This window comes from Trachinotus anak, unplaced genomic scaffold (assembly GCF_046630095.1).
Source record: "Trachinotus anak isolate AG129_WGS33_773 ecotype Australia unplaced genomic scaffold, CSIRO_AGI_Tana_v1 ptg000019l, whole genome shotgun sequence".
In the NCBI taxonomy this organism is placed as follows: Eukaryota; Metazoa; Chordata; class Actinopteri; order Carangiformes; family Carangidae; genus Trachinotus; species Trachinotus anak.
In genome coordinates, this window is record NW_027273870.1 from 29,655,720 (window position 1) to 29,780,329 (window position 124,610).

Below are 124,610 nucleotides of genomic sequence, written 5' to 3' on the forward strand. Positions count from 1 at the left end.
AGACACAGATGGACGGGAGATGTAATTTCCTCATGAGTGAAACTGAGGTGTAATGATGGAGTCGCGGTGATGGCGACTGTCCACACTGTTCATGGCCCGTGCTGGGCACTCTGAGGCGATGAAGGTCGGGGACAACGTGAGGTCGTCTTAATGATCAGTCGCTGCAGGGACGGAGATGTCATGTTTTTCTTATTGTCAGAAAATCCCCAAATGAACCTTGTGTCACAGTGAACATTGTCTCAGTTCGTCAGTGAAGAACATGAAACCACGTGACAACACAGTGGGAGGTCAGATATCTGCTGTACACGTCTCCTGACGACGGCACCTACACAGAGCAGGACCCTGGTGTCAGGATGACACCTGCTGCTCTGGTACAGACACTGAAAGTGAATAAAACCTCATCATAATCTGTGCACACAGATCAGATACACACAGTAACTGGAAACTGAAATGCCTTCCTCATAAAGTGTCTTTCTCCGTATGAGTTCCTTCAAGTTTTGCTCTTAGGTCCTGGTCCAACGGTTCCTGCTGAGGACCTACATCTTTAAAAACACCTCATATATATATAGATTCACTTAAAAAAAACAAAAAACAGGAGGGGAATATATAAAGGATTTGCTTGGGACTATTTTCAGTGGCGGATTAATCCACATTTGATGCTGTAGAGACACAAGGGATTTTTTGACGAGAAGAAAAATACAGACCTTTAATCTCACGTTCAGTCAGAGGATTCATGTACAGGTGAGATGGCTGCACTTGTTTCAGGAATATTCTAGAAAGCAATGTCCTGAATCATCATGTTCACAGAGAGGTGACATCACGATGAAGCAGCAAATTAAATGATTTCTCACCTGTTACGATCAGTGAGCAACATCAAACAAGCAAAGTGGTAAAGTTTGGTGACGTCATTGGAGGATGTCGGATGACCTGCTGCAACAACCACAGCTGACTGTGAAAAGCCGAGACGCCTGTCAATCAGGGAAGAAAACAAAACAAAGGCCGTACTCGCAAATATGTTTTTAATCCTGTTGCCTTGAGATAACAGGATAATTATTCCATTACCTCAAACAAAAAATCGATTTCTCCTGATAAAATGATGTTATCTTGAGATAACAGGATAAAAACATATTTGAGTATGACCTTTCTCGGCTTCTGTACTTAACATTTCTGGGATGGAGCAGTAATTTCTAAAATGAGCATGAGGAAAGAAGTGAAAATAGTTTGGACACAATAAGGTCGTTTTCCTTGAATTTCAGGAAAAATGCTGAAACTTTTTGAATTAAGCTCAATGGCTATAAACCTTTTTCAGTCAGCACCTGGTGGCCGTCAGAGGAACTGCAGTCACTCCTCCGCTCTGGTCTCAGTCGTGTGAAGAGGCAGATGCCTCAGCAGGTGGGGAGACAGGTTTATGAGGCTCAGACCTGCAGCCTCAGCGGTTTGTTTGCAGTTAAAGTAGAAAATGGACCAAAGAATTTTAAGTTGCCTGCATTTTATTATGTACTTTTGTTTCCTTATGATGCCCAGGAAGTGTTTATCTTTATCTCTATTGATTCTTTGATTAAGTAAAATTTAGGCTGACCGGTCACTTTTTTATTTTTGGCTATTTAAACTCAAAAATACACAAAAAAATACAATTGAAATAAGAAGATTTAAAATTAGCAACATTTAAAATAATAATAATAAGTAAAACTCCAGCTTCTGCTTGGCTCTATCTTGCACTTCAATATTGTAGAGACTTTTTTTGGGAATTAATGTAATTAAGACTAAAGATATAAATATCAGCCGCCAGCAGCTTCAGTTCAAAACCATCTGCATGTTTCCTTCAAAAGCTCCTTTCGCTCAAACTCTGTCAGGAATAGTTTATCTGGAGTTGGAGGGTTTTAATTTTTTCACCCTGAATTTTGTCTCCCAGGGCATCTCCTCTCTCTACAGATCCTCCTTCGATGGGAGCTGCCAGATAAAGTTTCTGATTGGCGGAGCTTGTAATGGGCCAAATCCTTGTGGGTCTCGGTCGCTCCTGCAGAGAGAGGAGGTGCTGCTGTTGGCTGCTGTAGTGAAGTGTGTTCTCCTTTTGTTATGTTTCAAGCTGATCTGAAAAAAAATCCAGATAAATAAATCTCCTCTTTTTTTGGGAGCAGTATTTAGCACTTAGCACCAGTTGCTAGCTTGTACTTTTGGGCTGCCTCTTCACAGGAAAAACCCCCAATTGATTCATGTTGATCAATATTCTTTTATTTGTTCATATGAAAATGAAAAGGGCTTTGTTTGTGTTTGTTTTGATTATCATTGAATTGATAAAATATCAAAGGATTGAGTTTAGCTTTTTAATGAAAAGCAGCAAATTTTGAGAAGATACATTTGTTGGTGTTAGTTGATAATTAAATTATTTCAGTAGCAACGGTTGCTAAGGGCTATAACCAGCGTTAGAAATACTGAAGTCATGACATTCTTACTATTTTTACTAAAGTTTTGAGTCTTTTTTTTCCAACATTTTCTTTATTTATTTAACCGTGTAACTACTGCAGGAAGTTTCCCACAAATTTGTGAAAACACAATCTTATTCTGGATTAAATCAGCTGATCAGTTTGACACATCATTAGAGGAGAACAGACCAATCACAGGAGCTGCTGGAGACCAGAGCAGAAAGTTCAGGGAAGCAGCTGCTGGTTCAGTGAAATGTGAAGTTTGATCCTGACGCTTCTCCGAGAGGAAACAGTTTGTCTCATTATGCGTGATTGTGAGAGAGAAAGTTTTTGTTCATAAAAACCAAATGATGAGGAAAACGGTTCTGAGTTAGTGTCCTTGTGCAAAATACAAGGTGTGTGTGTGTGTGTGTGTGTGTGTGTGTGTGTGTGTGTGTGTGTGTGTGTGTGTGTGTGTGTGTGTGTGTGTGTGAGTGAGAGAGAGAGAGTCAGAAAGTTTTGTGTTTTTGTGTGAGATGTGTTTGAGTGTATGGAGGCCTGTGGGTGACAACTCAATAAAAATAAAAGTAAAAATAATAAATCATAACTTTTTCATTCATAACTAAATTTAATAATAATGATAGCAAACTTATCACAATGAAATAATCATTAAATGTACAAATTAATTATGAATTTGGAATATAATGCCTTTGAATAATATACATGAATTTGTAAAAAAAAAAAAAAAAAAAATTTAAGGACTCTAACTTAAATTTCATTATTTCAAACTTTTTTCCTCATTCAGATATCTCCTCATTGGTTTCTTTTAATTTTACAAATTCAAAAAAGTATTTTTCTAATTGAAAAGAGAATTCTTTTAGTTTACCGGAGGTGTAAAAAAATGCAGATGAAACAAGTTCCATGAACAGTGGAAGAATTAAAACATTGATCGTGCTGGATAAAATTTGTCACATTTAAGAGCCTTTTTAAAAAAAATGTACACATCCACTCAAATTCTTTATTTATAAACATCTTAATTCAATATTAATTGATACATTTAATGATTATTGTGTCTCTTTTTTCAGATTAATAGCACCATTTAATCACAATAGCCTTATACTGTATATATTTATAAATGCTAAAGGACGAGTGTAACCATTTGAATCGTGTCAGAAACTGAAACCTAAATAAAATCTATTCACTACCAAAAACTAAACTTTAAATTAACACTGAATTTAAATTATTGAATGGCCGTCTTTGTTTCCATATTAGCTTTTATAATTAATTAGGACTGTTTATTATTATATTACAATTCTTTGATTGTCATCTTCCATAAGAGAAATGATATGAGGCAGGAAGTGTGTGTGATGAGTGTGTTTCTGTGTTTGCCTCCCTCTGAGTTTTGCATGCCCTGCAGCAGCTGGATGTCCACTTGTCAGCCTTAAAACTGAAATGCCACTTTAGAAAAAGGCAAAAACAAATAAAACAAGCAAACAACCTACTTCAGATCTTCACGCTCTTCATGTTGAATCCAAATCTGTACAGTTTGTAAAAGGCAGGACAGGTTGAAGTATTTTTCTTTTGCTTTCAGATCTCTATGATTATATACTGTATATATAGTTGCACCATGTTGGAGTGTGTACCTGTTGAGTATATTTATTTGAAAAGATGAATAAATATTTCTGGACATCACTTGACTCTGTTTGTATTTTGGTTAGAATCTTGAGCAGGTTTACTGCTGATCACTGAACACTTAAAATATAAATATTCTTTATTCATGTTTTTGCATTTTTTGTCCGCTTTAAGTTTTTAAAGGAATATTATTTGGGAAATACACTCACAGAAATATCAGCCTCACATCTGTAAGGGCATTTTCATCCATCTGTCCCTTGTGCTTTTTAGGTTTTCCATCATTTGAACTTTGCCTGGATTTTTAATGACTTTAAAGGCAGCGACTGAATCAGCTGCAGCTGCTGTTTATCTCCATCAACCAGTCAACTCATATTCACACAGCAGCAGTGGAAGGAAACGTGCATTAATGCACATTTTATTTTAAAAAAGGAAGGAAATGAAACTGAGTTTTGATTAAAAAAAATTTTTGAAAAATGACAGAATGAGAGGACGAGAATCTGTTGCAATGACAACCAGAAGAACTTCTCATTTTATTGTTAGAGTTGTTTTTTGTGTCGACACATCATGAACACAAGAACCACAAACACAAAAAAGCTCAACGACAAAATACTTTGTCTCAGTGAGACAATGTACGAAGAACTTACAAAACCTGCGTCTTTTAGAAATATAGAGTTTAAGCTTTTTTTCTGGGCATCGTTACAGAAACGTTAACACTGCAAAACAGTCAGTTCAACCAGGATTTAATGATGGGCTGAGTCTTAAAATCATTTTATTTATTATTGTGTCTGATTTTGAAATTTGGACAGTCTGGATGTTTGTAATTACATTCCAGGCTTTTATTAAATTTGCTCAATTTTGTAATTTTTAATACTCTTTGTTAAATTGCATTCTTTTACAGTACTGTAGTTATTTTTTCAGAAAAGAACAAAACAAAATAACAACTTTGTGATATCCACAGAATGTATAGCAACCCCCACCCAAAAAGTAAATATAGGAAAATGAATAAATAAAAATAAAAGAAGAGAAGGTAATTTAAAGGGAATTTAAGAATTTTTTTTTTTTTTTTGTAAATTACTGTTTTAGTTTTTATATAATTCTGGAAATATTCAATTTATCAAGACTCAAATTATTTCATAGGTAAGAAAAATATTAACATAAAATAAAATAAAAGTTTATTCAAAATTAAGACTCAACCCAGGATTAAATTAGGACACAAATAGTTTGAGATGAACATCAAGGTGTTCAGCTGTTGGGTTACTGATATTTACAGGATATTGTTGTTGTATCAAGTATTCTTACAGGTTATGATGTATTTAGTTTTGTCTCTCACAGTCATGAACCTCAAAAAATGACTCGAGGAGTTTTTCAAGCATTATTCAGGACAGGAAATGAAACTATTTGACTACTGGCCTCCAAGTTTGATAGAATTCAAAAGTCACAAACCAGAGTTTAATGTCAAAACATAAAATACAAATGCAAGAAATCCTAAAAATGACAGTCACATCTGGACCATTAGTGGATCAAATTAAATGAGAATATTTATTTCAAGCAGAATAAATAATCACGTCAGATTTATTTGACTACTTGAGTAATACTCACGGAAATATTCCCCAAATGATAAAGAAACATTCATCACAACATCGTTTACTACTGTGGTTCTAAAAAAACATCGACATTCTTGGACACAGGGTTCCTACACAGCATCAGTCTGGAAATGGTTCCATGTTTTTTTGTCTCAAGGTTTTTCACTTTCAGAAATCAGAGAACACAGTTTGGATAAATTTGTCATTCAGCTCATGTTGATATTTATGGTTCAGGTTTGGATTCACTCACCTGTAAGCAAAAATCTAAATTCACCATCAGATGAAATTCACTGTAAATTACACTTTGTAAGCTGCTTTAAATGTGTTTATTGTCGTCCTCGTTGATATTTGTTGTTATTTGTTGATATTTGGTCAAATGTAGGTTGTGATGTCAGAGGTGACCAGAAGTCAGTGTCAGAACATCAGTTCATGTGATTTGACCAAAAGCTTTCACCTTTATTTCATTTTCTTTTTATGCCTCCACACGAGCGACAGCGGTGGCCAGAGTCGTTTCCGGGTTTGATTCTCGTTAAAGCGATATCTCAGTGAGACCTTAATTACTGACACAAACATTCACTTTGACTCAAGGTTGAACTGTTTAGAATTTGGTGGTCAAAGGTCAAAGGTCAAGGTCACTAACCTCACAAACACCTTAACTAATGTCCGGCCACCAATCAGCATGATTGTCTGTCACTGTGTATATTTTGATTAAAGAGCCTGATCCACACACAACAAAAATTTTACTTAGTGGATTTATCATTGGAGTTCACTGCCTGGCCTCGGGGGGGCGCTACAGTATCTCACTGTGTGGGGGTCACACACAGCATCACAAAAAATGTGATCCCTGTAGGAACCCTGCTAAACATTCTTGTTTCCTCTGAATCAGTGATAATAAAAACGCAACAACTGATTGGTGTCAAAGTGCGGAGTGAAGCTGTACACTGGAGAGCGGACTCATGGGTAGGGGTGGAGCTCTCCGCCGGCGGCGGTGGTGGTCAGATGTTGATCATCACTGTTGGTGTGCACAGTGAAGCTGCTGTGGCGGCTGCCCCAGTCGTAGCAGTCGGAGGAAAGACTGTTGGAGAGACCAGAAAGTGTCAGTCGGCTGTTTAAAGGAACAGTTCAAACGTTTTGGAGAATATGCTCATAAAGATCGTGGTATTGATCTTTTCGAGCATATTCTCTGAAACAGAGACTCTCAGAAACGCAGCTGGACCCATTTTAGTTTGAAAACTCTGGGTTTGTGTTTTATGGCAAGTTTACAAGTGATACGTGTCACATTACATGAAGTAATTTCATCAGTTGTTAATATAAAAATATTGATTATGGCTGCTTTAATGAAACTGAATCTGTCAAATCATCAAATCAGTCATGATGTTGTGTTGTTGTCATGATGTACCTCGCTGATGCATTCTGGGGAGGGATGCTCCACGCCAGGTCGTCGTCGCTGTCGTACCGACGAGGGTTGTCAAAGAAATATCCTCTGGAGGAGAGAATGTGGTTTGGTATCCCAGCGGTGCTCTGCGCAGAAATGCACAAAAACTAAACATGAAAATGTTCTGCACAGAGGCTGCGCTTTGATGATCCACCATCAAAACCACAGAACACGGGTTTCAGAAAATGTTAATGAGCTATCAGTAAATACGTTCCTGTACAGGTTAAAATTATTAAACATTTTTTTTACAGTGCAGTCATGTAGTCAAGTTGAGCAGAGTCACTGGTCAGTCCACTCACACTCCACTGGGATTCACTTGCCTAAGTTGCATTCTGGACCATGATTGGCATCACACTAGTTGTGATATCATGAATCCTTCAGGTATGTCCAGGTTTAAGGTGAGCTCAGAGAAACTTTTCTCCTTCTGCTCGGTGACGGAACAAGAAGCAAACCACTATTTTTAATGGATGTAATTAAGTGTTGAAAAGGCCACGTCCAATTTGTCCTTCTGTATATATTATAAACACAAACTTGCAGAGGTCAGAGGTCACCTGACTCTGCCAGGAGGACTGACCCTGTCCTGAGGCGGCCGTCGGACTCTGAAGAAGAAGACAACCAGCGAGGTGGGCAGCAGCTCCCAGACAAACAGAATCACCCCAAACACGATGTAACCAGCGTCTCCCAGTGACGACCGCAAGTCCGCCTGGAGACACACAGACAGGTCAAAGGTCAGGGGCAAGAAGAGGGCTTTAAACTCCTGACTTTGTTTAACCTACAATAACCCTCACCTGGTCTGAGACGTTGTACCAGTCGTAGTCGAAGGAGTTGATGGTCTCGATGTCGGTGAGGGCGAGCACCACCAGGTTGTAACAGGCTCGAGATGCGTACAGTAACACCACCATGATGCCAATCAGAGTCACCTGACACACCGACGTCCCCTGCACACAGAGGTTTTACTGCTTCGTTAATCATTACGTTTTTAATTTTATGTCGGTGCTGACACTCCCACTAATGGGTCACACACCAGTGAAGCCAGAAAAATCAAGTGTTTGTCTAGAGTGTAATGGAGAAACCTTCATCCTGACCCTACCTTTGACTCCAGGTAAATGTTGGCCAGCGACATCTTGGCAACCTTGTAGAGGCAGACGGACAGCGAGATGGCACAGAGGACAAACAGGCTGTCGTTAATGGTGACCCTCACCAGGACGATGGTCTTGACGTCGGCAGCGGTCATCTTGACCAGCAGGGCACAGACCAGGTTAACTACCAGGAAGAGGAGACTGACACCCAGGAAGACCAGGTACAGAGGGAGTCTGGAGGAGGGAGAAAAGAGCTGGTCTAGATTCTCTAAAACTGTGAAGTGTTTATCCACAACAAAGTATGATCTATAACCTATAACCTAAACGATGCTTAAAAAAGACAAACAGTTGCATGGTCCATTTAGGCAGAATGAATTAGTCGAACTTACCTGTACTTGAGGAGTGCAGGTGTGTACTTGGACTTCGCCTTAAAGTAAACCTGTGAGAAAAAACAATTACACAAACACATTAGATCAAAATTACTTTCCCCTAGCCTGCTTCAGACATCTGAATCTGTTTAATGTGGTCAGCTAATAAATGTGAGAACCCTCACATCGACATGTTTCTGTGATCGACATGAAAAACATTTCTGAGCAACAGATACAATAGTTTCTGTGTTTACTTCAACTTGATGGGATGAGTACATCCCTCACCATTGGGCCAAACAACATAAAATAACTTCCCCTTCTTAGGCTAGTTTTACTGTGGTGAGGTGCAGCTGAAATTTACAAGGTCAGTTGTTGAAATCTTTGGTCCAAGCCAAGATGATCCAACATCTGCTGACCATATTAATGATCCCCAGATGATGAATCTTCATGATTTCGGTGATGCCCAAATCTCAGGGTTTGAGTATGACCATGATGATCTGCAAGAAATATCAAATATCAAAGCTGATGGAGAACATTCATGCTCCCCAGTTGACAAACCTTTTCATTTTTAGATACTCCATGAACATAAAATATAAAATAACCATGAACATGAAATAACCTGATCAAATTCCTGCTCGCCAGAAGATGAACCCTCTAGATTTTATTGGCTTGATGACTTTTCCTATACCTTTTCACAGATGCTACATTTTCAGCTCCACTATTGGTAAGACTCTTATACCCCATTACAGATTTGAACATATGGATCAAATATTGAGACAAAAGAATTAAACCTCAAAAACTCAAGAGCAACAACCTGGGGACAAGCGCTTGAACTTGTTTTGATCCCCTCATAACACAGAAGTTGTTTTCTACTCACTTGACTAAGTCTTTGGGAAATCACTAAGTTATAACTGCTGGTCATTCATCAAGCTCCCGCAATTTGAAGAAAAACAACAGACATCCAACACTGACCTACTTTGTCAGATCAGTAGAGTTGCTCATCCACAAACTTTGGGCTCATAAGATAAAAGTCAAACTATGGACATATGAAGTAGACAACAAAAGAAGCAGCTTGACAGCTGTCAATCAAAGATCTAATATAATTTTTCACCCAACTCGGGACATAGGTGGGATCAGATTCTAAATATAATTCTTTCAAATCAGGATACCTAAAGATCTCTACTCTCAGTAACTGAACCACAGTGTTTGGATGGCCCACGTGGACCAAGAAGAAGTTTTGTCCAGGAGAGCTGCTTCACCAAAGGCGTTTGTCAGATGGGTAAACAGCATCTGAACCCCCCTCACAACCACACTTTTCCTACTTTGGATTACGGTGGGCTACCTTAGGGTAAACCGATAATTCAATATTCACACCTACTTCACACAGTGATTGGCCAGTTGTGTTGAGTCAGAGTTTGAACTTCTCTCATCTTCCATTTTTACACCATTACCTTCATATTTAAACTATCACACCCTCTCTGTGACGGTTGGCTCTTCTCTCTGCCTTCGGGGGAGACCATTCGGAGCATATATAGATGCTTCTGATTCCCAGTTTGGTCGGACAGTACATAATATTAACTGCTTCTTTTCTAACATAACCTAACCTCAACCTTTTGGCTGACAAATGTGTGGCAGGTATTGGTTCAAAAGGTTTGGAGTCATTCCTACATGAGCACTGCCCAGGTTGTAGACCGACAGTGAATGCGGGGGATACCAAATGCCCTGTGTGAGGCATCTTGTAATCTGTAGCTTTTTACTCCAGCACCTTATCTCGTCAATTAGTTTCCTGAAGGGGCCCTCATTAAGGAAGTTTAAAAAATAGCCTGCCTCATCTCAGCTCTCAGGGACAAGTGGTTGAAAGCTGCTGGTGAAGATGCTCCTCTCGAGTCTGAGAAGAAAACTGTCTTTGTTTTCTGGTCTATTTCAGAATCCACCAGCTGCTGCTGATGAATAGGTGAAGATGAGAGGCAGCTGCTGCTCTGATCACTGCACAAACTGACAGAATTTAAACTTAGCTATCAGCCCAACATTATACAATTAATCTAACACTCAGTCGATGCTGAATCTTGTTATGATTGCAGCCATTAACCCCAAAACAAAGACCCTCAAATTGGTTTGGTGACTACTGGGGCAGCTGTAGCTCCAGTGGTAAAGGGGGTTATCCATTTCTTGTAAGGTTTGTGGTTTGATTCCCAGCTCCTCCTGTCCACTAATTGAAGCAGCCCTGAGTGTGTCCCTGTATCCCTGATATGTGTATGTACAGCAAAAATGTTGGTTGTTTTCAACAAAATTGTTGCTAAATGACGGTAATTCATGGAGCCAGGTGTGTTTGTCCTGACAAATTTAAAGTTGGTTGAACCTTTTGACCGTCAGCACAGACACAAGTCATCATTAGCTTTGAGTGTACAACCGACTCCTCACTTTGAAAATGAATGAATGATGTAAAGAATCTGTAAAAACAAATCCACTGGTGATCCGTCGTCTGTACAAAACCACCAGCAGGGACCAAAGCAAAGAACCGAGCTGAAGGAAAGTAAACTAGCAGCTAATCTCAAGTTCTTACCATATAATTCTTGAAACCAGCATTTAGCTGCTAAACACATTTTTCTTTCCTGTTATAAGCAGTGGTGCAGAATGTTATAGAAGGTTATATAAGAAAAATACTCTAAACCTGAACCTGATGGGTCCCAACAAAGTATTGTGATTTGGGACAGGTATGAGTCATTTTGTTGCATAACACCTTAAGAAATGTTGTATTCTCACTCAGGCTATGCCAGCCATCCGCATCCATGTGTGTCATGCACAACGAAATACACAAATCCAATGTAGAGAGGGAAAGAGACTGTGAATCCAGAATGGATGAAATGAAGTAAAAATATTAGGTAGCTCCGGGTTTCAAGTCAGATTAAGGTCTAGAATTTTGCAGCATCAGTTGGGTACAGTTTGGTTGGATCTTAAAGAAGCCAGATGTCTGGGTCTTAGTTATAGGCTGCGGTACAGAGCTATACTATACTATTGATAACATCATTGACTGTGATGGCTGCATGTTTTTATATGGTAATGCTCTCAGAATTTGCCGCTGCTTAATTACCCTCCCAAGCAACTGTCCACCAAGACCTGTCTGTGGCCTCTGATCTCATTAAATATTCTTGAAGCCTGAATCTCTCCACAGAAGCTATCGTAATGCTAGGAGTAATTAACGATTTTCACAATGATTAAAGAAAAATGTCCGGCTAAGCATTTCATGCCTGTAGCTAAGTAGCCATGTTGGAATGCAGGAAGGGTCTCCACTCTGATTGGTTGATTGTTTCTCCAGCTGCTGGAAGTAACCATCAATGATCACAACACCAGATTTGAGATATGGAACGGCTCTGCAATTTACATCCATCGCATGGAAATATTTTCAGCGTGACCTGTGCATCACTGTGACAGCATTTTCCCAAGTTTCAGTCTATTTAAATTAATTATGTCAAACTGAAATCAAACGTAGACAGAGTTTGGTTTATGTTTGACTACACAAATTGAGTTTATATTGATGGACACACTGATGGTTGATGGCTGACTGGTCCAGCCAAGATTAAGAGGTTAAAGAGTAACTTAACACCAGGCTGAAGGGGTGTTGCACCTGTAACCACACCCAGCAGTGATGTCACAGTGTACTGACCACGCCCTGGAGTACACCTCCACATCACTGCAGCAAGGACAGAAGTTAAACCACTGGAGGTGAGCAAAACAAGATCTTCAGCTGATGTTAAGTTGCTCTTTCACTGCGACAACCGACTTTATCTTTCCTTTCACCAAGTAGTAAATTTTAGAAACCTAGCCAAGTCCTTTTGTGGATTTGTGGATCAGAGTTTTGCTGCCAGAGTCTGAACCCCATCCACTCTGGTCCACCAGGACCAGTGACAGTGTCCCCCTCACCTGTGCACAGTAGAGGTTCATGAGGCTGAGTGTGAAGAACTGCAGGCAGACGGGGAAGCAGTAGAGCAGCCAGAAGGCAAAGGGTCCGAGTGCGTTGGCGGTCACACAGTCTCTGAAGTAGAAGGAGAAGAGGAGGGCGCGCAGGGCGGCCCACAGCAGACACAGGAACAGAAAGGCCGTCTGGTAGCTGAAGCGCTTGTGTCGGTACCGCAGCACCAGCCACAGCTGAGCGTAGATGAAGGCGAAGAGCAGCGAGTAGAAGATGGTGTAGGCGATGGTCAGACCCAGCTTCACGTAGGGGGGGATGGCCGGAGTGATGGTGGGAGGGGGAGGGAGGTATGAGCCGTTACCGGTGTGCTGCTGCTCCTGTGCCGGGTTCCCCTCCATGGCCTCCCCATTCATCCCCTCTGTGTTCCTCAGCAGAGGGAGGGAGGGAGAGGGGGTTAAAGACGGAGCAGCAGCCTCTGATCTCTGGCCGAAGAAGAAGAAACGTGTCTCAGCTCGTTAGATGGATCCTTCACATCCATCAAATCTTCTCCAGACACACCGTCTGACTCGCAGAGAGGAGGAGGAGAGGGAGGAGAAGAGGCACCTCCCCTCTTTTTGCCGGTGCCTGGTGGAGTGCTATTGGTGGCAGTCGGTCACATGATCCCGCTCCCCAGCAGACAGTTGGCTGAGCAGGAGGAGGGATGCTGCAGAGAGGAGAGGAAGGTGGAGGGATGGATCTGGAAGGAGAGAGAGGTAAACTGGGATCTGTGGTCCCACCACACACACACACACACACACACACACCTCTTTATTTTACTACATTCATGGGGACCTGTCACTGACATGATACATTCTCGAGCCCCTCACCTCAAACTAAACCTAATTAGAATCAAGTCTTAAACCTCAAACAGGGATCCAAAATTTTATTCCCCACAAACCTGTCAGACCCCACAAATACAGTAAAACAAGCTCACACACACACACACGGTTTCACAGCAGCATCACACACATACTTCGACTGACTCTGGTTTTCAGTATCAGTCAGGCACTGGTGGATATTGATGAATATGATCTAATACAGTTATTGGCAAATTTAAATGTTGAGTATTTATCTATTATGTGTATTATATTAGGTATTTTTACATGAATGAAAGAATGAAGGAAGGAGTGAACGTATGAACAAACGAGTGAAAGAACATGAGAGTTAAATGACTGAATAAATGAATAAATGTTAGAACAAATGAATGAATGAATAATTTAATGATGACAGTGAAAGTAAGTAAAGGAATGATTAATGAAAGAAATAAATAAATTTGAAGGAATTTGTGAATGAATGAATACAAACATGACAGTGAATGAATAAATAATGACTGAATGGACAAATAAATTAATTAACAATGACTTAGTGAATAAACACATAACTGACCAGCCAAATGAGTGAATGACTTAATGTGTGAACAAACTACTTAATTAATGATTATGAATGGTGAATGAACACATGAATAATTGATAAATAAATGGTGAAAAGGTGAATGAAGCAATTCATGGATGATTGAATGTATGAATTAAGAAATCGATGTGTGACAAAATGAATAAATGCATTGAGAGAATGAATGAATGGGTGAATGAATGAATTAAACATTTATTGTGAATTTCTGAGGCCACCGAGGCAGGATATTGACCATATATGTGCGAATTTGTCAGTTAATTCAAAGGATGTAAAGAACTAATGAACCCAAGAATTTTATTTCACATATGATATTCTACAAATTCACTGCCTTCCTACAAAAACCAACACACAACCCGAGAAAAAAACAACACGTACAGATACACAATCAATAAATATAATAAAGTTTACATTCTTACAAGTAGTCATCTACGAAAGAAGGTGATTTTACCAATAATGGTGATAACGTTAGATGATATATTTATTATTTATTAGTTGATGGTGGAGTATTTCTTATTTTGAGATTTAACCAATTATGCAATTTCAACTAAAGCTGTGACATAAATTAAAAAACAGACTGTTTCAAACCTCAGAGTGAAATCTGATCTGCAGCCTGATTAATCAGTGTCTGCTGTGCCCTGGGTGGAAATTCCACCTTAAATATTTCCTAAAACAACATTTGTCCCATGGTCTTGAAAATGACATCACACACACTGTGCTGTATTGATCCATTCTTAAATACAGAGTCTCAGTATCATGTCCATCCTCTCAGACTGGAGCTGATCTGTTTTAGTGAATGGTGAGTATCAGCCCTCATATCAGGGCCCCCCCCCCCACCCCCCACCCCCCACCCCCTCTGCAGTTCTCTGCTGTTACATAACACGAGGGGTGTTAGATAATAGAGGATGCTGTGCAGCTCGTCTCCTCTCACCATGCTGACGACACAGACGCACACTCCTGCAGCTCCATTTTTATCCACGGCTCTGCTTCTCTTTTTTCTTTTCCTGCTGCGAGATGACGTTGATTTGAACCAAATAATAGAATCAATGAAACCCAGTAGATATTTGGTACAGATCATCCTCAGGTTTAGAAATAAAAAGTATTTAACAAGAGAGCAAAGCAACGTCTCATGGTGCAAGGCATGAAAAAGAAAGAAAGACAATGATACAGCCCCCACATTAAATGATCTTCTCATCTGATTAGGCCTTTGTGTGTTGCTCAGAGCATGTATGTTCCCTACAAACTCTGTGTGTGATGTTATGCGACTGTGAGACACTGCTCTCAGAGGTGATTGGTTGTTTCTGTAGAGACTCTGTTGGGTTCATTCACAGACGACCACTTGGTCAGGTTACTTTGACCTGGCTACTCCTTCATTCATTTTCCCATGTAGCCATTGTTGAACTGTCTTCATTATAAGGCTAGCATTAGCTACTGCTAGCACTACCTGCTGCTGTTCGACATTTCCTTTTGACAGTTGGATAGAATGAGCTTTAACTTTTGGACGTTACAATCACAAAGACAGCTTTAGCTCCACCTCTCAATATTACATGGCTAGCTTTAGTCACTAGGTTTTGGACAATAGGGGGTTAGCATAAAGCGACACTGCACAGTACCATGGATAACATCAGCTCCTACCTTTGGTCTTGGGGCATGAGTGAAGTTACTGATGGCTAATCTAGTCTGGTGTTCATCTCCAGCTCTTCTGATTAGCACCATGTTCATCATGTCCTGTGTGTTAACGAACAGGAGCTTCCAAACACTGAGATCTGATGCAGAAAAGCTGCGTAGCTTAATGTGTTTTCATGTGAATGACTGTGTACTGTGATATACGTCAGTATTTGTGAATAATAAATCTGTGTTACTGTTATTTTGTAAAGAAACTGAGCCTGTTTTGTCATCGGTTCACACGTTCTGCAGGAGTCTGTCAGGACTAAATGCATCACGACAGAACATAAATATTGTAAAGCTCAGAAAACTTTCAGGGAACATGTTTTTTTTTGTTGCAGCTGCTGAACCCACTGAACCCCTCATGCTCTCAGAGTCAGAATATAAAACATGATACAGATTTACAGACAGCACACATACTGAAGCTGTGGTGGAAGAAGATCTTTGACTTTTATTATCGTCATGACATGACTCTGTAAAGACACCAGTTCAGTGGTCCGAGATTTGGTCTAGATTTTCCCAGTCCTCAGCAGACCGTGTGGAAACAGGTTCATTGCTTCAGGTATCATCAGTAAACAACAAACAACTCTGACTGAGCTCCTTAAGCCAGGACACATTTATAACACTGCTTTACATAAAAGTGAAAATACACAGTGAAAGACAAAGAACGTCACTTTTACTCTCAAATCTAAGAATAAAAAGTTTTTCATCAAAACTGTTCAAAATGCTCTGAAATGTCAGAGCTGCAGAGTCTGTTAGATCCTGGATGACTGACGATAATAAATGGCTGTTTTAGTTGATGATTTGCATCGCAACATTTCACAGGCTGTTTTTCTTTTTTCTCTTTTTGTCACGTTTCAGGCTGCAAACAAACAACCAGAATAAATGACTGATCTGATTCACAGTCACTGTTAGACATCTTCACTGTTGAACATCCTCATCCTCACGTTCCTCGTCAACCAACAGTAGAATCTCTCATAGACTATTTCATTTATTTATAAATGAGGAAGTTATTTCATCCCAATTTATAATTTTTTTTACATAATAAATATATTAGTCTGTTGTTGATTTCCTGTGTTAATTATTCCTGCAAATTTAAAAAAGATTTTACAGAAATAAATTATTTGGTTGTAAGTAGGAGAAAGTCACTGATAAATGTCTTATTACTCTCACATAGACAACTCTTTTATTCAGAAATTGGTCATTTGGACACTCATTCATAATCAATCATAAAGTTTGATACAGGCCCAAAACTCTGTAATTAAAACCCCAGAGGAGCAGCCGCAGTCATAAAGGACTAGAGGAGAGACATAAGACGAAAGGAGATGAAAGTGTAGAGGAGGAAATAAAAGGAAAGGAGAGGAGTTAGAGGAGAAAAGGAAGTAAAGGAGGTAAAGGAGAAGACAAAGAAAGGATGAAGGAAAAGAAACACGGAGGGGATTAGATATGAGGAGAGAAAAGACAAGGAAAGAAGGAAAGGTAAAGGAAGCGAAGTGGAGAGGAGATGAGGGAAGGTAAAGGACGAAGCTGCACAGATACCGTGTGCGTTCACTAGATGGTGGCGATGTCCTGCTGTAGAATATGAGACAACGCTCACGTCTGCAAGCCTCAGTCTTAAAGTGCTGCACTGTTTGAAACTGAAACAACATAATGATCAATAATCAATTCAATAATCCAAAACTTTACAGGAGCGTGATGCAGCCTTTACTGTTTCACTAAAACACTTTGGACTAAATCTTTTCTACAAGTTATTTTGAGCAAATTATCTTTGTTCAGTTGCTTTTATGAATAATGTAACATTTTATTATTAATACATCCATGGTTCTACTACACATCTGCACACAACTACACTACAAAAGTTCTAGAACAAGACTTCCGGTCTACCATATATACCAAAATAAAAGCATCCTGAATGCTTTCTACACACCTGCAGAACTTGGACACGTAAAAGCAAAACATTAAGCAGTAAAACATAAATGTGAGTCAGAAAGGGACAAGATGTTAGTAGTTTCTTTACAAATTAAGATTAATCATATATAAATTGATTAATTCTGGACTGCTGGTACAACTAAATAAGACATTTGGAGCCTACTTTATATAGGCCTATGTTTTTTACAGTGTGGTATTAGTATTTTTACTGGTGTAAAGGGCCTGAACTTCCTGATCAGTCTATGGAGAGCAACTCCAAGTATTTAATTTACCTTCGAGATCTTTATTTTGAAAAACTTCGGAGGTTGATCGTTACTGAAGCCCCCCCCCCCCCGGGGTGTCGCTCCCGCTGCTGCCCGTCCACTCTCCCCGCTCCCCCTCCTCCCTCAGTCCGCCTCTGTGCGCCGCGGCATCAGCAGCTCGTGTTGCCCGCTCTCGCCGCCTCCTCTCCGGCTTCCTTCGCTGGGGAACACCGCTGGTCTGACTGTGTCCGCGGAGCATCGGGGTGAAAGATGAGTCCCGGGTCCCGGAGCTGGTTTCGGGTCTGCTCGTGCCTGTTGAGCCTGAGTGTTGTGGCCCGGGCTCTGGAGCTGGAGGAGCTGTTCGAGTTCGGAGAAGAAGCCGGAGACCAGTTGCTGCAGCCCGGCTCCGACTCCAGCGCGGAGCTGCGTCTCAACGGGTCTCTGCTCCTCTTCAGCGACACCGTGGACTCGGTTTATGTGAGTGTGACGATCAGCTGTTGTGTGTTTAACGGGAAGGAGGGAAAGTTTCACCATGAGGTTCATTCATGAAACAGGGATCTGTGTGAAGAACCGCGGCCGAAAAATGAGGAAAAATCCAGTGTAGTTCCGGCTGTGAGTCCCCAAAGTCACTGATGTTTATCAGTTTGAAAGTTTATCAACCATCGATCAGAGATTAAAAAAAATGAATTAAACACATTAAATAAAACAAATAAATTCAGCTTTATAGAAATAAAATAAAACCAAACTCAACTTAAAATCATTTGAATTCAAATGAAATTCGCCCTGAGATTAGATTGAATATTTCTTTAAGTTTAAAAGTGAGAAAAACAAACAAACAAAAAAAACATTTCGAACTTTTCACCATTCAGGGGATAATTGATATTTTTCCTTGAACCTGAACCAGTGATTAAACTTATAACTGACACAAACATACTTTTTTTAACCTTCATCTTCAACTATATATTTTAACATGAAGAAAGATTATAATTATTATGATTCTAATTATAATCATGGGACATCTTAAGTTACTTAAGAAACAAGCTGAGCAAAGTTAGCGGTGGTTCTCAGAGACGTCCTGTTGTTTGCCAAACTGCACCAGAGAAACAGTGATTTTTAACTTGGAACTGCTGGATTCAGTGTTTCTACTGGTTTAGTCCCCTGGTCCCTTTGTCCTGGAGAAGAAGAGACCTCTGTGGAGAACTCAGCTGCTGGTAAAAACCTCCTGAAAGACTGACACTGAAGGAATCCAAACCAGGAGAACTTCATGATGTCATCAAACGCCATCTTTTGTTATTGTTTTGATTGAGAGACCCTGAACGGCAGAAAATCACACATTGTACCTTTAAATCCCTTAAATGATGCTGAATCTCACTCTGCTGAGGTTATTGAGGATCATCTGACTCCTCGGTCAAATGAAAGTAAATTTGAAGGGACTTTGGCATTAAATCATGTAAATAACAGATACTTTACATTAACAGCTGTGTTTTGTAGATTTGGGCAGATTTTAATACATTTTTAGTTTTTTTAAGGTGATGTTTGCAGATGTGGATTTCCCTCCTCTTCACTCTCACTTCAGCTGATATTTCCAGCTCCTTCACTCCCACTGTGAAGATTCCACCTCCTTTTACATCTTCAGTTTCGTTCAGTGCTGACACTTGAACCTCCACTTCAACTTCTTTCAGCTGCTTCACATGTTTCAGTTGTGATTGATGTAATCGAAGTGAATTATCTTTTCAGTACGATCTGAAGCACTTTGTCTGCTCTGTGTGTGTGTGTGTGTGTTTGTTTGTTTGTTTGTTTACACCTGATAAGGTTTTCTATTGGGTCACAATCACCTCGACACGTTTTATAATTGTTTACAAAATAAGAGTCCTCTGTCTCAGATGCTGCTGCTTTGGTTTGATCAGTGCTGCTGATTCCTGACTCTGATTGTTTTGTTTGTGGTTTTATTTGTGTGTGTGTGTGTGTGTGTGTGTGTGTGTGTGTGTGTGTGTGTGTGTGTGTGCATGTGTGGAGGTCTGAGGTGTTGGATTCTCTGTTAAATATGTGACCAGAGGCTGGAATGTGAGTCAATTAAAAGCCAACACAGATAAGCCTTTTATCAGCCGACACACACACACACACACACACACACACACACACACACACACACGCTGAATGCATTCCTCAGGTCATGTGACAGCTAAGCCTGATTGGAGCATCTACACTCGGTGTTGGACTCAGATCTGTTTCCAAGTTGCTGAACTTCAACCAGTTTGACTCAAAACACTTTTTATTTTTTTATTCAGTTTAATTTAAATCGTTTTTTTTCGTCATCTTCAGAGATTAAAGAGGAAAATAATTAAATGTAAACATGTCTCTGAACAAAACTGGTTCACCTTTGGGGCAAAGTGGGTCCTGCCCCAGGGGCCCAGATCCCAGAGGGACCTCTGGTTTCAGCCTCTCAAATTTATTTTTTCATGTATTTATGTCACATATGACAGTAAATATCTGTAGGTTTTGGACAAAGTACATTAAAGTCCTCACAGTTGGAGAAGTTGTAGATGACATTTAAAAAAGAAAACGTACCTCCAGCAGTTGTGTGTGTGTGTGTGTGTGTGTGGGGAGGGGGGGGGGTTATTGGGGGGAGAGGGGTGGTTATTGGGGGTGGGGTGTTGCTGCCCCTCACTGTTACTTGAGCTGCAACAGCTGGTTGAGTAAGGGGATCATTTTGTCATATCTGACTGTAAAGTGAATATTTTTGCATTTTTTACAATTTTCAGACATTTTTTAGACAAACTGACAAGTCAATTAATCAGCAAAGTAACTGGCAGATTAATTGATAATGAAAATAACCGTTAGCAGCAGACTGAGCTGTTACATTCCTCCACTGCACCAAGACTAAACTGGGTCCCAGTTCCAGACACATTACTGTTTCTACTCCAGGCAGGACTTTAGTTTTTTGTGTGTTTACACCAAAAGTGACAGAATGAGTCTAAAAGTTACTCGCTCTCAGTGGTCTCATACTTTAGGACCCCACTGGATGTACACGGTGGCGTCTTCATCATCATCATCATCATCATGTCAAATCTGCAAGCTGGGCTTTAGACCTCAACCGTTACTGTGGATTATTATTAAAGCTCCACAGTCTAAAGGCAGATGTCCATGTGTTTGTGATTATAAAGCAGGTCTAGGTTCTATATTAATACTGTGAAAGTATCAAAGCCTCAGTCCACAGAGAAATGCACACAGCCTGTATTCAGAGACTGAGCCTTAAAACCAGCCGTCAGGACTTCTGCAACTTTGTGATGTCACAACAAAGCAGTCACCCCCCTCAGCCACGCCCCAAGCCCCGCCCACCGGGACCCACCATACAACCTTGCAGGATTTGGTTTCTCTGAGTGTTTACCTGAAATCTGCTATATTTTTATTCGATCACTCAGAAAACAGTCAGCCAATCAGCAGAGAGGCTCAGATCCTCTCTTTTGATTGGCTGACTGACCTGTTGTTACTACACTGAGATGGTTTTTGGTTCTTAAACCACAAATATATCTTCTGATGGAGATCAACTCTTCAGATAAAACACAGAAGTTAAACTATGGAGCTTTAATATAAAACATTAATATAATATATAATATAAAAGTTTTGGATCTGGAGCCTTAAAGCTGCTGTAGTTGATGTTTTTGAGAATGTATGAAATGATCCTGTGTCTGTGTAGGTGCAGCAGCTCTGTCGGACCCTTTTCTTTGCACACGTCGCTGAACTTCTCGACGCTCTCATGCGTCTGCGTCGACTGTTGTTCTTCCCTGTTTCAGTCACTCCACCATTTGTTTTCCATCCCCCAGTTAAAACAGCAGGGTTCAGACCACACAGAGCTCGGCGTCTCCACAGGAAGTTGACAGGACTTATTGAAGGGTCTTGCTCCGGTCGCCTTCATGTTTTACGTTATTTCAGACACCGAGGGGCAAATGTGTTTAATTTGGAGCAGACATGTAATCACTTGTGTTGTTGGAGGATAAATCAGTCAAACAGTGTTCACCCCGGGCTGTTTACACACAGGACAGGAAATGTATGGATGTTATGTGTCCTGTTGGTTTTACCCCACAAGCAGAGATGTTGGTCGGTCTTTATGTTGACCGGTTAAATCTGTTGTTCCGCTGCTTTGTCTCTTAATGATACAAAAACTTACTCTGACAAATATAATTCTCAGAAAAGACAAAATCGAAACACAAGCAGCTGGGGGAGAACTTTGTTGAAATAAAAGACAAAACTGGCAAAATTTAAATCAGGATCCGTTTCATCTAAGAATAAACTAACATGGTTCAGACCGGACTTTTGAGACCAGCTGGTTCTGATCATTTGTGCCATGGACACATTTTTACAGAAGGCAAGTAAATTTTAAAATTTTTTTAATGGGAAGAAAGAAAGAAAAAAACTTTGAAAAGTACCCCCCCCCCAAAATATGTTTTCACTTGCCCCTCTGTTTATACAGATTAGAAAAATGAAAAAAATTAACTTGCCTTCCAGAGCTTCCGTACATTTTGTTCCATCCTGAGGAAAAACATTCAGGTGTGAAACAACTAGTTCTCACATTAAATGATAAATCACCTGGTCAGACGTCGACCTGTGCACAAGGAAAGGGAAAAAACTTCTCGCAGTGTGAAGCTCTAATTGGTTGCTGTGAATCTGTGGTCTATAAAAGACCCACCCCCTCTTTTTAGTGTCTCTAACTACCCCCCTGCCCCCACCAGAATGAATGACATCCTGTTGGTCTGTGCTTCCCCAGTAATTATCAGTCCTCCAGTGACGCTCCTCAGGTTTTCTTTTGCAAAGAACCTTGAGGCCTGAAAAGTGCGGAGTCTGCCGTGGAGTCAGATCTCCTGGCTCGGCTCCAGCTCTCGCTCTCAGGTTTTTCCGGTCGTACGACGCTCAATCTCTGACAGGAAGTGGAGCGACCCCGTGGAGTTGGCACATCTGGAACACATAGATGTGAGACATCTGTCCTCCAAAACCAGATGGCAGCACTCGGAGTGTTTCCTCCCTCCGCTGTTCTCACACTGATAATGATGATCTCAGGGGTCGGACATGTGTGATGTCAGCGGCGTCCTGGCAGGTTTCCATGGAGGACTTCATATGATTCCACTGCTGGTCCTCACACAGCACATGTGTTGTTACATGTTGAGCCCAGTCTTTAACTGTCCAACTTTAGAAAACTGCTTCACGTTGGTTTTACTTTTTACTAAACCAGTAGTTTTTCAAGTTTTACCACAAATCATCAGCTTTATGTTCCTGTTGATCATTTTAAAAATAAATTTTCACCAAATTTCTCAAAAGTTTTTGTTGCTGATTCTCCAGCCGCTGCCTTTAAACCACTGCAGAAGAAGAAGACACATCGAGGCTGAGTGAGTTAACGCTGACGAACATGAAGCATGAAGAGAGGAGATCATCAGCTGATGAGGCACAAACAGAAATGTCAGATCTCCATCATGTTCTCCTCGTGGTTTCCATCGTCTGAGCTGTGACTGGATCTTTTAATGAGCTCATCTTCTTCTGTGGTGGTTTAATGGCAGCGGCTGGAGAATCAGCTTCACCTGCTGTTTAACTCAATGACCTGACACCTGTAACATTAGAGTGGAAACATGTTAATTCACGTTTTTCACATTTTGTTTTGCAGTTTTTCTCAAAATTGAAAATGTGCCTCAGAACAGATGGATGGAAATGCAGCCACACAAACTTTATTTTCTATCTGTGGTTGTGGTGGATGTGTGGGACTGTTTGAAGAACGTCTCCTTGGTTCTTGTTGAAATTAGCTGCAGTCGTGAAGTCACATCAGAACATGGAAGCAAAATGTTGACGTGTTTGTTTTACTGACAAAGCTCTTGCAGAGCAGATCGTCCTCTAGTCCCAGGGTTGGTGGTTTGACCCCCACCCTCCTTCTGTCCACATGTTGATTGATCAGCTCCTCGTATGGAAACTCACTCAGTCCTTTGGATAAAAGTGATACACAAGTGCAGCCATTCCCTGTTTATTACATACATACTTACTTACACTCTGTATCCTTGAGTCTGGAGCTGTGCTGTTTATGTCCGTGTTTACAAGCTAGTTTGTAGTAAAAAGCCTCAGACATGTAAAAGCAGTAGTTTGGTGGTTCTTAGTTTTTTCTAAAATTTGTACCTCTCCAAAGCACACTTGAAAAATGTTGTAAAATGTAGTCTGTATCAGGGGCGGAGCCAGCTATTGTAAACACTGGAGGCTTAGCCCAAACTCATGGTGCTGAACCAGGAACCATCAGGTGTTTTATGTGAAGCCCAAAGGCTGCGCTACCTGTCAGGTGACCTGTGACCTGTAGATGAAGATATTTCCCCAGTAGCTGAAAGGGCTCCATTGATTGGCCGGTCCAGTCAGAGAGACTGAGGGAAGGACACCAGGATGAGGTTACTTATAAACTTTATAAAGGATTCAGAAAGTAGATAGCTTCTATAAACTGTTTAGACGATGAATCATTGTTGACATAAAGTCGAACATAGAGACGACCTCACTGATCTAACACTGATCTGTGTGTGTCTGCGCTCCATTAAGCGTCGCCTGTACGTTTCCTCAGTGTGGACAGAGACGTGTCTCTGAGCCCGCCGGGTCTCGTCCCTCCGTTCCACAGGTTCACCTCCGAGCTTTGGGAATGTGTTTATCTTAAGATCTGTCGTCTGCTCTGTCAACTCGAGGGTCTCCAGCTCTGAAGTCAGATACCTGCTGGTAGACCTCGGCCTTTCACCCACAGCGGCAGGATGGGGAGGGGGAGGGGGTGCGGGGGCACTCTGTGCTTTACAGAGACACTCGAGCATGAAGCTTTCCTCTTTGTCTCTTATTTCCTCACCTCTCCCATCTCACGGCATCATCTCAAACTCACAGAGAAGCTTCCTTCATCTGTTTTCAGGCGCTGACCTTTGAACTGTTTTCTGCCGGCCGCTCGTTTAGAGGTGGAATATTCTGTGTTTTTAAATCGACCAAATCCAATCGATTTGAATTCTTGACTTGATTTGATTTTTGGAAGGGACATAGTTGTACTGTATGAAGGAATGCTGTGTCCATCTGAGTCTGTCCTGTAACAAACAAGGTCAGAGGTCGTCTGTCAGCAGGTTACTATGACCCATCGTTAGGTTTTGTTGCTAGGCGACATCTAGTGGTCGTAGTGATGATGACAGGAGCAAAGGGGAAAAGTGCGGTGACGTAGTTTATAGAGCGACAAAGTCCACGTCAGGAGGAGGTTGGGGTGGATGGATGAATATGACCCAGGAGAGCGGTGTTCGATTCCCATGTGACAGGAGCAGTTTATGTTGTTTCTATTATCCATGACCGTTACTAACAGTCTGCGGTGAAACACAGTCGTCCTCTCCTGACAGGTGTGATGCAACATGTGGAGCGTCTGTGCTGAACGTTAGTTAGTAGTTGTTGAACTGAATGAGGCGTTTGCAGTGTGAAGCGTCGCCCCTCAGGTTCAGCTGGCTGAGACTTTAAATAAGTGGTGTTGATGCTAACTGAAGCAGATCTGTGTTTGCACTGGTGGATGGAAACTTTTCAAGATCATATAAGAATCTCATTTTACTGAAGTGTCAACTGCAAACCTGATAAATAATCAAAATGACAAGCAAACTGAAAAAGACAGACGCAGCTCAGGTAAAGTTCAACATGTTCGACTACGGAGCCAGAGTTTGTCTTTTTCCCTCCACGTTCTGCAGCTTGTGTTACAGGTTTGTGTTGCGCTACCGTGACAGAGCTGTGTTGGCGCTGAGCGCAGTCAGTTGCTGTGTGTCAGTCCTCAGCTCTGTCCTCTGCTTGTTGTCTGAACTGAGAGGCCTCCTGAGTCGAACATTAACCATCTGAGTATGTAGCATTCTGGGAAACGAGGTCCCATAATCCTTTAGTAAATAATAATAAGAGCAGCGTGGAGCCTGTCTGCGGCTCAGTGGGATGCTGATCTGTGGTCAGCACTGGCTGATGGGAAATTAACGACACTCTGTGGCTGGTTCAACTTGAAGTTACAGTTTGTCAATTTTAAATATTTTAACATAATTACACACATTTGTCTTTTTATTTAGTCTCCAGCTGTTGAAGCAGAGTAACTGCCCCCACCCTGTACGATGGGTATCATTAACCAGCAGCTATTTTGAAGCCATTAGCACGTTGCTAACTGTCATTTTCACAAACACAGAGAGGGTTGAAGCCCTGAAGGTTTACTAAGTGCAGCCTTTGTCGTCCTGTTTGAACTCAAGTGACAATCAGGTGCAGATCACACAGCAGCTTCATTATGTTCTGCAGGAGCCTTAGACACTGACCAGTACTCCTGCTCTGGACCAGTACCTCGACCCAGGGCTTTGTAGTAATTTGATGAAAAAAGCACAATATCAGCTTCTATAATAAAAGTCTTAATATTGTATTTAGACTCAGACTCAGGGTCAGTGCAGAAGACCAGGCCCCAAGGCTGAGAAACAGTCAGTGTCTCAAGGCCGTCATCCTCTGCTGATGTTCCCCAACACGTTTCCACTGCGTCATTTCACATATAAAACCAACTCACACACTCCACAGTGAACCCAGGACTCAGAGTCCCATGTGGTCTGGAGTCTCAGACCAGTTCCTTCCTCGGCCTGGTTCTTGACCCAGTGACCCCTGATACGCAGTGATAGCAGGCAGCTAGCGTGGACGCCTTTGGCTGTATGTGCTGATATTTATCCTTTCACAGTGGTGGAAGAAATACTCAGATACTGTACTTTAGTTAAAGTATCAGTACCATGATGTAAAAATACTTTGTTATAAGTAAAAAAAACATAGAGCGAAGCAATTTCAGAGTTAAATTCTGATCAACTTCCTGAAAAATGATATGTTTTTTAAAATCTTATCTACACATGTCAATTTTTTATGATTGCAATTTTTTATCTAACGAAAGCCCCGAGAGGCAACAGATCTTTCTGGGAAGAAATTTCCTCACCTCTCTGGAGTTGTTTTCACATTTGAAAAAAAGAAAAACTTCAAGGCGTCAGAATCTCTGTATCTACTCGTTGTGTTCATGATCAACAGGCCAGAATCTCTTCACTTCACTAAACCGACAACAACACACTTTGTCTCTGCTAGCTTCCACACTTTATACTGTATTATGTTCTATAAGAGCTGAAACAATAAATTGATTAATTGATCAGTCAATCAAAAGAAACTTAATCTGCAAATGTTCTTTAATAATCAATTAATTGCTTTAAGCATCAGTAAATTAATCTGTAACTGAGGCTGTTTTGTCTAAATCCTCTGCCTTCGCCTCGGACACAGACGATACACTGGTTACACTTCATGGTCACAGTCCACGGTGCTCTGGACTCAAACTGTAACTGTGGCATTTGCTCGCATTCAGTCCGAGGCGGATTTGAGTTAATGGGGTTAAAGAGATCCTTTTCTTCTGAGTGAATGGGAAGTTGTTGTGCAGAATTCCTGTGGGCTGACAAAGCGAGCAGAGCTGCAGAGGGAGGTCGAGCTGTAGGAGAGTCCTGAACGTTTACTGCAGGTTTTAATTGGAGCTCCTGCTGTACTTTCTCTGGCTGTATTCCAGTCTGTGCAACACCAGCTGACCTGCAGTCTCTCCTCATTCTAACTCAAACATCCAGGTTTTTAAAACAAATTAACAAATCATATCTGCATCCTCTCCATCCTCTTCTTCGTATCTTTGTTCCTTCATGGTCACAGCTGACACGTGTTCACAGGCCTCTCCATCTAAGGAAGTTCATTCCTGCCACTTAAAACAGAAAAACCACCGCCTATGTTTTTTTTTGTTAATATTTCATGATTAGGATTCATTGTCTCATAATTATGAGAAACATATAATTTTAATAATGTTTTTTCTTATAATTATTAAAAACAGTTATGGTCATAATTAATAACAAGGCCCAGGAGGATTAGCAACCACTAATCAGCAGGAGCTCATGGAGATCCTTTTAACAATAACAACAATTATTCTCATAATTATGATAAACTGAGTTGAGATAATAAGTCCCAAGTGTAAGTCATAATTATTAGATCAAACACATTTTTTTTTCCTAGTGGCACAAGTGAACTTCCGTATATGTACATGATTTACAGGAGTTAAACTGTAGTTTGACAAACCTTCCTCCTGTTTCAGATTAACACCAATGGGTTTGTGGCTGTGGTCGACCCTCCCGCTGAGAAGGAGTACCTGGGGAAGATGCCCGCCAGTTTCAAAATGATTGCAGCCCTGCTGGGAGACCTGGACAACAGTGACGGACGGGGGAGAGTGTTCTTCAGGCAGGACAGCAGCCCGGACGTTCTGAGACGGGCTGGGGAGCACGTCAGGCAGGCTTTCCCCAGAGACGACGAAGTGGAGCCCCACAGCGTCCTCATCATCACCTGGGTAAACATGGCCGCCCAGGGGACGTCTGGACGAGGGGACGGACTGGACGTTAAGGTGAGTCACGTTGTTTGTTTTCCAAAGGCAGACAGAGGATGATTTCATATTACCAGATACCACATATCACAAAGTCTTTCCACCACAAAGCACAGACAGGTTTATTTTTGCATCCTAAAAATTCCCAGTGAATTTTTCAATTTTTAAACAACCAAATTTAAGGAATCCTTTTCAAATCTTTAGTGGTGAAAACTGAAAACTTGATTTGAAACCCATGTGTCCACTAAGCTACACCTGTACAATCTAATACATTTCAGTACAACAGTCTTAGAATAAGTAGAGGCTGCAGTCGGTGGTGATGACGTGTTGGAAAGTGATAATATTAATAATAATAATTTATGTTTACCACAAACTGATCAAATACACATTTCAATATAGTGAAGCTACAGCTTTAACAATGACCTTAAAGTTAAATCAGCTTCTTCCCGACACAGTTTTCACTGTTTCGTGAATACAGGATTTATGACTGCACTGCACGTGCTGCAGTTCAGTGTCAGACGGGCACTCGATATGATATGATATGAGTCCAAACTAAAAAAGAAATAAACAGCAAAGCTAAAGCAGCCACAAGTAAAGAATTACTGGTGAGGATTTTCATTTTTTCCTATAAGACAAGTTTAATCTTTTAATATGTTTATGTTTGTTTGTTCCAGTGTGTCTGCAGCGCATTCGTTTAACATTAACATTAATATAAACTGTTTCACAATTATGTGAATGTGGTGCTTTTTGCACTTTGTTAGGGTCTCATTTTACTTTTATCACTCCTGAGTGTCAATGTGCACAAAAAATAAGTAACTGTAAATGTACAAAGTGCAATGAAGAACCATATGTTTCCTTTCTGTTGTGTTGGGTAGTTGAACAGTTGAGTAACAGCACTGTGTGGAGCAGATAATGGACTGACAGAATGTCACAAGGCAGTGTCTCATTCATTATCTCTGTCTCAGCTCACCTCATTTTTCACTCACATTCTACAGGTGGACCCGCTTTCATGTCCACTCCCTGTAGTTTACTGTGCCTTCCTCTCTGGTCTGACACTGAGCCATTTACCTGTTTCAGTCGGTCAATAATCCCCATAATAAACATGAACATGTGCAGCCAGTAAAAAATCCCATTTTCTTTTCTGTCAGAATCTAACTCATGTACAACATCTCCTCCTTGTCCTTCAGAACCAGAGTGCAGCTGGTTTTCCTCCCAGTCTGTCTAATCTGGTTGAGTTTGAGTGTCTGGTCACATCATGAAGTGGCCACAGCAAAATTCATTCACAGTTGTTACTCAGCTGTCAGCTGTCAACACCCACATGTCTCATCTATATTTATCATATAAAAAAATAGAAATAGAAAAGAAGACATTGTGGTTAAACCAGGTGGCAACCCACCGTGACGTGCAATTTGGCCGCCGCCATCTTGATTTTTTGAAACCAGAAGAAACCATATTTGGAGAAGAGGGTGGAGCTGAGTAGGAGCGAGGGGTGGGGCTGACCTAAGAGCCGAGGTCACTGTGCCCGCCCACCTAAACTGTCAACCTGACAACAGCATCAATCTTTCGGCTACACAGCGCTGCTGAATCCAAAGTCATTTTCCATAAGTCGAGGTAAACTTTATTACGAAGTGTTAAAGTACTTTTAATAGTTAATAGTTAAAAGGGACTGCTCTTGATTGACAAGCCAAAATGTGTCAATCATCCTTTAGCCACGCCCCAATACATACCCTACTTTATCGTCTATTTTAAATTAAATGGGACTATAATTTTAAAAACAAACATCTTGTTGTATTGAAGAAGACTTGAAACTAGCGATTGAGACCATAAACTCGTTATGGAAACGTTTACTGAGGTCATAAACCAAGTGAGAAGTAGGGTCATTTTCTCATCGACTTCCATACAATCAGACTTCTTTTTGCAACCAGTGGAGTCGCCCCCTGATGGTCAGTAGACAGAATGCAGGTTTAAGGCACTTCCGCATTGGCTTCATTTCCCGGAGCCAGCGTCGACGTCCATTTTTATATACAGTCTATGGGTTTAACATGAAGGAGGTATATACTGGCCACTGACAGCTAGCCTCAACTCATTTGTACTTTCAGAGAAACACCTTCCAGCTCGTTGTGGCCTCCATGGCGTCGTCCTCCTGCGCCATCCTCTTGTACCCCCGAAATGGCCTGCAGTTCCTCTCCACGTCAGTCGGGGATGAGCGTAAACTCCTGGAGGCTGGCTTCAATGAAGGGCTGGTTTCAGGCTGGTTCTGGAAAACCAAACAGGGGACGTACTTTCAAATCACCTCCAATGAAGAAACCTCCATCAAGAAACTTACTGAGTATGAATCTGGTACCACTGGTTAACAGCCGGTGATGTTTGTTTTGTGCTTGATAAGATACACAAAAGTTTTTTACAATAATTTGATAGACTGTGACACAATAAATCAAAATAAATTTTATCGATTTAACATGCAGTGACATTTTATTGGGTAACAGACTACTAGCATACCAAATACTATACCAGAGTAACAACAATTGACATTCTCTTGTTCTAGTAATTAGAACTTAATTGGTTGCTCCCAAAAGTGGTGCTATTACAATTTATTATCCAAGTCTCTAGGTCCTTGAAAAGACAAGAAACAGTTTGAATGAGCAACCACTAACTGCTTTGTTACAGCTACAAAACACCAGACATGAACATGAAAGGATCCACACAGCTCTGTCACAGTCCGATATTCACAAGGCGTTAAAATTTGTGTGGACCTATGTCTCAGTTTCTGTTTTTGTATCCAGTTTTCCACTGAAGAACATGGATGCAATGAGGAGCTGAACATCTGCTTTCCCTGACTCTGTTTTTTCTTCCTTCCTGTATCCAATCAGAAAGACAAACTCTGGACGAAAAGGAGTTTGGGTATATGAGATTGGTGCCTCACCGATCTTTGTCGCCATCACACCAGGAATGGTCGCTAACCTTCCTGAAGAGGAGATGGGTACGACTGAACCTACTGCGACCACCGAACCTCCTGTGACCATGTTGCCTAGGCAACCTGATGAGCAACAGGAGGTGGACGTCTCAAGCTATGAAACGACGATGATGACAACTGAAGCAGCACCAGAGGAAAAGGAGGAGTTTCCAAATGAGACTCCCACTGAGTACAAACTGGGTTACCCAGAGGCTGAGGCCATCACACCTGGGTATGCTGAACCAGAGACGGAAGAGCCGGATTATGAAGAACCGGACCAGTTTGAGTCAGAATACCCTGAATCTGAGACTGCCACACCAATATACACCAGCCCTGAAACACTTCCGCCAAGGTACCCGGACCAGACCGAGACTGGATACCCCATCTCTGAGCCTTTACAACCAAGATACACCATCCCAGAACCCAGCGAACGTAGATACTCTCCAGTTGAGCCAAGATACCCTGACCGTGATCCAGTCCAACCGGGATACACAAACCCTGAACCAGTCCAACCGGTGCCACCCCATTCCCAGCCCCAGCACCCCCAGATTGTTGTGGTAGATGAAGACGAAGATCTAGATGTGAATGGTAAAAAACTTTTATGCTTCTGTCCAGAGCTTCTGTTGAATTTCTTCTTTATTTTCTCTAAAGCTGATTGATACGTTCTTTGGTCCTTTTCAAAGTGTTTGCATACAATTTGGAGACGTGTGCCCACAACAGGCACAAATGCTCGGCTTTTGCTGACTGCCGGGACTACAGCAACGGGTACTGCTGCCACTGTAGGCCTGGTTTCTACGGTAATGGGAAGGACTGTGTTGCAGAAGGTAAGAAGCATTTTTCGCTGTTAATGAAAATGCGAAAAAATATTGTATCTGTCAGACACCGTAACTATTGTTATCCCACAGTGATACCAGATTGGACTCAAGACTAGTGCTTCAACTAAAGACTATTTTCATTGCCAATTAATGTGACATTAATTTTTAAGATTAATCATTTGGTCTATAAAAATACCTGTGACAATTTCCTGTGTTCCTGACAATTCAACCAACACACCAGAACCTGAAGATTTTCTCTCAAGACCCCCTCATCACAAGTGTCAGAAGTCAAGTTACTCTGAACTTGTCATATTGTTTAATTTAGATACATTTTTGAATCCCAAAGACATAAAACTGTTCGACTTTTCAGAAAGAAAAACAAGTATTAGAAATAAGAATTCAAATTTGTGTAGCAGAATTTTTTTTCATTTTAACCTGATGCAGCTCATCAACCACTAATAGTTATCCCATAACCCAGAATCACTACAAAGACAAAGACAAAGGAACAATTCTTCACACCTGAATAGACGAGACTAGAGACTATTTGTTGTGTGTATCTACTAACTGTTACTGCTCATCATGTTTCAGAATCAGAATCAGAATCAGAATCAGTTTTATTGCCAAGTATGTTTTCACATACAAGGAATTTTTTCTGGTGATTGGTGCAATTGATCAGCAACAGTGGGGCTCTCTAGCCTTGTTGATGAGGCTAATAGCAGATGGGAAGAAGCTATTTTTGTGGCGAGAGGTTTTGGTCCTGAAGGACCGCAGCCTCCTGCCAGAGGGGAGTGTCTCAAAGAGTTTGTGTCCAGGGTGGGAGGAGTCAGCTACAATCTTCCCTGCACGCCTCAGAGTCCTTGAGGTGTACAGGTTTCACCTGTAAAAACCAGTTTCACCACAGATATGATAATTTTTTTTAGCCTTTAACTGACCCGAAGTCAGATGCCATCAGTTTCTTATCACCACATCACAACATCACAACACCACCTCTACTGTGATGCTTCTGCTCTCCTGATCAAATCTTCATTGATTTCTAGGCAAACCACAGAGGATGAATGGAAAGGTGAATGGTCGAGTGTTCGTAGGGAACTCGCCTTCACCCATAGAGCTCAGTAACAACGACTTGCACTCATATGTGGTGGCCAATGATGGACGAGCATACGTGGCCATCAGCAACATCGACAGCAGCCTGGGCCCCTCCCTGACACCGCTGTCCTCCCTGGGAGGAATCATCGGCTGGGCCTTCGCCCTGGAGCAGCCTGGCTTCCACAACGGCTTCAGTCTAATTGGTGAGGACACGTGTTGTTAATTGTTGTGTTAAATGCTCTCTGGTATTAAACTATTAGCATTACAAGCTGGCTTGATCAATGTAGAATGTGTTGTTGCTAATGCTAAGTTCTAAGCTGTTTACCATAGACAGAAAGTAAATGTAAAGGCTACGTTCACAATTATTTGGACGATACGCAGTAAAGGCGAAGATTAGAACCGTAGTGCCCCTCGTGATGTTTTCTCTCATATCCGTGCAGGTGGCGTGTTTTCCCGGCAGGCTGAGGTGATCTTCCAGCCTGGAAGCGAGCGTCTGAGCATCAAGCAGCAGTTTAAAGGAATCGATGAACATGACCACCTGGTGGTGAGCACGGAGCTGGAGGGTCGTCTGCCCGCCATCCCCCTGGGCTCCTCCGTCCAGATCAACCCGTACAAAGAGATCTACCAGTACGACAGAAACTGTAAGAGCAATTAACAACAAAAACTGATGAAGTGGTGCAGCAGAAAGCTGCTGTGCTGAGGTGTTCATTGTTTTTTTGTGCTTCCCCTGTGCTTTTCAGTGATCACTTCCTCTTCAAACCGCGATTACACCATCAACTCCCCTGACGGCACCGTCGAGACCAGAAGCTACCAGTGGCGTCAGACCATCACCTTCCAGAGCTGCCCACATGATGAGGCTGTCAGGGTGGCACCGTCGACCCAGCAGCTCAGCGTGGACCAGATCTTTGTGATGTTCGACCGCGACAACCTTCTGATCCGCTACGCCATGAGCAACAAGATCGGCTCTGTCCACAGTGAGTTGAAACACCTTTGCAGACACCTGAAAATAATGAAATGTTATAGAGAGGAAATACAATCTGAAGAGGTTTGGATAAATTCTCTCTAAAGAAAAAAAATCTAAATGAGAAAAAAAACATCAAATATTGAAATTTCTGATCTGCTATAGAGAATTTTTATTGGCCTTTTTTCTAATTGACTGTGAGGGACTATGTTCATATTATAAATTAAGTACATAAAATGGATAAAAAATGACTTTAAAATGATTTACCTGACTAATCGACAATGAAAATAATCATCAGTTGAAGCTTTAACAACTTAGCATCGATTTTGTTCCTGGCAGAAATGGTCTTCCATACAGGAGCTGCAGGTTGTCGGTTGAAAGTCATGATGACGTCCATGTCTCCTGGTCGTCTGTCAGGGACAGTCAGAGTAAAGTGATTTGTTGTTACTCTGAGGAATGCACTGAAGCAAGCCTCCTTTAGTGCCGTGGTGGTGTTTGCAGTGAAGCATCAAAGGAAGATAAACAGTAATCTGTTGGTAGCGGCTCTATTTCCTCAGCTGCAGAGGCTGTGAGAGCGTTGGCAGGGGGTAAAGGTCAGCGAAGGTCATAGAGATACCAACCTCCAGTCCACAGCAGGGAGGAGATCAGGGGAAGGGGCATCAGGATGACCCTTTTTTTTTGTCTTAATAAAAAGGCGGGTTAAAGGTAAAAGTGCAGGTGGGGCTGCTCGTGTGTTCAGAGTAACACAAGCAAACATGACTCAGCTGGAGTCTCCTGGCAGAAAGTGGAACATCTGGGTCGTGTTTCCTGTGAGGAGGAAACAAACATGGAGCTCCAACGTTCAGCTGCATGATGGGAACAAAAAGACGGCGACTACATGACTTCTTTGTGTCGATTAACTACGGCTGCAGAGAAGGATCATTTTCATTATCAATTAATCTGACAAATATTTTCTTGATTAATCGTCTGATCAGAAAACAGTGAAAAACGGTCAGAAAGTGATGACTTGTTTATTCTGAATTAAATAAAAAAATAATCACTTTAACTACAATGTAAGACCAAGAAAAGCTGCTGATTCTCAGACTTGAGAACCTGGAAGCATCAAAAAAGAGAAGTTGTCAATCAATCAGCATTTAACACTAAAAACTAAAATAAAAATAAAATGATAAAGTAATTAAATACTAAAGCAGAGATTTATTCAAGTGAGTAAAACCAAAATAAAAAGTAGACTATTTCAAAGGAAACAAAGACAAAGATAAAATGATAAAGACACTGAAGTTATTGTCTTTGTAGGGTGAACTGGATTATGGTTGTTTTAGTTCAACCACTGTGAATTATGCAGGAACATGCAGCTCTGTGCTCCTGAACTACTGGTTTCAGTTGGACGCAACAATGAAAAACCAACTAATTACAAGACCTGAAGCCAGAGTCAGAGTCTTCATGAGTCCAACGCTGGTCTTCAGAGTTTGGGACCTTTACCACAAACCACAGGGGCTTATGGGTCAGAGGGAGGAAATAAGTCACTTTGGTTAACAAGCCCCGGTCAACTCTGGATTCATGCAGGTGAACATGAGAGAGGCAAAACCTGAAATGAATCAAGGGAAACAGACGAATGTGTGTTTTCACTCTGAGCTTCAGGTAAAAAGATTCCGTCGGTGTTTTTATTTTTCAGGCAGTCTTCCGGAGCAGAACCCGTGTTTCACCGGCCGACACGGCTGCGACATCAACGCTGTGTGCAGACCAGGTGAAGGCCTCCAGTTCACCTGTGAGTGCGCTGCTGGTTTCACTGGAGATGGACGCTACTGCCACGGTAACACAACCTCACCCCTCTGAGTTTCACACATGAAAACTGTGGTTAAATACATATATACATATATACAGTATGTGTGTGTACAAGTCAGAGCTTTAGCAGATTTACAAAGTGCTGTGAAGGGAATAAAGCAAAGCAAAAGCAAACAATACAATGAAAAAGCTGCTAACCAGCTAGCCTCAGCCCGTCTTGTCATTTTCCGATAGCGAGTCACTGTAGCCTCCACCCCCACACTGATACTCCCATGATCACTCTTTGGAGACTTTTAGGGGGGTTTAACCTCCGTCAGTCGTTCATCTCCGTGTTGGTGTGTTGCTGCAGACATTGACGAGTGCAGGGAGACTCCTCAGGTCTGTGGAGCCAACACAGAGTGCACTAATCTGCCCGGAACCTTCCGCTGTGAGTGTTTGACCGGCTTCCTGTTCGCCAGCGATGGAAGGACCTGCATCGGTATGTTCAAGTGTGTGTGTGTGTGTGTGTGTGTGTATGTGTGTGTTGACAGCTGTGCGGGTGGGCGGAGTGTATAGTTCCTGTGTGTCTTTGTTTGAAGAGTCCCTTGTTGCACATACAGATGTTGTAAAAGCTGCCAAGAGACATGAACAATAAAGGTTTTGTGCGACTGTGAATGAGACTGGTTCCACTGGAGACGAAAGGTTTCACACTGATGTTGTTCTCTGGTGGAGCCCTGAGTGAGGACATGTGACGCAGACCTGAACCAGAACCAGAACCAGTGTCTGTGAAGCTGTCTCGTCTTATTGATGCTGGCTGGTTGAAATGTACGGCAGCCCAGAAGTGCCAGAGGCAGTGTCAAAAAAAGGAAAATTAATGAATAAACTTCCCATAATATTAAATAATACATTGTTTCAAACACACACAGCAACATGTTGTGTTGTGTTCTTTGTTGAAAAGTTGTTTATTTGTCTCTTGACATTTTGTGTTTGAAAAAATTATTGTAATTTCTTTGCATATTTTTTTCAGCAGTCCTGTCATATGATCATCAAGGCATTGTGGGAAAAATGTTTCTGCCTTGAATGAAACTGCGATTGACGACACTGATCTGTGCTTTATGTCAGTTGCTGGCAGTGTCTTAATTCCACACAACTACTTCTTGAAGAGATGATTAAATTCTGCAGGAGTAATATTTCTCTTCAGCCGGACCAGGTTTTAAGTCGTATTTATACCAAACAATGAAAAACACTCAAAAAAACCTTAAAAGCTGTCCACATACTTTTGGCCATATGCTCTACTGAAGTTTTAAATGCACCTCTCACATAATCTATAGACGCTCTGAATTCTTCCTGTTAGAGCAGCTTTACGAGCTACACCTCAGAGGTTTTTTGTTAAACTGTCTTAATGATAGTAAAACGCTACATTGACCCCCCCCACATGTGACCCCCACCTGTGACCTCTGTTTCTGCCTGGTCCTGCAGAGGAGAACCGTCCCGTGGATCACTGCCAGAGAGGAAGTCACGACTGTGACGTACCTGAGAGAGCCCTGTGCAGCTACACCGGAGGCTCGTCCTACGTCTGCTCCTGCCTGCCGGGCTTTGTGGGTGACGGCCGGGTGTGTCAGGGTGAGTTCACAGAGTTTACTTTTTCAGCTGTGTGTGTTGGTGTCTGCAGACCTTGGGCCACTCTTCAGTGTTATGACTCGTATCAGTCTTAGCTACAGGAGAACCGTCCACATGGTCTGTGGTGAAGGTCGTCCTGTGTTCGTTTGAAGCAGCTGAACAGAGGAAACGTTTGAATTGTTTTCTTGACATTTACATTGTCTGTCTCACTAAACTGTCCCCAGAGAAATATTAAAAAACTGTGGAGCGCTCAGGTGTCATGTCACTGATTTGCCTTCACAACCTGTACTGAATACGACACCTTCAATGCTTAGAGCAGCTGGGAAAACACCGAGGAGCAGATGAGGGATTTGTCCTCCAAGACCGACTGACATGTAATAGATGTCGTCTTCACAGAGCAGAGAACAGGAGCGGTAGTAAAACCATACAACAGCAAAGACACAGACACTCACAGCAGCAGAGTTTCACATGTGAACCTGCAGAGTTTGGGTTTTCCCTCTCTCAGAAACTGCAGGATCAGTTCAGTCGGTCTCCTCAGTGAAATATAAGTCAGCTCTGTGGGCCCTGGGGACAGGAAATGCTTCCACCTGGACAGGAAATGCAGAACCCTGCCTTACAGCTGTGCAGCTCATCTCTTGTATATACATCTCCCTCCTCCCCGTGTCTGTGGCTCAGCTCTGGAGAGTCTGTAAACTGAAGAATGTGCCGAGTCTGTGTGGACAGAAACCAGCAGGACAGAAAGACGAGACTGTCTCTTCAGAGCTGGCCCATGATGCCGCTGAGACAGTCGTGGGGTTTAAGGAGCAGGAGTGTTCTCAAGGTTAATCTGTCAGTTAGAGTCACCTTGAGAACAAAGAAAAAATAATTACAAGACCACTCTCTACAAGATGCTGATTTGTATAATTATTTTTACCTTAAAGCTCCACACAGAGTATCAAAGCCTCAGTCCACAGAGAAATGCACACAGCCTGTATTCAGACACTGAGCCTTAAAACCAGCCGTCAGGACTTCTGGAACTTTGTGATGTCACAACAAAGCAGTCACCGCCCTCAGCCACGACCTAAGGTTTCTTTGAGTGTTTACCTGAAATCTGCTATATCTTTATTGGATTATCACTCAGAAAACAGTCAGCCAATCAGAGACTCAGAGACTCAGATCCTCTCTAGCACCATCATCAGGTCAAAATTATAATTTGCCTAATACTTGTTGGTTTATGATCAAATACCTGCAGAACTAATGATGTTCCCATCAGCCTCAGCTGCATGCTGTGTTCAGTGCTAATTAGCGAGTTAGCATGCTAACAAGATGGTGAACACTGTGAACATTATTCCCGCTGAACATCAACATGTCAGCACTGTTATTGTGAGTATGCTGCATAAATTCTATTAATCTGAGTATTTAAATGAATGTTTGTGGAATGGACTATGAAATATGGTTGAAAGGTCCTGAGGATGCTAATAAGTCTCCATTGAGCTCCATCATACACATCAGTGCAGTTTAAATTGGAAAGTTTTAAAGTGGATTTTTATGGTAAGTTTTTTTGGAGCCAGGAGCTAGAGGCCATTATTGGAACTGTACCTCAAAACACCAGCAGCTGGTCTTTGATGCAGGTTCATCAGTGGTTCGTGTTCGTCTTCATCTTTGTTCCTCTGTATCTGTTCAGACGTGGACGAGTGTCAGCAGGAACGATGCCACCGCGACGCCTTCTGCTCCAACACGCAGGGCTCCTACACCTGCCAGTGCCATCCTGGTTTCTATGGCGACGGATTCCAGTGCAGCCCTGAGTCGTCAGGTAGGTAACTGGCTCTCTCACACGTCAGACACCTGGAGCGATCTGCTGTGAGCAGAAACGTGAAGGTTTTCAGTGAATGGGTGAACACGTGCAGAAGCAGCAGAAGGTGTTTCTGCAGACACTGAGTGTAAAGGTTTGGTCTTTGTGACATAGTGAAGGTTGAGTGCACAGAGACGAGGTGACGGCAGAGCGGTGAAGGATGTCGGCAAAGTGTAAACAGATTTCACGTTAGACTCAACAAACACTTGGTGACTCAGCTGAGGCTCATGATCGAGGCTGCGTTCGCTCTGCAGCCTCAGATCTGTTCAGGTTTATAAACCAGACCCAGAAATCATGAGAGCTGACAGACGCAACAATTAAAGAACAGTTATCTGTGTGAAGACAGGAAAGCTGAGGTGCAGGTTACTGTTGATACATGAAACTCACATCTATGTGTGTGTTAGGGAGACAGATTTAAGCAGCTTCATTATCAGTAGTCGGCAACGTTAAACACACAGGCTGTAACTTCTGCCTCTCAGCGTCTCTCAATTAAAACAATAACAAAAGACAGTGTTTGGTGAAGCAGTGTGGGATCATGGGAGTTGTAGTCTCCTCCTGGTCTGGATCCTTCAGTGTCAGAGGTTCAGGAGGTTTGGACCTGGAGCTGAATCCTCCAGAGTCTCCTCCTCTCCTCAACAAACAGAGCAGCTGATCAGAACCAGTAAAAACACTGAATCAAACAGTTTCACATTTAGAGTCAGTGATTGGTCAACGCTCTTCAGTGACACAGGACGTCTCTGATTGGCTGGAGCTGAGCTGTCGAACATTTCCTCAGCTCGTTTCTCTGATAACTTCAGATCCAGACGTCCGACGACTAAAGTCCTTCATCTGGTTCAGACACAGAGCTGAAAACCACCGAGGATCTGAAACATGAGGCTTCAAGCTGAGACTGACACCTGAGCAGACAGGATATGACATCACTGACAGGCCACCAATGAGACAGAGCGTTACCATGATTAAAATCACTGATTCTCTGTTTGAGACGTGATGGAAACATTAGTGATGATGAAGAACACAGCTCAACAACATGTAGAACAGAGGTCTGGTTGTTTTTAGATGTTTTAATGAGGAAAAGTTTCAGATTCTAAATTTAACAACAAATAGTTGGTTTTTAAAACACTATATTTTTCTTTTCTCTCCTTGTGTCCTAAACATCCGTTCCTCAGAGTATTTTTACTTTCTTTATTTTTGCTGCTACTTTCACACTTTTACTTTGTTAAGACTTTTGTTCTGATATTCCACTGAAGTCTTTTCCCTCCTCTTCTGATTGGTCTTGCTCAGGTGTCGTTGACAGATTTCTGCAGCTCTGAGTTTTTCTCTGCCTGGCTTGTTGTTGTTGTTGTTGTTGTTGCTGTTGTGTGTCGGTGGTTTGGCGTCGACCCAGAGCTGCAGACTCCTTCAGCGATTCCAGGTGTCAGGAGCTGAGAGCTAATTACAGCCTCGCTCCTCTGAGCCAAAGTTTTGTCATATTTTCATCCTTTTTTATGACCTGCCTGGCCCCTGAAAGGCATCATTTAGTGTCCCCTGTCAAAACTTGTCACAGCGTCTCTTACTGTAAGCAGCTCCGTCTCCTTTTGTCTCCACAGTCAGTCTTTGATCTTGGCCCCTCTCTGAAGGGTCTTCTTGCTTTTTGTGGTTTGTCTTTGGCTGATTGTTGGGAGCAGACGTGATGCCGTGAGGACACTCTGCTGTCTGCCAGACAGGATTGTTATGGCTGGTTTGTGGTTCGTCTCGCAGATAGATACCCTTGAGGATAAGAGTGTGAAGAGAGCAGAGGCTCTTCCAGATGTCACTGTGGCCCCTGGATGTGACCGCAGAGACGAAAAGCCTCCTGCTCGTCTTTAATCTGTGGTTCTCTCCTCAGCTCAATCACATGTTTATCTGCAGCTGCCACGTACGACAATCTGTCTGTTCACGAGTGAGAAAATTTAAATAAAGTTAAATGAAAATAGACCCCTCAGGGGGTGTGATGCAGAATATGTTTTGGGTTGATCAAGAATTACAACTGATCAAAATCAAGAATAAAGAATTTAGTTTTCTGACAAAATAAGGCAGCAAACAAGGATTATTAATGATAAATGTTGTGATTATTTTCTTGTTGATTTATCTTAGTTTCTCAGTTAAGTTTGACCAACTATTCAAAACCCAAAGATATTCAGTTCACTATCATGTAAAACAAAGACATGCATCAGATCTGTACATTTGAGAAACTGGAAACAGAATATTTGATGTTTTTTAAATTACTCAATTCATCACTTGTCAGAAATAGTTGCTAATTAATTTGCTATTCAATGAAGAAAATCCGTATTGGCTAATAGTTTTACCTTAGTTTGTGGATAAAACAAGGAAGACATGAAAAAAAAATGGAGAAAAAACAGAAAACTCAATACAACAGGAACTAAAAAACGTTATTGAATAAAATTGAAAAGAAAGCTTGAGTAGAGAAATTGCAAAAACTGTAACACCAAAATAATATCAGGGTTAATTAGTCTTTAGTTTGGTTGCTCTAGTTTTCGATTAAATTTTTACCTCAGAGGTGGTAAAGCTCTAAGAGCGGCAAACTTTTCCCTCCATTATTCATCCATCCAATCATTTCATTTTTCTGATGTGTAGTGACGCTAACAGCCTCACGGGGGCGCTAACGTAGCTACAGACCTGCTGAACATTAACACAAGAGTCTAAAAAGACTGAGGATTTTGTAGCAGAGATCTTCACACTGATGTTAACATCATCTTGACACTGCAGATGTCTCACTCTGACTAATTCTGTGTCCTCAGAACGGGAGAAGACTCAGTGTGAGCGTCAAAGAGAGAGCGTCCAGGCCTCCACCTCCTCCGGATTCTTCTCCTCCTTCTTCCGTCCTCGACCGGCCGTCGGTCAGTACATTCCACAGTGTGACAAGCACGGAGCCTACGAGCCCACGCAGTGCCACGTTAGCATCGGACAGTGCTGGTGTGTGGACGCCAACGGTCAGGAGATTCCCAACACCCGCACCGGACCCGGAAGTACTCCTCTATGTGAGTTACCTCAGTCCTCTACTAACACCATGAACTGGTCTGACTGACCAGACCAAAAATCTAACTCACATGATCAATCACTCAATAACGTTCCTCCTACACAGGCATTAACCAGGCAGTGACTCCTCCTCCGGTGGGCCCCACCCCGCGGCCCGACGTTCACCCCGTCGCTCCAGGAACACACCTGCTCTTCGCACAGAGCGGGAAAATCGAACATGTTCCTCTGGACGGATACAGCATAAAGAAGGAGGAGGCCAAACCTCTGCTGCACATCCCTGTAAGACTTTAACAACACAAGGTCTGATCAGATCTGTATCACAACCAAACACTACGAACAAGCCCAGGACATGCAAACGTACCTGCCAAGACCAGTTTCTGATAGATCAGTTTAGGTATTGATTAATGATCCCAGTTTTTATCACATCCTGGAACAGACTTGTATTATTTATCTCAGAAAATAAACCAGAAAAGGTGAAAGAAACAAGAACATTTAGCAGGAAAACGTTCACCATCTTAGTTTAGCCTGTTAGCATGCTAACATGCAACTGAGGCCGATGGGAACATCTTTAGTTTTGCAGGTATTTGGTCATAAACCAAAGTGTTAGACAAAATAAGTTATTGACCTGATGATGTCATGACGATCCATCCAATAGCTGTTGAGATATTTCAGCCTGGACCACAATGGCGGACACATTAGCGTTGCCATGCAGACAGCTAGGCTGCTACAATGGCTAATAAAAGCTTTAGCTTCTCAGCACATTCATGCGTCAGGTCTCAATAACCAAAGTTACAGAACTTTCCTTCTGCTTCTAGTTTTTGTGCTAAAGTAGGCTAAAGTAGGCTAAAGTAGGCTAAACTAGGCTTAACTGGGCTAAACTGGGCTAAACTGGGCTACCTTTCTGTTGTGGCCTTTTTACGAGGGTGGTGAAAAGTTGGCACCCTCACCTGGGTTGCAGCTGCAGGTGTAACTGTCTAGTGTACAGGGACACTAGGTTAAACTGTGACCCATCAGTCAGCTGACTGGATCATTTAACAATTTGACTGAGAGAATTCCTGATCTTTAAAGATAGATTTCCAAACCAGAGAAAAAGATAAAATTGATTCAACAAATGATGCCTTTTCTTGCTCACAGCTTCACAATTTACCTCAAAGTTCAGTCACTGTTCAAATATTTAATCTGTTCCCACGAACGTCTGAATTTCGAATAAAAAGTGAGCCTGAGGGTAAATGCTGAGGAACGTGGAGACAAAAATGATTCTCTGGTCCTTGTATGTAAAGATGTTGAAGAACATACAGAGTCACACAGCGTCACTGTCATGAATATAGTTAAACCACTGCAGAATGCTCCTGTTCCACCGAGACAATCCTCCGTTTGTTCTTCAGCAGATTTCAGCATCAGAACTCTTTTCTTCTCTTTCATGAAGTCCATAAGTCATCAGTCATACAGCAGCGTTAATGCACTTCAGCTGAACACAGCTCTCCGTCAGTGTCGGCGTCTTCAGGCTGACGCTCTGTCACTTCAGACAAAGGCTCTTTGAAAACGTCTCCAGAAGAATGAAACTGTCTGTCTCTTCCTGTGTTTTCCCTCAGGACCGGGTGGTGATCGCCGTGGCCTACGACTGCGTGGAGAAGATGGTTTACTGGACCGACATCACCGGGCCGGCAATCAGCAAGGCCAGTCTCAGCGGAGGAGACATCATCCCAGTAGTCACCAAAGGTACAACAGACGTCACTGTGTTAGAAATAAATGCACAGTCACAACAGCAGCAAATGAAGAAGGAGGAAACAGGCACAACTGTTTAACTTTTATTAGTAGTTGGTCAGTCAATCAAGGCTTTCTAGATTATTTGATCATGAAGATTGTTACAAAAAAAACACAATTTAAAAATTATTTTTTTTAGAAAGATGCTGCAGGGCAGTTACATCTACGGGTTAGCTTCAGGTTCAGTGATGGACTCCACCGGTGCTGCTTAAAGTCTCTATTGATGGAAGATACAGATACTGTATGCTACAAATCACACAAGGACAAAATCTAGACAGGAGCAGTTGGAGTCCTGGTTGATTAAGATTCATTAATTAAGTTTCTTTCAGAGCTTTTTGTTTGTTTGAAAGTTACTAGAATAAACCCAGAGAGTGTCCTGATGAGATAATGAGCACAGCTTTGAAAAAAAGTTACTCAAAGATCTAGTCAGTGATTGTCAATCAACAAATTTTCAGAGCTGCAGAGTCCTGAAGGCATCGCCATTGATCACGTGTCCCGTCTCCTCTTCTGGACCGACTCCATGCGAGACACCGTGGAGGTCTCCAAGCTGGACGGCAGCCAGCGCCGAGTCCTGTTTGACACCGACCTGATCAACCCTCGGCCCATTGTCGCCAACCCAGCATACGGGTAAGTCCGAGGAATGATCTTGATACAACTGATCAGTCTCTCTGAGTTGTTCGTTAAATGTCTGCTGATCCCAAACAGCAGCAGGAACAGCAGCAACAGAAATAGCAGCTTGTTCTAACTGTTTCTGTTGGTTTCAGGCGACTGTACTGGGCAGACTGGAACAGGGACGGGCCTAAAATTGAGATGTCCAACATGGATGGGACAGATCGGACCATCCTGGTGAAAGACGACTTGGGGCTTCCAAACGGTTTGACCTTTGACCCTGACAACCAGGAGTTGTGCTGGGCTGACGCAGGTCAGAAAAATGGAAAATACCTTCCTCAGATTTGTTTTGAGTAAAACCTTGTTTGAGAGCTGCTGTTGATGAGTTATTGATCTTCTTTCCTTCACTGTTGATTCCTTGACTGGTCAACAGGAACTCGTAAGGTCGAGTGCATGGATCCTCACCGGCGGCTGAGGAGGCAGATCGTTGAGGGCATCCAGTATCCCTTCGCTCTTGTCTCGTTTGGAAGGAATCTCTATTACACCGACTGGAGGAGGTACAGACTGTACATGACATTATTCAATACTATAACAGGAAGGAGAGACTGTGACCATATTTCCTGATACTTGGCTGGTTGGTGGAGGAAACAACCACATGGTGGTGATTCTATTTAGCAGTAGTAATAGTTTCATCACACCATCAGTCTCAGAATTTGTTCCAGAAACAAAGGGATCATCCATAATAATTTGCAAGTTTGAGTAAACTTGATGCATGAATCATTTCTACATGTTTTATCCCAGAACAACAGTGAAACTCTCCAAAACCTTGTCACATTTCCATTAACAGGCTTGAGGACTGAGTGGATTTTAAATAAACAGTATCACTGTGCTGTAAACGCTGCCATATTCAGCTCCGTTGTTTGACTGAAACTGTCACATAAGAGTCTTAAGTGTGTTTAACAGCGATGTAAATTTGACAATGTTCAAACTTCACTGTGTGGTCTCTGTTAAATGTTTACTCAATTTATCTTCCATGTTGTTTCATAGGGAGGCCGTGGTCGCTGTGGACCGTCACTCAGAGAAAGAGACAGAAGAGTTTCTGCCACAGAAACGCTCTCGGCTGTACGGCATCACCACGACGCCCACACAGTGTCCACAAGGTACAACTCATTACAGTCAACCCTTCAGTCTGTCCAATCAAATCACGAGAGATGATAAAGAAATCGAAGAAATAAGGAAGGAAATAAACAATCAAAACACACAAAATCACACACACAGTCACATTTTGGGAAAGAAATTTTGGAGCTAGCTTAGCATAAAGCATAAAGACTGGAAGCTGAGGGAAACAGCTAGCCTGACTCTGGCTGAAGTTCAAAAATACGACGATTAACATTTGTTTATGACAAACGCCAGTATCCATCCACCCAGTTCTTCTACAGTGTTGGCCGCCAAATACAGTCACTGAGCACAGGTTAAGGTTTTGAGGCCCTTGACCTTTCAGGCCCCCGGACCCGTGGCCAGTAGTCCATTAACTTATTAATAATATTACTAGGACTTATTGTTACATACAGCTGGGAAGTAACAAAAATGTCATATAAATATCAGAAAATTCATGTACTTAATAAAAATGAAGGAACGGTCACATTAAGTTTCTGTTCAATAAAAATTATGCCTGCTTGTTCTGAAAAAAGGATTTGATGTTTCTGATGTTGAAGCCTTTATTTATATATATATATATATATATATATATATATATATATATATATATATATATATATATATATATCATGCCACAGTAATAACTTTCTCTCCATTTCCAAGCACTACTAACAAACACATCCACTCGGTCACATTTGAACAAAGGTAAACTCTGTTCATTTGGTGAACACTGTAGAAACCATTTAATTTGGAGAGTGTAATTTCTTTGTTTTTTGTGTGAACTTGCCCTTTAACACTGAAGCTGTTCATGTTCTCCTGCCTGTTTTAACATCAGGACATTACAGGCTCACAGCTCACAGAGTCTTGGATCAGAGCGGAGCAGTTTAATGCAGTGGGAGTACAGATGTGCTCACTGAGCATAGTAATTGATTCCAGACTCATATAGCATGTGGATGGATATAAGCGTGGGAACTCCAGGGCGAAGTGACCTCAGTGAAACCAGCTGTTGATATGAAGACTCACAGCTGGCTCTGGGCCCTGAACTACAGAGCGATGAGAAATGGCTTCACTGTCTGCGTCCACCTGCTGATTTCTCTGTTACACTAATGGGTCGACGAGTTTCAGCCGCCAATGATGAACTGTTCCTTCACTTCCTTTAGCTGCAGCCACACTAAACATTTCTATTTTACTTGGCAACAGGTTTAGTGATCACTTTTTTACACTGCGTCACCAGTGGTCCGATCTGTTAACAGACGTTTAATGTGGACGACAGCCTTGGAGGGAGTTTCCATACTGGGACTGTTTGGACAGTTTTATCTGGAACTAACACTTCAGCCCAGAAGAATGGGTTCACCTTAAATCTCTGCTCAGGGCCCAAACTTGTGATAATTGCAGCATAGTTTTAAAAGAATGTACAATATGTAGTTGTTAATCTATATCTCTGATTCGCTATTCTTGGCAAAAGTGATCAATCATGTGATCACGAGAGATACCCTCAAAGAACTTTTTTACTTTTGTTGTTACTCTGGAGCCTAAAGTTTATTCATTTCACGCAAGTTGGGTTAGGGTTAGGGTGTCTCTTTGCATTGTATCACATGGTTGAATCAAATGATATTGAATCAATCGATCAATAGGGATGAATCACATCATATCAGTAGTTGCTTCATATGTAACTTCACTGTTTTGGATTGTTGGTAATACATTGAGATGTTTATCACATCAGCTTCAGCTTTCACTGTTTTTCTGTGAAAACTGATTAATCTTTCTAGAAAATAACACTTACTTGCAGCTCTATTTAGCATTTTGTTCGCTAGCAGGATAACACAGGTAACTATCATAACTGAAAGCAAGAAAAACATTAATCATTATTATACAAATAAGTTTGGAAAAGCCACAAATCATCAATCAACATGCTTGTATATTATTATTATTATTATTATTATTATTATTATTATTATATTTTTTTTATCAAACCTTTATTTAACCTCTTATGTAGACTCATAAAGGTCTGTAGGTCTGTGGGGGAATATAACAAAGACATTTATAGATCAAAAACGTTGTGACTGAGCTGGAGCAGCTCTCACAGCCTAATTTAAAGCAGCAGCCTAGATATTAATGAATTCCCAACATCAGTCCCTTCTCATATTTTTGGAACCTTGTTAGTTCCTCCGATATGGAAATTGGTGGAACACAACAAAGACATTTATAGAGGACAAACTTAATGACTGAGCTGGAGCAGCTCTCACATAGATGAGCTGATTGACCTAATTTAAAGTAGCAGCTTTCATATTTAAGACTTTCCAACATTGTTCCCTTCTCTTCCCTTTCAGCTTATAACTACTGCTCCAACAACGGTGGCTGTTCTCACCTGTGTCTGCCGCGGCTCGGCGGGTTCACCTGCCGCTGCCCGGACGCCGCCGACGGCCGATGTGAGGAGAGGAACTTGTGAGTCTGTAGAGCGACGATAACACTGCCGCCGCTGAGAGAAAAACAAAACACACTTACCTGAATTTTTACTTTTCTTACTTGAATTGAACATTTCTACAATCATTTTAGAGTTGAGAGGTTTATGAGTTTGTGGCCTCTGAAAGCTGTTCAGACCTCACTGTATTTATGTCACGCTTTCAATGAGATAATTAACTTTCTTCCCGTTACTGTTGAATTCTGATTTAGTTCCTGGTCTTTTTGTGCAGTGTGTCTTTGTAATTTGACTCCTGGTTGTTTAGTTTCATTGACAAAGTCTGACAGAAATACAGGGATTTTTTTTAAAGACAGCAGGTAACTGAAAACACTTTGACCAGATGATACTTATTTGAAAAGGTACTGAATGACGAAGTTCAGGTTGTGTTTACAGTATTTTTAGTGTAACACTCTTATTGATTTCTTACAGATGTGGTCTGAAATATAAGTGTGAGAAGCAATCATATAATTCTAGTAATGTAGTAATGTTTCTAAAAATCTTTGTGTCAAATGAAAACAACTTAAATTCCTCATTATGTTGTGTGCAGTTAAACATGAAGAATCTCACCAAGATTTCCTGACTCAACAAGAACTCCCTGTCTTACTGACAGTTATGAGTCCTTGAATTTCACCCAACAAACAAGTCAGTGGTTTTGCTTTTCCAGAAATCATTTTATGAGAAGCTAGGCAGCAATCACACAAGCTTTTAAAAAAATGACAACATCCTATAACATATATATTAGCAAAGGCTGAAAAACCAGATCTGCTAATACACTAAATATACACAGTGATAAATGATGATCGTACTGATTTCTCTGAGTAACTCGTGCAAAGTTTCAGTTAGTCTGACTCATGATTGGCGAGTTGCACCCATTCAAATTCATCCTATTGCTGTAGCATCACCTTTGGTGCCTAAATGTCATCCAAGTTTACTGCATGTTTTAATTTGTCATGATTCTACAGTCACCAAAATATAGTTGCAACAGCACAAAGTGTTCAGATCTGACTGAGAAATATTTTTTTTTAAATAGCCAAATGTAATTACACATAAAACCAGAGGAATTTTCTTCCTGTTTGTGATGATGTGAATAACAGGACAACTAGAAAGATTAATGAAGCTGACTTGGGTTTTTCATTGGTATATAGAACTTTACCAGTCCTAAATTATTCTGTATTTTGGTATCATATATGATAATATTAGAATAGTTTATTATTTTTTTCTTCCCCAAAACTGAGGTTCAGTATGCTCAGCATTTTGGACGGGAACTCTGCAGTCTGACCACTAATGGCACCACTGAGCCAGTGACAGATCCTGGACTGGTGTCAGAGTTTAGTAAGGGCTTTAATACTTACAGGATTTATTCTGTTGTCTGTGCTAAAACTCAATGTATTTTTTATATGAACTTGTAAATAATTACCTGATATGCAGATGGTATTCTCTGATCTTCTTTTTTTTTAATTGTGCTGATGTTAGCCTGAGATCTACCTGATGATGATGATGATGATGATGATGACTGTGAAGGTGTGTGCAGGTTGTGTCTAGAGACCATGACTGAGATCCTGTTTGTTGGGTTGCAGCTCTGGTATGAACATCTTTTTACATTCAAGACTTGTGCAGCGGTGATTTGTTCAGTCACTGGTGTAAGATGAAATTTTCATTCAAAATGAAAGTAAAGAAACAAATGTTTGGAATCCTTATATGGAAGTCTGTTACTGCCAATACTAAAATGAAATCGTTTAAACCAATTTACTTATTTACTGTTTTGAATGAAAAAAATTCTGGGAATCTGGGAATAACTCAAATTTCAATGTAACTTTATTTTCAAGTTTTTCTTTTTTTAATGTAAAAATTAAAATAGGATTTTAACATTGTAAATTTTATTGTCATAGATCATTTCTACACAAATCTCAATTTGATGAATTTATTTCATTTTAACACTGGCAGACTTCTATACTGTTCTTCCTGCTGCAAAAAAGTCAAATTTGCTCTGTTGTACAGTGAAGTACAACCTGTTTTGTGGCTGTTTCTTTTTTTTTTAATATAAACAAAAATGGCAGTTCAAGCCCTGGTACTGGATTTTAAAGCTGATATAAACTTTAAGAGAGCTTTTAAAATATTACTTAATGTTTTTCACACAGCCTTCACACAAGAGAGTATATTTACTATAACTGATAGTAAAATAAAGACATTATTGTTTTGCTTAACGACCGTCACAGATACAGTGACAAAATTTCTTCACCTAAGACTCATCAAATTTAGCAACGTTTGATGTTTCTATTAGAAAACTTTCTACCAAAAAAATTGTTCAAGTTTACAATTTAGAGGCTCTGTAACTGGTCACTCGTGGGGCTGCCATTTTTGTTTCACCACACACCTGGAGAAACAGGTAAAAACAGTCTTATGTGTTGATAAGTCAGTCAACAGAAAAATAATCAGCAACTATTTTGATGCCCAATTAATAATTTTAAATTTTAACCAAAATATTCAAATATTTGCTGTTACTATCTTCCAACATACTGTATAAATAATTAGAAATCAGCAGCTGCTGCAGCCCTTTAATGATCACACAGCAGTAGGCGAAGTGAAGAGCAGGTTAGTATAACGTTGTCTTTGGGAAACTCAGTTCAGGTTGTTTATTTTGGTTGTTTTTTTTTGTTAACTGCAGACCCATCAGGGAGGATCAGTCCAGCAGGACTGCACAACAGCAACACATCACTGACTGTGGCAAATACTGAAGTTCATGTTTTATAGCTAACATTACTAGTGGAGGCGTGCCAGAAAATATATTGTGCCTTATGTAAAAATCCCTTTCATGTAAATTCTTCCCATTTTCTTTATGTTGCAGAGACAATGTGTCCACGTGTCCCACAGTGGCAGTAACTAAATAAAACCATGGTTTGTCAGTGTTGTGCAGCCCTGCTGACTGATTTTATGTGCATCATGTTCGGTCTGTGACATGAAGTACTGTACGTCTGTACTGACCATCAGCCAAAGAGGGAAATTAACAGCCTGTACAGCCTCAATAAAACCGTTTTTAATACAACAGTCTGGTTTGTTTCATTGGATCTCCAAGTCAAACAGTGTAATTAGTTAATCCTCCATGTTAGAGAGAGCCGAGTTGGAGGTAACAAATTCAATCCTATATACGATACTGAAAATCTATCATTCAAGTATCAAACACTCTCCCTCTGTCGGTGGGTTCAAAGTGTGTCCTCCATGTACCTGAAAGAAAAAGTACAATTATTATTATGATAATGTCGAATTTTATATCATAACAATTTTGTCATGTTTGTAGAATAAATATTAGACCGCATGTTATTTCTGACTTTTTAAAAATCTGATTGTATTTCATCATCATGTTTCCAATGGAGCCAATGGATTTCACACAATTAACAGTTTTTGCCATGCTAGTAGCTTAGCGGTCAGTCTTGAATTTTTCCTCAGACGTTCGTGGTCCCCAGAGGATGAATTTTGCTTCTTTGATCCTAAGAATTTTTCTCTCGCACCAAGAGCAGGTTAAAATGAACAGAACCCAATGTAATTAGGTTTATGACCAAATACAAGACGAACAAATGACTTTCCCATCAGCCCGACCTATCGCTCAGAGCTGAAGTAATTAGCATGTTAGCAAGTGTGTTTGTTTTTAAATGAAACAGTGATTGACTGAACTTGTTACATTCCTGCAGAGTTAAATAAACTTTGTATTCCTCACGCTTTGTTTTGTCACATCATCCATATTTTTATGAATTTTGAGAAGCTCCACTGAACAGCAATGTTTCCTGTTGAGATCATTTCATTTTTAAAGGCTCAACAAGTTCAAATTACACATTTATCACAATAAAATAATAATAATAAATCAGAAATTAGAGGGAATAATATCAGACATTATTTTTCCCATTCATCATCTTGCAGCCGCTGACGTTTATCTTATGGCCTCCTGTAGGTTCTGGACCACAATATAAACACACACACACACACTATCTTGGCTGGTAATTATTAAGTCTTGTGAATCCTTCACTGAGCTTAAACAAATGGTTTCTGCTGCCCTCCAGTGGTGTTCACTTGCACGCACGCACGCACACACACACACACACAAGTATTTTCTTTTTGTGCACCTTTTGCTTCACTTATAAAGCATAAATAATAAAAGTAGAATGTGCCAATAATTTTGACCATGACTATCTGTGGTAAAATATTCTTAATTCTTAACTCAAGGTTCACTTACTTTTTCTGGAGCTTTTGACTGTATCTAATGGCCTTATTCAGTGAAGGGAACTTATTAAAGATGAGGTCACACATTCAGACTGTGCAGTCCCGACCTGAAACTACATGATGATGTTCATCTGACACACTTTATTACACATTAAAGGTCAAACCAAAGAAAAAAGTTAACATTCACAAATAAAGAGCGAAAGGTCTGTTTGTTGGTTATTATTTATCTCCAGCTGTAGATCTCAGTCTGTGAGTCGAGCGTTAACATGTGTTACTGAGTGATGATTTGTCTGTGCGGTTTAATGTCTGTGTCAGCAGATCCAGTCCGAGCTTCGTCTGCAGCTCTCAGCGTGAGTCTGTGTCCTCTCCAACAGCGGCCGTGATGGAAACCATCCACAGTCTGACAGTCTGTTTCCGTCCAACACACAAGTAGCTGAAGTTCTGTCTCCGTTGTGTTACTGGGCTTAGCTCTTCAATTCCTGTCTGGGTCAGGACCAGCGGACCAGCACCTGGTCTCCATCCTCTATGGAGTAAAACTGTAGCATCTTCAGGTCGCTGTCGATCTCAAACTCTGTTCCCACCATCTAGAAAGAAAAGAACATTTAACCATCAACACAGAGGACAAAGGTTTGATCCGGTCTGTCTCAGAGTGAAACTGGCCACAAAGACATTTATCTGTCAAATGACACTGATGGAGCTGGTAAAGATACTGATGGAGTCAGTAAAAACTTTTTGGAGGTTTTGACAGTCCACCGGCCGACCAGGATTTCAGCCTGGAGTCCTCAGTCCAGTCCTCCTGTGCTCTGGTCTCATCTGTTTCTTTGTCAGACCCTTTTTAAATGAAAACCTGGTTTCTTCTGACGGTCACTTTCACCTGAATGCTGCTACTGCACTGTGTCAGCTCCCCTGTGGGAGGGGCCTGTGTGTTTATAAACGTGGGGACGACCAATGGTTTAACTAGAGAGACTCACATGCACTATCATGCACACACTACCAGACCAGCTACCAAAACAAAGAGCAGAGAAACTGATATTACATCACACAGAGGGGGCGTGGCTTCATTCTCTGCTCAGGATGTCATGACTCCAGTTTATCCTCTGCTTATCAGAGGTTTGCTGTGGCGTAAGTGCTGCTGTGTGTGAGCATGTGTTACCTTGGGGCTGGTGTAGGTGAGCTTCAGCTCTGCTGCGGGGACCTTCAGCAGCCGGTACAGGAGTCCCTTCACCTTCTGAACCACCATGGTGGCTGCAGAACAGACCACACACTGTTTCACTCGACTGAATATTATTTTATTTTGGTTTGATTCACATCAGTCGTTTCTGTCGTTTTACCTGGAAGCTTCTTCTCGATCGGCCTCCGGTCGGCATCGTCAGGAAACACAAATGTTATCTCTGGTGAGGATAGATGAGACCAGGAAATATCACATCACCTGCAGATATGTTCATTCATGGTCTGTATGTGTTATTAACCAGACAAGAGGGAGAGGTGGACTAACTTAACAGCTGATTTTTCAGGGCAAACGGCTCCGGCTTCTTCAGTTCTCCTTCCTCCGGAGCTCCGTACTCTGAAAACCAGAACAAGATGATGACTTTAACACAGACTCTGATATTTTGTGTTCTGGGAAAACTACAATTAATGAGTCTTTAAAAGGTGACAATGACTTCAAATCTATAGAAAACAAAAAGTGTGAGCCACCAGGTTCAGAACTGAGATTTATTTTTGCTGCAGCAGCTCACATCTCTGAGCGTCATGTCTGCATGAATATGAATCCGTACGTTCATTGACTTTTAATTAAATTTAAATGTTTGAAACAGGTGGAGTGTTACACAGCTGCATCCAGTGGGCATGTGGGAGCAAATGTTCAACGCAGCTCATGTTGACCACATCACAGGCTTGTGTTGGTGTGTTGTGATGCACAGCCTCAGGTCTGTGTGATCTGTAAGTTACCTGACAGGTGGTAAACCCAAAAACTGGTGGATGAAATCCCACCACTGAATTTTCTAAAATCCCCTGAAGGTCACAGAGGAGAAAACATGCAGCTGCTGCCTCTCGAGTCTGATCCGTCTCATCTGAAACATGACCTGGTTCAGAGCTGAGGGTGTGACTTACTGTCGATGAGGCTCTGGTAACGAGGGTGCTGACAGGTGAACTGGGCACTGGGCTGACTCCGCCCCCCTGCCTTCAGCCAGTCCTCTCCAAACATCTTGATGTAGTCAAGCTCCGCCCCCTTCCTGTCCTCAGGCTGTATCTGATGGAAAGCATGGCAATGGGTCAGCTTGAGCGCAACACACACACACACACACACATACACACACAGTCTCACCTCACAGCTGTTGAGGAGGACCAGTTGTCCCAGTTTGGCGATCAGGATCTGATTGGCTGTTTTGGGGTTTCCATCGCTGCTCACCAGTCGGTTCCCACGACACGAAAACTGAACCAAACTGGGAAGTTTTGCCAACTCGTCCACCACACACCACTGAGAGAGAGAGAGAGAGATGATGAAGCCATATTTTTTTTTGTTTGATGAGACCAAAGCTGTGAACATTAAACCTGTTAAAGCTCCATCCAGTCTAAAGGTGGATGTCCATGTGTTTGTGATTATAAAGCAGGTCGAGGTTCTATATTAATACTGTGAAAGTATCAAAGCCTCAGTCCACAGAGAAATGCACACAGCCTGTATTCAGAAACTGAGCCTTAAAACCAGCCGTCAGGACTTCTGGAACTTTGTGATGTCACAGCTAAGCAGTCACCGCCCTCAGCCACGCCCCAAGCCCCGGTCTACCCTCAGGCAGCCACACCTGCACAGGTCTGGTTGAATGTTTTGTGTTTTTGCTGTGATGTGTGAACACACTGACCTCAGTGATGTTGTTGTGATCCAGGCTGAGCTTCTTCAGAGCTGGAAACATGGAGGTCTGAGATCCTGCACAGCAAAGGTTCTGAATTTAAACTGGATCCTCAACAGTTAAAGTGTTTACACCAGAAAACAGAGGAGGCTCAGTTTGTAATATTATGTGACTGTGGAGCTGGAGGTGATGAGGTCAGATACTGATCTTAATGAAATGATCAAAAAGGCCTTTAAATTACATTTTCTTTCTTACATTCATTCTTAAGTTGTATTTTTATTGCCAATCTTTTAATATTTTCAGAATCTTATTCACTCTGTATAAATGTGTGTCTGCATTTGTGTTTTCATGTGTGTGTGCAGGTTGGTTTATGTGTTATTTGTTTATCATTATTAAGTTGTTACAGGTGTGAACTTTACCAGGAGCAGCGTCATCAAAGCGAATGACAGACAGTCCGGTGTTGGACAACTTCAGCTGCTCCAGTCTGTCATCACACAACACACAGGAGTTCATTACATCATCTTCAGGAACATGTACAGTTAATGACTGGAACATATATAAATTAAACATACATCAATTACAAAAAACAACAACATTATTATTTTCTTCTTCTCTGGTCTTTGTTCTTTATAATTTCACCATAAATCACTTTGAAAGGTTTTGATAAGGTTTCGTCCTTCTGAGCTCTGGTGCCTCTGGAAGCAGGATCAGATCAACTGATCGCCACCTCGGCTTCGCTGCTGTACCCGACAGCAGAAACTCCCGCTCAAACTTTTACAGTAACTGAATCCAGGATTAAGAAGTGGTCTGGACCGCAGCTGTGTACTGTACCTGGGCAGAGCAGATATACTGAGCACGCTGTCCTGCACTAAAGGATTAGAGGACAGACTGAGACTCTTCACTGACTGCAGCACTCCCCCTGGCCTGTAAAGGGTCGAACACATCAGAGATACTGGAGTTAGTGTCGGGACCACGTGACAAACCGGGTCCCAGTCTGGATGTGAGGGAGAGGAGGGTGAAGGAGACAGGAGTCACCTCTGCAACTCTGTGATGTTGTTTTCTTCCACACAGAGGTCCTCCAGCTGCGGCCACATGGGGGCGCACTCCAGGATCTGACCACAGACCAGCAGAGACAAAGAACAGGGTGGAAGAGACGACACCGTCACAAACATGATGTTCACTAAGTGGCCTCCAGTTTGTGAACACTCACTTACCTTAAATAAATAAATGCATAACTACAACATAAATAAATATAAAACATGTACAAAGTATATGTAGAGCAGATTTATCTATTTTTATACAATATAATGTATATTTTGAATATAAAAATAATTTAAAATTATATATCCTCTGGTATCAAATAGAAAAAATACAAAAATATAATATAAATTAATTTCATATTTATATATTTTACAGTCTTGTCCTGTGACAGTGGAGATAAGTAACTGATTTCTAAACTGATCCTGGTGATGACACAGACTGAGTACGTTGTGTGGGGTGATATGTACAGAGTTGTGTACCTGTGGCCAGGTGAGGTCACAGCTGTTCAGGGCGAGGACTTTGAGGTTGCAGAAAGCCTGGCAGTGAGCCGGGGGGTCAGAGGGCAAACGCAGTCTGTTGTAGCTAAAAAACAAAACAAGATGAAACGTTCAGTAACAGAAGAGAGAGACCAACGATAAAAACAACATCAACACACACGCTGCTCCTCAGAGGATCCAGACCTGAGCTGTAGCCCCTCCAGTCTGTCCAGCTGCTGGGTGATGGCGGCCACGTCCTCCCAGCAGCACAGCAGAGTCCCACTCAGGTCCAACCACTGCACGTCTGATCACTGCGGTCAAGGCGTCACACAGCACAATGACATTCACACAACCAACAGTCACAACAGTTTCCCATGATCCTCTGTTTATCAGGCCCAAAGCTCAGTGGACAACAGCTGATTTGTCCAGGACAGAGTCGTGTTGGTGGCAACGAGCTCCCTGGTGAACTGATCTGGGATGAACAGATCCTTTATGTGGGGAAACAGATTTACTAAGATGTGCTTTGTGAAGTCACTATGACCTTGACCTTTAACCACCAAAAACTAATCAGTTGAGTCTAAGTCAATGTAATCAAGAAGTTCCCATAAGGCTGTATTGAGATATCGTGTTCATGAGAATGGGACGGACAGACAACCTGAAAACTTTACGTCTCCGGCCCTGACTGTGGAGACATAAAACTATTATTTCCATGTGGACAAGGCCTCAGTGGAACATGAACAAAAAAGAAAAGAAAAAAAAAGTTCAGTGGTGTTTCATGTCGCAGCACCACCTGAGGCATGAATCCACATCACCTCAGTGAGAGGTCACAGATTCAGAGGAGGCCTGAGTGGCTCTGCAGAAAGATACTGGGTGTTGTTTTCCTGATTTCTCCATCCTCCCCGGGGCCGTTAACCTCACGGCGACTCAGTATCACTGATGGAAGACTCTCGAAACTACAGAGATAAGAAAAACAGGACGGTGAAATTAACTGACAGAGCTCTGACAGAAGATCTCTTTCCCACCAAAAGCCCCGTACCTGCGTTCCTCGACGCACCACCAATTGAGCTTCTTGTCGGAGATGGAGATCTCCTCACTCAGCACCTCCTCCGTGTCGATCTGGTACAACTGTCCCACAGCGGTCAGGTAGTCCACCCCGAAGCTCACCCTTGCTGGACGGACAAAGGAGCCTCCTTTAGTGTGTCTGTGAGAGTAGAAGCAAAACAATCAGCCTCATGAACACAGAAAAGTTGATTTTTTATTGATTCTCATTCTTATTGTTGAATCTATCAAATATACATCACAAATCTCACATTTGAGGAGAAATTAAACAGTTTTAATTCTTAATTCTAAGCCACTGAGCAAACCCTACACAAGCACACTGTCATTCAGGTGAACTGATAAGAGCTGCTGTGTATTGTCGTTTCATGTGACATCACCTGCATGTAAAATACTGGACTCCTTCATGGCTGCCATCATGTTTGCCTCTGTCGGGGTTATCCCACTCCACGCCAAGCCACAGCCCTGGACACACAACACACACGCTCGTTTTCGTGTCCGGCCACAGTTTGGATGTGGAATTAAATGAGAAACGATCTGATCAAACAGTGAGCAAATATTATGAACTGATTTGACATTTGATGATAAACTTCACAGTTTTAAACGCTGACACATTTCACAGGGCTCTAAGAAAGCATTGAGATTTGAGATTTAGTAACAGGTGCCAGTTTTGTTTTGTTTATTTGACATAACTACAAGATGTCATCAATGTCACAGCAAAGTTAAACACTTATTTCCACTGTGGTCCCTGATGCAGGTGAGGAGAGGCCTCAGTGATATCATGCTACCATCAATACTGTATATCACATGCAATATTGATCATCGATCATCAGAAATAAAATTGACAATAAAAATAACTCATACACACATACAGCCAACATTTATTAGAGGCTTTTTATTCTCAAACATCCACTGAAGTGCTGGGAACTGGATGAACCCGTGGGTGAGGGCACGTTTTGTCCTCCATAAATGACCTAAACCTTTCCTATTATTTGACATTCCTTTAACTCTGTGTCATGACTGACTAAATATATACAAATAAAGATTATTATTGCATATTACTCAAATAAAAAACTAAAATGACTTGCCTGGACTTATGCATGGGAAAAACCTCATGCCAAACTCCATTCAAAAAATAGCATTTTATAACTAGTGTATTTACTTAGCGTGTCTGAAGATACTTTACTGACTTAGTAAGAAACATTGACCTAGAACTAGTTAGGATAATGACACAGTGGGTGACTGTGAAGTCTCCATCTGACAGCCCGGTTCTGACCTGCTGTGGGTGGGACCGGACCCACGTACCGCACCGTGGCCCGCTCCCCGCCGCAGGACACCCGCCTGCCCACCGCATCCTCCGGCACCTCCGACTCCGTCTGGTCGACTCCCATCGAAGCCCCCTGCCGAGGAGAGAAGACCCGAAACCAGAGACACACACAGTGAACACACACAGTGAACACACACAGTGAACACACAGGAATCAACAACAGTTAACAAAACTGCACAATCAGGGGTGTTAAGATTACAACATGACATCGGCTGAATTTATTCCTCTACTGCCCCCGAAAGGTCACAAACACCTGTAAAATACTAACAGAGAAAGAAAATCAATAAAAACTCACCTGTAACGTTAAAGATGCTGATTTTGAGGCGTGTTAGCTGCTGAGCTAGCTCCCGGACCAAAACATCACACACCTGAGGCTCAGCGGAAGTGACGGATTTCAACGTTGCACTCGTTTCCCCGGAAATGTTTCTAACTAAAACAATTTAAAAATGCAGTAAACTTAAAGATACGTTTCTTTTCACGGACACGAGCTTTAAGTCAGACTCATTCTCTCTGTCACAGGCCTGAAGTGCGCAGCTCGGTGGCGGCAAATCCACGTTAGTTTAAGGGAAAACGGGAGGAACCTTGTGTCGCCGTGTCCGTGTTCCCTGTGGGTAATAATTCGCAGTAACACATCGGTGTGCATGGACAGAAAACGTGTGAACGTGCTGAAACTATCATGTTATTGCAGTTTGAGTCGTAGAAATCGGTGTATATGCTGCAGTTAACCTGAAAAAATCATTAATTAGAAACAAGAAGAACAAACAGGAAGTCAGTCTCCGAGAGACGCGGGAATCACCCGGAGAAACGATGAAGAAGAAACTTCACCACAGGTTTGTTTACACCGTTTTCTTCCGCAGTGTGAGGTCAGGGAAGATGACCGTGGTGTTATCTCTGATCACAGATGAACAGTCTGGAGCTAAGGGAGGGCAGAGCGGCTCTTTTACCAATAATTAGACTTTTACCTCATCAATAAACCCTCAGTTTAAACCATATAACCTCCAGCCTCACTGATTATAATTATTATAATTTTAGTAACCAAACTGTTAATTGGGAAAATAATTAATACAGTGACGTTGCAGCACTAAACAGTAGTTATTGATAAAAAGAAAATTAAATTACTGATTTACAGTTTAATCATCAAGCAACAGTGGAATGACTGAGTGGTGGGGCCCTGTGGACACAAATGTAAGAAGATGAGCCATGTACGTTTTGACAAGAGGTGACAATGCGGAGCGTCTCATTATGTCGGAGGATAGAAACCTTTTCTGCTTTCATCTGCTGTGTCTGTTCATCTTCACCCACGGATCCACAGCTCCCTTTTTATGGGAGTTTTTTCTTGTCTGAATCGACCATCTAAAGACAGAGTGTTGTAATGCTGTGATATTGGGCTGAATAATTAAATTTGACTTGATCTTCCTTTCTCACATGAGTGCGTCTGTCCTCAGTGGAGAGGCATCATCAGAACAACAGCCAGCTGACTACGTGGTGGGTCAGGTGTCAGGAAGTCTGTTCCAGAACACCTCTGCAGCCGCTGGGTCGCTGTCGGCTTTGTTCAGCACCGCTGCACCGGCTGCGTCTCGTCTGTTTCAGCCTGCACCCGAGGTAAATCACACAAACACCGTTTTTTAAATGGCTCAGCTCATCACTACAGTTTTTAGCAACAAAACTGGAGTAGGGACTATTTTCAGCAGCGGATTAATCCACATTTGGTGCTCTAGTGAGTATTTGGGGCAACAGGATGTGTGTGTGGGACAGAAATTAAACTACAGAGTGTGTGTTCATGGTAATAAAGGAGCATGTGACACAGTGGAGCTCTGTGGGTCAGAGGAATCAGATCCATCACACACACACACACACACACACACACACACACACAGTGACTGAAGTTCAGTGTTGGTTTGACTCAGCACATGAGATTTAATGAGAATAAGAAAAACAAAGAATATCACTTGTCGGCTGTGGTTTGTGTCATTGCGGCAGCCTGTTCAGAAGAGCACAGAGGAAAAGCAGCAGCAGCAGAATGAAACTCCAGAGGTCAAAGGTCAACCCAGCCAGAAAAAGAAGAAGAAGCTACAAAAGGAGAAATCGGCAGCCGACCAGAAGCTGGAAAACAGGTGAGAAGTTCAGAAACAACCGATGGATGTGTGAGCTTCAGTTTCTTCTTTTGAGGATTTTTTTCTTCTTATAGAAAAATCTAAAATCACTGAATCTTTATCATTTCTTTGATTTCTTGAAAAGCTGTTAAATAAAGCAGCCTCAGTCTAAACCCCTCTGTCTTCTCATTTCTCTCCGTCCTCTTCCTCTTCGTCTGCTGCTTTCAGGGAGAGCAGTCTGCAGAAGGCAGACGATGACGAGTGCGGGCAGGAGACATCCATGAAGAAGAAGAAGAGGAAGGCGTCAGAGTTGGGCGGAGAGAATGATGTGGAGCACTGGGTGATGAAGAGGCAGAGGCTGAAGGCCAGCAAAGAGGAGGAGGCCATAAAGAAGAAGAGGACGGTGTTCGTTGGCAACTTGCCCATCAGCTGCACCAAGAAGGTTTGTGTGTGTGTTTTCTTCTTCCTGCAAACAGTCTGATTAGTGAAGGAAGTGACTGCTGGATGTTTCCATGTGACTGATGAGTTGTAGTTATCTATGAAACATGTACAGGTACAGAGTGTCATCATAAGTGCCTAACATTAACATCTAACATAATGGTTTTGTTAAAGAGTAGGATCCTTATTGGTTAAAGAGAATCAGATATCAAAGCCACCAGACTCCATTGACAAAAACTGTAATTTTACCTTTCAGAACAGGGAGTTGCTGGTCCTCTGGAGCCTGGAGTTAGGTTGTTTTTGTTTCCGCCTGTGACTGGTTCAGATTGTTATTGTAAGTGTCAGTAAACAATAACACAAACAAACAAACTGTAGGCAGCGGTAGACCAGTGACTCCTGTGTTCTGCGAGGTAAAATGACTCTTTTTGTCAATGGAGTCTGGTGGCTTTGAACAAAGTGATTTGACGGCTGTTTCTCGTTATTTAATAAGGATCTTATCTTAACATAAAGGTCTGTTTGTGTAGGAATCCTGTCCATAATGTCAGACATGTAACAGTCTGAATCTGTCAGTGGCAAAAACACATTTAGTGGCTGTAGATTGAAGTGGAGAAATCTCCTGTTATATTACATTGCGCCGTTTCACGCTTGCTCAATAGTGGACCAATTCATTGCAAAGATTTTTGTCCTTATCAATCATTTACACCCAAAAACATGAAAAATAAGGTCCAGGTTTAAAGATCCCAGAGTTATCGCTTAAAAGTCTCCTCTGTTAACGAGTTTTTGACTTTTTGAGGGCATCAGGTAATTTAATATCCAATGTTTCCATCCAACATTCAACTCTCTGATGAAATATGAGCAGAGCTGAAATTATAGAAAAACATGGTTCATGCTATTTAATGCAGTGTAACATCACTAAAAGGTTTGTTTTCATATTCAATCAATCAGTAATTGAGAGGATGAAATCAGACTGAAGTTAGAAAAAAATCTGCCTACATATAAAGAATCTGAGCCGACGACAACTTCCACTGCTGCGTCGTAAATTTTCAATCTGTTTAATTTTAGGTTTCATGTTTCCAGATTATTGATGAATAATCTGATTGAAGTTTGAGACATGAAGGTATTTTTCTGTCCCTCAGGCCCTGCGGAGCCTCTTCAGGGATAAAGGATCCATCGAGTCCATCCGCTTTCGCTCTGTGGTAAAAACAACAACACACACCAACATCCAGCAAACAGTTTGGTCCTGGACTGATTTAGTTCATCGTCTTCTACTTGAACCAGTGTTAAAAAACACTGAATAAATAACAGTTTATTACAGTGTGGATCCTATTTTCATCATTCGTTCACTTAACATTTGGTTCCAGTGGGTGTATATAACTATACCAGGGTTTGAAACTAACTTTTTTTCCATGAAGCACTTGTGCTCCGACGTTGTATAATTCACAGTTTTACATGTAGCTGTGACCCGACCTGAAGCTCCCAAACCGTGAATCATTGTTATTGGATTATTTTCTTTTAATCGACTCTTTAACATCGTGCAGAAAAATGTGTCAAGTTTTTTTTTTTTTCATTCACTTCTATTGTCCATTAAAGACACTGTCACTGCTAATGATCACATCCACCAGTCACATGCTCTGTTTGTTCCCTGCAGGTCAGAGAGGATCCGTCCATGTCCCGCAAAGTCGCAGCGATCAAGTACGTTTCTGTCTGGGTTGTTTATTCTCCTGCATTTCATTACATCAGATTATTAAAAATATCTAAGAAGATTCACGTTTTCATAAAAAAGACACAACTGTAGAAATAATTTGTCCGTTGTAAAAGTTTGACGTCAACAGAGGAAGAGTGACTTTTAAAAGTCAGAAATCTGAGCAGCTGATGCTGAAATGATCAGGTGATTGATGGGACGATTCACTGTGCAGGTCACAGCCAAAAAACCTCTTGCGCCGTAAACTTAAAGTTGGTCGAACAAACCTACACTTTGAAAATGTCTAAAAAAACAAATTAAAACAAAACGTTAGCTGCAGAAATAGTGCACACACAGCTTCTCTTCTGGCTCGCCAGCTGCTTCTCTACACGTAATCCCTCACCAGCTTCCCACCAACAAACACTGACAATCACTGGAACTGAAAAATTTTCTGTCTCTTTTGTGTAAATGAAGTTTTTTTTTACCTATTTTTAATTTCACAGACGTAAAATTCATCCCAAGAAGCAGAGCATGAACGCCTACGTGGTGTTTAAAGACGAGGAGGGAGTCGCCAAAGCGTTAGAAAGGTCAGGCCCTCGCAGTAAACCTGTACTGTGAACACTGCAGCTAACGGCTAACAGCTAACGACTTGAGCCCGTCACTGTTACAAAGCGTCTGTTCTTCTGCTCTGACAGGAACGGCATGGAGATAGAGAAAGACTTTCACATCCGAGTGGACCGAGTGACAGACAGCTCATCGGTGAGTCTCCGCCCATCAGTGTTTACCTGTTGAATTTAAAATCAGTTTGATGATGAACCTGTCGTGTTCTTGTTGCAGCACGATCACAAACGCTCTGTTTTCGTGGGGAACCTTTCGTTTGGTGAGTTTCGTTTCTGGTCCCACAGTTAGTGACAGTGGATCAACTTTAACTGGACAACTGGTTAACTGTGTGTGTGTCTGCAGAGATCAACGAACTGATGTTTCGACGGCATTTTGAGGCATGTGGCACGGTGGAGGCGGTGAGACTGGTCCGAGACCAGAACTCTGGACTGGGGAAAGGATTTGGCTACGTCCTGTTTGAGGTGTGACGACTAGAACTCTCCAGTATCACTGGACAATAAAACGATGTCAGAATGTTTTTTCTACACAGACACATTTTTCACTGGATTTGAAATTAAACGATGTTAATTTTTTATTCGTCACTGAACAATGAAGTAACAGTCCCCCAGTTTTAGGAAACAGTAAGTAAAAGGACAAAACTTCACTTAAAGGTTAAAGTTCTATATTTTACTCTTACCCTGTGTTTTATTTGAAGTGTTGTGACATCACAAAGTTCCAGAAGTCCTGACGGCTGGTTTTAAGGCTCAGTTTCTGAATACAGGCTGTGTGCATTTCTCTGTGGACTGAGGCTTTGATACTTTCACAGTATTAATATAGAACCTAGACCTGCTTTATAATCACAAACACATGGACATCTACCTTTAGACTGTGGAGCTTTAACTCAAACTAAAGCTGAGAGTCAGAGCTTTAACCTCAGAGACAGTAACAGTGTGTGACCGTGTGATTTACTTCAGCTGACGATTGGAAAAGGAGGATATGACGTCAGTTTTATGACCAAACATCTTTTAAATTTTTCTGTGAAAAAATGAGGCACATTTACTTCATAAATAACAGAAATAAATATATAATCTGCTCAGTGTAAAATTTTGAGAGGACTTTCCTACAGTTGATAGAAAATCAAAAGCACAAAAAATACATAAAGTAATGGATGTTTATCTTGAAAATAACAATGTCTCAGTGTGTTGGTGGATCTTATTTTGACGTGTTACCTGTTTGTCTGCCGCAGAGCGCCGACTCGGTCCAGCTGGCGTTGGAACTGGAAGGCTCGAAGCTGGAGGGCAGGTCCATCCGGGTGAAGAGGTCGGTGAAGAAAGAAAAGCAAAAGAACAAGACAAACAACACAGGAACCACAGGGAGGACCGGCAGAGGCCCCGCCAAGGGCCCTACAAAGGGTGCTATGAAGGGCCCAGGGCGGGAGAGGGGAGCCAGTCGGGGAGGTTTCAAGTCTACAAAGAAATTCACCGGAAACCAGCAGAGATCGAGCAAAAGCTCTGCCTCCTTCAAAGGAGAGATGGTGGATCCAAACAAAAAGACTAAAAAGAAAGGACTGAAGAAGAAACTGAAGCCAAAAAAGACTCTTCACATCTGACACCTGAGGAAATACTCAACGTCGCACAGAAAGAAAAGTGACTTTTTCTAATTGAAGCCAAAAGTGATCCAGCTTCTGTTGTTACAGTCTGTCACCGTCAGGCCTGATCCACACTGCAGCTTCACTAAGGTCCCTGGAAAATCAGACCATGATCCAGATTTAAAGCTCCACATTCTACTCACCTGTGTTTTATCTGAAGTGTTGATCTCCATCAGAAGATATATCTGTGTGCATTTCCCTGTGGACTGAGGCTTTGATACTTTCACAGTATTAATATAGAACCTAGACCTGCTTTATAATCACAAACACATGGACATCTACCTTTAGACTGGGTGGAGCTGGCGTATTGATCCAGCTACTTTCTGTCTGTCAAACCATCTTGTCCAGTAAAGGTTGAAGTTCTCTGCTGCAGCAGGTGAATGAAATAAAATCAAATAAAAAATAACTGCATGATTCACACTTATCTCAAAAACCTTGTTGTGTTGTTGTATCAGACTAAACTGGTGTTCAGGCTGTTTTGTTGAAATAAAATTTTCTTTGTCAGTATGTGTCGTAAACATAACGTAAAAGATTTTCATTAAATACATTTGAACCACGACGTGGTCAAATGTTTCAGAGCTGAACTGACTGAATCTGAACTGTGGTGAGTCCACAGGTAGATTGATCCTGATATAAAACTCAAGACAACTTCATAGTTTGTTCATTTTTTCTTTATTTTCTTTCCTAAAGAGGGTCATCCTCTTCAACATGAACAAAACATCACTTTTTAAAAAGCGTTTCAGTCTAGACTGAAAAGAAAGACGACTGAGAACAAAACAATAAATACTTAGTGAAGCGTCTGAGCAGAGAGAAGCTGATGATCGTTTCTGTAACTGTCTACCACTGACATCATAATAACCATGAAGACGGCCAGGTCTCACATCAGACAGTGTAAACCTGGGATATGCTGCTGTCAGGATGTGTCTTCCGGCCTGAAGGAAGGAGCTGAGTGATGGTTTCCACACAAACCCAGTCCGGTTAGTTAGTACTGTATATAGCTGATGTTGGCGGCACAGGGAGGAGCTTGTTTGTATTTCAGAGGGAGGTATGATGGAGATGTTCTAATACCCCAAAATGGGTAATTAAGTAAAAAAACACAAACACTACTGTCATGGATTAACCAGGAATAAAAAACGAATTCCCTTTAGGACGCCTGGGTGGAGATGATGGACGTCGGCCGGAGCAATTTAGGCCGAGGCGTTGGCAGGTCGCAATGGAAGGAGGAGGTCCACTGAGGAAGAGGAGGATGGGTGAAGAAGGGTAGTGGGCGGGGCTTGTTTCGTCTCAGCCCTCTCATTCTATATCGTCCTCACTCAGGCTCTGTGCGCTCACGATACGCTGCAAGAAAACAAAACATTAAGAGCTGGAGCAGATTCGACAGTCGGGCGTCTGGGTTCAAGCTGGACCAGCTGGAGAGGTCTAGGGGCTGCCTGGCTGATTCTGGTCATGGACGTTTAGGGACTACCGGACTGATAGTGGACCAGTAAGAGGAGTCTTGGGACTACCTGGCTAAGTGGGGTCACCTGGCTGATTCTGGACCAGTTATGGAGGTGTTGGATCTACATTCTGGATCAGTTTGGAAGTTGTGGGTTTGTCTGGTTGATGGTACTGATTGAAGATACTTGGATAAAGCTGGACCAGTTGGAGAGGTGCTGGAGGTACCTGGCTGACTTTGGACCAGTTTAGAGGGTGAGTGTACTACCTGGCTGATTCTGGACCAGTTAGGGTGGAGTGGGGTCTCCTGGCTGATGCTGGACCAGTCAGAGACTTGTCTGGCCTACCTGGCTGATGCTGGGCAGTTTGGTGAGCAGCATCTGGAAAACGGGTGGAGGCAGCGTCTGCTGCAGCACCTGCAGCAGCTGCTGAGGCTGACCACACACGGCGATGGCGTTGGTCAGGTGGTCCACACCTTTCTCATAGTCTCCTGTGGAGGGAACACGAACACAGTGCGTCCTTACAGACTGTTTTACAGCAGACAAAGAACTTTTAGTGCCACCTGCACCAACGCAGTCACATGATTGACACTGCTGATGTGTGGGGGCGTTACCCTGAGCCAGCAGCTCCTCCCCCAGCTGGATCTCCTCCAGGAAGAACTTCTGCACCGCTTCAGCGTCCTTCAGGTCTGGAAGCTGCAGAGGATTCAACAGGATGTAGATCTGATAAGTCTTGTTTCATAAGAGTTGGTCTGGAGTGAATCTCTGACACCAGCTCCTGAGCTCAGCTTTAATGATCGACACATGCTCACCTTTGCCAGGCCTGCCCTCTCTTTGGCTGCTTTCTGCTTCCTCCTCCCTGTGACAAACACAAACACCACCACGTAGAGTCAGACCTGAATTTAAAACCACCCTCTGAACCTGCCCACACTAGCAAACACACACAAAAATAATAATTTGTTGTTTGTGTCAGCTGACATTGATCTATTGCGTCTCTCTTTACAGTTTTATGTAAAAGTTCGGTCACTGCAGGTAAATTCCATATTTTGTAGATTTTTCAGGTGAGATGAAGTAAATCCAATCCTGCAGCAAGACATTAAAACGAGTCCTAACGAGTTCTGGGACTTTAAAGATAGAAGGGACCCACAGTTTTGTACAAGTTCCAGTTCCTGTTTAATTTGTTCCCGTTTTGTAAGTTCATGAAATAAAAAGTGCATTAACGTTTGAAGAATTTGAGGTCTCATTTTTGATGTGCTGCAGGGGTTGAATTTACTCCATAATTCAGTAAAACATTTCTTTTGCCCATGAGCGGCCGAGCTCCTGACGTCAGCCTGCACCAGGGTCACTGCCTTCTTCTGACTACACGTCTGTTTTTAAGAGTCACCTGCTACAACCTGAAAAGATTTAATGGCTGACAAAGACACTGGGTCAACAGCGGGAAACTACACCCAAAACACTCTCAACTCTTCAGCAACCAAATACCTGATGCATGAGACAAGTGGCAGGTTGGTCCTGTGCCCACGGGGTTAAAGAACTGAACTGCTCCTCTTTAGGCAGCCTCATGTCACTGTTCCCTGAATAACACACTAATCTCCATCTGGCTGGAAGCCCAGCTGGCAGGACCGGGATGCTGACTGTGTTGTTGTGCAACAGCTTCATGAATGAGTCTGTGTTGCTGCTCAGGTTGAGAGTGAAGAGTCCTTCTCACACTGTTGACTAACAAAGTGAAGACACACCACACATCACATGCTGCGGTAATCCCCAGGTACTGACTGCTAGCTGCCCATGAGCAAGGCTCTGAACACCAACCATGTCAGTGGTGGTGTGACTGTGTGTATCTATAAATATGACCTGGGACATTGCTGCAAAGTTTGTTCACATTTAGCTGTTTTTCAAGTGGATAAGTAAAGGGATAAACTCAAACCAAACTCCACTGAAAAATCAGTCAGTTTAACATGACCTTGCTAAAATCTACAATCTACTGGATAGAATATGACATGAGGTATTTCGCTCAATGCAGCATCTTTGCCAATCAACCACAATGTCTAAAATGAATGAACAAAGATAATAGTTTACCATGTGCCCCATGGTGGTTCATTCAGAGTTAGGGAGCATTTCCTAATTGAACCGAGCTGTTACAGGTACAAAGTACAAACCAGAGTTTAACACGCATTTAGCTGCAAGAGCTGTCACTAAAACCTCTCAGGTAAACACAGCAAAGGTTTACAGAGCAGAAACATTTTAAATCCAGGTCTAATGACACATCATAAAAACTCAGTGTTACAGTTTTTAAAATTTGGTAAAGGAAAGAGATGGGCTCAATTCCTCTAAGGCATGGGCAAGAATCTAAAAATCTGATTGTATTTGGTTGGTCGACTCTGAACCGAATTAACCAGAAGACTTTGGGGACTTGTGTTAAGTAATATTTTTGCTCTGCGAAGTACATTAATTGCCTGTTTACTAAGAGAGCATTAAAATGTCCAATTTCTGGACGGAGTTCGGCGTGAACTGTGTTACCGAGACTACAGCCCTTTCATGAGGAGTGAGTACTCTGACAAGCTTAAGGAAACGTTAGACCGGACAGAACCGGAGCAGCCCACACCGGACCGGGCCGGATCCGAGCTCCTGTGCCCGATGAAGGTGAGGAAGAGGAGGTCAACACTCACGCTCCCGCAGCCTGTTCTTGAAGTTGGGGTCACTCCGCCGCTTCCTGTCGAAATAAATGCAGTAACCGACGAACAGAGCCCCGCACACTCCCGCGGCTATCGCGCTCGTCTTCCCGCCCATCATAGCTCCCGGGACCCGCTCGGTTTACGGAGGATTTCACGTGAATTCGGTGTTTTTTCTCAGGTGGTCGGTTGATGTCAGCAGGCGGGCGGAGCGGCTCAGGGCAGGAAGGACCCGCAAGGCCCCCGCCGTCTGACAGCGTGTAGCTGGTTAAAACACGCCTGACTGGAAATGTGAGGAATGTTTCCACAGTTAACGAGGTTCAGAATATAAGCTGCATATATTGAGACATTAATCAGATATACATTTATAAACGACTCAATGATACATGTAGAAAGAATTAAGCTACATGCTAATTTCTAAAACAATATATAATTATATTACAATATAATATATACAACATACATTGCCGTTCTTTACAGGTTGCTTATCTCAGTGTATGTTCAGTGTTTCTGCAGTGTTCTCCAACTCAATGTAGGACTTTAAGGTTATTTAAAACCTTTGAGACTGCAATTCAATAACGATTTAACGGATGGACGGACAGAACAGAAAACACACAGTAAGACTAAGAATTATTTCAGTGACCTCTGTGAGATGTCTCCTGTCTAAATGAATTCAACAGAGCAGTCAGGTCAAAAAAACTGTTCAATAATAAATAAGTTTTGAACCTGAGAAGAAAATATAGTTGGAATTGTGTTTGTAACAATCCCAGATGATGATCATCTCTTGTGGAAACACAACACATGCTCTGTCTAGTGACAACAAAGATAAGTCATCTATTGCTTTGAATGTTACCCACAATCCTTTGCCATTACTACTCAATGCAGGTATGGGTTTACAACAGCAGGTGGAAATATTGTCACATTTAGCAGGATTTAACCTGAACCTTTTCAACTATGTTTCAAGTGCAGGATTGAAATGACATTTAAATTACATCTGTCAGAAAATCCCAGCTGTAGCCTTTATAGCAATGATTCTTACAAATATAATTAATGAATTAAAGTGACCTTGATCCTCGTATGTATGCTGTTTTATTTTGAAAAGTGGAGTCTTGTCCTCAGAGTCTCTGAGGTTTGTCCCGGTCAGATGTGTTTCCCCCTGTGTCCAGCAGAGGTCAGCATAACAGCACACATCAGAGAGAGGAGAGTTAGTTAAAGGCATGGACAGACTGCACACACCTCTCAACATCCTCATCTGATTCACAAACAACTGTCAGAGAGGCAGAGACAAGAATCACATGAAGAGCTGAGAACATTAGAATACAGTTAGTGAGCTGAGCTTTGGACTGATGATGGGATTGTTGCTGAGCTGTAGAGGGCTGTAAAGACACTGTTGTTTTCCACTGATCCTGAGATATATTGTTGTCTGTGGGACTGACCTCTTTGTGAAAACTGTTCAGTGTGATAAACTGAGTCATCAAGTAGAAATAAGACCAATTGAATATCAATTGGAAACTCTCCATAGTTGGACTGGCCACTGGGTAGACCGGAACAAATCCCAGCTGATGAAATCAGTGATAAGGTTCATTAAACATTAAACTGATCTTCCGCCAAACGTCTGTCACTATAATCATGTCTGAGCTCGAAGCAGGAAACAAAACCTCACAACCAGAGCTGCAGTGAGAGGTAGAGCAACAGCAGAAACAGGAGAGCTTCAATGAAATGAAGCAGGTCTCTGTCTGAAGAAGAATTAAATAAAGTTCATCAGGATTTTCTCAACAACTGCTCAGATACTGGTGAGTACAGCTGATAATATTTACTGTGTTTCAACAAACAGCATTAACACAAACTTAGAGGTGGAATCAAACAGGAAGCTGCACTCTTTTCATTTCACACTGACACGTGTCAGATGAACTCAAGTAAAGTAAAATTAAACTAAATAATTCAACATTATTTGTTCCATAATTGGTATATACTCAATACAAAAATGAATAATTATGTAAATGAAACATTTTCATGTACACCTTCACTTTTCGCTCTCAGTGTGTAGACATGTCTGCTGCCACCAACCTGAGGTCTGAAGATCAGTTTCTGTGCTCCATCTGTCTGGAGGTGTTCACTGATCCAGTCTCCACACCATGTGGACACAACTTCTGTAAAAACTGCATCAATCAACACTGGAACATTAATGTCCCTCAGTGTCCCATGTGTAACAAGGTTTTCAACACAAGACCCGAGCTTCACATCAACACCTTCATCTCTGAGGTGGTTGCTCAGTTCAGACATGAAGCTCAACAGAAAACCAGCAGCAGCAGCTCAGAGCAACAAGTTTCCAAACCAGGAGAAGTTCCCTGTGACGTCTGCACTGGAACCAAACTGAAGGCCCTGAAGTCCTGCCTGGTGTGTCTGACCTCCTACTGTCAGACTCACCTGGAGCCTCATCTGACAGTGTCAAGTCTGAAAAGACATCAGCTGATCCACCCTGTGGAGAACCTGGAAGACAGGATGTGTCGGGACCACGATAAACCTCTGGAGCTGTTCTGTAAGACCGACCAGACATTTGTCTGTATGATCTGCTCTGTTTTAGACCACAAGACACATGAGTTTGTTCCTCTGAAAGAAGAATATGAAGGAAAGAAGGCAGAGCTGGAGAAGACAGAGGCTGAAATTCAGCAAATGATCCAGAAGAGACGACTGAAGATTCAGGAGATCAGAGACTCAGTCAAGATCAATAAAGATGATGCAGACAGAGAGAAAGCAGAAGGTGTTCAGGTCTTCACTGCTCTGAAGGAGTCTGTTGACAGAGGCCTGGAGCAGCTCATAAAGGAGATCGAAGAGAAACAGAAAACCACAGAGAAACAGGCTGAACACTTCATCACGGAGCTGGAACAGGAAATCTCTGAGCTGATGAAGAGAAGCACTGAGGTGGAGCAGCTCTCACTCTCTGAAGACCACCTCCACCTCCTCCAAAGCTTCCCATCCCTGAAAGCTGCTCCACCCACCAAGGACTGGACACAGGTCAGAGTCCGTCCATCATATGAGGGGACTGTGGTGAGAGCTGTGGCTCAGCTGGAGGAGACGCTCAGTAAAGAGATGAAGAAGCTGATTGAGGCTGAGCTGAAGAGGGTCCAGCAGTATGCAGTGGATGTGACTCTTGATCCTGATACAGCACATCCTAAACTCATCCTGTCTGATGATGGAAAACAAGTTCACTGTGGTGATGTGAAGAAGAATCTTCCAGACAACCCAGAGAGATTTTCTACTGCTCCATGTGTCTTAGGAAAGCAGAGTTTCTCTTCAGGAAGATTTTACTTTGAGGTTCAGGTGAAAGGAAAGACTAAGTGGAATTTAGGAGTGACCAGAGAGTCGATCAACAGGAAGGGAAAAGTATCAATTATCCCTAAAGATGGTTACTGGACAATATGGTTGAGAAATGGAAATGAGTATGAAGCTCTTGCTGGCCGTCCAGTCCGTCTCTGGCTGAAGTCTGGTCCTGAGAAGGTGGGGGTGTTTGTGGATTATGAGGAGGGTCTGGTCTCCTTTTATGATGTAGGTGCTGCAGCTCTCATCTACTCCTTTACTGGCTGCTCCTTCACTGACAAACTCCACCCATACTTCAGTCCCTGTAATAATGACGGGGGTAAAAACTCCACCCCTCTGATCATCTGTCCTGTCAATCAAACTGACTGGTCTTTAATATGATGAAGCATTCACAGCAATTAGTATACAGAGTTTTAGGTAAATGTATCCACAGTGATGTACAATGTATGTAGACTTGTTTCAGTTTGATGTGATGATGCAGCCATAAAAGTCCTGGTGTCCTGAGTTACAATATGACCAGTTTTCAATTTCAGGAGTTTTTCACTGGAAAATTTGGGAAAATGATCAGGGTATAAGAGATTTTACAAACAAATGTCATGTAATTTGAGCTAGTAACTGCAGCAGCTGCAGTATCTGCAAGTATCAGTGAGAAGTATTAATGAAAAAACAAGTATAATAATGCTATATTTTCACATGACATGAACATTGTTGAATTTTTGATTCCTTAATAATAAATGAAAATGTCAATAATAAACTGATTTGTGTGAGACAGGTGTTTTTGATGTCACACATTATATGTTTTTACTCATAAGCTTTATTTTGAGCACAGAAATGAACTTATTCACCAATGTAAATACCAAGTTATACCATAAAAGTTTTACACAGACACTTAAATGTGAATCACAGGAAGCACTGATTCTGAGGGGAGATGGAAAAGTGCGTTAAGTGGAGTTTAGACAATAGCAGGGCAAAGATTGAGAGGCAGTGGGAGAGACGGAATGGAGAAAAAGAGTGGACAGAATGAGGATGATTAATATGTTATTTATGTTTTACATGTATATAGTTATTTGTGCAATTCAAAGTTTGAAAGTTTCCAGTGATGGAAGGATGCAGAGAAGACATACTGTACATATACGAGAGACAAGGAAATGAGCAAAGTATGAAAATTAGCCAAGAGGGAAATGTTTCAGAGTGTGAAGAGGAAAGGACTGGAGGAAACCTGTGGACCGTGAAGCAGGACAAGAGAAGGACAGAGGGGAGGATGAGGGAAATGAGAAAGAAATAAGAAGGAGAGAGGAGAGAAAAAAGAGAAAGCAGAAAGGAGTGAAGCACAGAAGAGTAGAGGATAGCAGGCTCTGTGTGCTCTGGGTGTAGCCCCGGATCTTGTCAACTACTAGATCTGCCTCTGATTACAGCTAAATTTTGTGTACAACACATTAATAAAATATCTTCAACATGGCGTCGAACCACTGTTATTATGAGTTAGACTTTATACAGGAGCCCCTCCCGGTAATATAATGCTGTTCTCTCGTCTGGTGAAAAAGTCACACCAAACTGCACTCAAATATATGACATTTAAAATTTTTTTGCCCATATGGTTTAGATACAGAGGCCATAGAAGCTGACTCAACAGCTTTTCTAAAATAGAAATGGCTAAATCATAATTCGGCATAGGCTGCAACTACACCAATGTTTTGAGATCTAGGTTAATCACCTATTTCTTTCCGGTTTTCAAAATAGGCAATTATTTTTCTGCTGCACTGTTTCCAAGTGTTGGTCAGACAAACAACGGATTTGAAGACATCACCTACTTACAACTAAATAACATTTCCTAGGCAAAAAAATCATCAATTAATTAGAAAATCAGATTAATAAATAATGAAAATATACTGCAGGGAAGTAGCAGCACAGATAAGATATCATTAACTGTTGGCCTTATCATCCCTCCTGGTTTTATATCTTTAATACTTTGATTTCACGAAACAGGTTTTAAATTTCATTCTTTGGTATAAAAACATCTCTAATAGTCTTAAATTGATCCACATAAATCTTTAATTATTTTTTTTAATTGATTTGAGCTGAAGGTGAGACTCAGTCAACAGTGATCACTGCCCTCTGTCACCTCACCCAGCACTTTTTATGACCTTCCAGTAAAACCACAACAAACTTTGTTCCTGTTTCTTATCTGAACTATGACTCACTGTGTCTCTGTTCTTGTTTTTAATTTGCTGAAGAGACTGATAGTTGATATTTGATGCCCACACCAATATCAGTATTTGAGTTTTGAAGAATGTGAAACTGATTTATTGACTGATACACATGTGGACAAAATTGTTGGTACCCTTCCGTTAAAGAAAGAAAAACCCACAATGGTCACTGAAATAACTTGAAACTGACAAAAGGAATAATACATAAAAAATAACTGAAAATTAACTAATGAAAATCAGACAATGCTTTTGAATTGTGGTTCAAAAGAATCATTTTAATTTGAATGAAAATAATTTGACCATAGGGACATGTTAAACTAAGGTGTGTCCTGTAATTAACATCACAGGTGTCTTCAACCTTGTAATCAGTCAGTCTGCCTATTTAAAGGGTGAAAAGTAGTCACTGTGCTGTTTGGTATCATGGTGTGTACCACACTGAACATAGATCACAGAAAGCTGTTATTTTTGAACATTTTTGAACATAACCAAACTTTTATTCATCAGGATTCCTCAGTTCTGGCGATTAAAGAATTGTAATTAGTATCTATTAAAATGTGAGCAGGACATTTGTTCTGTTCAGATCCTTTACCTTTAGCAAAGAGATGAAGAAGCTGTTTGAGGCTGAGCTGAAGAAGGTCCAGCTGTATGCAGATGATGTGACTCTTTATCCTGAGCTCGTCCTGTCTGATGACGAGAAACAAGAACATGACAGTGATGTGAAGAAAAATCTCCCAAACAAACCAGAGAGATTTTCTGATCATTGCTGTGTCTTAAAGAAGTTTCTCTTTAGGCAGATTTTACTTTGGTGTTCAGATTGAAGGATGTAGGAGTGGCTAGAGAGTCGATCAACAAGAAGTGAAGCATCACCGGCCTCTTGATTTGTTATCCACTGTGGTCGTCTGAGCTGCAGGAGGATGCAGCAACAACTATAAAATCAGTCATGGACCAAATACCCTGTAAAACAAACATCAACTGTATTCACACCAAATAATCTTTATTTTTCTATTTCAGAGTCTATACATCAAAGGGATGTCTGTTAATCAATATCCCGATTATCGTGGTGTTGTGAGCACATGACTGGACATTCCCATTTCACCACCAAACACACAAAACATGAGCTTTAACGTTAAATGAATAAATAAATAAAAATGTTTCCCATCCTGAAACACTGCTCTGTGCCACATATATACTGGTAAACAGTAATGTAGCATTTAGCATGGCTGCTAATAATGGAATTTAATAATAATTTATTTCCAGCACTTTTTGACTAATGCTCTGATCCTGTTGGTGAAACAACTTTCAGCTCCAGCCTGTTTTTATGTTAGTTAGTTAAATGTTTTCAAATGTTTTCAAATATTATTTCACAGTTTCTACAGTTTTATTGATGATCTTTACTTTCTTTGAAATTGTTCCTTCTGTCATTATTTTATTTTTGAAAAATAAAACCTTACAATACAGTTAGTGATCTGAACTTTGGACTAATGATGGGATTGTTGCTGAGCTGTAAAGACGCAAGAGTAAACAAAACCTCACAACCAGAGCTGCAGTGAGAGGTGGAGCAACAGTAGAAACAGGAGAACTTCAACGTCACATTGATCACCTGAAAGTGAAAGTTTATCAGAGAGACAGCAGAGCTGCAGTCGAGACAAATCTCTGTGTTTCTGTCTGAAGAAGAATTAAATAGAGTTCATCGGGATTTTCTCAACAACTGCTCAGATACTGGTGAGTACAGCTGATAATATTTACTGTGTTTCAACAAACAGCATTAACACAAACTTAGAGTTGGAATCCAACAGGAAGCTCCACTCTTTTCATTTCACACTGAAACGTATCAGATGAACTCAAGTAAAGTAAAATTAAACTAAAGAATTCAACATTATGTGTTCCATAATTGGTATATACTCAATACAAAAATGAATAATTATGTAAATGAAACATTTTCATGTACACCTTGACTTTTGTTCTCAGTGTGTAGACATGTCTGCTGCCACCAACCTGAGGTCTGAAGATCAGTTTCTGTGCTCCATCTGTCTGGAGGTGTTCACTGATCCAGTCTCCACACCATGTGGACACAACTTCTGTAAAAACTGCATCAATCAACACTGGAACATTAATGTCCCTCAGTGTCCCATGTGTAACAAGGTTTTCAACACAAGACCTGAGCTTCACATCAATACTTTGTTCTCTGAGGTGGTTGCTCAGTTCAGACATGAAGCTCAACAGAAAACCAGCAGCAGCAGCTCAGAGCAACAAGTTTCCAAACCAGGAGAAGTTCCCTGTGACGTCTGCACTGGAACCAAACTGAAGGCCCTGAAGTCCTGCCTGGTGTGTCTGACCTCCTACTGTCAGACTCACCTGGAGCCTCATCTGACAGTGTCAGGTCTGAAAAGACATCAGCTGATCCACCCTGTGGAGAACCTGGAAGACAGGATGTGTCGGGACCACGATAAACCTCTGGAGCTGTTCTGTAAGACCGACCAGACATGTGTCTGCGTGCTCTGCTCTGTTTTAGACCACAAGACACATGAGTTTGTTCCTCTGAAAGAAGAATATGAAGGAAAGAAGGCAGAGCTGGAGAAGACAGAGGCTGAAATTCAGCAAATGATCCAGAAGAGACGACTGAAGATTCAGGAGATCAGAGACTCAGTCAAGATCAGTAAAGATGATGCAGACAGAGAGAAAGCAGAAGGTGTTCAGGTCTTCACTGCTCTGAAGGAGTCTGTTGACAGAGGCCTGGAGCAGCTCATAAAGGAGATCGAAGAGAAACAGAAAACCACAGAGAAACAGGCTGAACACTTCATCACAGAGCTGGAACAGGAAATCTCTGAGCTGATGAAGAGAAGCACTGAGGTGGAGCAGCTCTCACTCTCTGAAGACCACCTCCACCTCCTCCAAAGCTTCCCATCCCTGAAAGCTGCTCCACCCACCAAGGACTGGACACAGGTCAGAGTCCGTCCACCATCCTATGAGGGGACTGTGGTGAGAGCTGTGGCTCAGCTGGAGGAGACGCTCAGTAAAGAGAAGAAGAAGCTGATTGAGGCTGAGCTGAAGAGGGTCCAGCAGTATGCAGTGGATGTGACTCTTGATCCTGATACAGCACATCCTAATCTCATCCTGTCTGATGATGGAAAACAAGTACATCATGTTGATGAGGAGAGGAATCTTCCAGACAACCCAGAGAGATTTTCTACTGCTCCATGTGTCTTAGGAAAGCAGAGTTTCTTTTCAGGCAGATTTTACTTTGAGGTTCAGGTGAAAGGAAAGACTGCCTGGGATGTAGGAGTGGCCAGAGAGTCGATCAACAGGAAGGGAGAAATCAAACTGAGCCCTCAGAATGGTTATTGGACAATATGGTTGAGAAATGGAAATGAGTACAGAGCTCTTGAATGCCCTCCAGTCCGTCTCTGTCTGAAGTCTGGTCCTGAGAAGGTGGGGGTGTTTGGGGATTATGAGGAGGGTCTGGTCTCCTTTTATGACGTAGGTGCTGCAGCTCTCATCTACTCCTTTACTGGCTGCTCCTTCACTGACAAACTCCACCCATACTTCTGTCCCTGTAATAATGATGGAGATAAAAACTCCACCCCTCTGATCATCTGTCCTGTCAATCAAACTGTTTGATCTTTTATATGATGAAGCATTTATTGTGACATTGTTGTATTTACTGTGTGTTGGATTTTTAACGTTTACTGCTTCAGAGCTACAACATGAACAGAGAGAGTACAGTCTGAGTCACTGGTATAAAGGGGAAAATGTTTTTTTTTAACTTTAAGGCTTTTTAAAGGGAAACTTTGAGACAATGATCAGAGTTGAAGAGGTTTTTCAGTCAAATGTGATGTAATCTGATCTAATAACTGCAACAGCTGTTTGTAAGTATCAATGAGAGACATCTGTAAAAATCTGTAAAACATGACAACATGTCAGGTTTGAATATTTCTATAATGTCTGATGATTGTGTAAAAACTGTTGATTGTTTCAATGATTCCTTCAGAGCAGATGATGAATAAAGCAGAAGTCTGTAATCTGTGTTTCTCACATTAAAAACACTAAAAGAATAAACTCATGTAAAAAGCTTTGGATTGGTGAGTGTCAGCTGTTTGTGTTTGTGATGTCACACCCTATAATCAGTTTTAACTGTGAAGGTTTGAACAGTTTGAGCACAGAAATGAACTGAGTCTATTCACAGAGGAGACGACCGAGTCCTAACATGAGAGATTTACACTGTGATTTAAAGGTGAAGTACAGCTGCAAACACAAGTCCATCAGACACAGTTCAGAGCTCAGAGGACACTGAGGACTGTCTCCAAACTGAGACACTTGATGATCAGCAGATAAAGACCTGTGGACAGCTCACTCTGCTGTTTCTGCAGGGAATGAAATGGTTCACACACACACACACACACACACACACACACACACACACACACACACACGCTGAAGTTGCCAGCTGTGAGAGGTCAGTTGAGCATCAGCTCTGTTAGTCTTTGTCCCCACAGGACGACCTGTTGTTGTCCTGCAACATCCCTGTGATCAGACTTGAATATATTGAAACCTCTGATCAGAAACTCTTTGATCAGTTTGACTTTTTGTCCTTCACTGATCCAGTCACCACATCACGTGCACACAGCTCCTGCAACAACTGCATCACTCAACACTGGAATATTAGTGCATCACAATCTAATATAATATATGTGATTGTGAAATGGTCCATTCTGTATCATGAGGACTTTTAATTCTGGCACTTTAAATGTTAATGTTAATACTTTTGTATTTTTACTTGATAAAAGTTTGACTGCAGGACTTTTACTTGTAACAGAGTTTTTCTTCACTGTGGTATTAGTACTTTTACTTCAGTAAAAGATGAGAGTACTTCATCCCCCACTGCTGATTAAATTGTTTGCTCATTTATTTCTCAGTGTTGTGGAGCAGGCTGATATATGATGTTATGTTCTTATGTTTAACATAATTATACAACTGTGTGTTGAGGAAGTCTCCAGCCTGAAATGAGAAACTCTGAGACAATGGATATATGGGATGTTTGTGGGAGTGTTTTATTTTGAAAGTGGAATCTTGTCCTCAGAGTCTCTGAGGTTTGTACCAGTCAGATGTGTTTCCCCCTGTGTCCAGCAGAGGTCAGCATAACAGCACACATCAGAGAGAGGAGAGTTAGTTAAAGGCATGGACAGACTGCACACACCTCTCAACATCCTCATCTGATTCACAAACAACTGTCAGAGAGGCAGAGACAAGAATCACATGAAGAGCTGAGAACATTAGAAATACATTCAACTGGTCTTCTGTCAAACGTCTGTCACTATAATCATGTCTGAACCTGAAGCAGGAAACAAAACCTCACAACCAGAGCTGCAGTGAGAGGTAGAGCAACAGTCGAAACAGGAAGCGACAGCAGAGCTGCAGTCGGGACAAATCTCTGTGTTTCTGTCTGAAGAAGAATTAAATAGAGTTCATCAGGATTTTCTCAACAACTGCTCAGATACTGGTGAGTACAGCTGATAATATTTACTGTGTTTCAACAAACAGCATTAACACAAACTTAGAGGTGGAATCAAACAGGAAGCTCCACTCTTTTCATTTCACACTGACATGACTGTGTCAGATGAACTCGAGTAAAGTAAAATTAAACTAAATTCAAGATTTTTTATTCATACTTTGACTTTCACTCTCAGTGTGTAGACATGTCTGCTGCCACCAACCTGAGATCTGAAGATCAGTTTCTGTGCTCCATCTGTCTGGAGGTGTTCACTGATCCAGTCTCCACACCATGTGGACACAACTTCTGCAAAAACTGCATCAATCAACACTGGGACATTAATGCCCCTCAGTGTCCCATGTGCAAAGAAGTTTTCTCTATAAGACCTCAGTTGAGGGTCAACACTTTGTTCTCTGAGGTGGTTGCTCAGTTCAGACATGAAGCTCAACAGAAAACCAGCAGCAGCAGCTCAGAGCAACAAGTTTCCAAACCAGGAGAAGTTCCCTGTGACTTCTGCACTGGAATCAAACTGAAGGCCCTGAAGTCCTGCCTGGTGTGTCTGACCTCCTACTGTCAGACTCACCTGGAGCCTCATCTGACAAAACCAGGTCTGAAAAGACATCAGCTGATCCACCCTGTGGAGAACCTGAAAGACAGGATGTGTCGGGACCACGATAAACCTCTGGAGCTGTTCTGTAAGACCGACCAGACATTTGTCTGTATGATCTGCTCTGTTTCAGACCACAAGACACATGAGTTTGTTCCTCTGAAAGAAGAATATGAAGGAAAGAAGGCAGAGCTGGAGAAGACAGAGGCTGAAATTCAGCAAATGATCCAGAAGAGACGACTGAAGATTCAGGAGATCAGAGACTCAGTCAAGATCAGTAAAGATGATGCAGACAGAGAGAAAGCAGAAGGTGTTCAGGTCTTCACTGCTCTGAAGGAGTCTGTTGACAGAGGCCTGGAGCAGCTCATAAAGGAGATCGAAGAGAAACAGAAAACCACAGAGAAACAGGCTGAACACTTCATCACGGAGCTGGAACAGGAAATCTCTGAGCTGATGAAGAGAAGCACTGAGGTGGAGCAGCTCTCACTCTCTGAAGACCACCTCCACCTCCTCCAAAGCTTCCCATCCCTGAAAGCTGCTCCACCCACCAAGGACTGGACACAGGTCAGAGTCCATCCACCATCATATGAGGGGACTGTGGTGAAAGCTGTGGCTCAGGTGGAGGAGACGCTCAGTAAAGAGAAGAAGAAGCTGATTGAGGCTGAGCTGAAGAGGGTCCAGCAGTATGCAGTGGATGTGACTCTTGATCCTGATACAGCACATCCTAAACTCATCCTGTCTGATGATGGAAAACAAGTTCACTGTGGTGATGTGAAGAAGAATCTCCCAAAAAACCCAGAGAGATTTTCTAAATGTGTTAATGTCTTAGGAAAGCAGAGTTTCTTTTCAGGCAGATTTTACTTTGAGGTTCAGGTTAAAGGAAAGACTGGCTGGGATGTAGGAGTGGCCAGAGAGTCGATCAACAGGAAGGGAGATATCAAACTGAGCCCTCAGAGGGGTTACTGGACAATATGGTTGAGAAATGGAAATGAGTACAAAGCTCTTGCTGGCCCCTCAGTCGATCTCTCTCTGAAGTCTGGTCCTGAGAAGGTGGGGGTGTTTGTGGATTATGAGGAGGGTCTGGTCTCCTTTTATGACGTAGGTGCTGCAGCTCTCATCTACTCCTTTACTGGCTGCTCCTTCACTGACAAACTCCACCCATACTTCAGTCCTTATCTTAATGATAGAGGTAAAAACCCCGCCCCTCTGATCATCTGTCCTGTCAATCAAACTGTCTGATCTTTTATATGATGAAGCATTGACAACAATCAATAAACTTATGAAATGAATCTTTACATTGTATGTCTACAGTGTAAATATACAGCAGACAAAGTATTTATACTACAATAGTGGCTCAGATGTAAAAACATGGATTCCAGTGGATCAGAGACATAAAAACAAATCAAACGATGACAAACTGATCAGTTTTAAATTCAACGTTTCTCTGTCATTTATGGAAACTAATGCAGACGCTCAGTGGTGATGTACAGTGTCAACATGTTTTCATCTGAACATAATTCATGTGTTCATTTATTGTGACATTGTTGTATTTACTGTGTGTACTTTTAGACAATGATCAGAGTTTAAGAGGTTTTTCAGTCAAATGTGATGTAATCTGATCTAATCACTGTAACAGCTGTTTGTAAGTATCAATGAGAGACATCTGTAAAAATCTGTAAAACATGACAACATGTCAGGTTTGAATATTTCTATAATGTCTGATGATTGTGTAAAAACTGTTGATTGTTTCAATGATTCCTTCAGAGCAGATGATGAATAAAGCAGAGGTCTGTAATCTGTGTTTCTCACATTAAAAACACTAAAAGAATAAACTCATGTAAAAAGCTTTGGATTGGTGAGTGTCAGCTGTTTGTGTTTGTGATGTCACAGCCTATAATCAGTTTTAACTGTGAAGGTTTGAACAGTTTGAGTTTGCCCTGCCCTCATGTCACAGTGGCTGTCGGTGTTTACATCTTCAGTCTTCATGATGACAAATCAGATTCTTCTGAGGTCTGTACCATGAAGCAGGATCTGAGGTCATCGAGGTAACTTCAGGTTTAACTCTGGTTTTCAGTCCTATGATAGTGGTTGACTTGTTCCTGGGGTAAATCACCATGGTAACTGATGCAGAGCTCCTAACCTACTCTGACGCAGGTTAACTTCAGAGGATCAGAGCAAAACCTGTCAACAGCCAAACTACTGACCAATCAGATACCTGAAAACACTGAGTCATCATCTCTACAGGATCCTGACAGGGACAAAAGAGTGGAGAATAAAGTCTAATAATAAAGATCAGTAGATGTTTGTATGGATCAGTGGATGTTCTGCTGTTGGAGTCTTTCCATGTGTCCACTCTGGTTTTAAAACAGCTTCTAACAACCAGAGGAGAGTTTATCACTAAATAACTCCATCAGAACTATTAGAGCTTCATCTGAACTGAACAGATTCTTTCATCCACAGGATCCTGACAGTGATGAAGCTGTGACTCTCCTCTTCATCACTGCAGCTCAGAATAACAGGAGGAGACTGTGTGAGCAGAACTGGAAATAAAAACTAAACCTCTGATGTCTCTGATCAGATCAATGATCCACACACTAATCAATATTTCATCAATAGAAATGAACATTTCAGTCTCACTGATCACAGATCAGCTCCTTCTCTCCACAGACAGTCTGACGTCACCTTAACTGTTTGATCTTCATCACATGTTCACAACAGTTTGTTCATCATCAGACAACAAACGAAAGTGAGAAACTTCATGATAATTAATGTTCTTATTTACATTACACATTATCCTCAGCCTGACTTTAATTATTAGAAATGATGATTATTCTAGTCATGTGATCATATTGTTTACATTTGGTCTTGTTAAATATCACTTTTTCACTTTCTTCTCAGATCGTATTAATACTTTATTCATGTTCTGACGATGTTGCTTATAATCAAAAACTTCACATGAACGTGCCATCAGTGCTAAGTGGGAATATATTTTTTATTCTCCCGTCTTTCTGGAGAATTTGGATGAACTAATGTAATAAATATAAAGAAAGTACATTTAAATGACTGTAGATTTTAATTTTATTACAACATTATATGTTCATCAGATCCATTTTCATGTATTTTGTGATTGAACACCAGTGAAATGTTAGTGTCCAGTTCTTTGCTGCAGCAGCTGTTGTTTCCCCTCAGCAGTCGACGCAGATTCAAGTCCAAGTGTTAAATATGTTTCTGTCTCACTGACGCTGAGTCACACAGACACAGACAGACTGAAACAAGCATCATGCCCTGTGGCATTATGGGTACAGAAGGCTGAAGACCCCTGCAGTGGCTTCAGTCTGCCAGCAGGGGTAGCTGTTGATCCAGCACAAAGTCCACAACACACACACACACACACACACACACTCTGAGAATACACTCACTGTTTACAGTCCAACACACACACACACACACACACACACACATCCTGTCAGACTGTGATAACTTGATATTTGGAGGCCTGATGGTTTTCAGTGATCGGACAGCATGAATGAACAACACATAACACTGGAATGTGAACATTTACAGCAGCTCTCTCTCTCTCTCTCTCTCTCTCTCTCTCTCTCTCTCTCTCTCTCTCTCTCTCGCCTGAATGGTTTAATCCAAACTGTCCTGCAGCAGAACTAACAGTTTGTTCTCTAATCACTTTTGCAATGTGTTGATTTCTGAATTTTATGCAGCAGAATCTCGTGGTGATTCCACTGATCTACTCAGTTACAACTAATTTGTACAATGTGCTTGTACTTGATGTAGTTATTGTGCTTGACCTGAACAGCTCTGCTTACTCCCCTTAGATTTCACTGATCCTCTTGCACCACCCTCAGGAACCACCTTTACATTTCTAGCTCCACCTCAGGTAAGAGTCCGAAGGCCAGTTCATGGTTTCTGCTTCCGTGAGGTCACGAGGGTCAGTGAGTCTGTGTAAACACACATTGAGTCTGAAGACAGGTCGAAATGTTCCCACAGTTGAGCTTGATTTATGATTGACACATCCAGGAGGGGCGCAAGTGTTCGCACGGCCACAGAATTGTCATCAGAATTTTTAGAGCTTGATGTGTGGGAAACGCTGCGGCAGGTTTGAGTTTTCAGTGCACTGCCCCCTGCAGTTTGGGAGGAGACTGGTTAGCAGCGAGGAGAAACCTGCGCAGAGAATAAAAGCTCCAAACATAATATTCTGAAAGTGTATTCTTTATTTTGCTGACATCTTTCTGAATGTCGGACAGTTTTCAGTCAATGCAAACATAGCTGACCATGCTGTGTGTGTTTTGACGGCATCTTTGGGCCTGTCCTGGTGTGTGTGTGTGTGTGTTTGTGTGTGTGTGTGTTTGCTTTGGCAGCGTCCTGCTCTCCACAGATGGCGGCTCTCTGTGTGAAGCCTCCACTGAGGACCGTCAGCATGGCTGAAGCTGCTCAGACAAAGAGGACCAGAGCTGTATATACCAGCATATACCAGCAGGCGGTAAACGAGCTCCGTCGAGCGTGTTTTTCTCCAGAGTCTCGCTCTCTGGACCTCATGGTTGCCTTCAGAGGTTTGTTCTTGCTGCTGCTTCCCTTTCTGTGTCTTTGATAGTAGACTATATGCTAGCTGACTTGCATACACTATGTGCAGAAATAGTTAGCTACATGCTAACATTTTATCATTTGCAATGATGCATTTGGGAATAAACTTGTAGAGCATTAGCAGACGTCATGCTAACAGTTGACAATCTAACACTATATGGATTTTACACTGTGAAAGACTTTTGATTTAGCTTTTTTCAGATGGACTGTCAATCATAAGGTAAGTTTTTCTGAGAAGCTAGAGCTGTATGAGCTGTGTCCCCCACTGAGCCTCCTATGGTACAGTATTAACTCCCGCACAACAAATACGTTGTGTTAGGGACCCAGCAGCACAGCAAGCAGGAAACAGGCATCACTTTTATTTACCCAAAAGATGCGAGAGGATAGTAACTAGGCCTGTGAAAGAGCTCAGCAAACTAGAAATACACTCAATAACTAAACAAGAAGTTAACTGAACAAACTGACACAGGACGGATCATTTATAGTGACCTGGTCGAACGAAATGACAAACGAACGGGTAAACAAGACGGACACCAACAACAGCTGTGTCTCAGCTCAGGGGCCACATCCTTCAGAGGCTGCATCTGAAAACTGACAGTCACAGCAGCACGACGAGGCCGTCCCATTCAGAGCTACGCTCACTGCTACGTCCTCAAGAATTAGAGTTAAATAAACCTGAACAGGCCCCTCTGCACTGTGGGAAACGTAGGCTGCTCACAGAACAAACTGGGTCACGCGACTGATTGGTCGAGAGGATGACGATGTCTGGGTGAACAAGAGGTGGAATTTCCTTCCTGAAGGGCGAGCAAGCAGCCGAGCAGAACAAGAAAACATGAAATATGGGTGGGCTCGCTCACTCGCTCACTGCAGAGTGAGGGACCCCTACACACACACACACACACACACACACACACACACTGCAGAAACACACACTCCTGAGCTGTGGGAGACTCTGGGGGATTAGTGAGGAGTTGGCTGAGCTTTGGTGGAGTTTCCCACACACACACACACACACACACACACACACACACACACACACACACACACACTTCCCTCTGCTTTAGATTCCAGAAGAGAGGGGTGCTAGGAGTGGGGGGGGGGGTTGAGCTGGGGATGAGAAGCACAGAAGGAGCAGGGGGTCTGGGGGGGTGGTTTTAAAGAGAAGTGTTGTTAACAGGAAGTGCTGGAGCTCCTCCAAACAAGCTGTTGTTTGGATTTCCAGGCCTGTTTGTGCGATCATCCATGCTCCTGTGTGTGTGTGTGTGTGTGTGTGTGTGTGTGTGTGTGTGTGTGTGTGAACAAACCATGTGGAGCTGCAGGGCTTTACATGCTCTCTCTTGTTCCTCTGCTCAGGGTAAAAACCAGATGAAAACGGACCTGAAGGACCTCACTCTCCTTGTACTGTGTATAAAACAAATAAAGTTTTATTGAATTATGCAGCGCCCCCCACCTCCTTCACATCACACACACACCTAATGTCAGTTTACTGAGGCTGTGACTGTGTGGACGTTTTAAACTTCTCTCTCTGTTTGTCACACAAACTATTTCTGTCACTTGACGTCACCACTGAACATCTTCCAGAAGAGAGAGAGAAGATGAGCGCTGTTATCTCCGTTTACCCGACACATCACGTGACCACGATCTGATGCACTGTATCTGATAAACGAGCAGGTCGAGTGTTAGGAGAAAACTAAACACGTCATTTTGTCTTGTAGACCATTAAAAAAAATGAACATATCATTTGCAGGGTTTGAATTATGGGGGACTGAAGGGGTCTGACTCCCCCGATAAGACTCGGACTCCTCCAAAAGAGGTAAAAACAACAGTTTGAGTGGTTGAAACATTTCTTCTTAACTGTAATATTTCAATATATTTCCCTCATTCATGCCTGGAAGAATCATGTGACACCCCCAAAGTGGACTGTACCATTTCTAACATCTTGTCTTCCACACACAATCAGTGGCTCCACAGACACTGTAGGGAAACGTAAGTAGCAGTCGCTAACTAATTAGCTTGTTTAATATACTTTACTTTCTTACATCTGGAGTTTCTGAATTAGATTGTGTCAAGTATTTACAGATGAATACTGAAGTCAGCTCGTTCCTAACTTTAGCCTTGTTACAGTTTAGCTAACTAATGTCAGCTAGTTCCTAACTTTAGCCTTCAGCAGGGGATAGCCCACCCTTTAATTTCCAATGTTGGCTTGTCATTTCTTTACCAATATAAAGGGTTTTGTGTTTGGATCAATGCCGATTGGAGCCGGAGCCGATAAATACCTGCATCTACTGCAGAGTCATTTGATTCAAGTGTGACTGCAGATTGTTCCCATTGCCGATGTTAGCAGGTGCAACCAAACTGCAACAGCAAATGTTTTGTTGAAAACGCAGGTGCAACCGGATTATATTTCCTATTAATGTAAAAAGGAAATCTTAATTTATGTATTTGTTTGTTTTCCACCAAAATATCTGCTCTCACGGTACAATCCACCTGTAGTGGCTGCAGCATCATGTCACTGTGTTATAGTTCTGTTCAGACTCTCACAGTTCCTGGTTCAGGTTAGGCAAAGATCCTGGTCTGGTTTGATACAGTTAAAGTTCAAAACATTTACATTTAACCTGAACCAGCATCTCTCACTAACTTTAAGCACAGAGCAGGACTCTGGATGTGAACCTGGTCTCTGGTATCAAAGACCAGAACAACACTGCCTCGGAACATAATCCAGCCAGAGATGATGATTCCTCCACAACATAAATTGAAAAAGTTTGGTTGTACACTACCGTTCAAAAGTTTGGGGTCACTTATTATGTCCTTATTTTTTAAATAAAAGCACTGTTTTTTCAATGAAGATAACATTAAACTAATCAGAAATACACTCTATACATTGTTAATGTGGTAAATGACTATTCTAGCTGCAAACGTCTGGTTTTTAATGCAATATCTACATAGGTGTATAGAGGCCCATTTCCAGCAACCATCACTCCATTGTGTACATTGTGTTTGCTAATTGCGTTAGAAGGCTAATGGATGATTAGAAAACCCTTGAAAACCCTTGTGCAATTATGTTAGCACAGCTGAAAACAGTTTTGCTGGTTAGAGAAGCTATAAAACTGACCTTCCTGTGAGCTAGCTGAGAATCTGGAGCATCACATTTGTGGGTTTGATTAAGCTCTCAAAAGGGCCAGAGAAAGACAACTTTCATGTGAAACTCGACAGTCTATTCTTGTTCTTAGAAATGAAGGCTATTCCATGCAAGAAATTGCCAAGAAACTGAAGATTTCCTACAACGGTGTTCTACTCCCTTCAGAGAACAGCACAAACAGGCTCTAACCAGGGTAGAAAGAGAAGTGGGAGGCCCTGCTGCACAACTGAGCAAGAAGACAAGTATATTAGAGTCTCTAGTTTAAGAAATAGACGCCTCACAGGTCCTCAACTTGCATCTTCATTAAATAGTACCCACAAAACGCCAGTGTCAACGTCTACAGTGAAGAGGCGACTCCGGGATGCTGGCCTTCAGGGCAGAGTGGCAAAGAAAAAGCCATATCTGAGACTGGCCAATAAAAGGAAAAGATTAATATGGGCAAAAGAACACAGACATTGGACAGAGGAAGATTGGAAAAAAGTGTTATGGACAGACGAATCGAAGTTTGAGGTGTTTGGATCACACAGAAGAACATTTGTGAGACGCAGAACAACAGATGCTGGAAGAGTGCCTGACGCCATCTGTCAAGCATGGTGGAGGTAACGTGACGGTCTGGGGTTGCTTTGGTGCTGGTAAAGTGGGAGATTTGTACAAGGTAAAAGGGATTTTGAATAAGGAAGGCTATCACTCCATTTTGCAACGCCATGCCATACCCTGTGGACAGCGCTTGATTGGAGCCAATTTCCTCCTACAACAGGACAATGACACCTCCAAATTATGCAAGAACTATTTAGGGAAGAAGCAGGCAGCTGGTGTTCTATCTGTAATGGAGTGGCCAGCGCAGTCACCAGATCTCAACCCCATTGAGCTGTTGTGGGAGCAGCTTGACCGTATGGTATGCAAGAAGTGCCCATCAAGCCAATCCAACTTGTGGGAGGGGCTTCTGGAAGCGTGGGGTGAAATTTCTCCAGATTACCTCAACAAATTAGCAGCTACAATGCTGTAATTGCTGCAAATGGAACATTCTTTGACGAAAGCAAAGTTTGAAGGAGAAAATTATTATTTCAAATAAAAATCATTATTTCTAACCTTGTCAATGTCTTGACTATATTTTCTATTCATTTTACAACTCATTTGATAAATGAAAGTGTGAGTTTTCATGGAAAACACAAAATTGTCTGGGTGACCCCAAACTTTTGAACGGTAGTGTACATGAAAGTAATTTCTTCTGGAGCCAGACAGAGAAGAAAAAACAATGAAAATGTAAATGTCCATATAAAGTCAAATAAGCAGAATACTGTATATGAAAAATAATATCATCAGTTACACACACACCATATAAAATGACATGAAACAAAAACATGAAGCAAGAAGGCTGAGGCCTCTGATCTATTTTTAGTGAGTTCACGTTTGTAATGATGGAGTTTCATCCACATCACTGACTCTGCTGGTGTGTGTGTGTGTGTGTGTGTGTTTAAACCACACTCTGCTAGTGAGGAATGCAGAGTTTGACCTCGTGACATCCCACCCAGATTAACCCAGAGAAAATGCTTTGTGTGTGTGTGTGTGTGTGTGTGTGTGTGTGTGTGTGTGTGTGTGTTACTCCTGGGAAAACACACTGATGGAGTCTGAACAACACTCAGGTTGTGTGACAGGATAGATTTACCCTGCAGCTTGACCTTTGACCTTTTACCAGCAGCCTTTTAAATAAAATGATTAACAGGTTGATTTAGTCCAGTCCTCTCTCACCATCACTGTTCCCCCTCCTTACCCACAATCCTCTGGGATAAGATGTACCTTCCCGTCTCACGCAGCTGAGCCGACCCTGCTGGCTAATGTGAACCTGCTAATGTAGAGCGCTAACATCTCTGTGACCTCTGACCTCCATGCAGCACATGGCAGTGATTACAGGAGCTGGGAGAAACAGGGTGTTTGTCTTCACCTCTAAATTCACCAAGTTCCACTGTGTGGGCAGCTGGTGCAACTGATGGATCTGAACTCAGCTCCTGATTTACCGTCAGCTGCACATTCTTCTCCTGTTCTACCACATCCCAAAGGGGGTCTACTGGATCCTGGTCTGAGACTGAACTGAACTCACTGTCATGTTGATGAAGCCAGTTTGTGACATGGAGCATTATCCTGCAGGAAGTAACCGTTAGAAGATGGTGACCTCTGTCCATGAAGGATGAACATGGTCAGACTGAGACATTCGGACCAGGACTGATCAGTGTTAAGGCCCAAAGTGAGACAAGAAAACACTGGGTCCATGGAACCAGACTCTGACCCTACCATCTGCTGCCTTGGCAGAAATCCAGATCCATCAGACCAGGTCTTCAGGTCTTCCACTGCAGCCTCAGGTTTCTGGTCTTGGTGACAGGAAGTGGAACCTGACGTGGTCTCTGCTGTTATCGTCCATCCACCTCCAGGTTGGACCTGTTGTTTAGTCTGAAGCTTTTCTGCTCAGCACAGTTATAAAGAGTGGTTATCTGAGTGACCGTAGCCTTTCTGTCATCTCCAACCAGTCTGTCCACTCTCCTCTGACCTCTGACCTCTCTCATCAACACACAGCTGCTGCTCATTGGATGTTAGCATGTTCTACATGTTACACACAAACCATTTGCAAGTCTGCATGCTAACATGCGCAAAGAGGTGGGGTGTGTTTGGAGCAGAGACTTTGGTGAATGCTGGTTTAATAACTGTGGCAAGCATACGTGCATGGTTAGCACAGCTGGGTGTCTGTGTGTCTTGCTTGAAGGCTAACCCAAGGCTAATTCATTTGCTGGTTAATTTGCTAATTAACCAGCTAAGCTAACAACCCAGGTGTGGTGAGTGCAGACACCAATACGAATTAGCTAATTAGTGCTAACATATAAATAAAATAATGCATACAGTTGTCATGAAGGAGGAAATGATGTCTAGAGTGTAAACATGTTTCTTTCTGCTGTAAAGTTGGACATTTGAACATGGGAGTCTGTGGGGACTGACTCACTGCTGGAGCCAGACTCTAGTGGTCGTTAGAGGAACTGCAGCTCTCAGCTCTTCACCGTTGATGCTTCATGTTTCAGACCCAGATGAAGAGAAGTCTGTATCATCAGGCGTGTGTTGGAGTAGTTTCATCAGCAGAAGCTAAAACCTGAAAATCACACAAACTGAAACCTCCAACGCTTCACATGATGATGTGATTCATGTTGTGGGCTGTGTGATGCATGTAGAGACACTGACAGCACATGCTGCTGCCCACGCTCAGACGGTGTCACCGCCTGAAGCAGCAGAGCAGCGAACACATGAAACACGAGACGACTCTCCCTGCCGAGGCGTTCATGTTAATAATGCAAAGCAGACGTAATCAGACATGCAGAGCGACTCGCAGGCCTTCTGCAGGGACTCCACAGTGTTGGGTCTGGATTTGTGTTTGTCTTGTGTGGGAGGAGGGTGTGAGGAAACTATACCAACATAAAGTGTATATATATATGAGCGTAGCGCTCATATATATACACTTTATGTTGGTACACTACAACCAATAGTTGTTGTATTTGCAGTGCATGTGTCGCATTATTGAAGATGTTTTCTGAATTTGTTTGCGCTTTGTCTGTTTGCGTGTGTTTTCTTTAGTTGAGTTCTCAGGGCCACGTTTGAACCTGCCGAGGCTGCAGCAACAGAAATAGGCAACTAAGACGACATCTAAGCAACACGTTCTATCATCCATCCGATAGTGAAGCTGCTTATCCTAGAGACAAAATAGTTATTTGTTTCACAGTTGCAGCCTGAATATAGAGAGAAATGTGTCTCTGCTGAGTCACCGGCTGCTTTGTTTTCTTTTCACATCCCTCACTGGCTTCCCACCAGCACATGAGCAATCTGCTGCGTCTGTGCACAAGAGAAGAGTGAGGTCCTGCTCTTTTGTTTTAAAACTGCTTTTAAACACTATCTTCGTTATAATTACTCCCCAGGCAGCTTCAGGGAGCACGGATGCTGGAGCATGAAACACAGTTGTACGCGTTCACAGCTGCCCAGTCCAACCAGTTGTTGTTGATGTTGTTAGAGTCCAGGGTTTTCACTGGTAATGATTTCTACCAAAAGTTCAAAAAATGAAGTATGTGGATAATTTTCCACTTAAGACCAAAATGTCACCCATGAGGTTAGTTCAGTCTGTTCCTCCCCCAGTTGTGGAGAAGTTGGAGCTTTCTCCAGGGTGACGGTCAGCGGCTCCAGACGTTAATCTACTGCATGCCACTGGCCAAACACCACAGCTCTGTGAACCCCCAAGAATCATCATCATCATCATCACCATCATCATCCTCTGGAGGCTGGACACATTCTTTCACTTTCTGAAAACCAGCAGAGGTCAAGAGGACAGGAAGTGTAAACACTGTTCCTGGTCTGGATTTTGTCGAAGGCTCTTTTGTGTTTGTGACGGACAGCTACAGATTGCACAACCGTTTCAAAACAACATGTAAAAGCGCCAATATTCAGAGAACATGTGGTTTCCTTTAAAGGGAGACTCTGGCCTCGGGTTCATAGTTTGGTCCATCACACTCTGACGAGCAGTCAGATTGATTCTTACAAAGGAAAAGCAGAGTTTAATTCATTAGATAACATCACACAAACTCAACCTCAGGGTCCAATTAAAATGGTTTGGATCCAATCAACAGTGAATGCTGTTTTTTTTGTGACGTCAAAGTAAAACAGACTGACCACAGGACTCTGTGACAGCAGAAACATCAGCTCATCCTCATTGCAGAGTCAGCAGGAGATGGAGTTTGAAGTTTGCTTAGTTGCCATGGAGATGTACTGCAGAGGAATTCATTCTGAGCACTTTCTGGACATCTCATTTATCTTATCTCTTTAAGTTGAGTTCAACAGCTCATTGTTGACCTTATACACATTCTCAACTAAAGGGTCACTTACTCCATTGTTTGGAAGCTTCAGTCCTCCAACCTGAACAACAGGTTGTTTTTTTCAACCCTCTGATTCCACCCATGGCTTTCTTAATCAAAGTTATTTGTAGTAATCAATGAGATGTTTTCTGAAGTCATTTTTACCTAAGATCTTTTTACTGTTTTGAAAAAACATTATGTAATGTTATATATTTTAATTTTAAGTGTTGACTGTTGAACTATGAAAGAGTGAAAGTTTTATTTTCCCAAATGGGTTCACTTCAGGAACTGACTGGATCACCAAAACTGTTGACCTGTCAGTCCATATGACATGATGGTTTTGTTTAACCAACATGAACCAAACTACAGAGTGAAGGAGACATTAAAGTGCCTGAGGTGTAAACTGAGTAGCTGTTTGTAAGAAAATAAAAATATGACACTAGGACTTGGGTAAATTTCGCTGACGTCCACGACCTCCATCATGACGGCAGACATCGCCTAATTGCGGATCTCTAAACACACCGTGTCAGTTCAGGTGAGCCACTGAATGAGTGAGTGTCACACTGTACCACAAGCACCTGTGCACGTTTGTTTACCAGCCTGCTGTCGAGGGATTCCAGTCTTTAAAGGTCAGAGGTCACTGTGAGGGAAGGCTCTTAGTAAGAGTACAGAGGCTCTGAGCTCCAACTGTCATCTTAAACTCACAGCTGAAGTAGGTCTGCTCATCTCAGGTGATGGAAACACAGATGACTCCTCCCCTCTGGTGGTGTCCAATGGAATCAGGATATTTGGCTCCGATGTTGCTGCCAGAGGAGCGCCCAGGCACAAAACAAACACACCCACATGGCTCAGTCGGCATAGCGACGTCTCTCATCTGGCGGCGTTTCTGTCGATTGTCAGGGGAGGAAACGCAGCCAGGAAAAACTGACAGAAACAGTTGCACGAACTGTCGCCTCCACGACTCTCAGCCTGCTTCCTCTTCCCTCAAAGCTTTTATTGTTTGGGTTTGAACCTTTAACACCTCACATACATTTTTTAATGACTCACCTCATCTGGCCAATAAAAAGAAATGGTTCTTCAAATCCTTTCCTTGTCTTAATCTGTCCATCACTGGAGTCACACGGCTCTTCTGACCACATGACCCAGTGACCTCTGACCCCCCTTTGAGAGCCACCAGACAGTACCTTGCAGCCTCACAAATCAGCTTTACTCGTCAGTCTGCCAGCAGCCACTCCGTAATAAGCCTGTGATCATCAAACCTGATCGGCTCATAAGTCAGAAAAGCAAATTAAGCCATGATGCAACTGTTGACACAGCCTGGCCTCCAAATCAAGATTAAAATGTGGAATACCTCAAGTCAGAATTTAATTATTAGATTTTTGTAAGTTGTAATCAACACCAAAGACATGACTGTCCAGTTTCGTGATCTAATTTCATCATGTTTTTTAGAAGCATAGTTCTAGGGACAGAATGTTGGTTTGTCGGCTTCTGGTAATTTTAGAATTCACTTTCAAATTTAGTTCTCACTTTAAGAGCTCTTCATGGCCAAGCCCTAGAGTATAATGAAGACCACCTACACCCCCACACCACGAGTCCTCCCCTGGGTCCTCTACCATGAACACACATTTCCAGTCGACAGCGGCTAAGCTCTGGAATAGTCTGGAGATCCTTGGACTCTGTGGCCTAGAGCTCTCAGGACCACTGTAGTAAATAATTAGTCTAGGTAAGTCTCTTTTGATTTAGTTTTTTTTCACAATGAAAACAAGACTAAATCATCAGCAGTGAGACATTTAAAACTGCTCCCTGCTTCGTGTTGGCGGGACCTGATGCTGATGGGACGGGTCCTATCTGATAAAGCTGAGCGGGTGCCTGTTCTGATACCTTGTGAAAGGAAGAGCTCTCATCCTTTCTTTGTGCTGATGCAGTTTTTTTTTAAGGGAACAGACGCCAGAATCCAGGGGACGCTGAGTCCAGGATGCGAGCCAGCAGCGATGGCCTAACAGAGTCAGCCGTTTGTTTCTCCTTTTGGCCTCACGGAGAAGCTTCAGTGAGCAACTCTCTTTTCTCCGGTTACGCAGCTCCATCCTGTTTTTGTTATGTGCCAAAAAGATGAAGGCAAAACTCAGGACCCAGGAGTTAACCATTCCTTTGGAGGGGACAGAGCAGGGGAGGGAGGGACTGAGATTTGGATGGTTTGGGAGGTCTGTCAGATTGACTGAAAGCTTACGGTTTACAGCTGAAGTCTTTCCAGCCCATCTTCGATGTGCCAAGTGTAATTCTTGGACTGTGTTTGGTCTGCAGAGATTTATGAAAGAAAAAAAGGAAAAAAAGAGGAATCTGATTTCTGCATCAACTGTTAGTTCTGGTTTCTGGCAGGCAAGACGTGGGATTTTTCCTTCATTGCTGGGACGCTGTCCAATCTGCAGTCTTTTTGTGGTGGTGGTTAAAACTCATCTGAATGTGAATGTGTGCTGATCCCAGGGCAGAGTAATGAGGGCAACACATCAGAGCTGTTAGACTGCAGGTTAGTCAGGACCAGTCTCCAGTTTCACTTTCACCGCAGATGTTTTTCAAGAAATTAACCATCGGTCAGAGGAAAGACCAGGATCAGGGCGGAGAGGCAGAAGTTCTTATTGAAACAAAACTACTGAAGCTTGAAAACCTTCACATACAAATACAAAATAAGAAATGTAAATATAAATGATGTCTCTCTTTTCCAACACAGAATGGAAAAATCCGAAGGCAAGAAGAAGAAAAGAAGCAACAGTGTATCAGACTAAAGTTTCCTTCATTAAGCTCAACATATGGTTGTGTGTTAAGAGGTTACTTCAAAGCTACAGAACGTCATCAAAGCTTCACCATAGATGTCCTGCACCTCCTCAAAAACATAAGAGATACCATTGAGACATAAAGAACTGTCACTATGTTCAGCTTTTTTAAGTATTTTCTCCAACAAGTTTCTGATGTCGGTGGAAATTGTGAGACAGTGGTATCAATGGAAGACTTAACATCTCGATATAGTCCAGCCTAAATGTCATAATATACAATATTATTATTTTATTTGCATTGTTGGATTTTATGTTTCAGGTATTTTTATGCCTCCAGCAGCAGTCAGGGCTGGAGGCATTGTGTTTTCAGGTTGTCTATCCTCCCCAATGAGACATCTCAATAATTTCTCTTGAAGAAACAGGAATTTCTTCAAATCTGGTACAAACGTTCAACTGAACTCAGGGACAAACTGATTAGAATTTGCTGGTCAAAGGTCAAGGTCACAGTCACCTCACAAAACAGTTTTGGCCTTGTGAATGGAACATTTCAGGAACTGATTCTCCAGTTGCTGCCATTAAACCACTGCTGAGGGAGATGAGAAAAGATCCAGTCAAAGCTCAGATGATGGAAACCATGTGAAGAACATGATGGAGATGATTCTGTTTGTTTCATGTCTTCATGTGGACCTGAAACTGACGAGTGACGTTTCAGTCACGTGCTTCACCTCCATCAGCATTTATTCACTGAGTCTATTTCCACTGCACCTCTACAGCGATCCGCCTCTGCCAAGAGTAAAAAGATCTTTTTCACATTTCGACTCTGGTGTTTTTATGTGCAAACTGAAAATGCACATGAAAACAGGTGGATGGAAACACACCCAGTGATTTGGCTCCATGAGTCCCAGAGGAGGCAGTTACCTGCTCAGCGTCTCTGATGAAAGGGAACATGGACCAGGAGATGAGACTGATGACAACTGGTGAACCTCTGAGGCGGTGGAGGCCTGACAGCCTCACGCTGAGCTTCAGTCAGGATAAATGTGAGGATGGACTGGTGAAAAGAGAGGATGATGATGTGTCGGCAGGTGTGAGAGGACTTCACCTGCTCAAAGGCTGATTCCTCCTGAAGCAAAGACTCAGGTCCCTCAGGCCCTGACCAGCAGTATGACAGACTGGTTTACTGTCAGAAAGAACACCTGAGGCAGATTGAAAGGTTTGAATAATTTCCTATAAAGGAATAGTTTAATGTTTTTCCTGCCAAAAGTTGATGTTCAGATAACTCTTGTGTGTATGATAAAACACAACAGGAAACAGGGGAAACAGTGAATCTGACTTGGCCCTGAGGTCCAGAGGTAACAGAATCCACCTGGCAGCATCTATAAAGCTCACTGATGAATCTGATATACCCCATTTTTTTATCTGTACGAAAACTGAAGGGTCCAGGGAAAACTGGAGGACTTTTAATGTGAATAACTGGAGATGTGAAATGGTCCATGCTTGAAACCTTTAGGCCAGCGGGGCACCTGGAAAGGAAAACACTTAGTCTTGAACTTGACAGTCATTGTAAACCACTGCACCAAACCTGTGTTTTGTGTGTCTTGTGAGGGATTGTGTTGAAATGTAAAACTCCTCTTCACTCTTTGCTCTCAACCATCAACCTCCAGGTTTGAAACCTGAAGCATCAGCAGTGAAGAGCTAAAAGCTGCAGTTCCTCTAATGACCACTAGAGTCTGGCTCCAGCAGTGAGTCAGTGTCCAACAAATGTCCAACTTTACAGCAGAAAGAAACATGTTTACAGCCTGGTACAGAAACTGTTCTGGTCTCTGGAGATCATTTCCTCCTTCATGACAACTGTATGGCTGAATTTATACAACTCACCTGTTTACATTTTATTAAGGACTAAAGTGATGGAGAATTGAGGGCGTGGCCTCATTGAGTGACAGGTGGGTGAGCATAAGTTTCAGCTCCACCTCTTTGAACATTTTTGGATTAGCTGGGAGTTAGGGGTGGAGTCAGGCACTTCCAAGATGCCGACGGTGGAGCAGCTCACTCTGAGCTTCAAAAACAAGTGAAAACGACGTCTTCTCAGTTTGTCATGATGGGTTCCGTGTGCCTAGACCTGCCTTCACCTGCCACCCCGGCCTGCATTGCTCCTTGCCCCACTGCCCATCCCTGCGGGTGGTGGGGCTACAGGACGAGAGATAAGGTGAGGAGCTCCTACATCTGGAGGAGGGTCAGAGTAGCATCACTGCTTCTTCATGTCAAGGAACCAGTGGAGATGGTTCGGGTATCTGATTAGGATTCCTCCTGGGTGCCTTCCTCTGGAGGTTCTCCAGGCAACATCCAACTGGGAGAAGACCCAGGGGTAGACCAGAACTCGCAGGAGGGATTACATACCCCACCTGGCCTAGGAACACCTCAGGATCCCACAGGAGGAGCTCTGTTGTTGGAGAGAAGGACGTCTGGAAGACCCAACCCCAGATAACCGAAACAAAAATGGATGAATGGAAGATGGATGATGGGTAATTGAGTGCAGATTAATGAACAAAAATGTACATTTTATCCATTTAAAGTTGGGTCTGAATAGTTTCTGAGGCCACTGTAGATATCTGTATATTCAACCCAGCTGTGTTTGTGTGTGTGCGTGTGTGTGTGTGTGTGTGTTTGTGTGTGTGTGTGTGTGTGTGTGTGTGTGTGTGTGTGTATGAACGTCTCAGCTTTCGAAGAACACTTCAGTCCACATCCTCTGCTCATTATAAAACACTGAAACCACTTACTCATCAGGGCTGAGTTGAATAATAGAGGAAGAACCGCCAACTGCTCCACACATCTGACTTCAATCCAGAGCGCTGCGGCGTCTTATCGAAGGAGCCAGCGCCGGGTTCAGAGCGATGTCTTCCAAGGAGTAAAACCACTGCCACCCCCCCCTCGCCCAGAGCAACACGAGGTTCAGATGTAAACCACAGGCCTCGCTGCTGGAGGAGGACGGAGTCATGTATCCTCCCTCCCTCCCTCGTTGTCCTCGGCTATTTTTATCCTTCGATCTCTGATCCGTTCTGTATTCTCCAGGTGCAGACCCCTTTTATTCTCATCTACCCACCAACAGAGAGCGAGGGAATCAAATTATGGCTCTCCACTCCCAGTAATTGTATAAAGCCTCCCATGGTCAACGCTGGAGGACAGCGCAGAGAGGATGAAGAGGAGGAGGTACGTGAAGGATGTCGAGCAAAGAGACAGGGAAATTTAACATCACAGTTAAAAATGAAAGAGACAGAACCTTAAAAAACATCATGTAATAAATCTTATTGTTTAAACAACTTTATCAGGAGGTTTTGACCAGAACAAGTCGTCAGGTTGTTCCTAGAAAATGAACCAGGCTGTGATGCAACCATCAGCAGCTGCACTGTCAGTTTATGTTGAAGCAACGTCCAGACAGTCGGTCTTAAATTTGTTCTGACGACGTGATCATGATTTCTCTTCTCCACCAGCTGTTTGTTGATTGATTGAATTGATTGACAGATGATCTCACTGCTGCTGGTGTCTGTGAATCTCTCTTATTATCCTCAGGTCTGTTCAGGTCAGGTCTCTTTTTTAAAAATTAATTTATGCACACACCCCAGACAAGACGAAGACACCAAAACAAACCAGGTTCATCCACCAAACCCAAAGGATGGAAGTCGAGAGAGAGAGAGAGAGAGAGAGAGAGAGAGAGAGAGCGAGAGAGAGAGAGTAGCCTATATCATTAGCATCATGGTAGCCGTTAACAACACAAATAAGTAATTTAACAACTTGAATCACTATGAACGTATGAATGTACCTGAACTACCAGCAACTTACTGCAGCATGTAGTTCAATTACTGCTGTAATTACATGTAGTTCACGACTCCCCAACACTGCATGTTAGATTAGATGAAGTGATGACTGTTCACTGCTCTTTACTGGTCTCCAGCAGCAGGACTTGTTGTCCTAAAAAGACTCAGTGAAACATTCAGAGATTTCTGGCGGAGCCTCCGCCCTGCTTGTTACTGAGCTGGGGGGGGGGGGTGATGTACCATAGTCTGTGGTAACACTGAGGAATTCTGTTCCTCTGCTGAACACAAACACACAACCAAACCACACAAAACACACAACACACAGTCACCTCACTGACCGGACAGCAGCTCTGACTCCACAAATATTTCACTCTGACAGGATACACAACACAACACAACACAACACAAGAACAACAACAACACAACACAACACAACACCAGAACAACACAAAACCAGCACAACACAACACAACACCAGAACAACACAACACAACACAACACCAGAACAACACAACACAACACAATACAACACAACACAACACAACACAAAACCAGCACAACACAACACAAGAACAACACAACACAACACAACACAACACCAGAACAACACAACACAACACAATACAACACAACACAACACAACACAACACAACACAACACAACACACCAGAACAACACAACACAACACAATACAACACAACACAACACAACACAACACAAAACCAGAACAACACAACACAACACAACACAAGAACAACACAACACAACACAAAACCAGAACAACACAATACAACACAAGAACAACACAACACAACACAAAACCAGAACAACACAACACAAGAACAACACAACACAGTGTGGGTGGGGTGTCAGTGTGTACCAGCAGTGGTTTCCATGGCGACACATCCGTCACAGTGGAACATGAGGCTCAGGCTCACTGAGGCCTTCGGGCTGTTTCCACTGTCTCGACTCATTTGTTTCATAGTTGGACGTTAAGCTGTGAATGAAGGATGTTGAAGAGCTGAGAGAAGCTTCATGAGCCACAGTGGATAAAATCAACGCCCTGCACAAATCAATCGATCCCGATCAATCGATCCCAATCAATCAGTTACAGGAGTTATTGACAGCAGATACAGTCAGACGCACCAGCCACGGCAGAGCTGCACATTTAAACTCAACGCTCACGAGACATTTGAAATGTCAATTCATCAGTTTTTCGAGGGCCTGCACAATCAAACACACAACTTAGAGGAAACCTCGACAACTGTCACACAAACACTCAGATTACAGGTGTACACCCCCCACCACAGGTGAGGATCCATGTGCAGGACAAACTGAGGCTTTGATACTTTCACAGTATTAATATAGAACCTAGACCTGCTTTATAATCACAAACACATGGACATCTACCTTTAGACTGTGTGGAGCTTTAAATCACTTCTTAAAACACCATTTTTACAGACTTGCTTTTATGTGATGTCGTCTTTTTATCGTCTTATTGTGTCTTTTTTACTGTGTCTTCTCTTTATAATTTGATTGTATTGAAATATATTGTTTATTAGCTCAGGTTCATGTTTGTGATGATGGGAGAAAAGAGGGTAAATATGATGAATAATAACTACAAATATTCCAACATTTCCAGGTGATGTTTGTGCTCAACATATTGACTCAGTCTTTATCCTGAGAAACATGAAGTCCCGAGTTGTTTTCACAGCTGAAGAACATATGTATGTTGGGAATCAATCATTGCTGCAGAGCAAATGTTCATTTAACGTGGGTGGTTCTGAAAATGCTGCTATAATCAAATAATTCAAACAGTGAAATGATCCAGAGGCCACAGTTGATGTGTATGAACATCACTGATCAACACACTGCGGCGAGGCATCACAGGCTTACAGCCTTTTTTCACCGGCTGCAAGGAAACAAGACGGCCGACAAACTGATGCCAGATGTCTGCAGAGTCAGTGTGTGTGTGTGTGTGTGTGTGTGTGTGTGTGTGTGTGTGTGTGTGTGTGTGAAGAACCTCTCATTATTTTAAAGGTGCAGTTCACACAAAACATAAAAATAAACACACTGCATTCATATGAAACCTTACTACATCAAAAAACAACAAAATAAAGTAAATATGGTAAATATCATTATTTATTTACATTTACAGAAATGAACAAATGATGCTGAAGACAAACGACTGTATCTTTAAAATCAGAAACACATTATTTTACTACCAAAGCAGTAGAATTAACCGATAACGGAACATGTTGTTTTGGTTTTAAAAAGCGCTGCAGGTCCCGACTGAGGCACCAACATCATCATCATCAGTTTAAACGCTGCAGCTCAGAAAAGCTTCTTTTTACACCGATTTCCCTGAAAACTTCTGTCTCCTGCTCCAGCTGCGTCCCCGTGGCTGTCCTTTCTTCCCTTTACATCAGAAGAAGATTAATTTACTCAACTAAAGAGCTTTAAACTCTTTCATCTCTTTCTCTCTGTCTCCTTGCAGCACATCAGTTGTTCTGAGGAGACGTAGATTCATCTTGACATTTTCAGAGTTTTAGCGTAAAGTTGTGATGAAAGAGAAAACATTTGTCCTTAACTTTCCCAACACAATCCTGTGTTTGCCTGCAGCAGCTCGAAATAACTGCCTGGACTTAACTGGTGGCAGCTTGTACAGTCTACAGAACATGGGTTTAATCTGTTTTTCTATTGCCCAGTTATTAACCCAAAGGTGTAGCTGGGTTCAGAATGTAAGTGACCCTTTGTTAAGTCCCGCCCCTCTTAGTTAGCGACCCACACTATGAGGTCATTGATAAAACACTGGGTCCGGACTGAAGCAGCTCATTAACTGCTGGTATTGCTGAAAGGACAACTGGTGCTTTCTGATTTAGACTTTTGAAGACTGAGGCTAAAGTGAAAACATCCCAGGTAAAAAATCTTCATCCTCGCCGGTTGATTATCGATGTAGAGGATCTGGAAATAAAGGAGCAGCATTGTTCTTCTACTGCATGGCCGCTAGTTCGTTGTACAAACAACAACACTTAGATTTATGCTTCATTGTTGGTATTTTTCAAACAGCTGGTTCACTTTTGAAAGAGAAAAGGCTTCGAGGATGAGGAGTGAATAATGACTTTGTCAAACCTATTGTTGGGCAAACTTTTCCAAATCCTAAAAAAAATCACATCAGAGCCTCGAACATGAGCCTAAATTCTGATGTAGCAGCAAACAGGACTTTTTATAAACATAACCTGTATCACCACAAAATAGCTTTTTTTAACAAATCACATGCTAACTGAAGAAAGGCTGTGTGATTACTCTACCTCCTTGCTGCTAATGTATTTTATGCTGCTCTCAACCCAGGTTGGATATGGATATGTCTATATCTCCAGTCCTTTAAACTGACTCTGATGAGGTTCAGCTGCCTTTAAAAAGGCAAGACGATAGCTTTGTGAACCTGGACTCAACTATGGAAGGTGTGTCTTCCTTTAAACGGGTGAGGTGTCTGAGTTACAGGAAGCTTACAGAGCAGACAATGAGCTACAGCGTCAGAGGCTGAAGCCTGTTCAGATCAGATCCCATCACACTGTTTACACGTCATCCTCGAGGCGCTGCTGTCAAAGGAACCTGATGTTGATGTGTACATCTCCTAGAACGAGGGCAAACCACTCTCAAACCATAAAACATAAAAAGCACAAGCACCAGGTGAAACCCAAATCTACCTGCGTGGCGACACAATGGGTCAAACACGTGTACACACCCTCCCACAGCTGAGCCCCTTTTCCCACACTCAGTAACACTCTGTTAATCCAGCCTCGATAGATGAGACACCAGGGAGGAAACGCACACTGCCGTCACCTGATCCCTGAGGTGTCTGCAGCTGTGACGAATCCCACGTCAGCCCTCCGCTTGCTGCTTTAACCCTCAGCACTCTCGGTCTGCTGGAAACACGGACATGTGATGAATAAGTCAGGGCTGAGCTGACTCTGTTTTCCATAGTAAATGTTTAATCTGTGACATGACCTCACAGCAAAAAACAAACTACACCGACTCTTCCTCTCTGTCGCTGTGTCACTGCTTATGTTTCTTCTAGGTCAGACTAGTTTCACACACTTTATCATTAAAGCCACTGACAAAACTAAATCCCTGTTATTGCACCATGAACATGGATTTCAGGGCGTCTCAGGCTCAGTGCATCAGGTGCAGGCAATAGACACAAACACTCTGCTCAGACTCAGGCAGGTTAACAAGGTTGATTGAGTAATTCCAACAAGGGCTCAGTCTAAACAGGCAGACAAAAAAACCAGACTGACGTCATAACTAGGAGGTAGACACAGACAGCAGGAAGGCAGGACACAGAGGCTGAATCATCAAAATAGGAAACAGATGTGTAGGTGATGCAGTCAGGTGATGTAAGGAACAAGGACGACTGCAGGATAGGGTAGGGAGTGAGTAACGAGTTGACAAATGACAGCTAAAGAAAAGATGATGTGGCAACATGGACAAGAATGAATTTCTAACCAAGGAAGTGTAGAAGCATGATGATGAGAAATGTTGATCCATTGGTTGTTCCATTGACTGAGGAAAACCAATAAAATGTCCAGGTAAGTGGTGTGATAGGAGCAACGTATCCAGGTGAAACAGTCAGATGAACGGCTGAGAAAGGGATCAGGCTTACCAGGTAAGTTCAAGGCCTGGCTCCTCCAGCGTGGTCTGCGACCAAGACTCATGTGGCTACTGACAATTTGTGCCAATGACATCAACAGAAGAAGTCAAGAGGCGAGTGAACAAACACCTTTGCAGGTGTCTCAGGAATCTACCAAGCCTCATGTCAAGTACGGCCATACATCAGGTCCGCACAGTTACAGCTACACCTGTCATCAGTTGTTGAAGAGTTCCAGAGGCACAGGCGTCACCAGAAGATCAGGATACAAGATCTGAACCACCCACTTTCAGCCATGGAGGAAAGCAGAACCAAGGCAGGGGTGAGACGAGATCCAAGCCCTCCCGACTCCTGGGGGAGAAAGGGTGAAGGTCAAGGACTGTGGAACATCAGACCCATGTGAGACCAGCCGCATCTACAGAGTTCATCAGGGAAGGGGAGAAGCCCATGAAGAGCCTCCTGCAACTGGCACAATAGAGGGAGATGAGGGTGGACACATGGGAAGAAAACTACACTTGTCCAAACATCTCTGAGCCATGACACAGTACAGGAGGTGAAGAGGATCCTGAATGAACTCCTGTTGGAAGAGGGTTGTGTCCCTCTTCCAAAGAGTCCTCAGAGAGGAAGGCCACTGATGAAAAGCAGTTTGATGTTTCAGTTTTATGGCATTTAAATTAGAGTTCAGAGTCAAGCCAACGGTCCAGGTAATTAGATTTGGACTTAATGGTTTGGTAACTTCCAAAAATTATCGTGTGAGATTCAGTTTTTTTTGCAAACCAGCGTTGCATGGCATTAAAATCAGACGGCAGAGCAGATTCAGTCTGTAATAAATTAGTTTAAGACATGTATATTACTGTATCGTCTGCCTAAAGTTGGACACAACATTCACAACAAATCAAGGGAAGGCCATTAAGAAAAATGGAAAAAAAGAAGTGGACCAAGAGTTGAGCCCTGCGGCACGCTTCGTCGTTGTTCTAATGTATCAGACTTTCTTCCTCTTATAACAACATGTTGTTTTCTGTTATGAATATGGTTCATCTAAAGTAAAGCTCAAAAGCCTTGTCAACGAAGTTGATGAATATTGCAGTTTACTTGTTAGTTTATTTTGAATAGATGCAGATTAAATATAATTTGTAGGTTTGAACAAAGCAGTAGTTGTGGGATGATTTGATCAAAGACTTTTGCATCAGAACAGATGATTGGAGTTAGTTTATAGTTGTTAAATACATCACAGAGACGCGACATCAGAATGTGGGAGGATAATTAGAGAAATGTGGTTTCAGGACCATCTAACCCAGGACCACTACTCAGTGTAATACTATTATTAACATCATGACAAGAGATGGAGCTGTGATGAGACAGTACGATGTTAAAATCACCACCAACAGAAGGATCAGACACTATGACTGAACAATACACAAGAGACAGACGGACAAAACCCCGGCTTTTAAAGATCTGTGTGAGACCAGTGTCCAGCCAAGCAGAGACTGACATGTTAGTGTAACATGAGTGAACTCACTGATTAACTGAGGTGTTTTTTCCTTTACTGAAGATTAATCAATCCAGTTCGTTCTGACGTCGACCAGGGTGATAATATTTATAGAGGTTTACAAACGGACTCCCACACGAGCAGGGAGCACTAAACCTGCAGTCGTACAGGGAACACACTGTTCTGCATGAATAGTAAATGTAGGAGTGTGTGTGTGTGTGTGTGTGTGTGTGTGGATGGGCTCCTCATGGTGAGCGCTGATAGCAAAACAAAACGCCCACAGAGACTGAGCCTCAGCTCCTCACATTGTGCTGCTCGGCTTCCTCCAAACTGATCCCAGAGCTGCTGAACGAAAACCTCGTACTTTCATAGATGTGGAGTAAAGATTGTGTAAATTTAAACTGATGGAACTGTCTGTTGGCTAATTCCATTCTTTTAAATAAATACATTTTCTTGAACTTTATTACTTTGTTTTTTTAAATAAAGAAAATTCCCCAAAAAAGGTTTGATTTCTGGTTTTCAAGGCTTAAATGAAGGTTTGAATAAATGAATAGTAATTTAAAAGTATTAACCTCACGTTCTCGACAGTGGAGATGATGGTTCAGAACAGTTTGAAGCATTAGCTTTGCAGAGGGAGGTTGAAGGTTTAGTTTTGATTATTCTTTTTTTTGCCTTTATTAGACAGAAACACAGGAAAGAGCAGGAGAGTGAGGGCACCAAAGGTTGTCATGGTTACGCAGCATGACACCAGCAGGATGCTGTCAGAGCTGTGAGGTCTGCGATGTAGGAGCGATCGCTGATGGTTTGACCCTGAGCGTTAAACTGCGGCTGCTGCAGCAGCGTGGCTGAGTCGCTGAGGTGCAGCCTCGGCTGCTTGTCAGAACGTGGTACAGACATTTATCTCAGTGACTCTTCATGCAGGTCACAGCTGCTGCAGAAATCTGATCCCCGTCTCTTCTTTGCTGCCTGTTGCATCATCAGACATTATGTCTTTGCTTTAATTGCCTTATTTTTTGTGTGTTACAATATTAGTCTCGAGGCTCCTCAGTGAGCTGTAGTCACCAGCTGCATGTGTCTTTGTCCACAATGGTTTTGTTCACTGTCACAAACCAGCTGCACGACAATGACAGAGGAGGGAGACGCACACAGTCGAGCCAACGAACAAATGTTTCATAATAATCTGTAAGATCAGCAGTGTTAGTGGGTGCATGAGTGAAGAAGTGTTTGAGTGTAATGTTGTATGGAGCAACAACACAAACTAAATGCACAACCAAAGCCAAATTGGTGCCTCAGGGAGGAGAGAGAACCAGAGGTGAGCGCCGATGCACAGGGATCAGGTGTCAGGGCTGTTGATGAGCCCAGGTGCCGACGACCCTTTAACCACACCTACCTCCAGTAAATGAAAGCAGCCACACAAAGCAGACACAGGAACACAGGGCGGAGAGGTCGTCACACTCACACTTTCAACAACGAATTCAGTGATGAAAATAAAAAGTCATGAAACACCGACATAGAGTCTGAGGTTTGAGTTTCAGCTCAGGTCAACAGTAACTGCAGCCATCAACACAGGGCCGTAAAACCCCGAGGGGGGGTGTCCTCCGTAGACCATCTCATTTCAGTTCAACCTCATGATCTATGAAGGGCCACACCTTCAGGTCCTCTGAAGGACGTGGCCCCTGAACTGGGACCTGGCTCCAGTGTCTGCAACGCTCAGTTTATCCACGTCTGAGTGTGAACGTGATGATGGACAGATGTTTGCTGTAAACGCATCAACGTCCCTCAGTAAAACCTTTTCAGTGTTGGAGTCACTGGACGTTTCCACAGATCAGTGTGTGGACGTGTGAACGTGTGAACGTGTGTGTTTGTGGACAAAGAGACAGAAAACAAAGAGCAGCACTGTGACACCTCCCTGCGGATTATCTCATTTATTTCCTCCACACACACACACACCTGTGGCCCGCCCCCGAGGACACAGCTGGCTGTCCTCACCTACTTACCCCCCTCCACACACACACACACACACACACACACACAATCTGTCTGCTGATGGATCACACCCCTCCCTCTCCCAATCCGCTGTCCTTCAACAGTCCTCACGTCTGAGTTCCTCTGCTGGCTGGCTGGCCCCGGCAACTGTCGCCATGGTTACCAGCCGGGATCACACCCAATTGCGAGACAGATGCGGCGCCCGAGGAGGAGAGAGAGCGGGTTGAGGGGTGGTGAGGAGGGGAGGGGCTGTCTGAGAGGATGAAGCAGCAGAGCAGCGTCTCTCAGGACGAGGTCGTTCAGAGGTCAGGTTAGAAGGACACCACCTGCTGACACGGTGACCTTTGACCTACACCTCCACACCCCAGGAGGTGGAGCCACGAGGTGACACACTCTGATCCGTGTGTCATGTCAGAACTTGGTCTGATCAGTCAGCTGTTCACCTGTCATCCAGGTGGGCCTCGATCCTCCTGCTCAGCCACGATGCTTCATCATCTACCAATAAAAACTGGAGCCACGACCGTGTGTGAAGATTTGTGGGTAATTCCTGTCACATCTAACGTTAAATACTGAGCTGATTATGTTAGTGACGGCTCGGCAGAGGAGGCTGCACCTGGATGTCTCACCTTGTCTCACATGTCTGGTCTGTTCACAGAGAGAGTAGAGGTGGACTCACGTGACGGTTTGATCCTGAATCTCTGCTCGTCCGGTGAAATAACATGTGGTCTCCACAGCAGATGTTTAATGTCTCATGTGTAAACACTTTGCTGTTCTCACAGTCAAACATTTACATTCATGAATTATTCTGTGAGCAGCTGTAAAGGTCGATTTCATCAAAAGGCTATAAAGACAAATGGAGTGAGTATTGACGTCCCCTGCATGTTTCCATCCACTGAACACGCTGGGATCTTGTCACAAGAGAGAGCGACCACCTCGCAGTAAAATCAATGTTGTCACTATGACAACGCTGCTGTAAATGGGTTTTTCTGTGCATCCTCGCCCGCTCAGCCAATTCTGTATCGACCCAACGGCGGCTGACAGGCGGCAGCTGACAGGCGGCGAGCAGCTGTTTGTGTTTATTAAAGGCTGCTGCCTCCTCCACCATCACCACATCAGCTCATCAGCAGGAACATGTTCGACACGGTGACATCAGGCAGGGGCGGGGCCTGTGTGGCGCTCCTGGTCATCCAGCTGTTTTCTGCCTCTTATCCAGGGTCGGGTCACAGCGGCAGCAGGTTAGAGCAGGTCTCTCTCTGCAGCTCCTCATGTTGGATCCAGAGATACTCCCAGGCCAGATGATGATCTCTGGGTCCACTTCGAGGTCTCCTACCAGTTTAGCTCTAAAAATAATTCTGTGCTCAAATGTTTTTAGTGTTGACAGGAAATACTTCAGGTGTAATTTAGTATCATTAAGTGGCTAAAAACAAAGTGAAACTCACAGCGACACGACTGTCGGGTTTCTGCCTGTTTTTCTGTCAGAGACATTAAAGTTGTGGATGTAAAACTCTCAGTGAGTCTTGTTTTTTTCTCATGACTCAGTTTGTGATGGATTCCTCTAATATCAGTCTGCTGGTCTGAGTTCAGTTCCCACCGTCCTCTCATTAGCTCTGCTGAGAAATGATTTACAGTCCTGCTGGATAAAAAAAGATGCGGAGCCTCCAGTAATAACAGAATAATAACTGAAATAACAGCTACATTTATAGTCTTGCTGACGGAGCACAGTTGGCTCCTGAGAGTTGAAAAGTGAATCTCCATCTGTCTCGTGTTTGTTTTTGGTTTTGAAAAAGAAAAAAAGACAGTGCTGTTATCTTGGCTGCTGACCTTTGACCCGGCCTGTGGGCTGGACACTCTTCAGTTTCTCTCCATAAAACAAAAACAAAATGGCAGCTGTGTCGTGTTTCTGAACCCCGCCCCCCACAGGGAGAAAATGTGTCTCCGGCAAGCGGCGTGGATCTCGTCCAAATGCTCGCTTGGCTCGGTTTGGCTGCAGATCTCCCATGAGCCACTGCTTTTCCTGGAGTCCTGAAGCAGGAGATGCATAAGTCTCAGAAAAGAGTAAACTGCAGTTCCCTCCAAAAAACATTTGCAAAACATTGATACCAGTGGTCAACAAGTTGCACAAATTATGAGTCATTACAGTACAATGTGAGTTAGGTTCAAACAGCCACTTTAAACCTGCAATAACTGATCCCAGATCAACAAGATGAGTGAGCTGATGTGGCGTTTGTGTCCGGTGTTCCTGCTCTTTTAGCCCTGTGTTTGATCTCCACCAGCTCCTGGTAAATGCGCCATTGTGATCTCCAGCTGAGTCAGTCTGCTGCAGGACAGAGGCTGAGAGTGAAGAGAGTGTAACCAGCTCAGTGGAGTTTTACATCTCCTCTCTCAGGCTTCTCTCTGGAGCTCTAGTAACAACAGGTCAGTCAGCCAATCAGAAGAGAGGATCTGAGCCTCTTGGTGACTGCTTTGTTGTGACATCACAAAGTTCCAGAAGTCCTGACGGCTGGTTTTAAGGCTCAGTGTCTGAATACAGGCTGTGTGCATTTCTCTGTGGACTGAGGCTTTGATACTTTCACAGTATTAATATAGAACCTAGACCTGCTTTATAATCACAAACACATGGACATCTACCTTTAGACTGGGTGGAGCTTTAACTGACACCTGAAACACTGAAGTCAAGGTGAACTGCAGCTCTGTGTTTTAACTCCTGTAGCATCTATCACCCTGATGATGGGCCCCGCTGTCAGCCAGTCCAGACCTCCAACAGAAGGCTGCAGCAGCCGGGGGTCGTAAACCTGCCAGCAGCTGAGCGCTCCCACAGCGACGACCGATCACGTTTAAATCCTCCGCCGTTTATACTCGAGCCGTTTGGGCCCCGAACACCGCAGAGCTTCTTCCTGCCGCAGCAGCACTTTGTCGTTCAGATTTACGAGCTCGTTTCATTTTGATGAACAGCAGGACGGTCAGAGGACGCAACAACCCCCCCCCCCCCCCCCCCCCCCTCCCCCACCCCACCCCCCCCACCCGCCACAGCGCTCTGCTCCAGCATCCAAAGATCAGCTTTCACCATTAATGACTGAACACTGCCACCACTTTCCAGACGCTCAGTGTAATTTCAGATCCAGCAGATTAGAGTCGCTGTTTATAGACTCTGCTGCAGGTAAATCAGAGCAGGTGTGGAGCTGTTACTGTGCCGTCCTCTCAGCACTGATGCTTTCTGTCTCCTCTCTCTGCCGCTGGGGAAGAAATGAGGTGATGGTGTTAAAATACTGAATTGTGACTGTTGGAAAAGTTCACTGTGATAAAAGCCCATCCCCCACCCCGGCCTCCACACCCTGAATAATGATGCATGATTGTGTTAGCTACACAGCAGCTGACACACACCGCAGCTTCGCACAAAATAGAAGCAATTTTGAAATTTTATTTAGAAAAGTTGATAAAACACAGTTGTGACTGGTCTGTGTGAATAAAGTTGTTTTTCTCCTGTTTCAATTTCCCAGTTTCGAATTGTGCATGAAGCAGGTTAGTGGAAACGCACCTACTGATACCATGTGGAGACCACAAGAGCTGTGATTGGTCGGTTCGTCTGCTTCTGCTTCCTGATGCATGTGCAGATTCAGAGAGGACGACAACATGAACCATAAGAGTCAAACTTGAGGCCTTTGGCCAGTTCCACCAAACACCTTAAGTATTGTACTTAGGTTTGACACTTAAGGTTTAATTTCTCCTTAGCTGAGGGAGTTACTTAAAGGTGTTGCACAGAATCTCTTAAATGTTTCCTTAGTTAAGGAGATACATTAAGTAATTTACAGCAGTAACAGAGGTTTTACAGCCGTAAATATCCACTGTTTCCATGGAGACCATTTGTTAAGGAAGGTGGAAAAAGAGTCGCTGCTGTCTCATCCTCGTGTTGTTTGGACGGGAGCTTCACAGAGAGTTTAAACTCTGAGTGACCCGACACACGGGATCACATGATCAGTGTCGGTCCTGGTCCTGCACCTGGATCTGCTGCTCCTTCCTGTCTACAGTCCCCACTGTTCGCTGGGACCTCAGTCCTGCTTCGAGCTCGCTCATTAACGATCTGCAGTGACCTGCTGTTTCATCATCCTCTCGTCTTCGCTGTGGCAGACGTCTGATGAGCTGGGGATCAATCAGTAATGACGAGGCTGAGTCAGTGATCACAGCTGATGAGCTGTAAACCCTCCTCACCAGCCTGCATCTGTTTAACACTGAGGGTGTTCACATGCACACTTCATCATCTGTGTTAATGTCAAATAAAGTCAGTTTGTTCTCAACGTCACTGGTGTCTCAGCTCAACATGCAAAACCTTCATCATTTCTCTCCTTCATCATCAGATTTTCAGCTCTTGCATCACTCACATCAAAGACAGACCTGTGCAGACAGTGATCAGAAACCTCCTGTCTCTCCCACCCTGTCTGTGTCTGGAGCCTGAAAGTCTCAGACGGACGAGTCCCGCAGTGCGACCCTGAACACACCACGTCTGGATTCAAAAAAACAAACCAGCACCACACTTAATGTGAACAGAGAAGTTTTTCTTCGGGAATGTGACCCATATACCACCTGCTGGTACAACACACACACACACACACACACACACACACACACACACACCCTGCTGGGTGTCAGAGGGTGATATTTGCAGGTCGGTGTCATGGGTTCATCAAGACATCCAGCCGGCCTTTCATGTCCGCTGTCACCCTGCATCTGAACAAACACAGTGCTCCATCAAACACTCACACACTCACACACACACACTTAAACTGACCTTTGAAGGAGTGTGAACCAAGATGTTCTCACTGTCTAAAGATGTCATCACTCTGAGGGCCCAGAACTCAAACTGGTTTTAACTCAAACTGGTTTTAATCTTGATTTGCGTCCAGAGGAGAAAATCAAATATCTGCCAGACGATGTGAGATATGTGTCTTTAAAAGGTACCGCTGCCTGCTTGATCCAAAATCCAAAATTTACAGTGAGGTTTATTCTTGTGTTTGTTCCCCAACATCAACTAAAACACACACCAAAAAACCATTTTAACTGAATTAAGTTTGTAAAATAAAACTTTTTAGCATCTGAAAATGTATTCACTTTAATAAATAAGTTTACTATAAGAAAGTGGGACACGGTGGAAGCCTGTTCACAGACTGTACATGTCATGATAACAGGCTTATGTGTGAATAAAGTGAAGCACTGTGAATTAAAGGAGCTACATGTAAGTTTTGCTATTTCTACATAGCTAACGTTAGCATTAACAGCTGTTTACTTACTGGTCTAGAAGACTGACTATCACTTCTCTTCTTCTACTGAAGTTAGCATGTTAACCAGCAAGCTCCTGTCTTGTCTCTCTCCGATATAGAGTCGCTGTAGCGTCCAGTCTGTCCTGAAGACGTAGCTGATCAGAGAATGTGTTATAACCTCTTGTAAACACAACCGTGGCTGAAGCTCCTGGTAAGTAAACAGCAGCTAATGCCAACGTTAGCTATGTAGCAGTAGCTACACTTACATAGAGCTCCTTTAAGTCAATATGCAAATGACTGAGATTTAAAAACAGTAGTTGTCTGTAACATTTGACATGAACGAGCTCAGTGCACAGTGATTTCCACGTGAAATATATGAAAGTCTCTGAAGCAGAGCAGGAGCAGATATAAGAATCTCTACATGACTGGAGAAGGATGTAAAAATGTTCTTTTAAGTGTTCGTGCTAAAAAAAAGAATAAGAATGAAAAAAGCAGTGGAGGAAACAAGTGAGAAATAAGAAGGAAGTAAGTGGTTCAATCTGCAGCTGTAACAGTGATCTCCAGCTGAGGGGGGGCTGTGCGACGACCCCCACCTCCCTGCAGTCAGGTCTTTTTCTGGGGGAGTAAACCTGCCTGTTGCTTCTCTGGAGAAAAAGCAAACACAGAGCGAGGACAGTCACGTCCTCCTGTGAAGGATCCTTCCAGGAAAAACACTGCAGCAGCTTCCTGCAGCGAGGCGGCTGTGAACCTGCTCCAGTGACCTCACTCCCAACCACAGTCCGGTCGTGTTTCAGTGTTTTCAACACACTTGTGCACAGAAACAACAGCAGTGAGACAAACAGAAATAATACAAAACTGAAATATATTAAAACAATAATTATTAAAAATTATTAATTTCCACCCAAACGCAGTTCTTATTCGACATTTGTTTCTCAGTCTCTCACAGCAAAGATGATGAAAAATCAGGGACCTGGGTGAATCTAAAGAGATGATGATTCAAGTCCACGTCTGACTTTGACACGTTTATGGTTTTATAAATATTAAAAACATATTTACAGCTTTCATACATTGTTGTTTTTTAATTTTTTTATTTTTTGGAGACAACAAAATGTCCTAAACAAGTTTGAATCACAGATCAACAGGATGATTCACGTGTTGTTTTCCACTCTTCCTTCTCTTCTAGCTCAGTGTTTGGTCTCCACCAGCTAATGTTTAGCTGCTCATTGACTGGTTATATTGTATTTATTCAATGATATAAAACATTAATATAAAACATTACAAGACTAATTAAATAAACCTGTAGATTCCATTGTGTGTGAAATAATGAGGCTCTGACTCACAGATTAAAAATCAATCACTGCACTTTAAGATTTTACCAAGAAAAACAGTCAACAATATTATATATTCCTGTGTTGTGTTGTACTCGTGTTCCCTCCGGCTGAGAGCTGCTGAAGCTGCCATCGGGTTTTAATTCTCTGTGGCTTCATCAGTACAGATGAGAAGCTTCATGAATAACGAGTCCAGACTATTTTTAGTCCAGGTCTGACTCTGGTAGAGGTTCTGACGTCTGATGAACTCCTTCATATTAATGTTCTGATGTCAGACCACTGCTGCTGGATCCTCACATGATGTTTAACAGCCTGAACCCGGTGCCAGTTGTTCTCAGAGCTGACTGGAGCTGAACAGGAGTGAATGAGCCTGGGAGGTTTAAACTGATTAAAACCAGCTTCAGTCAGAATAAACATTAAAGAGATGGGAAATTTATAAAATGAGAAAACACCAGAGTCACGCTGGATCAGCGCAGCGAAGCGTGTCGGCACCAAACAGGCTTTTATTTTGGTGAAACACGTCAGATGCTCTGCAGCTCTGCCAGAGGAGCCTCCAGAAAACTCAGTTTGCATCAGACTTTCATCAAGTGTTTCCAATTCAGCTCTGAAATCTGAATGAAGGACAGAGAGACACACTGCAGCCCCCTACCCCCTTCCCCCAGGGTGTTGTCATCATCACACACTGGAGGACCAATCAGCTTTCTGCTCTGAGTCCACACCTGTGTGTAACTGTGATTAGAGCAGGTTGGTGTGTGTGTGTGGAAACACTTGCAGGCCTCCAGCTTCCCGGTGATACCAGCTGTGTGAAGGCAGCAGAATGAGTCTGGAGCTCATTAAGAAATAACGAGCTGGTCGCTCCACCAGCTCCTGAACCTCAGCTGCTGATTTCATGAAGTTCATCAGTGTTTGACTGAAGTTTGTCTGTAAAATTCACTTCACCTCTGAGATCAATGAGCCTCCATGTGAGACACTTCGATCTGTGATTGTGTGTTTTTAAAACTTATTTCGGGGCTGCAGCTCATTGTCGTTTCTGATTTACCAGCACCGCGCTGGACAGGTGACAGGTGTGTTTACAGTGTCTGTGATCTGAAGGTCATTACATGCTGATTATTCCCTTTTCCATTGCAGAAAAAAGGTCAATGTTAGCAGGTCTCCGCAGGTTTTTCACCATTGAAAAAGGGGCTAAAGTGACATTTTCCTTCAGTTGATCACACATTAATCCGCCCAGAATATACAGCAACTTGCCTCCTGCGCTGTCTGACCTGTTTCAATAAAAATAAGAAGTTGAAATGTACAATTTAGTTTCATGAGAACAGCAGGAGATCATGTGTATGACATCACATGTGTTACTATAGAAAAATAAAAACGGATGGAGAAAGTAAATTTTTTGCAGTTGAAAGAGTTCAATGTTTTTATTGTAACCATGGGGACCAAGGTCCGGTACGCCTCCGCCACAGGGGCGCTATTTCAGGAGTCGTATCAGAGGGTTGATGGTGGTTGTTCAGGTTGGAAAATGCACGAGGCTCAATGTGCCTCAGAGGCTCTGCTGCCTTGTGTGGCCACCTGTTGCTTGTCTTCATGACTCGTCTGCGTTTCAGTGTTTGACTTCATCAGTTACACGTCGTCAGGCTCCATCCCCGTGAACCTGCTCTGAACCATCTCAGACTTCACAGAAGGTAAAACAGGCTGTAAGCTTTGGAGCCTCCACAGTCTGTAAAAACTATTAACATGGAAGATTTACACTTCACTAAAATTACAGACACGCTGTTCACGACAGTGACGATTACAGTTCCCCGCCTCCTCGCTGTAACACTAATCCCGTCCGAATTGGGCTCATGAGAAAGCAGAGGCATGTCCTAGAGGGGATTAGTGAGGTAAAAAAAAAACTTCTTCTGCAGAATAAATGGAGCTATCAGGGAGCCGGCATTAGCCTCAGGTGACGGCGTGCTGCTCTGCTGCTGTCATCAGGCCGTGGGAAGTTGTGGCGGCAGACGAGTGAGTCAGAGCTGCGGCCTCAGGCTTTGTTTTGGCGGGAAGGACAGCGACTGTGCATGGAGGTTAGGATGTTAACAAGGATCAGACATTACAGCCACGCTGCAGCAGCTGTCTGTGCAGCTCAGAGGGAAGAGTCCTCAACAGGGGTTCGGTCTGACTTCACATTTACCATTTGGTGCAGTGTCCAGATTTCCTCCAGCACTCAGGACGTCTGAGAGGAGGGAACCAGCAGCAGCCTGCAGACACTTAATCCTCCACAGCCAGTCTGGCAGCTGCCCAAAGAGTCATCACTGTTTCCTCTCTGCTCAAAGATGATGATGAATTTTTAAAAACCGACAAAGGAACATTTGTAATAAGTTTGTTAAGTTTATCTGCAAAATAACAGAACATGTAGGATACAGCATGAAGACAACATGACCTAAGAAGCAAATGTCTCATCTTCATTTTCTGGTTCTTTGGATCTTTGGACATTTGAAGAGACTCAAACAAACTCAGTAAATCTTCAGTTTCATCCAGATATAAAATGTTTAGGGTCAGGGTGAAAGGAGGAAAATAGGTTCAATAAATAACAGATATTCATCCTGTCATTCAATGTCTTAAAGCTCCATCCAGTCTAAAGGTAGATGTCCATGTGTTTGTGATTATAAAGCAGGTCTAGGTTCTATATTAATACTGTGAAAGTATCAAAGCCTCAGTCCACAGAGAAATGCACACAGCCTGTATTCAGAAACTGAGCCTTAAAACCAGCCGTCAGGACTTCTGGAACTTTGTGATGTCACAACAAAGCAGTCACCGCTTAAATGATCCAATAAAAACTTTACTCTGTTGCTGCCTTCAGGATGAACTTTTTATTTTTTTTTAGCTCCACTTCTGATAAGAATAAAAACAATAAATCATCAGCGTGTGTTTGTTCTGTCCAACACTTTCATGCTGTAATAAACATGAAACCTGCAGGAGGCGCTGGCAGAGCGTCAGGTCGTCACTGTTTGTTCTCATTTATAGTGATTTACTGTCTTTGTGAGAGTGTTTGCTGCTGTGTGTCAGTCTGAACTGTGAGTCTCCTACTGTAACATCGTTTATGTAAAACTGTGTCTTTCATGTGGAGGAAGGTTGGAGCGGAGCGGCTGCAGCTGAGCTGCAGTTGTTGTTGTGTAAGTCTGCTCAGTCCTCTGTGGTCTGACTGTACAGGATGCAGCAGAGAGTTTCTAACACATCTCAACCACAGCGTCATCTGCAGACAGCACCGACGTTTCCTTCCGCATTTGTAGCAACAACACAGCACAGAGAAACCCCGAGAACGAAGTCACCTCTGTCATGTGTGCGAGAAAAAGGCGGGAAAATCCTGCTAACCGTCAAACCTGAACTGAAGTCATGGACTCACCTCAGAAGTACTCTCACTTCTTCACCACGACTCTCACTTCACTCACTCCGTGATGAGGGAGAATCTCAACCGAGAGAAAAGACTTCAGGCCCAGTCTGAAGTTTGTTCATGTGTCATAAAAAAAAAAATCTCCTTTAAATGTTATGAGGATCATATCAGTTACCATAGCAGCAATGAAATCCTGGGGGAAAAATTCACTTTTAGTCCATTTTGGTGACATAAATGTCCTGAAAGAAGCCAGGACAAACTGCAGCAGCTGATATGTTTTGTGCATGCTCAAACCTGCCACCCACCTGAATGAATCATTTCCCTCGATTTAGAGACATCAACACAGGTGACCATTGTTTCTCAGCGGCTGCTCAGAGGACGTGTTATAACCTCTGGTTCTGTAAACGTAACATTGGCTGAAGCTCTCGGCAGGACTGGTCAGTAAACAGCTGTTAGTGCTAATGCAGCACATGTAGCATTTACACATATTTTCTCCAAATCATATGTGTTGCTGCAGTTTAGTTGTAAAGAAACACACTGTCACTGCAAATTGTCTTAAAGAGACTAAAAGTGACTTAATTATCAAATGTCACTGTGAAAACAACATGAAGTAGTGAAATCAGCTGAATGTGCTTTACAGTGAGTTTCCGCCTGATGTTTAGTTGTTTGGCCATGACGTCAACCTCACAAACCTCGAGGCTGCTGCAGGTGTGTTCACACAGGTAACAGCCCAACACCAGAACAAGGGATAGTTATTGCTCTGTTCAATAACAGTAACACAAAGTTCTGTGTTCTGAGATAAATCAATGTAACAGTAGTGAGAAAAAGAGCGAGTATGTATGAACAAGAGAGGCAGAACCCCCCCCCCCAACTGCTGGTGACCTCAGACCTGTGTTTACATTTATATTTTCAGCCATTAGCACTCAGAGGAGCCGGATCGACACTAAACCCTCACCTCCTGGTGACCTCTCCAGCAGGTAATCCAGGCTGTCTTATGGAGGATAATGCTGAGCAAAGACGCTGGTGAGGCTAATCCACCCTGACGTGGAGCAGCAGCAGCAGGTCGCTCAGATCCCAGACCTGTGAGTCCTCTGACTGGTCCAGCAGAGGATTCACCACCAAAACACTCCGTTCTTTATTACTTTTCACAGGTGGAACAACTGCTGACTCCAGTCATCCTGAGTAGACACTGGTTTGTGTTGTTATGTTCACAAAAACAAAAGTTTGAATCAAAGTTACTATAATTCAGTGGAAACACCACAATCCATGGATTAGTTCACTCACCAGGTTAATGACAGCCTGCTGTGTTGGACTGTGTTTCCCATGTTAAAACCAAATCCATCACTAGGTTTGTGTGTAAACTCCCTCTTCTTATTCTTAGTAACTACAAGTTAGTTTTAAACAACTTAACCATTAAAACTTAGCTAGTAAAGACTTTTACGTGCAGACATGGAGAAATTCATGGGTTTAGAGTAAGTAGTGGTGATGCATGTGGTGTGAGGGAAATAACTGATTATGCTAACGTTAATTAAGCATAAATGCTAATTTTTTGCCTGATGTTATTTGCTGTTGTTTTGTTATTTGATATTTTGTGATATTGTGTTTTGCATTTTAAATATTTCCACTTCACATTATTATTAAACAGCATTTCATTAAGCGTCAGTTCAGACATGTCGACCAAATCCCACGAACTCTTTAACTGTTTCATCTGAACAGGTCTTGTTTACAAGCTAACATTAGCTTTCTCACTTAGTGCTGGTAACTAGTTCCACCTGACAGTTACAGGGTGTAAATAATTAGTAACCACTAACACCTGCATTAGTATTAGTTTGTGTTGTGTAATGTATTTTAACTTAGTGATGCTTAAATATACATTTCAATGAGCTATATGCTAAGTTTTGCTATTACTAGCCAATGTTAGCTTTGACCTTTATTGTCCTTTACTCACCAACTGCTATCGCCCTTGTTTTGCTTCTACTTGTATCATGTCTTTTCTTCTACTATGTTAGCATGCTAACCAGCTAGCTCTGCCCTTTCCGATACCGAGTCACTGTAGCGTCTTCCCCAAAGAAGTAGCTGCTCAAAGGACATTTTATAACCTCTTGGCAAGATAAGTTAACAGCTGTTAATGCTAACATTGGCTATGTAGCAATAGCAAAACTTACAAACGCCTCCTTTAACAAAAAAAAAGAGGGGGGGGGGGGTGGTCTTTGATTCCTTCTACCTTCTGAAAATAATGACCAGCTGTTTGATTCTGTTTCACAGTTGATTGGACTTTTTATTTTCTCAGATCCATGTCTCCTCATCTCAGACACTGAACGTCTGTTGTGACAGAAGCTGGTGGACGTGTTTCCTTTCTTTGACAAAGTCTGATAGTTTGTATTTCGATACATTTTGAACATAACAACACAACATGTGGAAGCAGATGGCCGGTACAGCAGAGGACTGACGACAATGAAAACAAACCCAACGGCCACTTCCTCCTGGGCCACAGTGAACTCAGCTTTCTGTCACACTGCGGTTAAAGAAAAAAACACACACACTAACCAGCTCCTGTCTCACTTCCTGTAGTAAAACGGTCGTCTGTTCAGCCGAGCAACAACAACCAAAACAGGAAGAGAGAGCTGCAGCATGACGAGGCACAAATGAACACGCCTTCAGTCACAAACACAACAACGTGTAACATGTGAGCGACGCTGCCTGTGATTTAGTGTCACGGCTTCAACCACTGATCTGTTTCACTGTCCTGTAACTGCTGAATCAAAAATAGTGAAAAATAAGTTTAATTTTTTACAGCCCAAGTTGTTTTAATCAAACCAATAGATGTTCAAGCAAACAAAGACATCTCAAGAATTTTTGCTTGTAAATTTACTAAATCACCAGAGGTCACTAACAGACGGGCTGTGGTCTGGATCCGGCCCCTTAGTTCTCCATCATTTAGTCCTTAATAAAATGTAAACAGGTGAGTTGTATAAATTCAGCCGTACAGGTGTCATGAAGGAGGAAATGATCTCTAGAGAGCAGAACAGTTTCTGTACCAGGCTGTAAACATGTTTCTTTCTGCTGTAAAGTTGGACATTTGAACATGGGAGTCTGTGGGACTGACTCACTGCTGGAGCCAGACTCTAGTGGTCGTTAGAGGAACTGCAGCTCTCAGCTCTTCACTGCTGAAGTTTCATGGTTCAGATCTGGAGGCTGATGATTGGATTTAGCTGGTGTAGCTTTTCTAGCCTTAACGATGCCGGTCATGTGACACTATATTCAGCCAATCACTGTGAATCTTCACTTTTTTATTTCAGTTGTAAAACAAAGCACCTTGTTATAATTTTTCAGAAGCCCTCGGTTATGTAGTTATGACTACAGCTGTTATTTTCCTTGCTAAAAGCACATATAGTTATTACTATAATATTATATAGAGAAGGTCTTTAAGGTATTTATAATAATTATATATTTTACAGCCAACGTTCCAGACCTTTGCTTGTACCTGACCTTGTTCAGTTTTAATTGAATACCTCTGCACTAATCCATTAACTGATTCATCGCTGCAGCTCTGTTTAGTCCCCAAACCAGACTTCTTTAAATATCTGGTCCTAATCCTGGAGAGTTCCTCCCACAGGCAGGTCCTGTGAGCGTAGGTGTTAGTGATGATGAGTCCAGAGTCAGGTCTGCTCCACGTTCTGCCGCCAGGAAAATCCTGAAGGCTGCCTCTGCTTTTATACGTCACCAGACTAAGTGTCAGCCTCTAAGTGTTACAGCCTTGAATAATGTTTGGAACTGTCTGAAACCACATTCATGTTCTTCACCCTCCAGGCCGGTCAGAAGTGAAGGCACCTCTGGGTGTTGACCCGTGCTGCAGTCGGGTCCCTCAGACGTGGAATCAATGAGGCCGACAGTTTATTTCCTGTCAGAGTCTGCAGATCTGCTCTTTAACCGGTCAGCAGGTTGCGTGGCTCGTTGGTTCTCTGTCTGACTTATTGATGGATTGATTAATTGGTAGATTGATTTGAAGCTGGGTCAGCATGTTTGGATGTTGCTGTGTTGTTGTGAAACATGAACAGGGAGCGTGTTCTCCTCAGAGTCCGACAACATGAAGCTAATGAGGCCAAAGATTTACACGTCTGCCCCTTCTGTGCTGAGGCAGCAGCCTACTGGGCTCAACCTGACCCCTCCAACACACACACACACACACACACACACACACTGACTACATATTTACATCATGTCCTGTCTAATGTAAATACAGGTCACCAGCTGGTGAGATTCAGCTCTGGCAGATGAAACATTGAAATTCGTGGTAATTTTGGTTCCTTCAGACAGAAGAAGATGAAAACAGCTTCAGATTTTGATCAGATTTTATCAGCTGGAGCTGTTTCATGTTAAAACACTCAGACTGACTCAGTTTGAAATGAGGACCCTGTGAAATATAAATTTATAGGCTACACATGATCAGACTGAGGCCGATGATGCAGTTTGTGTTGATTCTGTGTTTCTGTTTCGTCTCAGTCTTGTGCCAAATGTCCTTGTTAGTTTTTATCATATTTAGTCAACTGTTGTCAACAAACACAATTTCCCATAATCCCTAGACCAGTGGATCCCAACTTTTCCAACCAATGATCAGCTTCAAATTCCTCTGTCTCTTGACTCTGTCCTTTTACTTCTTCCTGTAGTTAACCAGCTACAGACGCCACAGACTCTTCAGTTCCCTGTCTCATTCTTCAACGTGTCGACAAAGATTGACAGATCTGCTGTGTCTAGTTATGGTTCCTGAACTTCAGTGATTGGTCAGTTGCCTGCTGTTCATCCAAAAACACCATTTTCAGTTCAAAACATTGAGCCTGTTGAGCCTGAAGTTTCTTCGACACCTTCAGAGACCGAGGCATGTTCTTTCCGTCCCATTCGTAACGCCTTGAAGGAACCTCTTTAAATTTGGCAAAAACATTCATCAGGACTCAAGGATGGACTAAATAGATTTTGGTTGTCAAAGGTCAACGGTCAAGGCTGTGGTGACCTCACAAATCATGGTTCTAGCCTTGTGAATGTGATATCTCAGTAGCGCCTTGAAGGAATTTCTTCAAATTTGGTAAAAAATGTTCACTTGGATTCAAAGACGAACTGATGGTCAAAGGTCAAAGATTACACACAACAATTCTGACAAGATTTCACACAAACGATTAAGATTTGATGTGACTCCGGATAAACAGGGATGTAACCTGAAACTACGTGGTGGAGGTAATTCTGGTTTCAGAATCCATCACCTGAGTCAACGTTAGCAGCAGAACTCGCTTTACTTCATTCGCTTCTTAACTACTTTAAATTTGAAATTTCACCACAAGATGTGAAATGGTATCAAAGAGACTGTTTGTGTTCAAACTGTTTCATCACATTTTCAGAGCAGTTCGACTTTTTAGTCGAGATGCAAGAGTTTGTGGCGATGAGTAATCTCACAACATGAGAGAGGGAGAGAGGAAGAGATAGAACAGAGAGGGAGAGTCAGACATGATGGAGGTCTGGGCAGGAAGATAAAGGGGCAAGTCTTCACTCGCTTCCTCTGCCCAGCACTCCCCCGCCTCCCCCAGCAACTCTGATCCAACCCTCGCCAAAGACAATTTTTCAAAGCGCCGAAAAAGTAGGCCACAAAGTTTAGAAAGAGAGAAAGAGAGAGAGAGAGAGGGGGGGGGAGAGGGGGGGTGAGGGTAGAAAATGAAGTGACTCTAACAAATTGATTCTTGGTTTCACCCCATGAGGTGAAGTGAAGGAGGAAAGAAGCCTGTTTTTTTTCAGACCTTATCTGTCATCTTCACACTAAACCAGATTGGACCAGAACCTCATCCGCTGTCGATCACGTCAACAAATCCCCACGTTGTCAAAAACCCAACAAACACTCAGAGACAGATTATGAGCCAACGGGCTCCTGATCACAGCCGTAACAGATGCCACTACACCGAGACTTTGTGGTTGTGTCTCATTCCAGTGACTCCTTTCACTTCTCTTTACAGACGGTTTGTGTCTGTCTGTTGTTCTTTTGCTTTTCTTTGCAGACCTGTGGTTGTTTTCCTTCTCTCTGTGGTCACT

At 42.5% G+C, this 124,610-nt stretch overlaps 8 protein-coding genes across 12 annotated transcripts; 5 read left to right on the forward strand and 3 right to left on the reverse strand.

The window, feature by feature from the left end:
- Positions 1-3,975: 3,975 nt before the first annotated feature.
- Positions 3,976-13,139, reverse strand: gpr137bb (G protein-coupled receptor 137Bb). The gene is made up of 7 exons (XM_071503165.1): positions 12,421-13,139; positions 8,521-8,570; positions 8,143-8,365; positions 7,841-7,990; positions 7,627-7,755; positions 7,017-7,138; positions 3,976-6,692 (listed from the first exon to the last, which is right to left on the reverse strand). The coding sequence occupies exons 1-7, from the start codon at positions 12,820-12,822 to the stop codon at positions 6,572-6,574; spliced, it is 1,197 nt and encodes a 398-aa protein (XP_071359266.1). The 5' UTR covers positions 12,823-13,139; the 3' UTR covers positions 3,976-6,571.
- Positions 13,140-17,797: 4,658 nt separating this feature from the next.
- On the forward strand, positions 17,798-51,185 carry LOC139635726 (nidogen-1-like). Of its 3 annotated transcripts, none has more exons than XM_071503121.1 (20): positions 17,798-18,168; positions 27,827-28,129; positions 30,208-30,437; positions 30,979-31,649; positions 31,745-31,885; positions 32,914-33,165; positions 33,403-33,603; positions 33,703-33,936; positions 35,596-35,733; positions 36,055-36,183; positions 37,164-37,307; positions 38,968-39,096; positions 41,913-42,152; positions 42,257-42,429; positions 43,743-43,869; positions 44,370-44,541; positions 44,679-44,836; positions 44,957-45,080; positions 45,571-45,683; positions 48,012-51,185. In XM_071503121.1, the coding sequence occupies exons 1-20, from the start codon at positions 17,962-17,964 to the stop codon at positions 48,128-48,130; spliced, it is 4,005 nt and encodes a 1,334-aa protein (XP_071359222.1). In that variant the 5' UTR covers positions 17,798-17,961; the 3' UTR covers positions 48,131-51,185. The 3 variants fall into 3 exon arrangements, with proteins under 3 accessions (XP_071359222.1, XP_071359223.1, XP_071359225.1); XM_071503122.1 differs by lacking the exon at positions 17,798-18,168 and adding an exon at positions 24,896-25,067; XM_071503124.1 differs by lacking the exon at positions 17,798-18,168 and adding an exon at positions 25,156-25,708.
- On the reverse strand, positions 51,155-59,589 carry tbce (tubulin folding cofactor E). 2 transcript variants are annotated; one of them, XR_011694279.1, is made up of 18 exons: positions 59,393-59,589; positions 59,047-59,170; positions 58,151-58,235; positions 57,751-57,915; positions 57,582-57,667; positions 56,919-57,018; positions 56,718-56,820; positions 56,233-56,309; positions 56,029-56,121; positions 55,617-55,681; positions 55,210-55,274; positions 54,678-54,830; positions 54,464-54,602; positions 53,850-53,918; positions 53,686-53,745; positions 53,508-53,599; positions 52,368-52,938; positions 51,155-51,364 (listed from the first exon to the last, which is right to left on the reverse strand). XR_011694279.1 is itself a non-coding variant. In XM_071503158.1 (17 exons), the coding sequence occupies exons 2-17, from the start codon at positions 59,159-59,161 to the stop codon at positions 52,843-52,845; spliced, it is 1,563 nt and encodes a 520-aa protein (XP_071359259.1). In that variant the 5' UTR covers positions 59,162-59,186; positions 59,391-59,589; the 3' UTR covers positions 52,476-52,842. The 2 variants fall into 2 exon arrangements, 1 of the variants encoding a protein (XP_071359259.1); XM_071503158.1 differs by lacking the exon at positions 51,155-51,364 and having other exon boundaries at positions 52,476-52,938; positions 59,047-59,186; positions 59,391-59,589.
- Positions 59,590-59,724: 135 nt separating this feature from the next.
- rbm34 (RNA binding motif protein 34) lies at positions 59,725-66,064 on the forward strand. Of its 2 annotated transcripts, none has more exons than XM_071503161.1 (11): positions 59,725-59,927; positions 60,528-60,699; positions 61,078-61,211; positions 61,419-61,632; positions 62,765-62,824; positions 63,277-63,320; positions 63,813-63,896; positions 64,005-64,068; positions 64,147-64,189; positions 64,273-64,391; positions 65,156-66,064. In XM_071503161.1, the coding sequence occupies exons 1-11, from the start codon at positions 59,905-59,907 to the stop codon at positions 65,516-65,518; spliced, it is 1,320 nt and encodes a 439-aa protein (XP_071359262.1). In that variant the 5' UTR covers positions 59,725-59,904; the 3' UTR covers positions 65,519-66,064. The 2 variants fall into 2 exon arrangements, with proteins under 2 accessions (XP_071359262.1, XP_071359263.1); XM_071503162.1 differs by having other exon boundaries at positions 60,543-60,699.
- Positions 66,065-66,210: 146 nt separating this feature from the next.
- tomm20b (translocase of outer mitochondrial membrane 20b) lies at positions 66,211-69,899 on the reverse strand. Its single transcript, XM_071503167.1, has 5 exons — positions 69,657-69,899; positions 67,803-67,849; positions 67,605-67,686; positions 67,339-67,481; positions 66,211-66,895 (listed from the first exon to the last, which is right to left on the reverse strand). The coding sequence occupies exons 1-5, from the start codon at positions 69,778-69,780 to the stop codon at positions 66,851-66,853; spliced, it is 441 nt and encodes a 146-aa protein (XP_071359268.1). The 5' UTR covers positions 69,781-69,899; the 3' UTR covers positions 66,211-66,850.
- Positions 69,900-70,036: 137 nt separating this feature from the next.
- Positions 70,037-73,712, forward strand: LOC139635737 (E3 ubiquitin-protein ligase TRIM21-like). Its single transcript, XM_071503150.1, has 2 exons — positions 70,037-71,452; positions 71,700-73,712. The coding sequence occupies exon 2, from the start codon at positions 71,709-71,711 to the stop codon at positions 73,356-73,358; it is 1,650 nt and encodes a 549-aa protein (XP_071359251.1). The 5' UTR covers positions 70,037-71,452; positions 71,700-71,708; the 3' UTR covers positions 73,359-73,712.
- Positions 73,713-75,505: 1,793 nt separating this feature from the next.
- On the forward strand, positions 75,506-79,256 carry LOC139635741 (E3 ubiquitin-protein ligase TRIM21-like). The gene is made up of 2 exons (XM_071503154.1): positions 75,506-76,906; positions 77,153-79,256. The coding sequence occupies exon 2, from the start codon at positions 77,162-77,164 to the stop codon at positions 78,800-78,802; it is 1,641 nt and encodes a 546-aa protein (XP_071359255.1). The 5' UTR covers positions 75,506-76,906; positions 77,153-77,161; the 3' UTR covers positions 78,803-79,256.
- Positions 79,257-80,189: 933 nt separating this feature from the next.
- Positions 80,190-83,127, forward strand: LOC139635740 (E3 ubiquitin-protein ligase TRIM21-like). Its single transcript, XM_071503153.1, has 2 exons — positions 80,190-80,681; positions 80,869-83,127. Exon 2 carries the CDS (start codon positions 80,878-80,880, stop codon positions 82,516-82,518), a length of 1,641 nt encoding a protein of 546 aa, XP_071359254.1. The 5' UTR covers positions 80,190-80,681; positions 80,869-80,877; the 3' UTR covers positions 82,519-83,127.
- The last annotated feature ends 41,483 nt before the right edge of the window (positions 83,128-124,610 follow it).

Coding starts and splice junctions, on each gene's coding strand:
- gpr137bb (XM_071503165.1), bottom strand. CDS start 12,822: ATGAATGGGGAGGCCATGGAGGGGAACCCGGCACAGGAGCAGCAGCAC. Junction 8,366..8,520: donor CCTGCACTCCTCAAGTACAG/GTAAGTTCGACT, acceptor TCCCTCCTCCAG/ACTCCCTCTGTACCTGGTCT. Junction 7,139..7,626: donor GACGGCCGCCTCAGGACAGG/GTCAGTCCTCCT, acceptor ATTTCTGCGCAG/AGCACCGCTGGGATACCAAA.
- LOC139635726 (XM_071503121.1), top strand. CDS start 17,962: ATGAGTCCCGGGTCCCGGAGCTGGTTTCGGGTCTGCTCGTGCCTGTTG. Junction 28,130..30,207: donor GGGACGGACTGGACGTTAAG/GTGAGTCACGTT, acceptor TTGTACTTTCAG/AGAAACACCTTCCAGCTCGT. Junction 33,166..33,402: donor CAACGGCTTCAGTCTAATTG/GTGAGGACACGT, acceptor ATATCCGTGCAG/GTGGCGTGTTTTCCCGGCAG.
- tbce (XM_071503158.1), bottom strand. CDS start 59,161: ATGGGAGTCGACCAGACGGAGTCGGAGGTGCCGGAGGATGCGGTGGGC. Junction 54,603..54,677: donor TCCTCCTCAACAGCTGTGAG/GTGAGACTGTGT, acceptor GCTTTCCATCAG/ATACAGCCTGAGGACAGGAA. Junction 53,919..54,463: donor TTACCAGAGCCTCATCGACA/GTAAGTCACACC, acceptor TCTGGTTTTCAG/AGTACGGAGCTCCGGAGGAA.
- LOC139635741 (XM_071503154.1), top strand. CDS start 77,162: ATGTCTGCTGCCACCAACCTGAGGTCTGAAGATCAGTTTCTGTGCTCC.
- LOC139635737 (XM_071503150.1), top strand. CDS start 71,709: ATGTCTGCTGCCACCAACCTGAGGTCTGAAGATCAGTTTCTGTGCTCC.
- rbm34 (XM_071503161.1), top strand. CDS start 59,905: ATGAAGAAGAAACTTCACCACAG. Junction 63,321..63,812: donor CGCAAAGTCGCAGCGATCAA/GTACGTTTCTGT, acceptor TTAATTTCACAG/ACGTAAAATTCATCCCAAGA. Junction 64,190..64,272: donor CGTGGGGAACCTTTCGTTTG/GTGAGTTTCGTT, acceptor GTGTGTCTGCAG/AGATCAACGAACTGATGTTT.
- LOC139635740 (XM_071503153.1), top strand. CDS start 80,878: ATGTCTGCTGCCACCAACCTGAGATCTGAAGATCAGTTTCTGTGCTCC.
- tomm20b (XM_071503167.1), bottom strand. CDS start 69,780: ATGATGGGCGGGAAGACGAGCGCGATAGCCGCGGGAGTGTGCGGGGCT. Junction 67,687..67,802: donor AGAGGGCAGGCCTGGCAAAG/GTGAGCATGTGT, acceptor AATCCTCTGCAG/CTTCCAGACCTGAAGGACGC. Junction 66,896..67,338: donor AACTGCCCAGCATCAGCCAG/GTAGGCCAGACA, acceptor GTTTTCTTGCAG/CGTATCGTGAGCGCACAGAG.